A 144,179-nucleotide genomic window follows, 5' to 3' on the forward strand; every position below is an offset into this window, starting at 1 on the left:
CCTCTGAAACATAAGAAACAACTGGCAAGTGAATCCTGGGAAGAGCCTAGCAAGCCAGAGGCATGAAGCCAGAAAAAAGTGGCAGTTTATATGTTTAATCCTGTTCCTTTTACATTTCTTACAAGCCCAGGGTGGTGGTGGTGCTATGGACTTAGCTGCAGCGGAGGTGAGGACCCTGAACAGTGGGTCCTTAGCTAAAGACAGCAGCAAAAGTAAAAACAGTCAGGTCCAAGTGCCTGACCAAACATGCCTAGATCTGCTCTGCATGAAAACTACCCATAACAACCATCCTTAAGAAGGGGAGGAAGGAAGATCTGGGGAGTTACAGACCAGTCAGCCTGATCTCTATACCTGGAAAAATCATGGAGCAGGTCCTCAAGGAATCCATTGTGAAGCACCTAGAGGAGAAGAAGGTCATCAGGAACAGTCAGCGTGGATTCACCAAGAACAAGCCCTGCCTGACCAATCTGACTCTGTGGATGAACGGACGGCAACGTCATAGTATGTCTTGACTTCAGAAAGGCTTTTGACATTCTCTCAAGACATTCTCATTATCAAGCTAAGGATATACAGACTAGACAAAAGTAATGTAAGATGAATACATAACTGGTTGGATCATCATAGTAAGCAAGTAGTCCTTTATGGCTTAATATCTAGTTGGGAGGAGTTATAAAGTGGGGTTCCCTACAGCTCTGTCCTTGGTCTGGTACTGTTCAACATCTTTATTAGTGAATTGGAGGATGAGATCAAGTGCTTGCTTAGCAAATTTGTAGATGGCACAAAGTTGGGTAAAATTGCAGACACTCCAGAGGATAGGGCTGGGATCCAGCATGACCTGGATAGACTGGAGAAATGGTCTGATGAGATTCAACAAGGACAAGTTCGAAGTTCTGACTTAGGATGGAATAACTACATGCACAAATACAGACTAGGGGATGACTGGCTAGGCAGAGAAGGACCTGGGGGTTTTGGTGGACCATAAGCTGAATCCAAGACAACAGTGTGCTATTGTTGCAAAAAAAAAAAGCTAACAGCATCCTGGTTTATAGTAACAGGAGTGTAACTTGCAAATCAAAGGAAGTGATTCTTTTACTCTATTTTAAACTGGTGAGGCCTCATCTGCAGCGCTGTGTCCAGTTTTGGGTCTCACGCTTCAAGAAAGATGTGGACAGTTTGGAAAAGAGTCCAGTGCAGGGCAACAAAAATGATCAGGGGCCTGTGCCGTATTACTTGCAAGGAAAAGCTGAAAGGACTAGGGTTATTTAACCTAGAGAAGAGTAGACTGAGAGGAGATTTGATAACGGTCTTCTAATACCCTAAGGGTGTTTATAGAGAAGATGGAGATGGGCTTTTCTCTGTGGCTGTAGGGGACGGGCCTAGGAGCAATGGACTCAAACTACAGCAGGATTAATTTAGGCTAGAGATTAGGAGGAACTTCCTGACTATGGGGATGGTTAAGAATTGAAACAGACTGCCTAGAGAAGTTGTGGAATCTCCATCCTTGGAAGTTTTCAAGAGCAGGTTAGACAGACACTTGGCTGAAATATTTTGATCAAGGACAATCCTGCCTTGAGCAGGGGGCTGGACTAGATAACCTTATGTGATCCCTTCCAGCCCTACTTTCCTATGATCTCTAGTGACTGTGGTATTGGCTTCCATTCCACTGGGAGACTTATTTTCCATTGTAAACTATGGAAAACAGGGGTTATTTTGTATAAGGCACAATTATGACAATAACAGGAAATAGAGAAAAAAAAAAACTCATTAAGGGATGCCTATACATGAGTGATGCACAGAGCAGACCTGATTAATTGAGTCTGCTGGAGTGTGGCAATTATACCTGGAAAGATCATGGAGTGGGGAACCAGATTGCCAAAGCAGGGGGTGTCCCCCTGCAGCCGATTGCTGACCGGGGGGGAGGTCCCCCAGTGGCCAATCATCAAGCCAGTGGTGAAACCGCAAGCATACTTCTGGTTTTGCAGCTGGCACTTCCAGAGGGTGCATATGCCAGGGGGTGCATCTACGCATCGCCAAGCTGATTTGATGTGCCTGCTGCCTTGCAGGCTGGCTTTTCTCCCTTGGGAGCTCCTCAGCCAGTCCTCTATGCACAATCACAGTCTTTGCACTACATAAACCAGTAAGCAAGCAAACAAAACTCTCAGGCCTTCTCTAGATGATAGGAGTGGTCCTTCAAGTTCTGGCCTAGTACTATCACATGGCCCTTCCTGGAAGCGAGTTTATCTAAGTTCTCATCTGCTTCTGCTCTCTCCTCTGGGGTTTTAACTGCTAGATGAATACTTCCTCATTACCAGCTGGGCTTCTATAGCAGGACTGTCTACTCTCTCTTAAAAGGCCAGACTACCCTGTTATAACAACTTAATACCTTCAGATGTATATTTGGAGAATGCTGGCAATTAGTTTTAACTGTATGAAAAATGTGAGTGACAACAGCCAGCCACTTATCAGAAAGACCCTGAAAAAAGATCAATGATAGAATTAAATGATATTTCATAAAGGACTCTCCTTTACAAAGAACAAAGAAAGAAGGACTCTTCTTTACACATTAATTTTAATTTAAAATCAAAATTAAAAGTTAAATATCCCATTAAAACCCACATTTTGCCCAACAGATTTTGTAAGTTCCATATTCATAACTAAAGTAATAACTATTCTATAAATCTAGGCTAGAGGCAAAATCCTCTTCATGTATAATAAAAGGACTGAATCTCTATCTTAAATGAAAAACTGAACCTAGCCTGCACTAAAATAAATGATAATGACTATGTAAAAAAAAAAAATCACAAAAAGAAACAAGGAAATTATTTTATTACGATAAACAAGATCCCTGTGTACCTTCCTATGCTGATGGAAGAAAGTCTCTGTTCCATCAAGTCTCAGCCTAACCATGTTTGTAGTATCATACTCATAAGCTTTATAACATATTTTCTTGCATATGTACTATGCATTTTGTTTTTGAAAGGCATTAAGAAAAAAAGTCGTCTTTACAGAGAAACTGAGCAGCAGCCTGCTTTCGAGCCTGCTGCCAGCCCCATGTGCTGGAAAGGGGCCAAATGGAGGCCAGCTTGGGTCCATCCCAGGGCCCAGGGCCACGTTAGGTGCATCTCAGGACCATTCTATCATGCCAGGTCTCAGGCTGCATGCTGGGTCCCAGATAACACACCAGCTCCTAGCCAGCTCAATAGCCAGTACAGGGTCATATCATCCAGAAGGGAGGCTCCCCACAGGTCCAGAAATTTAATGACAAAGGGGTGGTGGCAGTGTTAATTTCTACCATTCCCCCACTGCCAAATTTCTGAACTCATAAGGAAAACCATATTTGTTGCATATACTACACACCCCAATTTCCACAAGCTAGTTTTAGGGGGAAGGTATGTATTATATGAGAGAAATTATATTACTGTATATAAGAAAGGAAAATAAATTCAGTATTATGAGTTCTGTATCATTATCCCAGGGGTGTCTCGCTAGAGAGATGAATACATACATCTATTAATTCTGCCTATGTTCAAGATATCATTACTAAAGAGAATTATTGCCTGCATTCATTCCAGAGCCTGTGTGTGGCTGTTGCCACTAATTAAAAAATGTCAGATATTTTAGTAAAAATTAAGTCAATTTTCCTCCTCATACTTTTTCTTCAAAGCTGAGACCACTGGATCTTGGATCCCTTTGGCTATCTTCAGTCCCTTCCTTTACGTTTTTTAGCCCTATTAGCCCGTCTGATAGTAAATGGACATTTTCAGGGCCTGTTCTTCCCAAGCATTTTTCTCCCTGAAGTAACAAGAACTGAAATGCTCTCCACTTTGGATACTTAACTCATATGAAAGGCGTTTCTTTTTCCTTCATCTTTTTCCTCACTCACGCACAGGAGGCTGGTCCCTAAACACTTCTATAACCTGTTTATGCAGCACAACTTGGTATGCATGTGAACAGGCACACACATGCATGCACACACATGCAAAGAAAGCCCTAGAACAAGGGATTCTAGGAACTGGAGTTCTGGCAGCTGATTTGGGGGTTGGGGTCAAAGTATGACCCTGTTGAACCAACCATGCAGCGGTTGTCCCATGCACCTCTGAAACACCCCTGATTGCTCAAGGGAATGGGGGCCCAAGGGCAGGTGTACACATAGCAACTTCATCGGGGCACTTCTGTGTTTGGCACATGTGAGCCCAAGTGAGGGGCACCATGGGAGTCTTTGAAGCCCTAAGCACAGTAGGACCTCTCTAGATATGAGAGACACCACTCCCCTTACATCCTAGTACCACTGAAGTACTTGAGGTGAAGACCTGTGGTTACAAATGAACAGAAGCTATTGGCTGGGCATTCCCCATAAGGATCCTTCCACTGTAGAATTCACTCTTCCTACTGGTACCTACTAGCCCGTTTGATAGTCTCTACGAGATATTACAAACTTTGGTTTAACCAGGCATTTTCAAATTACATTGGTGCGGGTATTCCTAACATAGAAAACTGCTGCTCTTTTTTCAATGAGAAAAAAAATACCTGAAACTTTTGGCTGGGGGAAAAATAAATCATGCTCCTTTTGGCTAAAACCCAATTTACTATAGAAAAGTACCCTTGGTGGGAAACTTTTGGACCACCTCCCATTCCCCCCACGCCAGGGAGATGAGCAGCTGGCCTTGACCAGACCTCCATATCATAACATCCCCTGCAAACTGTATCTTTCATTATAAAACAGGCCTCTGAGAAGTACCAGGGTACATGCAACAAAGAGTAATAATGATAATTGGCATCTGCTTCTATGTGTAGCCAGCTGGGGAATTATCCATTATCTTTTAGTGTCACCATGAAACTTGTCTGAGTAAAAGAGAGATGGAGTATATTTTTGGGAATTGGCAAATAGAAACTCCCTTTATTTATGAGAAAAAAAAGGACACATTGAGTCCTGCCCTGTCGTCCTACAGAATTACCTGAAACAGACAGTAAATCATTCGGAAAAAACATGTGGAAGAAGAACCACCACAAAACACAGAGAGATTCTCCTCCATACTACCAACCCTCCCCCCTGAGTTACCTAGGGTAGACCCCCATTCACACAAACACCCTGCAAGGCAGCTGCACCAATTCCAGCACAGGCTCTGGAGCAAAGATGGGATGAGATGGATCCAGGATGGTAGGGGAAGATATGAAGAGACATACCATGGGTGGGAGTGAGCTGGCCCCAAGCACTTGCAGCTGCAGCTGCCAGTATGTGATGGTAACAGTCAAACTAGATAATATGCAATGGAAGTGTATTACAACTGTTTGGTTGTGTGTCACATTGTGGTCTCTGTAGCCCGTAATCTGTCCAGGCTAGCAGCAGTGAGAAACACTCTGCTGTACACACACCAGGAAGACACTTCCACCAAAACCACAGCAGAGGCTGAAAACCCACCTGAGCTGCCGCTAACTTGGCTTTCCTTCCCCGTCCCCCAGCTCACTTCAGACCCTGATACTCTCAGACCTGACACAGTTGTGCCATGTTATGACTTCTTAGGGGCATCTTGCTGGCAGAGAGAACTGGCCTAGTGTAACAGGACTCAAGTGGAGGGAGTCCCTCTGCCTCACTAAGGCTGGTCCTGTTGTCCTTGATATTCTTAACCTTTCTGATCCTGATTTTCCTGCCATGCATTGCTTTAAAAAAAATCTGAGAGATGTCCTGCCTCTACACTAGGTGGAGAGGGGGAGTAATCTGATGGCCCCATCCCACTGGATCGGAGCAGTCTCTGGTGCTCAGTGGCCCCAAGCTATTCTTTCCTGTTCAAGTCTGGCCTGCTTTGGGCCCCTCAGTCACTTGAGGCCTGCGGTCTTCCTGCCCTCAGCCCCTTCTTCCAGTCTATAAACTCCCTCCTTGCATCTGTTTCTCCAGGGTCTAGAGCCCAGAGCCCCAGGCTTGGCAAACCCACAGCCTATCCTCCAGATCACAGCAGCAGGTCCTTAGGTCCGAGATGTCCACTTTGGGTTCCAGCCTTGCAGCTGCCATGCCTGCACAGTCCTCCAATGAGAGTCTCTCTCACAGGATGCTAAGCACCCTGTTATGCAGCTTCCTCACCTCCCCTTACAGCCACTCCCACGCCACCAGGTATCTGTTGCACTGAAATTCCAACATAGCTCATCCCTACCTTGGGTTAAACAGAAACAGTCAGTAACCTAAGGTTTTGCCCCTTGGGCTTGCAATGTGAACCAAAAATACCAGTTGAGGCTTATTTCCCCACTTCGGGTCTACTCAGTATGTCCACAGCAGACTTCTCTGTCTGGTGAGGGCAACCCTCTTCCACTGTCGGGGCTTGACTGCTCCCCTCTCTCCTGATGTAGGCTTTTATGCTCTCTAGCCCTGCTCCTTTTTTCTCCACCTAAGAGAGGAGTCACTCACTGACTCTGAAGTCTCTATGCCTGTGGTGAGCTTACTACTTGGCTCCTTCAGCCTCCCCTTCAGCTCCCTCTGGTTCCTACTGGTCCAAAGGATGCAAGTCTTAAGGGAGCCATGCTGGCTTTCCGGGCTTTTCCCAGTAACAAGGCCATTCCTGGGCCATTCCCAGTAACAAGGATTTGACCCCCTGATACTCACTAACCACTTTCTTGTTGAAAACACCACTCATGTATTGATTGACTGTGTGGCCTCTGGATCCTCCTGAACCATTTCCACACTGAGCCAGGTCAGTGCATTGACAGCAGATGCCAGTGAGTTTCTCAGGACAAGATTGCCAGTGCAACCACCTCACATTACAGTGGCCTGTAACCAAATTGGAGGGGGACCCTGCACACACCAGTTTCCATCACCAAGAACACCACAGTGTGGCTTAGCTAGATGGGAACAGACCTGTATATATAAGTATGAGTATAGCAGCTATAAGGATGAGGTCATGTAATGATTGATTATAGTTATTTTTAAATTATAAAAATGGCAATCATGTTCTCACTGTGCCAATTAAATAAGCTTTCAAATGGGCTGGGGGGGGGGGGGGGGGACACTGGGGCATAGGAGGGGCATCTTATCTGGGTATGAGGCCAGGGAGTGTGTGAGTATGGGGTTGGGGGAGAGGAGTGGGAAAAGCTTTGTTATACCCAAGTGTGAATAGGTGGGGTTTGGGAAGCATGGTTGGGATTGTCTGGATAGTATGCTCTTAAGGTTGACAGACAGGTAACCAGGAGTGTGGGTGGAGGGTGGAGTGAAGTTTTCAATTTTGGCCCATCATTTGGGGAGATCACTGTTATTTCTCATCTGTGGACTATTTCTCATTTATTATACACTGCTCTGAGCCTTTCTAGCTAGGGAGAGATATACTTCTGAAGAGGAAGAAAAAGAAAAACAAAACATTTCTTCCACAGACTCTCCCAAACAGGAATCTCCTGCATATGTAGAACCTGGACTGCCCACATCCCCTTGCCCCCTCACCATCATACACACACTCATCTCTTAACGTATGGATATGCAAATAGCTTCCCCCGGAAGGACAGGTAGTGGGGCTTGACTGCACATCCCATGCTCAGTAGGAGTCTGCAGTCTGAGGTAACTGCACAAATGGCATCAACAGAAGCTTTAGGTGCAAGACACAGGCACCCCCATAGAATTTTTGCCTCAGGAGTTGCAGCTCCTTGCCCCATTGTGTATCTGGGGGAGAGAGGGAGAGCAAACACAGGGCCAGGACCTGTCCCCAGGGACCCTGGACTACAAGATTGCTGCAGCACACCACCCTTGTTCATCCCCCACCAGTGGGAAAGGAGCTTTACTTTGCATGGCAAAAATCCTGGGAGGGTGCTATTTGGCTTGACCCTTCCCCCTCATACATTACTAGGCACTGGGCTTTTATGGCTGGGCTGCACCTGCTGTAGCAAATTGGACTTCTTGTGAGGCAGGGGGGCAGTCTAGTGCCCCCAGCTGCAGTGGAGTGCAGCCAGCTTGCCCTCAGCTGCAGCAGCAACTGCTGCCAGAGTATGGGGAGAGCTGGGGCAGGTAGGACAAGCCCCTGTCACCATGCAGCAGTCAGCACTTTGCCTAGGGTGCTGCAGGAGCTTACTACACCTGTGCCTAAAGCTCAGTTTCTTTTCTGGTAACAATCTCAGCTCCCTGGAGGAGTGCTGTCGAAGACTGAATATATATCCCTCTATAGAGACAAAAGAGATGGATGCAGGGACCTTCAAACAGTATGCTAGAGAGCCCACTCCTGACCTCAGTTACATCAGTATAAATCAAAGGGAACTCCAGTGAAATCAGTAACCAATGGAAAACTGATGCTTCAGGAACTATTTATAGTCAGCTGCTTTAGCCAGACAAGGTTCTGTTGCACAGCTTTGCACAGTAGAAGGGTACAGATTGTTTTCTCAGCCTCTCATCTTATGCATGAAGTGACCTTCAAAATCTAAAAGAAAAAAAAAAACCTTAAAAAAAAATAAAAATCAGAAAAATGAAAAAATAAAACCCCTAAACCACATCAATTAGAGGCCCTGCAGAAAGCTGATTGTTACAACAGCTCTTCCTTGACTATAAGGGAACAATAAGAAATGCATTCACTTTCACATGGTGTATTATTTTTAATACACAGTTACACCACACAATAGAATAACTCCAGTAGAGAAAATTGCAGTGCACACTGTGAATTCTCAGCAACAATAAAATACATTTAGGTCCCAGGGATTCATTGTGCCACGTGACCTTTGGCTATTTAAGATAATTAAAACACCTGAGACTTCCAAGTATGAAAAGCAGCTCCTGTGTGTGCAGTGACTCCTTTTCATAAGGAGTTTTGTTCCAAATTAATGGAATGCATACCCTGCATATTAAAGAGCAAAAGTTACAAATAGGTAGTAAACATCATTCCCCAGGAGGAAAAAGTAGGTCAGACATTCAGTGGTTTCCTCCCCAAACTTCAGGCCACATTCTGCTTTAGTGAAAGCTCTTCGACCAGCTTGAGGGCTGACACTCATTGATCAGATTCACTTTTAAGGGAAAAGTCATTGTGCCATATGTAAAGGGAAAGGAAAAAGGATGGCCTGGAGCTGAGGCAGGGCTTTGTCATCAGTCCCATGTATTGCTGGCCTCTCTCAGGAGCCAGCCAGGCAGGGTTCATAGCCCTGGGACATTGTGTGCCAGTGGAGTGCACTGGGCAATGCTTATTATTGGCACCCCTGTGTCAGGGGATATGGGTCATTTCAAAGCCTTGGCAGTATGGTAGCACTCCAGTAGGCTGACCAAAATACAACCTAGGCAATGGAAAGCTGTAACTTTCACCCCTTGATACTGGCAGGAGTCACATTAAGGAGTCTGCAGGGGGAAAGGGTACCTGAGTGAGTGAGCTCTCTTTCCCTCCCCTGCACCACCAGACTTGTGCCCTTCCTGTTCCACCAACCAAGGATATGGCCATGTCCAGGTCTGCTGGGTCATCCGTCACCATGAAAGCCCAGCCAGTCAATCAGCTCAGTTCTACTTTGAATAGTGAACATAATTAAGGGGGGAAACAAGTAGAGCAAGCCTGTTGGTAAACAATCTGCTCGCAGACTGTCACTCCGAGATTGCATAGAAACCAGAAATCTCCCAGTCTGCTTCATTTGAAATCCAAACTCTAACAGATGAGCACTACTCAACATGAACCTCTGGACAATATAACCACAAAGCAGCTATTAAAATACAGTTCCCCACCTCTTTCTCCCCCACTCAAATGGAGCCAGAGCTCCAATTAAGAACCATCACACATCATTAACATAATACAAAATTCTGAACATTTACAACCAGCCTGCTAACTGAAAAAATTTTGTTCAGTTAGTCTCTGAAGTGCCCGGTGCTGCTACCTGGACCTGGCTGGTCTTCCGGAAATATGAGAATTTCTGATGTGAGAATGAGGTAAATCTGTTAACCCCAGTTGTGCCAATACTCTCCAGGGAAGCATTTATTGGCAACTCAGTTTTGTAGTAAGACAGGACTGGGGCCTCTTCAACTAACTGCCTCAATCTCTCAAACTCTTTACCAGTGTGCATGGTTGCATAGTAGACATGTCAGGTTGCTTGCAGCTACATTGGGCATACATTTCCCTAAATGGCTCCCCTTTTAAAGGGATCTTTGCATCCTTTCTTGTCAGCTGGGGGTGCAGGTTGATGGCTTCCTTATTACAGTGCTCTATATCTGCACATTGTGCCGTGTCACCTCATCTCCAGGTACATTATTACTAGGATATAGAACTCAATGCTGTAGTTTGATAGTTTACTGTTCTTTGTTTAGCTTCAGCCCAGTGGCTCCAGCTTTTTCCAAAGCTGCCTGGGGCTTCTGGTCATATTCTTCTGATGTTTTTTCCCCAGATTATGACATCACCTCTGTAGACCTTTGATCCCTCTCTACCTTCAAAAATTGGTTCCTGTGAAACATTGCTGGGGCTGAACACAGCTGAAATGGCAGTGTCCCCCAGCAGGGGTGTTGACTGGTCACAAGCACATACCGTTTTCAAAGGGCACTTGCCAAACATCTGTCAATGTATCAACTATAGAAAAATACTTGGCACAGACTTTTTTGTGAATTGTGGGCCAGTTGGGTTCTTTCCTGTTCTCTGCTGAGAGATTTCCTATTTCCTGGAAGAAATTCTTGAACTTTTCCTGAACTGTTTTGATGCCTTAAATTCAAATTCTTGGTGAGATCGAAGGTATGACAAGGCTTCAACCCAATGAGGAATTTCCCCTGTGGTACTATTACACACTGTCTCTCTTCCAATTGGTTATTCACCCATACATTTCATTCATGCATTTTCTTTAAACAAAGACTTGCTCACTGCTGCGACCAAGTTTCACTTGTTCACCTGCTACTACCTAAAGGTGGTTAGCCATGTTAGCTTGAAGTTAGACAGAAGGCAGGGCAGGGTGGCAGACTAACTGATTCAGAGAGGCATGAGCTTTTTATAGGTAACAACCTACCTCATCAAATGCTAACAAAATAGTTTATTGCCTATGCAAGCTTATGCCTCTGAACCAGTTAGTCTCTAAGTGCTACCTTGCCCTCTGCCTAGTTCTGCCTATGTCTCTTTTTTCAGTGCTTCTTGCAGCACATTAGCTTGTGCATATGTATCCAAGATCACTAGTGTCCATCTCTCCTAGGAACAGTTCCTCTGAGCTAATGGTGCTGTTGTCATTCACTTGATGCATGCTCTGCCAGCAACTGCCAGCTCTTACAAACAGTTGCAAATCCTTTACAGATCTTGTATTTTTTCCAGAAAATCTTGGTTCGTGCCATTTGCCACAGCAGGTGCATCTCCTCATGCTGTTTTTCTTTGCATGTCTTTCTGACTCAGGTCTCCTTCCCTGAAGTATTACGTATTCTCTATCATGTCCCCAGTGTCAGAGCAAAACCCGCACTTCAGAAGCATTAGGTTGGACTTAGCATATTACCTTTTTACCCGATTTCCCAGTGATCAGCTTCAACTGAAAGAGGTATAAGCTCAAAACTCAGAAACTTCAGGAATAATCTTTGATTCTCTTTAATGCTTCAAGTAATCAGAGGCTGCTGAAGTTGATGGCTGAAATAAAATGAAACCAGAATTTCTAATCAATCTCAGCAAGCAATTTATTGGGCATGCCCAGTGGAATCAGTTATACAGCAAAGGAAGAAAATTGACTTCCTTGGCTCCTGGTGCTGTGTCTCTTTACCTGTATAATATAGAAGGTGCAGTAACTAGGGCTGAATAGGGACAGCTTTTGTTTTTTTTTTAATTTGTCACTAATAGCCTTCTTGAAACAGCTTGGATATGATGGTCTAATTCTCCTGATCCTGCTGTTCCACAGACTTTAGTGGGGTTATTTTGACCACTCCAGTGTAACAGAAAATAATTAGACTCTAAACAGGAATCAAGCAAACCAGCTCTCAATACCTTGGAGGAGTTTTAGTTTGCTGCACCCCAAATCATTTAAGGCACATTACACTGCTGAATTTGCTACAGCAGCTGGAATTACTGCGCAATATGCTGCTGATGCTTGCAAACACCAACGCTATTAAAGTGATGCAAAATAATTTAACCTGCTTTAAAGTGTCGTGCACACTTGCCCCTCATTTCGTCTACACATGCCCAATGTGCCCTTCCCTGATGCTCCCTGCTGGACACTATGCTCCTTTTGCAATTGTTTCTTCATTGTGAAAAATCCTGTTTGCACATCTGTTGTCTGGTGACAGATCTGTCTTGCAGGGGCAGGCATTTGGATCCTATGTGTTGGACTAATTTTGCACTTATTATAGATGTCATTTGACTTTGGTAAGCCAGAGTTAGACCAAATACTGAACAAATGTCACTGATGCAGTGATAACTCATGCTTTTACCCAGATATTGTCTCTAGCCCCACTCCTGTCCACAGGCAAAACCAGCTCACTTAAACTAGATTGAACGCACCAAGAAAACTTAGCTGCCTCAGGTGGGGTACATACCTTATCTGGAGCTAATAACGTGCATATTTTGTGGTGAGGACATAAACTACATTACTCATGTATAACAGTCTATTAACAACAAACAATTTTTCCCACAATTAATTTGGAAATAATCATAAAGTACTGACATACAAGCAACAGGGAATGAATTGATTTCTGTAGTTAACACAGAAGTGCATTTGAAAAATCCAACCTTGTCTCTTATAGGTTGCTATTCAGCTGAATCTTGAAAAGCATCATTAATGTTATCCAACCCAACCATATTGCAACAGTGGGATCATACTAAAACTTCAAGAGTGCTTAAACTACTTCTAATTTTTGGATGAGATTACACATTTGGGTTAGCTAATTGTAAAGAATGATAGCCAGTGTTAAGGTTAACACATGCTAGTGAGCAGTGACATGTTAAGGATTCATATTCTTTCTAATGTGCACTGATCAGATCTGCCACTAGAGGACTGGTGAGCAGGGGCATGGCAAGGGCTTGCAAGTCTGCTCCATGCTGGCCTGACTCACTAGACTCTAACCTTAAATGGTATAATACAGGAAGGAGAGGGGTGGAAGGGGTCCTTCTCACTGCTTGTATTGTCATCCCTCCTCATCAGCCTCTTCTTCCTCCCCCCCCACCGCCCATTAGCCTCTCCACCCCTGGATCATGGCCTTACCACCCTGATCAGCCTGTGAGTGGCAGGGGTGGCATTGGAGGGGTTCCCCCTCTTTGCCTGCTTCTGGGCTCCCTACAGTCCATGCCATCCCTGCACACCCAGATCCAGCCACTACAGTTACTATGTAACTCCCTAGTAGCTCCTCTTCCCACCCATCCCCTCCCCTCTTTCCCCTTTCAGTTATGGCACCTGGTGGGGGCTGGAAGTGGGTATCCAGAAGCAGGCTGTGGAGAGCCTGGTAACAGGCAGGGAGTGGGAACTTCCTTTTCTGGTTCACTGTTGCCACCATGTCTCTTAGGGTGATCAGGGTACGGCTGGTGAAGGGGCAGATGGGGCAACTTGGGGAGCAGGGGGAATCATGGTAGGAAGCAAGCAATATGGGGGCAAAGGGGTTGATTCAGGGGGCAAATGGGACAGCAGCTCCATGCCCAAGCGCTGCCTCTCCCTTCCCCTCTTCTCCCCTCCACTCCTGGCCCCACTCCCCCATGGCTTTTCCCCCAGCCTTTCTATCCCTCTTCCCCCCAAGTCACCTGATATCCATTATCCCCAAGCTGTGGAGTCCTGGTCTACCTGGGAGCAGTGCCTCCTGGAATACTAGAGGAGTGCAAAGTGGTGGTTTTATCTCAGGTGAACAGCCAGAAGTTAACTCAAGGCAGGTAGCACAACTCAAAGATAATCCTCACCCAATGTGGCATACACTTAAGATAAAGGGCACTTAGCACTTGTTAACAAGCCTTAATGTATGATCATCAGGGATCCAGGCTTTCTGTTTCCCATTGAAAAATGGAGTAAACCATGGATGTTATCTTTTACTAGAGGCAAACATGGATTTCTCTTTTTACCAGAGAAACCCACAGATTTTGCAGTTTTGCAATGAGCTCCCTGCAGACCGTCAGAGTTCCAGCATGCAGCGAGCTGGGAGGGAGCAGGAGGAAGGCAGTGAGACAGGGGTCACATGGCCCCAGGCAGCCTGGAGAGCAGCTCCAGTAGGTAAGGTCGGGGGGAGGAATTGAGGCCCCTTTAGGGACGGAGGAAGGGAGAGAGCTGGGCAGGGCTGTGGCTGCTGTCCAGCTAGGCGGTGCTTGGGGCTTGGGGCCCAGGGCAGCAATGTACAGTTTCACAGCCCCAGCAGGGAGCAGGACAGGACCATGGGTAGCTTGTCCAGGGGAGGGGGAAGGCTAGCTCCCCATCGCCACATGCACTCCCAGTGGACAGTGGGGACCCACGCCCCCCAGATCTGTATGCGGAGCAGGCACGGGCTGCGAGCTTGGGCTCCTGCCCTGCTTCCCTCCCCCGGGCCCTCCACAACATGACCCAGCATGGCAGGGAACAGCTGGGCCACACAGGGATCTCCTCATCAATGTGAGTTCCACACTGCCCTGACAACGCACCTCCTGCACATGCCGCTGCTTTGAGGGGTGCAACCCTACGCTGCTGCTCTCACTGTAGCCCCACATGCAGGGAATGCATCACCAGTGCAGCTCAGAGCTCACAGTGGCAAGCAGCTTCTTCATGTGGCTCCCCTGCTCCCTGCCGCACCAGGTCATGCTCAGTGGGCTCCAGAGGTCCCAGGGGAGGGAAGCAGGGTGGGAGCCTGAGCCAGCAGCCTGCCCTGCGTACAGATCTGGGGGGTGCAGGTCCGCCCTGTCCCCTGGGAGTGAGCATGGCAGCAAAGAGCCACCCTGTCTGAGCAGGCAGCAGGGGGGAGTGAGAGCAGGGGGCTGCAGACCTGGGTCCGTAGCACTGGCAGCTGGGGGCCCCTGCGGCAAAGCTGGGGGAGCAGGGGCTGTGGGTGTGGGGCAGCAGCAAGGCTGTGGGGGCCGTGGAGGGGGAGTGAGAGGCATGAGCAGGGCTGGGGGCTGTGGGGGGCCTTTAATTTTAATCATGCATTTGCTGGTGTTTATTAGAGAATTTGTGATTCTTTTAACAGAGAATGTATTATTTTTTTTATCGGAGAAAATGAGGATCCCTGGTGATCATTCAAGTTTTAAGTGCTCTTACATGGTTTACCTGCAATGTGTAATCTTACCATTAGAAAGAGAGAGACAGTTGTTTTCCAATGCTAGATAAGCACAGATAGATTCAATCACTGCATTCTGGTGCTGGGATTGACAACAATCTATATCCATTTTATAAGATGCCTAATTCAGCATACAGGGCTATGAAACAACTAATGCTTCTGTTCTCCCAGTTTCTGTATATTTCTTAAAATGCTTCTGTCTTATGTTTTCAATAAGATCTCAGTATGATTGCTTTAAAAACTGTTGTCAAAGGTAATATAGCAAAATGCATTTGACTGGAAATGTATAAGCAGGCAGTGAGTAGGAAGAACAAATACTGAACAATAGGTATAAAATGCCTGGGCTCCCTCTGGATTTCAGTAAAAACAGGATTAGGGAGGTTTTTATTTTACTGCATATCTACAATTAGCTCCAAGAGGCTACCACAACTCTGAAAGCAGTGAACAGGAGGATAAGATTTCCATAAGCCTCTAAAGGCCTGATTAGATCAGTACATACTTGGGGGGCCAAACAGGACATCAACCCTAGGCACCATCTTAGAGGTGGGGTGCCTGAATCACCCAACTACAGGAATCTTTGCAACAGCAAAAATAGCTCCATGCTGCCCAATCATAGGAGCCAGGTAGGTGCAGTTCCTCACCCAGTATCGTATCTGGGGGGCAGCAGGACAAGAGAAACAGTACACCCCTCCACACACACACACCCTCGGGAGTCTTTGCTGTAGCAGGCACAGCCCTAGACCAAGTGACACATCTGGGTATGAGGGGGAATTGGGAACTAGAGTTAGAGACAGTGCCATGGGACTGCTGCAGCTGATATGTAATGAGCCTGTCCATCATTGCTACAGCAGCAGCAGCCACAGAAGTAGCTTGAGTGCAGAGAGCAGAGACAAATAAGACTCTGCCCCCCCTTCCTACCCCACTCCATTGTTCAACATAATCCCTCCTTCTCACCTACCCCTGGCACTTAAGGAGCTTACTAGATCACCCCTGACCATGCTAGGGAGCTTGCTGACTAACTCTGCATTTACCATTCTTTGGTCCAAGCTCAGCACCACTCTCAGTCTCAGATATGTTTATTGGTACATGCCCAGGACTGTTTTTCATGGCAGTTGCATCACACTTCACCATCTAATCCATGTGGAGCAGAAGCATGGGGTCAGTAGTGATCACCAGGTTCAATAAATACACAGGCATGCATGAATGAGAAGGACAACACTCTTTAATTTGTAGAGCAGTAGGCAACATCAGCAGACCCTTTGTCTCTAAGCAACTCTAAACTAGCTGCACCCTAAGGAACAATCTCCCAATTTCCAATTTCTCCAGAATACGGAGTGTCTCAAACTATAACCTCTATCACTACATCTTCCCTCTTAACAATTACAAAAGTCATTTACATAAAAATCAATTTATACCCACCTACAGAGAAGAGGTTAGGTTACTAGTTCTTCAACCTGGAGTACATCTTTCCCATTCACCCTTTTCTGTAACTCTTTTAACAAATAACTGTCCTTCAGGAGGCTTAATTTTTCTTCCCTGACTCAGGAAGTTTCTGATTTGTTTTTCATGTGAAGTTTTTCCTCCAAATCTTGATAGATTTGATTCCTTATGCTGGGATCCAACTGAATTGCATTTTGGGAGCTGTGCTTCTGCACATAGCACAAAGTTCATTAGCTGCAGACCAGTGAGACTGATTTCCTCTTTCTGCATGACGGTATTTGTGTTTGTAGGTACATTTCTTCCCAGAGAGACAAGGTTGCTTCTTGTGTTCTCAAACGATTGGTTTCTTCCTAAAAAGAATGTCCGGATTTGGATTACAGTGACCAAGAACATTATCAGGATATTGTAACTTTTTCTTCTGCAAGCACACACTTAACTAGATTCAGTTTCTCACAAGCTGCCAGACCCAAAATTGATGTCACTTCCCAAGGTACCACAATGGGTGGCAGTTCGTATACCCTGTTTTTTATATGATGCAAGCAGTGTATCTCCCATTCACTGGTATATTTGTTTCTGAATAGAGAGTTATTTGTATGCTTGTTGAACTCACGTTTGGCCTCAGTTTTAACTTTCTATATATGTGCTCTGGTAAAATGTTAACCTGAGCTCTGGTTCCAATTTAAATGAAACCATTGTTCCTTGCACTTCCACTGGTAGAATCCAGTCCCTCTCATTGATTTTGCTTGATTCTACCATATTCGTTGGTGACATGTTGGGAGGGCGGGGTATGTGGCCCCTCAGATTACTGTGTAAATGGTGGGCATGGGGCACAGGGCTGCAACCCAGCTGGAGCCAAGGCCCAGCATCAGTAGGGCAGCAATGCAATTTCTGTACTAACCGAGTGGTGAGTGGCTGCAGCCCTGTCAGAGCCAGTGCCCCACAGCAGCAGGAGGGCAGCAGCAATGCAGAGTTGTGCCTCCTACTGTCAGCACTTACACATCATTAGTGAACTTTTTTTTTTTTAATCCTCTTCCAGCATATGCTCAGCTGTCTGCACTCCAGGTTTATGTATTTGGGATCTGCAGGACTTGGCAAAATCATTCCTCTTGTGACACAAAACAGAGCTTTCCAAATGCAATGCAACTTTCAGGGCCATGTTGCTTACCACACCTTCTCCATGGCTTATAACAGGGGTTGCCAACCCCTGGGCCATGGCCCAGTACTGGGACACAAAGGGTTGGCTGCCAGTCTGCAGGAGGGTTGGCTGACGGAGTGGAAGTCCAGAAGTGACCAGCATACTGCAGACTGGCAGCCAACCCCTTTTTATACTATGTATAAAAAACCCACTGCTTGTCTGCAGTTTGCCTGCCCACAGTCACTTCCGGTCCGCGGTTTGCTGGTCCACAGCATAAAAAGGTTGGGAACCCCCTGGCTTATAAACTTTCTCCCCCTTTGCATGCTCCTTACCACAAGAAAATCCCACAGTGTAAGGAGGTTTCCTACAAGTGGAAAATTCCACCCTGTGAGTTGGCTTTTTTCTGGCCACATGCTTTCATCCCTACCGCATGCATGATTCTTTTTGGTGTCTTTATTTCTGCAGCCAGGATCTTCCCAGTTTTTGATGCCCTGCACATTTGGATAGTCTTTACAGGGACAAGTCTCCTTCATGCAGTATTTTTTCTTATAATACAGTATTGCAATGCCACAAATAATCCTATCTGTAATTAGAGATTCTGTTGAGTTCCCAAAAGCACAGTTCTTACTCAGTTGCTTTAGTAAAGTAACATACTGATCCATACTTTGTCCTGTTGTTCATTTGCACATTAAAAAATCAGTGTTTTCAACAGTAACATTCTTTTTTGGCATGCAGTACTCAAATTTGAATGGTATTTTACTTAACTGCATTATTTTGGCCTTCTTCAAAAGTAAAGGTGTTATAAACAGCCAGAACTTCCCCTGCCCCCACAATATGCAAAACGACTGAGGAGTTGACTTTGCCATTTTTCTCTTCTGTCCCTGTGGCTAGGTACCACACATTCCCTGACATCAGAAAGGCAGGCGGAGATTGCAAAATGTCTATGACTAACTGTCCATTTACTTGACTGAGCAGGCAGATCACTTACAGAGGTCCTTGTCCTTCTACATGGCTGTGTTTCTCCATTTGCTCTTGGTTTTGAATGTCTTTTTCAGTTTGGATCTCAACTTCTTTTAAGTTCTTTCTCATTTGCCGCTCTTGACACCATGTAATGATCACTGGGTTCAATAAACATAGGCATACATGAATGATAACAAAACCCCATGTTCTAATTTGTGAAGCATCGTGCAACATCTGCATACCCTTTGTCTGTCTCTCTGACTGACTCCTAACTAGCTGCTCCCTGAAGCACCAACTCCCAATTCCCATCTTCTCCAAATTAGGGAAAGTCTCCAAACTATCATTTTTATCCCTACAGGAACAGGATGTGTTTTCACAGCAGTGCTCCCCAACACAGCTGGAAGCAGTGTAAAAAAGCCCAGAGGGAGTTAAGAGTGAGCCTTCCCCCTACAGTAACTCTAAGTGACTGGTTCCTAGCTTTTTATAACCCTGATGTGAGTATCCCTTACAGCAAATCCAAACTGTGTTCCTGTGTCTTCATTGCCTCTGCTCTTGACCAGGCATGGGACACAGCAAAGTAGGAACATAGGAGTGGAAGGGGCTTTCCGGGACTTTGAATCCAGTCTCGTGCATTGTAGGCAACCATTTAACCAGAGTGTCATAAAACTCATCCTCTCCAACGCATCACAACTGCAAAACACAAAACCAGAAACACCAACACCCTATAATATGCCGTGGTACAGAGGAAAGCAAAATCCCACAGTGTCATGTTTCCTAGATTGCTAATCATTTTTGGTTGCTCTCTGCTGGACTCTTTACAATTTGTCCATCTCTGTTTTGAAGAGCAGTGCCCAAAGTTGGGCACAGTGCCTTCACTATCATTCATTCATGAAGAGAGGACAGTTCAGGAGGATCATGTGCTTTGAGGGCTGATCCCATGGCTCTTTGTGTTGAGACACATTAGGATTCTTTTCCTATCCTTTACAGGAGAACATGCCCCTCGGGGGGACTGGTGGGACGGCTGGTGAGAACTACCCACCCGTGAGTGCCAGGTCAGATGGTCTTTTTCATGAATGGTATGAGACTTGATGAGAACCCCGGTTGGCTGCAGTGAAGACCTACGCATAAGGGTCAAAGTCCCGTTTTCAAAAGGAGCTTGGGCACTGGTGGCCTTTTATTCTCAGAGATATGTAGGATGACAAGGTGGTGTTTTCACTGCACACAGAAACGCCCTCCAATTAAAAACCAATGACAGTTAAGTGCTCAGGCATTTTTTAAAATCATGTTTAGGACTCATCTACACCTATACATAACAGGGAATCTTTAAACATCTGTCCTTCACAAGCCCATCTCCCACTGCTCTTCAGTGAGGTGTAGGAATGGAAGTGCATAGAACGCTTCAGAGTGACACAACACTGGAACAGACGGCCTGGAGCGTCTGTGCAGTCTCCAATACAGGGAGTTTTTACGAGCAGCTTAGAGAACCACTTAAGATAGTTCAGACAGGGATGATCCTGCCTGGAGCAGGGGGTTGGACTAGATCAGGGGTGGGCAATTATTTCTGCTGGAGAGCTGCTTAATTAGTTTGGGTGAGCTGTTGAGGGCCTCAATGGTAGCCCCATCCCTTGACAGGTGCCCTGCCTCCCAGTTGCCTTCTTGTGACTGGACATCCCACGCCCTGACCTTTGCCACCAGAAGTCCCTCCCCTCGCCCCCCAGAAATACTCCTTTTAGGGGGGTTGCCATCTTAGAACCAGAAAAAAAAACCAAATCATATACTAGAAGTCAAACATCTCCTATAACGTATTTTAATTTTATTTCAAAAAATATTTTTGTCCTGATTTATGTGCATTTGCATAGTGTATATAGAGGCAATTGCATAATAGCTCAAAAATAAAGCCTTAGTCTTGTAAATTCTGTGGGTGGGAGGGAGTGTATGGGGTGTAGTTGGGAGGGTGGAGGGGTGTGTGGTGTGGGGTGTGTGGGGGATTTCTGAGGAGGTGTGGCTGTGTGCGTGGGGAGGTTGTGGGCTGTGAGGGAGGTCAGGGGGTATGGAGATCCCCCCACACCACCACCCCCATGGCGCACAGTCTCTACTGCTGGCAGCAACAGACAGCGGGCCCTCAGGGCGCTTGTGGCCTGCGCCGGTGCACACTGCCCAGTGGCATGCAGCTCCAGCCAGCTTCAGGAGCTGCATTTAGTGGCAAGGAGTGGAACCAGGCCTGCCCAACTCTATCGCATAGGGCTGTGTTATGCAGCTCCCAGGACTTGCACACCATCGGGGGGAAGTCCCACACAATGGAGCCAGATGCCTTCTCTGCTCCCTGCCGCCATTTTAGAAGGCAGTATTGCAGCAGCTTTGGGGTTCAAGGGAGATGCATCTTTCATACATCACTTATTGCCTACCCTTGTTCCTTGGGCTGGGTAGGGCAGAGGATTGGCTCCATAGGTGCCAACTCTGTGGGTTCCCTGGGGCTCAAGCACACAAAAAAAAGCACCCACCTTCAAAAACCAAAGCCAGCACCTATGATTGTCTCCTAAGTACACAGTGGAGAGTGCCAGCTTTCCTTATCTTTGGCTGCCTTTGCAAATAGTGAGGCTTAGCCTGCTGTTAGGACATACACTTGCTGCCTGGAGGTATGTGAAAAAGCTGTATGTGGTCTTTACAGCACATCAGTGTTTAACTGAAAGAGAACCTATCTCTGTCTCCTAGTACAGCTCTTTGTGGGAAAAATCAAAGATAAATAATGGGATCATTTGTCCTTTCCTCACTTTTAATTCTGTTCTGCAGCTGTTTTCATTTTTTCTGGGACACAATGTTCTCCTCAGAGCAGGGGCTTTGTGTGAGAGTGCACTGAGCACGCCCAATTACTCAGATATGAAGAAAACTAATGAAAAATCAGATTAGGAGATTTGGTTTTAGGACTGCAAAAATAAGAAATCTCCCTCTTCCAGCCTTGAAACAAAATGAAAAGATGCTGTTGACTGGGATGCTTTAACAAGTTCTGTCTGACAGGTGGTCTGCTCTGCAGGCTTGGCTTGTGCGATCAAGTCACTGTGTTCAAGTGCTGTTACATTTCAGACTACTGAAGTTTTGAAAGGCAATCAGCAGTCTAGCGTCCAAAGGACTCCACGTTTGGACAAAAAACCTCAAAGACAACATCAGTCCCAAACTACAGTACTCTACTGTGTTACATTCCATTCTACCTAGAATACCTCTCGTATCCATACTGACTGCCAAGAAAGCTGGATTTTTCAGTTTACTATTTACATTCATAAAATATAGCCTATTTTAAATTTAAGAAAACAATATTGCCAGGTGCTTATGAAATGAAAATTTTCCCCACACACAACAAACTGTCAGCTCTAATGCAGACCCTCATTCCACAAAGCTTTATGAATGCTCTTGTTTTATTTTCAGCACCTGGACTAGTTCCACTGAATTGGGCAGGTGGTTGATATAAAGTTAAGTCCATGCAGACATCTTCATAGGAGCAGGAGTCTAGTAAGAACCCTAGGAGAAGGGATGCCAGTGGCCTTAAGAAATAAAACAATTACCCAGCAGAGCCCTGCTCTTAGAAAAATCTTATTCAGGAGAAAGCAAGACATCAGAACCCTTCCTCCCTGCTCCTCATGGTTTCTACACGCCCCCCTCCTCCCAAGCATCCATAGGACAGATTCTCTACTACTTTATTTCACTTCCACTCTAGCCCACCCTGGAGGTACCCTGCTGATCATACCGCACCCCACTGCCCACCAAGCAAGCTCACCCCTGCCACTGTTCTCCAAAGTCTTCCACTGGGCCTTCTGGTGCAAAAATGAGCAATAGGCACTGGCCTCTCCACAAGGACAGGAAGCGGACATTCTTTTTGTTGTTGCTAACACACAATTATATTGCCATCCAGCATGAAAGCCAGCCACATCATGGGCCCATTGCACTAAGTACTGTATGCTATTACAGAAATACAAGGATAAGAGACCACAGTCCCAGCCTCCGGAGACCTACTCTCCTGTACTGCCTGCACTCTCCTAAGATCAGCACCTGCTGTCTTTAGGACTGTCACCACAAACAGAACCAGAGAAGCTAGAGTGGGAAGGGAAGAGGCTGTTGCTGCCCCTGAGCTGCCTGCCAGCTAAGGAAGGATATGCACCCTGGGGAGGTACACAGCACTGGGTGTGTTCTCAGCAAATGCTAGGGATTCCAAGAGGCAGAAAAGGTTCTTTGGGTAGCTGTGATATCTTATATTAAAACAACTGAGTAGTTGGGAAAAAGTTATTTGCAAGGTTTCAGGTGAAGTTGCCTTTCTTCAGGCATAGGGAATCTCTGCTGTTCTGAGACTCCAAGGAATGAGAGAAGCCAAAAGTGTGGCAGGATGTCAGTGAGAATGTAAATAGGTAGAAATTAGGAAAACAAAAGGTAAAGCAGGGAAGGGGAGGAAGGATTAGAACTGAGAGATCCGATCCTCAAAAGGAATTTACAACACACCTTTCACAGATGAGCCTACAAACTTCACTTCATAAATCTACTGGATACAAAAAATCATGGACTCAATATAGACATTGGATTTATGACACATTACAACCTGCCTGACATCTGATTCACCAGGTACCTGTCAGACCTGACCTTTTACACTCCCCTCCCCTCCTTTTCTGCCTAATTTCCAGCCATTTCCATTTTCACAGACAGCCTGTCACACTTTCAGCTTCTCTCATTCCTTGCAGTCTCAGAATAGCAGAGACTTCCTATGCCTGAAGCTTGCCAAGAACTTTTTTTCCAACTACTCAGTTGATCTAATAAAATATATCACATCTACTCAAAGAACCTTGCCTGCCCATGTCTTTAGACCAACACGGCTACAACCAAAAACCCAGCAGGGATTCCAAGAGATACTGAAGTGTCTGAGAAACATATCATTGCAGAGAACTCTACTGTAATTAAATATCTCCCACAGAAATTAGAGACACAAGGAGGTCTCAGAAGTACTCAATGACCAGGTGGAGATAAAGGTATATTCACGAGCATGTAATTGTCCATGAATTCCCATACCATATGTTTGATGTTTTCAATCATTTCTTTTAAACAGCATGAATTTATCCATGTAGGCTGCCTTTGATTTCTTATGAAAGTAGCCTACAAAAGCAGGGAGGTTTCAAAAATGCCATTGCTTGCTAAGGGCTCCTTCCAGAGAGGTGCAGATGGGTTTCATGAGAAAGAAAATGGCTCCACTGACTTTAGTGGCACCCTTATACTTTTTTCCCCCAGGAGGGTAAAAATGAACACTCAATCTGGATGGTTGATTAGCAGATTTATTTCCCCTAAACTAGTGTTCTTTCATTTGGTGAGCCATAATCCCTGGAAAAAGGCTGGGAAAGACAGTCAAAAGGGTTTTGAGACACTGAAATATTCATTACAATAATGAAGCAAAGAAAAGATTTCAGAGTGGTGCTGGTGGGGGTGGAGGGCAGAAGGCAGATTTTGAGGCAAGGCATGGGGATTATTATTGCAGAAGCTTAGTTGTTGTTGTTTTTTTAACTCCCTAATAATAAGGAAGTCAGTAACAATTTTTACTTCAAAGAATGGGCTACCGACCTAAGTAGGTTGAGAAACACTGCTCTCAGCCTGACAAACAAGTCTGGTGAAGGTGGTATGGTTGCATCCAAAATGGTGAGGTCTCTGCATAGTTTGGTTGGATGAAATAATAATTTATGGTTCCTCTACATCAGGGGCATCAAACTCATCAGAGGACCCAGGCTGGATCCAGACCGTGTGGCTCCTTGTGGACTGGATTTAGCTTGGGGCATGAGGGCTGCCACAATGGTCACTGCAACAAGGGGTCTGGTGGCAGTGGCAGCGGCAGTGGTGGCAGTGAGGGGTCCAGAGGCAGCAGAGAGAGAAGCTCATTGCTGATGGCTATGCCCACTGGGGCCCAAAGGGCATCAAATTCTGTAGCAGGCCACGCTTTTCAATTTCCAGTGCCTGCTGGTAGCCCATCCACCCAGACTGAGAGGCCCTGTGGGCTGGGTCTCAACTGCAGGCCCTATTTTTGACATAAAGTCAGACAAATAGGTAAAGCTGTCATTTATGATGTTATGCTAATTTAGCCTTGCCAGGCCTCTCTGAGGCACAATAGTATTGATTTAGGATCTCATTTCGATGACATCTAAAGGGATGGAAGTATAAAGCATCGCCTACAATTTGCTAACTGCTTCCCGATTACCCTCTAAAATAGTAACACTGAGTTCTCATTCTTATTTCACCTTGAGTCTCAGGACAGCATATTAAAGAGAACTGTGTTTCCTGTTAAATGACTCATAATGCCACATTTTCAAGGCAGTGATGTTCTATAGGGTAATGTCTTACTGTGAAACATTGTAGGTGCACAAATAAGCTATCACACAGCAGGTATCAGTCCTTTACTTTTACTGTTTTGTATTTGCGCAGTTGTAACACTTGGGGAACATGGCAGCAACTTTGCAGATCTACGGTTGGAGGCTGGGGTACAGAGAAAGAAGAAAAGGTAGCAGTCTCCACAAAGGGAAATATTCTAACTTTCCTATCCATATATTTGGTTGTCCTGACTTGAAGGCAGTGTGGGTTTCCCTGTTTATTCAGCAAATAGGAGGAATGGCTCTTTAGTCAACATTTATCCCTTTCCAGTTGAGGATGTTTATGACTGAATCCATATGTCATTTGTAAATTTTAGTTGAGAATTTACAAATGTGTTCAAAAGCATTAAACATGTCTAAGGGACAAACCTACCCTCCCTGCCCTGGTTATTCCAGAGGAAGCTGCCAGTTCCACAGTTCAGTCTCCTGGGATTTGAGTAAATCATTACTTACGGTGCATCTACACAAGGTGCTTTACTGTGCAGTAGCATAGTTTACTGCACAGTAAGCATGTGCATCTACATATGCAGATGCTTACTGAACAGTAAACTTTGCTAATCATGGGTAAATTTGCTACTTGCAAATGAAAATAGCAAATTTACTTGTGATTAGTTACTGTGCAGTAGCGCTCGTGTAGATGCCTAACTGAGAGCAAACCTGCTGCTGGTCAGCTGGCCACCAGGGAACAGGAGATTGCTCCCTGCCCCCGGGAGCTGCCTGCTGCTAGGGTGAGCTCTGCCAGCAGAGCCTGGGCAGGGATTATGTCCCAGCAGCAGGAAGTTTTCATAAACTCTTAATCTCCCAGTGCTGACCCCGTGACTGCAGAGCTGGTGCTGGGAGCTACCTGCTGGCAGGGGCTGGGGAGCCTGTTCCCCACCCAACTCCATGATCACAGAGCTGGGTGGGGAACAGACTGGAGAGCTCATTCCCCACCCATCTCCATGATCATGGAGCTAGGTAGGAAACAAGTTCTCCAGCCTCTTCCCCACCCAGATCCCCCATCACTGAGCTGGGTAGAGAACAAGATCTCCAGCTCCCGCCCTGTGATCATGCAGTGGGAGCTGTTAAGTCCCAGTAAGGGGCAGGTCCCAGCCCCATGCCCCAATCAGGTGATCAAGATGCAGGGCTTGGAAATTGCTGCAGGAGCGGGGCAGGCCCCAGCTCGCTGTCCCATCCACTGGTGTGGATTAGGGCTGCGGGTTAGGACCTGCCCCTCCCCTGCAGCTCTTTCCAAGTCCCCTGTCCCATTTGGGGAGCCAGGGCCAGGATGCTTGAAGGGTGCTTAAAACTCATTTACTCATCATAACGTGTGGACAATCCAGGAGTTAATAGCTCCCTGACCTGCCTGAAATTAATGTGTAACAAAGCTCAAAGGGCTGTGCGTTCTGGCCTTGAGGCTTTTTGGAGAAGGCACAGCAGTATCATCACTTTAGAAAAGAGCATAAGTAGTGCCATACTGAGGTAGATCAGTGGTCCATGTAGTCCATGTCCAACAGCTTGCTCCCATATGGACTCCAGCGCATCTGCTGGAGCATGGGCTCACTACTCTACCTGGGGGTCTACCTGTCCCCCAGTCATCCCTCCTTGGCACCGGCTGGAGATCAGGGTGTCTGAGCCGCTGCAGACTTGGGCAAGGCTGCTCCAGTGCCTCTCTCTCTGCAGAAGGGCACTAGTCATCAACCAGCTCATCCAGTCCATGCTGTGGCCCAACTTTAACACCTTGTCCATACCCCCAGAGCTCCTGGCCAGTCTCCAGAGATGAATGCCGGGGTTCTTCAGGCCAAGATGACTGTGGGGCTTTGCAGGTGTCCTGAGCCTCTCCTTCCATGAGACGGGGCAGGGCCTGGTCTGCTTCCACAGTCAGGCCCAAACCTTTCACCTTCAGGTCTACGAGTTGTCCTTTATGGTTTTGATAACCAGGCGGTGTGGTGCCCCATCAGACACACCTTTCTTTGCCACCTCTGAGACTTCTGATATGACTAGCAGCATTTTTTCCTCTGAGGCCTCCCAAAAAGCCAGTAAGGGGCCTGCCAATTAGGGGCCCCTGGGCCTGGGCCCCGCGGGCCTGTGCATTAATCTGCCTGTGTTGAGCTCCTGCTGAAAAACCTGCAGTTCCTGGTACCAGCAATGGATGTGCCCTAGGTGTGCTGGAAGGTGGTCCTGGCCAATATTACCCATATCAGGGACCTCCTGGATTATGCCAGGCATGGGCGGGCAGATCCCTCTGCACTGGCCTGGTGCATGAGGCTGCCCATACTGCATGTACCCTGGTGCATACTCCAGAAGGTCAAAACTGTCCTGCTGGACACTTTTGTCCAGCAGGTCCTGTGTAAGGGCAGACCCTACCTCCCAGTGTCCCTCAGTCCCCCAGAGCTCATTGTGGGACCCCTGCCCAGGTAGGCCCCATGGCAGTCCCTACTGCACCATCTCAGTAAGCTGGGAGATACCAGTCTGGTCTGCTTCTAAACATTCCATTGCCACCAGCTCAACATGCTTGTGCTCCACATATTCCACCAGCCTTTCCTCACATCCCACCAAGACCAAATGGCTGGACACCCTTGGCAAGTACAAGGGTCCTCAGAGATCTCAGCTGGTAGCTTCTACATGGAGCTCTCACCACAGATGTGTATTTGGTGCATTCGAAAGACACCTCCAACACCTGCTCCTTCTGCTAGCAGAGGGAAACCCTGGCACATGTCTACCTTGATGTGCCAGGTTGCAGCCCCTTTTCTGCTTCCTTAAGAACCTCTTGCTGAGGTTTTGGCTGCACTACTCCCCATACCTTCTTGCCTGTGCACCCCCATCCATGGCCCCACCAAGTCCTGAGACCTTCTGGTCAACCTCTTTCCAGTCCTCACTAAGCTAGCCATCTACCAGACCAAGAAGGAAACTCTGGCCAGGGGTACCTCCTGATGGCTATGGGGCTGTCTTCCTCATCCATTCACATCTCTGGGCAGAGTTTCAGTGGACAATGTCCACTGACTCCTTGGACTCATTTAAGGGCCAGTGGGCGCTGACCAGTGTGCTCTGCTTGGTGTCCCCCCTTAGAGCACTCGTTGTTAACCTTTGACCCACACTCCCATTCTTGTTTTCACTTTAGTTGTCCCAAGTATCCAGTTGTTACACACTTAATAGCCCCTTCTAATAACAGAGGAGGTTAACAGATTCTTTGTGGGCTTGGCCCCATTCTCCCTTGTGTTACAAATAGACATGTCTCTAAGAATAGCAGGAGTAGATACTTTAGAGGGAGAACACTGAAGCAGGTATATCTAGTGTGATCTATCACCTGCCCATTACCCTTACTGCCATCCACAATCATTAATATAGAGATGCTAGAAGAAACATCCATGACTGTTCTGTTTCATAGTTATTAGCAGATCTATCATCCATAAATTTGTCTAGGCTCTTTCTGAACGTAGCTATATGATTTGCCTCTACAGCCTCCAAGGTCCCAAACCACACCACTGATTTAGGGCCGGAGATGGGTATTCCTCGCAAGTTACATTTTTTTTAATTAAATACCACGCTACCTTATCTCTATGTGATGTGTCATACCAGAGACTGGGGCAGGCACTCATGTAACATTTGTGCTTCAGCACCAGGAGCCCAATTCCAAAAAAAAAGTGACTGCGTCAGATCCCTAATTTTAACTGTCATTTCTAAACATGGTACTGGCATTTTGGAAGTCACTGGGTAGGAAAACCACAGAGAGAGTCTGACCTAGCATAACCTTCACTGCAGATGAAAGAGATATGAAGGAAATAATAAACAAAAAGAGGAGATAGCACTGCTAGAATTCCTGGAAGTCTGTCAAAACAAGGAGGAATGCCAGGATGGGCAATGGGTGTTATGCTTGAAAGGGATGGCTGAAATCAAAATAGGACCTAAAAAGCCTGTTACAGAGAACTGATCCAAATAGACTAAGGCAATAACACAGAGAAAAGAGAACAAAAAGCAGCAAAATTGCAGAACTTCAGGTGTTGTAACAGTTCCAGCATCCAGGGCCAAGTTGATTGCAGCTCTAAATGCCATAATAATAAAAAAAGATAGAATTAAACCTGGAAATCATAATGCTCAACTGAAGAGGAAACATGACATCCACGGGACACCTGGGTTCTATTTGCAACCCCAGCAGTGACCTGCAGGGTGACCATAGGCAAGTCACTTCCCCGCTCTGTGCCTCTGTTTCCTCATACATAAAATCAATAAGACACTGATATACATTATAAAGAGTTTTGAGATTCATGAGTTGAAAATGCTAGTTATTTTTATTGTCCCTCTGCTGAGCAGCAGAACATGCCCAGGGCCTTGCAAATTTGGATGGAAAATTGGGGATTTCAACAAGAAATTTTTCATAAAACCGTTTGCTTCCCTTGGTTTTTTTATTTTTCATAATTTTTTCTTGGGTTTTTTTGTCAGTTTTCTGCTGAAGACTTTGTCTTCACCCCACCTTTGAGCTCTTTTGAGCAAAAGCTGAGCATTACTGCTAAAATCTTCCTCCTTTTCCCATCCATTCAATCATCTGCAAAAGAACCTCTGAGAAAAAAATGTATAAGCTAAGCTGTGTAGCAGGCAGAGCTATGCTATTGCTCTGCTCTCTGTACTGCTTTTGCCCACAGCACTAACTCAATTAAAGGTCTCTGTCTTCATTTACAAAGAATGTAAGTAGTGCCATACTGAGTCAGACCAATGGTCCATCTAGCCCAGTATCCTATCTCTGGCAGTGGCAAAGGTGAGTGCTTGAGAGGGGAAGCATTGAACCAGATATCTCTAGAATGATCTTCTTTCCTTTATTCTTTACCCTCCCTGGCACCTACCATTATTGGTTTAGAGATGCCAGTGGAAAGACCTCCAACCATTCCATTCAACAGCTGAGGCAATGTTCTTTCATCCAAGCCTGGCATTGTGATGGAATTACTGCACAGGCTTTGGAAACCTGGTTCAGGTGCACCTTTGCCTCACTCTGCCTACCTAACCTACCTGTCTATATGGTCACAATATATCACTGCTTCCCACCTATTCAAAAATAGATATATCAATGTCTGACTTCCTTCCCAGGTTGTAGGAGAAATAGCTTTTATGTGGGTGAGCTGTGCATCCAGGTGTGTAATGGAGGGAATGAGCAGGTATGTTGTGTGTGTTTGAGCAGCGTGCTGAGTTTGGCATTTTCCTTAGTATAGCTTCTGGCCTGTCTCATTGGAATGAATTCCTGCCTAGGTCTAGCTCTTGAAAGAGTTTTGTCTTCTATACTCAGGACCCTCTCCCTTGCTGGTTTGCAACCTCATTGCCTCACAGGAATGTGATGCCATAGAAAGTCATATTCACGGAAGTAGGGTCAATATCTCTAATACCTGGGCATGTCAGCTTTTCTCAGGTGGAACACCCAAAACTGAGGCACCCAAAAGAGAATATGTAGGCCACTTGAGAATATTTACTCCTAAAAACCCTAAGCATAACCTGATAATCTATTGGAATGCCTAACTATCCTGGAAGCCTATTAAAAACAAGTAGATCTGCAGGTGGTGGTATGTTTAGTGATAGGAAATCAATGACCATAGGTTTACCAAAAGCAAGAAGCCTATCGCTATTCTCAGACCAAATCATGATACCAGAGGCATATGAAGGAAGCTGAGTTCCTGGGGAAGCAGTAATACACACAGAGGCATCGCAGCCTCTGCTCTCTGCCCAGGGCAGTGACACAAAGCCTTGGGCAGTGCCAGCTTCTGCTGTGCCAACTGCAGCAGCATGATCAGCGACCACTGTGGCAACAACTGCTTCTGTAGCCCCCACAAAGGTGGCACCTGCAGGTGTTGCCCCAGTCACCTCTCTGCTGCCCCTCCAACTACACTACTGGACACATGGGGCATGTCCCCATGAGTGGGAATGTGCATTTGCCCAGGGACAAACAGCAGCAGCATATGTGCCACTGCTGCTTGTCGCCAGGAAACACTAATGCACATGCACTCTGGGGTGTGGCATGCTGCCCCAGGTGGGGTAGGGGTGTCCTGAGGGTTTCTGGGGGCTGCAGCTGCACCAATGCAGCAGCATGGAGCCTGGCCAGGATGTGTGCCATGTGTGGCACCCCGCTTTTTAAGGTGCAGGTGTGGAGATCCTGGTGTCAAAAAAAACCAACCTGTGCTGCAAATTAGCAGTGCAGGGAAGGCTTGCATGTGCAGCAAGTGAGGTGCCATGGAAGGGAATGCGGCACCGCATACCGCACACCTGTGCTCATCTGGACACACCCATGGAAGCAATGACAAATTCTGGCTACCAATATGCCACCAGCACACTCACACAGCTGCAATGGAAGCTGTTATTTTTTTGCCCCTTCTTCAAAAAATCAGCACCCAGGGTGGCTGCCCCAGTCACCCCACCTTAGTTACACTACTGTGTCACACTAAGTTTGGCTGCTATAGCATCCATTGTGCCTAGGTGTTTCTCCCTTTATTCTTTCATGTGGTATCTAACTGAGATCACCGGGGGACAGACCATCAACCACTAGCAGAAGGGCAGGCAATTATATTGGGTGGAGGGCCACTTAATGAGGTTTGGTCAGCTGTGGAGGGCCACATGGGTAGACCTGTCCCTTGACAGGTGCCCTGCCCCCTGGCCGCCATCTTGAGACTGCAAGTCCCACCCCTTGCCCCGCCCCCTGACGTTTGCCACCATAAGTCCTTTCCCTTGCCTGCCAAAAATATTCCTTTTGGGGGAGGGGGGTTGCCATTTTAGAACCAGAAAAAACAAATCATACAAAACTCAAACACCTACTATAACATATTTTAATTTTACTACAAAAAAATATTTTGGTCATGATTTGCGTTTGTGTACTGTATATAGAGGTGATTGCTTAACTCAAAAATAAATTTTTAGTATTTTATATTGTGTGGGGAATGTGGTTGGGGGGGGTGTAATGGGGGGTGTGTATGGTGGGAGGTCTGGGGGGTGGGGATGTTTATGGTGGGGTGTGGGGGGAGTTTGTGAGGAGGTGTGGCTGTTTGTGGGGGGGCATAAGGTATGTTGGGGATTGTGTGATGTTTGTGGGGTGTGGGTATGGGTGCGTGGCTCTGGAATACACTGTCCTCTCCTGCAGTCAATGCAGGCAACACTGGAGAGAGGGGGTGTTTGTGTGTGTGTGTGTGGTTTGTGGGGTGTGAAGGAGAGTGGCAGGGGTCTGGGGCTCCCCCCACACTCCCCCTATGGCACAGCAGCAGGTGGGGGTGCTGGTGTCTGGCTCTGGCCAGCGCTGTATGTTGCAGTGAGGAGTGCAGCCACCGCCAGGCTGTTTGTTTCCCCGGTGCTCCCCACACTTAAGGGGCACAGGAGGGAAGCCCCAGGCACTGAAATGGCTGCTTTTCCCACCCACTCCAGTGCCTGAGGCTTCCCTCCTGTACCCCGCAAGTGCGGAGAGTGCCAGGACAACTAACAGCCCAGTAGGGGCTGCACTCCTCACAGTGCTGGCTGGAGTCAGGCACCAGCGCCAAGCAGAGCACCACCCCTGCTCCTGCTTCTGCCCCCCGCTGCCTCCCAAGGCTGTGCCCCATGAGGGTGTGTGTGGGGCGGGGTCCCCATACCCATCCCCCCTCATGCCCACACCTTGCCCACCTGAGCTCCGCACTGCTGCCACCCCTCTGGGAGAGGGCTCCACGCAGCAGCCCACCCCAATCCCAGCCCCACTCTCCACACTCCAGCCCAGCTGCAGCCCCACCCCCAGATTCCCTACCTGCTGTGTGGAGGGAGCCAGAGGCCAGGGAAGCCTGCAGCCGCAGACCCACCTGGTGCTAGCAGGTCTTCTCTGGCCAGGGTGAATGCTGCAAGAATACAAAGATGCTTTCCCCAGCAACCAACAATTTCTTCTGGTCTTCCAATCAGGAGATCCACTGGCCACCCCAACAGCACCCAAAGTGATGGGAGGGAAACAATCTACATGGTATCCACTTTTTCCCCTCCCATCACTTCTGGTATGCTAGACTTAGGGTGACCCCAGGGATCACCCACACATTTCCTGCACTGGCATTACAGCTCCCCCTTGACACCAATCAACTCAGCAGATGATGGTGCTGTCTCCTGATCTCTCCCAGGCACCCCCACCCCACACCTGCCCCCCACAGAACTGCACAGGTTTTTGGTGGGAAGCTGCCTTCCCAGGTCTTTTCCACTTCCAGCACCCTCCTTTCCCTCCCCCCTCAGTGTTATACATTCCTTCACAATCTGTAAATTTAGGGGTGCCTGGGATCCCGTTGTAGCTGGAGGTGAAGGCTGGCCAAGGTACCCTTTCACATTTCCCTGCAAGCATCGCTGCAAGCATCATAAGTTGCTTTGCCCAGCAGCCAGCAATTTCTTTCATTTGTTGAATTAAGGGCTCCCCTGGTCACCCTGACACCCCAACACTTCCCCAAGTCTTGGATGGCACGGGTAGGCACCCCAGAGGGTGCACCCTGCCTGCCATGGCTGGCCAGCAAACCACTGCCATGCCTCAGGTCTTTCTTGCCTTCCCCCACCCCCTTTTTCTGATTCCCCCTATTGTAAACCCACGAAACAGTTCCATCCAAGCTAGGCACTCTTCCACCCTCACAGACTTCGGAGGTTGATGGGGTCGACAACATTGTTGGGTGACAGGGAAGCTGCCCATGCCAGCACTAACCCTGAACCCTTTGCCACTCCTCTGCACAATGCAGCCCATCGGGCTTCCCAACGGGGGGTACACACCAGGGACTTTGCCCATTGTCTGCCTGTGAGCATTATTGGGGTTTCATTTTTAAGGTGACCCCAATGGTCACCCAGGCAGTTCCTCCATTCCCAAGACAGCTTCCTCTGACACCAAGCACAGTAGCAGACCATGGTACATGTCTCTTCATCTCTCTGTGCACAAACGGGTTGATCCAGGACTGACCCTGCTCCCCAGACTATTCGGCGCCACAGATCAAGATACTTTCTTCCACCATGCGTGGCTCCTGCAGGTCTGCACAGGTTTTTGGCAGGATGCTGCATTCCCTGCGCTATTGCCCTGGCAGCGCCCCAATTTTCTGCACCCAGGATGCCTGAGAACGGGCAGTGCCCAACGATGCACAATCTGTAATGGTCTGTGAATTCAGGGGTCCCTGAGGTCCTCTGCAAGCTGCAGGGGAGGGCTGGCGAAGCCAGCTTTTCACGTTTCACTAAAGCAACTCCCCACCTTTGTCCCCATGGTCCCCCAGGTCCCCCTAGCATGCACCTTGGCTTTCTCTGGCCAGGGCAATAGCTCCAAGCCTCTAAAGTCACTTGGCCCAGCGGCCGACAATTTGTTTCAGTCTTTGAACTACAGGCTCCCCAGGCCACCCCAACAGTTCTCCAAGGCATGGATGGCACAGGTAGGCACCCCAAGGAGTACACCCTGCCATGGCCAGTCACTAAACCACAAGGCAGGTCCTCGTGTCTTTCTTGTTTCCACCCCCTTCCCCCCCATTTTGACAGTGCCTATTGTAAACCCACAAAAAAGGGGTTCTCTCAGCGTGAGGCACTGTAGGTCCCTCACTGATTTTGACAGTGCCTATTGTAAACCCACAAAAAAGGGGTTCTCTCTTTGGGTGTCACATGGGCTCCCAAAAGTGCTAGCTGTCTTGGAATGGAAGGGAAGCTGCCCATCCCAGTGCTTCCCCTGCACCCTTTGACAGCCCACGGCACCATGCAGCTCATCGGGCTTTCCAGTGGGGGTGCACACCAGGGGCTTTGCCCGTTGTTTGCCTCTGAACCTTACTGGGCTTTCATTTTTAGGGTGATCGCACTGGTCACCCAAGCTGCTCTTCCACTGCCAGGACAGCTCCCCCTGACACCAAGCACAGTAGCAGACCATGGCACTGTCTCCTTATCTCTGTGCACAAATGGGTTGACCCAGAAATAACCCTGCTCCCCAGAGTATTCAGCGCTTCAGATCAAGATACTTTCTTCCCCCATGCACGGCTCCTGCAGGTCTGCACAGGGTTTTGGCAGGAAGCTGCATTCCCTGGGCTATTGCCCTGGCAGCACCCCAATTTTCTGCACTCAGGATGCCTGAAAGTGGGCAGCACCCAGCAATGCACAATCTGTAACAGTTTGTGAACTCAGGGGTTCCTGGGGTTCCCTGCAAGCTGCAGGGGAGGGCTGACAAAGCCAGTTTTTCAAGTTTCACCAAAGCAACTCCCCACCTTTGTCCCCATGGTCCCCAAGGTCCCCCTAGCATGCACCTTGGCTTTGTCTGGCCAGGGCAATAGCTCCAAGCCTCCAAAGTTGCTTCACCCAGCAGCCAAAAATGTCTTTCTGTCTTTGAACTAGGGGCCACCCCAACAGTTCCCCAAGGCATGAATGGCACAGGTAGGCACCCCAAGGGGTGTACCCTGCCATGGCCAGTCACCAAACCATTGCCACCAAACCATTGCCAAGCCAGGTCTTGGAAGGAACGGGAAGGTGCCCATGGCAGCACTAGCCCTGATCCCTTTGCCATCCATTGTCACCAGACACCCAGCACAAAGTGCTTGACAAAGATGGTCCACCCCAGGGGCTTCACTCATCATAGTTCAGCATTGAAGTAGCATTGCTGGGTGCTGCCCACTCTCAGGCAAGCCTATATGCTCAATAATTGCACAAGGCAAGCAAAGTTCCCCAAAATTAACCTTGATCAGCATCTGGGTTTAGTGCCAAATTTTGCTACTTTGCCATGTAAAATGTACTGCTGTGCTGGGGGTGACCTTTCCAATGATAGGTCACTCAGAACTCAAAAAATGATGCCCCAGCACACTTGGGGGTACACCCACAGAGCAGAGATGGCTGAGGAATGTCAGAGGACCAAGCGGACAGTGGCAAAGAAGACTACAGTTGCATGGAGCATCCAAGAAGTTAAGAGCCTCATGCATATACTGGCACAACCAGAGGGGCTTCGCCAATTCACCAATTCGTGATCAGTCTGAAAGTGATCAGTGATCAGTCTGAAAGTGAACTAGCACATATACTGCGATGTCTCCAGAGGAATGGTAGATTGATTGTGGCCACAAGAAAACACCTGAGCAGTGCCATGTCAAGGCAAAATCGCTTTGTGCCAAGTTCTGAAGGGATGTTGTTAGGCCACAGCTCTAGGGCACACGGGTCAAGAACACAGTCAACTATCAATGCATGCATCGACTTATGGATATGTTGAAATGACAGACAGGCAGTGCTATGTTGGCTAGCACTGTGGTAGAAAGAGACTTGGGGGTCATCATTGACCACAAGATGAACATGAGCCTGCAGTGCGATGCTGCAGCTAGTAAAGCGACCAAAATGCTGGCTTGCATCCATAGATGCTTCTCAAGCAAATCCCGGGACGTCATTCTCCCCTTGTACTCGGCCTTGGTGAGGTCGCAGATGGAGTACTGCGTCCAGTTTTGGGCTCCACAATTCAAAAAGGATGTGGAGAAGCTTGAGAGAGTCCAGAGAAGAGCCACGTGCATGATCAGAGGTCAGGGAAGCAGACCCTATGATGACAGGCTGAGAGCCCTGGGGCTCTTTAGCCTGGAAAAGCGCAGGCTCAGGGGTGATCTGATGGCCACCTACAAGTTTATCAGGGGTGACCACCAGTATCTGGGGGAACGTTTGTTCACCAGAGCGCCCCAAGGGATGACGACTAGGTCAAATGGTCATAAACTACTACAAGACCGTTTCAGGCTGGACATAAGGAAGAATTTCTTTACTGTCCGAGCCCCCAAGGTCTGGAACAGCCTGCCACCGGAGGTGGTTCAAGCGCCTACATTGAACACCTTCAAGAGCAAACTGGATGCTTATCTTGCTGGGATCCTATGACCCCAGCTGACTTCCTGCCCTTTGGGCAGGGGGCTGGACTCGATGATCTTCCGAGGTCCCTTCCAGCCCTAATGTCTATGAAATCTATGAAATCCACAACCACTAGCACCAAGGCATCCTTTCCACTGGGCAGTTCCACTAATGTCAGCAGCTCTCCCACCACACTGGCCACAGGCGCTGCTGTCAGCAACTTGAGTTCAGAGCACAGTGGTGCATTGTGGTGACACATCCTGTGTGAGCTCTGAGCACCAGGAGGAGAGACCTGGGACCTCCACTTCCACACAAGGTATGTTGCCTAGCTGTCATCTTTATGCTTGTGACTTTGGAGGGTCTTTTGTAGAGTGCCTTGGGCGGGGATGCCAGGGTGATTTGAGCAGGGTGTTAAAGTGCCACAAGTCAGGTCATATCTCAAAAATACAGAACATGCTAACAAGTGCTATTAGTCTTCTCTGTTTGAGCTTGCACTTTGTCCTGTTTTTGAGGTGGCACTCTCATATACCCTCAAGGGATGCAGACACTCACATGCCACTTTGGCAACGTTGCAAAAGCTGTGTTGCAGAACAAGACAAAAGTTCTACCTTATAAACAATGATTATTGTTCACACACATCTTTTCCATGTTTTAGTTCTGATTGCTATCCCTCCCCCGAGAACAATTAGGAGGACTAACCAGGCTGCTGATGTCAGAACCAATTGGAGCATGAAGAGCCTGAATGAACGCACAGAATGAATCAAGGAAATCATCCAACAAGTTCACCGGTCTCTGGGAAGGGTCACTGGGATGCTTCATGAGATTAAGCAAGAAGCACAAAGGAGGCATATACAAAACCAACAGGATCTACAGGTCCTGGCTGGTATGCTGATCACTATTCTGGTCCTGATGGTCCTAGGAAAAGGTCCAATTTCCCACCCCTCAGCCTCTCCTGCAAGCCCACCAACAAGGCTTTGTAAAATATGATTGCATTGTGCTCTAAAATTAATTAATAGCAATACACTTGTTTAAAACATTAATAATATGAATATGTCTCATAATTAAGTCTGAGGTTAATCGCAATACACTTTTTGATAGCATTAAGAAGAATATATACGATAAGGCTGGCTGTTCCTACAGGGAAACTTTCTGATATGCGGTCCTCATGGGGTGGAGGTGTGAGTGGGGGGAATGCATAAGTGTGGGGGCAGGTGGCGGTTGTATATGTTTGGGGCTCTGTGCCAAGCTGCCTGAGGCTTTTCCTAGTACCTGTTGTCCCCCAATACACCCTGGCCTGCAATCACCTCTCCACTGCACAGTCTGCATTGTTTTGTCATGTGAGGGCAACAGATTCTGGGTGGACTTGTGGGTTTCCTCCCCTATCTATCTCTAATTACACTCCAATTGAATTTGAATCATAAATCCAATGAATGATTTTAGACTCATCTTTCAGGTTGGCAAAAGTGGGGACTGACTTTGTAACTTTCCAGTGATGGTACATCTCTTTTAACAGAGAAGTAGGTGCAACTGTACTCACCTTTACATTAGCCTTTCCAAGCTGCTCCCTCTTCTCTTGTGTATGAAGCAAATAGTACAGTCACCCCCTCCCTGGAACTGCAATCACCTCTCCACTGCATGCTTTGCAACAGAGAGTGATGTGAAGGCAATGTGGATGTAGTACCCTATGATTTGTAGGGAGTTCTCATGTTTGGGGTTTGGGGCCAAGCCTGCTGAGGCTTTTCCCAGTCCCTGTTTCCCCCTCCCGGCATCTGCCCTGCAAGCACCTCTGTGCTGTGCGCGTTTTGGAACTTGGTGCCCTCATACACCACACTGTCTTACTTCAGCAGTCTTTCCTGGCATGTGGTGCACAATCTGGACTGGGTGCAATAAACTGAACTTGGTACAATGAGATGAACTGCCTTGAATAAGCAGACTTCAATAAGCTGCCTTCAATAAGCTGAAGTAACTGTGTTGAAAATTGTTTACATGGCAAATCCTGTAATGTTTGCTCTTTATTTAACTTATGGTGAATAAATAATTAAAGGTTACTTATGTAAATGATGAATCTCTCTCCTTTTCTTTGGTGTATATTATCAATTGCAATTTTTTTTGAAACAGCAGGAACAGTAGGTCCTTTAACCAGTAGTGGGAAACCCAAGAAATCCTGAAGTGGCAACAACATTGGGGGAGGGGGGGGCCTAGAATAAGACTCCTTGGGGCTCAGTGTCAGGGGTAGCTCTCATGCCAATGCAGGAAATGACTGGGGGAACACACTGGGGACACCCTGAAACTATCACCTAAGCAGGGATGACAGATGAGATGTGAAGCCCCTGGGGTGTAACACCTCTTGGCTAGCCCTGGGCAGTGCTGAGGGATGGCAAAGCATGCATGGCCGTGCAGGGCCAGTACTGTCAAAAAGGTTGTCAGGGAGGCAAGAAAGACCCAAGGGACAGGCTTGTCAATGGTTTGGTGGCCAGTCCTGGGGTGGATGCTGTCCAGAGAAAGCAAGGCTGGATGCTAGGGGGACCTCAGGGACCAGGGGGCTATAGGTGGAGTCTTTCTTTGAGGAAACATGAAAGGCTGGCTTGCAAATGGTTTATTAGCTAGCCCTGGCAGGGTGCACCCCTCAGAGTGTCTACCTGTGCCTTGCATCAATAGGGAAACTGTTAGGGTGGGCACTGGAGCCCCTAATTTGAAGACCAAAAGAAATTGTTGGCTGCTGGGTGAAGTGTCTTTGTATGCTTGCAGCGATCAGCCTGGCCAGAGAAAGCCGGGCTGCATCCTAGAGGGACCTCAGGGACCAGGGGGACAGAGTTGGGGTGTTTCTTTGGGGAAACGTGAAAGGCTGGCCCTCAAATGGTTCGGTAGCCAGCCCTGGCAGGATGCACCCCTCAGGGTGCATGCATTTGCTGTGCATCACTAGGGGAACTGTTGGGGTAGGCAGTGGATTCCCAAATTCGAAGACTGAAAGAAATTGTTGGCTACTGGGAAAACATCTTTGTATGCTTGCAGCAATCAGCCTGGCCAGAGAAAGCAGGGTTGAATGCTAGGGGGGACCTCGGGAATCAGGGGAAAAAGGTGGGGTGTTTCTTTTGTGGAAACATGAAAGGCTGGCTTGGCCAGCCCTCACCTGCAGCTTGGAGGGGAACCCAGGAGTCCCTGAATTGGCAGGCTGTTAAAGAGTGTGCAGCATTGAGCACAGCCCACTGTCAGGCATCCGGGGTCCAGAAAAGGGTTGCTGAGGGGGCAACTGGCCGAGCAGCTGACATTGTAGGGACCCCATGCTGTGCCTTCCATGTCTTGGGGACTGTGTGGGTGGCCTGGGGAGCAACAAGGTCCAAGGAGGAAAGAGCCAGGTATGGGGTGCTGGAAAAGGGAAGCCCAAGACAGCCACATGGGGAGAAGGGAAGACCCGGGGTTGCAATCCCCTTGCTACAGAGGGTACATGTTTGTATGAGAGTGGAAAATTTGGCCAAACTGCCCCCAAAACCTCATTCACCCAAGCCATCTTGGAAACAGAACGCATTCGCCACTACCTCAGTCATGGCCACCCACTCCTCCACCCGTACCCATTCAAACAGTGCTAGTGCTAATGTCACCCACAGTGGTTCTAATGTATACTCCCACTGTGTACAGGGTCATGCACCCTCTCCTTGCCAGCACTGCACCAGTTGGAATCCTCCAACCACCAGCTGCTGTTTTGGGACCAATATGAAGAGGCATTGGTAAGTTGCCCAATTGTGAGGTATTTTTCAAGTCTTAAAACCTACTGATTTTTAGTTGAGATTTGGGAATGAGCTAACTGCTGAATGTCATTTCCCCTCCCAGCTGTTCCTCAATGTGTGATGCCGTGACCCAGACCAAAGAACAATACTATCAATCAGGACAATGATTGATTAGGTACATATTTAATATTAAAGAGTTGTGGAAATCTAAAATATGCAATTATGTAGGGCGAGAAGAAAGCAAAATGCCTTTCATTCTTCCTTTTTTTCACAGAAAGCAGCCACACAGCACTACTCTGGAGGCACTGTAACGATTTCCAATTTGTATTTTTGACAGAAGTGAAAACGATGATCTCCAGTTATACCATGAGGGGCCATTGTTTTGTGCTTGATTATTTAATGACTGTTGTTTGTTTCTTGGTTGGTTGGTTGGTTGGTACTTTCAATTCTGTAAATAAAAGTTTTGGTACTGTACACTACAGTTGTGTGTGCACTGCAAAAAATCCATTGGTGCTGGTGTGATGGTACATTTCAATAGAGAATTTGCAGGATGTGCAGGTAGGGGAAGGCAACATGGATGGGGAGGGCGACTTGGGTGGACCACCGTTTTGTGTGTTTACAAAGGACTGAGGCTGGACAAAAAGTGCAGACAAGTGCTTCTGGCTGGGGCTGGGACTGAGAAGCAGTTGGGGTGGGGGGCGGGGGGTGAGGGTCTTTTCTCCTGGTGGGTCCTTGGTGGTCTCCTGGGTGAGCAAACCCCAAAGTCCACTGACTGCCTCAGTGGTGTGTACTTGCCCCACCAATGCCCTGAACCAGCAAGGTAGGGTGCCTACCTTTGCTTTCCATCACTTGGGGAAATGTTGGGGTGCCCAGGGGAGTTCCTAATTCAAACAGCAAAAAAAATTGCTGGCTGCTACGCAAAGCTACTTTGGATGCTTGCAGAGAAAGGCAACATTGTAGGGAGCCCACGGGATGCCCTACATCAGTGAGGGAGAAAGATTGTCTAGCATTGAGAGAAGGGTTTTTTTTGTGCTTTCAAAGGCCCCGTTGGCCAAATGCTGGTGGTCCCCTGGGTGGGCACCCCTCAAAGTCCAGCCAGTGCCCCAGTGGTGCGTGCTTGCACCAACAGTACCCTAAAGTGGCGAGCTGGCAGCAAAAAGCGGGGGGGGGAGGGGAGGTCCTGTCTCCTGCTTGGATCTTGGTGGTCCCATGGGTGGGCACCCCCCAAAATTCTCCCAGTGCCCTAGTGTTGTGTGCTAATAGGAAATGTACTAACTGGAAAAGATTTCAGTCAACAAAAATATTTTTAACCTGAATCTGGACTGGCCTGACCTGTAAAAAATTGCATCCATTCCACCTGGTGTGTAGTGGCTGCACTGCAACAAAAATTGCATGGATTTCTGAGTGAACCCAAGCAGCACCTGGTGGAAAAATCGTGTCACAACAGGGAAAATGGCGGTTTTGCCTGTGTGTGAGAATACATGTTGTGACACTACCACGATAAAAAGAATCCTGCTAGAACAATTGGCAACACTAAAAATAAAACATGTTGGAGGTGGTTTAATATACCACGATAAATAGAAATCTACCATGATAAAAAGATGTCAATGTATATTTTCACATGTGACTAAGCTAGCAAAACAACAATTTTTGCCACCATTTTGTGGTGTGTATCTAGGCAATGCATAATGTGTACAAGGGCCCTTAGAGGATTGGTTGGCAAGGCCCTGTGGGACCATGGTCTGATGAGGAAGGGAGTACAAGGTGAATGGTCATTCCTCAAGGAAATGAACCTAAAAGCTCAATGGAAATTCATTTCCTTCCATAAAAAAGGCAGCAAAAGGGCTGGCAGACCTCCTTGACTTGACGGGAAAGTCATGGACCTCCTGAAATTAAAACAAGAAGCCTACAAAGGATGGAAGTCAGGAATAACTACCAAAGAGGAGTACTCAGCAACACCCCACTCCTGTAAGGAGTATATCAGGACAGCAAAAGCACAAACCAAATACAGACTGGCAACCAGAATCAAGGACAACAAAAAGTCCTTCCTTAGATATGTAGGAAGTCAGATAAAAAATAAGGGAAGCATAGGGTCCCTGATGAATGAAATGGGATGACTGATAACCAACTATCAGGACAAAACTGAACTCCTGAATAAATACTTCACATCGATATTCCACCAGACCCAGGGTGTTAGCCTGCTTGACAGGATTCAGGATGAGCATGGTGGGGGTGACTATCCCCCCATCGTTGGCATAGATCATGTGGGGGAGCACCCACAAAGTCTAAATATCTACAAGTCAGCAAGACCAGATGAACTACACCCAAGGGTGCTAAAAGAACTGGCCGACGTCATTGTGCGACCTTTGGCAAAGTTATTTGAAGACTCATGGCACTTGAGAGAGGTCTCAGAAGATTGGAAGAAGGCCAATGTGGTGCCTATCTTTAAGAAAGGGCGAAAGGATTACCTGGGAAATTACAGGCCAGTCAGTTTGACCTCAAACCCTGGTAAAATCCTGAAGAAAATTATCAAAGAATCCATTACAGATGGTCTAGCAGAAGGCAGTATGTTGAAGGATAGCCAACGTGGCTTTGTTAGGGGCAGGTCATGCCAGACCAACCTCATTTCCTTCTACAATCAGGTAACTCACCACCTGGATGGGGGAAATGAGGTTAGTGTCAAATACCTGGACTTCAAAAAGGCCTTTGACCTGGTTTCCAACAAAGTCCTCATGAAAAAATTGGGAAAATGCAGCCTCGACTACTTTACAGTCTGGTGGCTAGGTAACTGGCTCTGTGGTAGGACCCAGAGAGTACTGATTGACAGAACTGAGTCATCATGGTGGACAGTGACCAGTGGCATCCCTCAGGGTTCAGTACTCAAACCAGTGCTTTTCAACATGTTTGTCAACAATTTTGATTTGGGTATTAAAAGTGAACTAGGAAAGTTCACTGATGACACCAAACTATGGGGGAGCGTGGTCATGCTCAAAAACAGGGTAGCAATATAAGGCCAACCTGGACAGGTTCGTGAGATGGGCAGACCTCAACCTGATGTTGTTTAATGTGGAGAAATGTAAAGTGCTCCATCTGGGGAAAAATAATCCACAACACACTTACAGGCTCGGCAGTGCTGCACAAGCTAGCACCACATTTGAATGAGACCTGGGTGTTGTGATAGACAACAAAATGAACATAAGCCACCAGTGTGATGCTGTAGCTGTCAGAGCTAATCATATACTGGCATTCATCTACCGAGGCATCTCAAGCAAGGCTAAGGATGTCATCCTCCTGCTTTACTCAGCCTCGGTGAGACAGCAGCGGGAGTTCTGCATCCAGTTCTGAGCTCTACACTTCAGGAAGGATGTGGAAAAGCTCAAAAGAGTCCAAAGGAGGGCCACACACATGATTAGAGGCCTAGAGACCAGGTCATACGAGGAGAGACTGAAAGACTTTGGACTGTTCAGCCTGGAGAAGAGAAGACTCAGAGGGGACTTGGTGACAGCCTATAAGTACATCAAGGGTGTACATCAGGGCCTGGGGAGCATCTGTTCACCAAGGCCCCCCAGGGGAGGACAAGAAATAATGGGCACAAGCTGATTGAGGATCGCTTCAGGCTAGACATAAGGAAAAACTTCTTTACAAGTCAAGTCCTGAGGGTTTGGAACTGGCTCCCCCCAGAGGTGGTACAGTCACCCATCCTGGTAATCTTTGAGAAGCATCTTGACGCCCATCTTGCTGGGGTCATCTGATCCCAGCAGTCTTTCCAGCCCAAGTGCAGGAAGGCTGGACCCAATGATCTGTAACGTCCCTTCCAGCCCCTAACAACTATGGAACGATGAGGAGGCAGTGAAGGCAATCCATCTTTTCTGTTTGGCATAGTGGGGAGTGGATCTACTGTGAGACAAAGAATAAAATGATAGTTGAGCTTCAACCTTCAACTTAAGATTTCCTAGGCCTTTGAATGCTGAATGGTGGAAGAGAAGAGGGGCAGCGGATGGATCAGTGTGGATGGGCTCTACAAAAATACTCTTCCACCGAGCATCTACTATCTTCCCGGCATGCTGGGCTAGATGGACCTTTGTGCTGAATCAGTTTGGCATCTCTTATATCGTAAGGGAGCTTGAAATAAAGAATTGTCCTGAGGCAGCACCATGAGGTACTAAAGTCCTGATTCTCAGCTATCTTGTGCTTCAGGTAGCAATTTAGAAATGTGAAAAGTGGTTGTAAGAATGAAGGAAGTTTCTCTCACAGCAGGAACAGCCCTGCGCCCAGTAACATATCTGGGATTAGGAGCAGGAGCAAACAGAGCCCCAGAGGTGGCTCTTGGGGACCTCATGCCACATGGCTGCTGTGCCAGACTCTACTGCTGCTGCCCAGGCTCTCTGAACAGGAAGGCAGCATCGACTGCAGCAGCAGCAGCAATAGCATCTGCTTTCCTGGGCAAACAGCCCAGCAGGTAAAACTTCTCTTTCCCTTTGCCTCACTTCACCTGCCCCCAGCATGATCTGCATATCCCCCACCCCTTCTTCCCCCACCCCCTGCTGCAGACACTGAATGAGCTTGCTATGCTTCTGCCGTGGGGTACAACTTTGCCAATAGCTGGAACTGCAGAAGGCAGGGCATAAACCCCAGGAGCAATCAAGAAAAACAAAATAAGGAAGACTGACTGACCAGAGAGAACCTGCTCCTCTTTTATACTGTAGGAATGTTAGAAACTTCTTCCAGAAGCTTTTAGGATGAAACAAAATTCAGATATGAAGTGATAACTCAAATAACTGACCTCTTTTTTAATTGTACAGGAAACAGCTCTTTAATGTCCAACATGTAAGGTGCTGTCCATCACTTTAAAGACCCATTTTGGAAAGGAGTAAAAAAATACCCACCCCAAAATGGTTGCACAACCCTGCTCATTCTATCAAACTGCAGTGAATTTGAAGCGTTCATCATCTGCAGGCTGTCAGTCTGACTCCTCTGAGTCCAAGGGGCTGCAATCAAGGCTCAGCCTTTTATTCTGGCAATGCCAAACTGATGACCAAGTGCACTTGACATTTAAAATTTTCTTTACAAATAAACAGGCAGCAGCACACAGGATGTATTTATATATTGTCAGCCGTGAGCCAGCCTGTCAGAATGATGGGTCCTTCTGCTGCTCTAAAACATCCTTTTGTTTGGGGATGCAAGAATCCAGAACCAAGATTTATTTTTTCATTTCCAGGTTGCTAAAGCACCTCTTTATTTAATACCTGACAGAGTCTGACCTTGGTTCCATTGAAGCCAATGCACAGACTGCCAGTCATGTCTTTGTAGCTCCCCTCCCATCCCTGAGCCCTCAACCAACAAAGTAAGTCCCAACTCCTCACTCCTGCTTAGGTGCACCAGAGACCAGCAGTTAGGCTAAGAATAGACCTGATTCCCAGCATTTCCCATCCTCCCACCCCATCTGCTCCCAGGATCTCCTGAGGGGCAGCCCAGGGGCATTCATTCAGGAGCATGCCAAGCTATCTACACTGCCCAGTTGCTGGCCACTGGCATACGCACAAATAACCCAGGCATAGAAGGTGGGCTGGTGTAGGCCAAGCCTTAGTGCCCAAAGTGGGAGATGTTTCAAGCCCTTTATCACTGGCTCTGATATCAAGGGGAGTTTTCCATCAACTTCACTGGGAGTTGGCATATAGAGTAGAAGAAGAAAGTATGGTGAAAATCCCTCTCAGGATACTCCTCTGTTTCCACTCACCGATGCCTCCTTTCCCTCTCAAATTTCTGGACAAAAGAAAGCTGAAAACAAACTGAAAGGATGAAGTATATATCATCCCAGACCAGATGCCATCACCCATCACATTGCATACAGCTCTCCCAGGCAGGCGCCCTCTAAATGATTTCCCAATAGAAAAGGTACTTTCCACAAAGTTAAACCTGTTGTTAGGAAGAAATCTAACTTTGCCAAAAAATGTTCAATTGGGAAGTCAAAGTGAAGGTTTTAATTTGGGATCCATTAGAGCTTGTGACAGAGAGCCAGAGGCTCCCTTTACTTTAAGGGGAAAATGCAATGGGCCACCCATGCTGTGTAGACAGGCAGCTGAGCCACTGCATTAAGCTTGATGTGTGAGGCAGACTACCAGGAAGCCAGAGAATAAAAACAGCAAGCAGCTGGATTAAGTGTCAGCAGGGAGGGGCAGGCTGTTCATTAGGCACAAGGGGCAACCCCTGTGCTTCACCTGACTAGAAGGGCATATAACCCTGTGTTTCAGGGCATATAATCTCAGTGCCTGATGCAAGGCAGGTAGTATGGCTCTGTGCATTTCAAGAGCTTAAGCTCCTAGGAGAGAGGGGCTGCAGGATATAGCCTGACAGGCACCCAAACCACCCATGAGAGCTGGGAGGTGAGAGCTCAAAGGGAAGGAGGGCTTGCAAGATGTCATTGACTGAGAGTGGGGGAGACATTTTGTTCAGAAGCAGTTGTTTGTATTTGCATTGCAGTTAAGTTTAACAGCAGAGGACCAATTGTGGCTGTAGAGTAGGACTGGAGGTCATGTACCAGGGTCTCTGGGAAACTTGGGGTTTCAAGCCCTGTAGAGGGGTGAGTGAGGGGGAGCAACAGGGACAGGCTAAAGCAGAGAGAGCCAGGGCCTTTGCCCCAAGAGAGAGGGAGACTGGGACTGAGGAGCTAGGCCACTGCAAGTGGGCTTAGGCTTAGGAGTCTACAGCTAAAGTAACCAGCAGGCCGAAAACGAGAGGGCTGAAGCTTGTACAAGCTGGTCCATGGATCAAGTGGAACACCTGCAATGCATGGGCATGACAGCAGGGTTGGATGAATACCACAAATATGGCCCATAACATAGCTGGTGTGCCAAGGCACTGATGGGCACCCTACCATCAAAGGATCAAGCTCCAGTTAGCTAGAGGTCTTTTTCTTTTTTGGCTTCACTATTTCTATTGGGAAGCTGATCTAACTGATCTGATAGTTAAAAACTGTCCTCTAATTTGTCTTAAATTTATTTGTCTGGTTTACCCATATTTATTCTTGTATATACATGGTCTTTGAGCTTAGTTTTCCTTCTCTGGTGTCTACCCCACTGACATGTTTATAGTCAGAAATCATGTCCAGTCAAATTCCCTTTCAGCTTTTGTTATTTTGGACTCAGAAAGCCAAGCGATCCATCTCTCCTCTCATAAACTAGGTTTTCCATTACCCTGATGACTCTGATAGCCTGTACTGCGTACTTGTTCCAATTCGGGTTCATCTTGAGTATAAGTGACCTGAATAGTACACAGCATCCCAGGTGAGGTCTCACGAGAGCCATTTAGACTTTGCTGAGATAAGCCTATTCATACTGCCCTGTCACTGCTGGAAATACCTTGACTTGTGTCTTGTCTACTTTGACTGCAACATCCTTGAATCATATTTGCCTTCATTCACTACTGCATTCAATTTGTGGCTCACAGTTATCCTTTGATCAGTTGTACACCCTAGTCTTGCTCTTTTTTGGTTGTTTCCACATAGGGTAGCCCCACCCCTTGAGAGGTAACCTGCCCCTTGGCTGCCATTTTAGGACCTGAAGTCCTGCCCCTAACCCCTGCCCTTTGCCACCTGAAGTCCCTTCCCTTACCCCATAAGTACTCATTTTGGGGAGGGTGTGTTATCTTGGAACCAGAAAAAAAACAAATTGTATACAAAAAAATGAAATATCTACTATAGCATGTTACTTAAAAAAATATGTTTGTCCTTATTTATGTGTGTTTGCATAGTGTATATAGAGGTGATTGGACAACATTTTAAAATACAGTCTTTTGTATATTATGTGTGGGAGGTTAAAGGGGTGTGTGGTTGGGGAGTGGGTAGGGTGTGTGGGGTGTGAGTATGGTGCAGGGGTGAGCAAAATGGCAGAACTGACTGACAGCTAGACTCGATTTCCCAGCAACCCCACCTACATTGCTGCAGCCAGTTTCCATGGAGATCCCAGAAGCTGCCACACCATGACAGTGTGGGGCCAGGGTTTCCAAGGAGACCAGTCCCAGCAGCACTGGCAGGGAACACAGCTGGGCAAGGAGCTGCTCCAGGGCTAGGTCTGGGATCTTGCAGTGGTGACAGCATAGACCTGTCAGAGCCACGGCAGAGCTATCTGCAGCCTTCATGCCCCAGCCAGGCCATATGGGTGGCAAATTGCAGCTCTGCCCCAGCTCCAGACCGTGCAAGATCCCAGCCTTCAAGAAGTTTCCTACCCAGGTGTGTACCCTACCAGCGCTGCCAGGGCCAGTCTCCATAGAAACCCCTGGCCCTGTGCTGTCATGGTGCACCTGCTTCTCAGGTCTCCATGAAAATGAGTCACAGCAACATGGACTGGGGCTGCTGGGAAATGGAGTCTGCCATGGGCCCAATCCGGCTCATGGGCCAGACTGCCTACCACTGGTATGGTGAGTGGGATGTGTGAGGGGGTGGATGTATGTGTGGGTGTGTGGGGTTTGTGGTTGGGGTGGGGGAGTGTGAGGGTGGGAGGGGGTGTGGATATGGTGGGAAGTGTGTGAGAGTATATGGGGAGCTGTGGGTGTGTGGTGGATGTGTGGGGGCTGTGGGAGGGTGTGGGTGCATTTGTGGTTATAGTGAGGGGTGGGGTGTGTGGGAGTGTATGGGTGTGTGTAGGGGGGAGGGGTCCTTGGAGTGCCCGGAGTGTGTGTCCCTGGAACCGCATGTGGTGGCAGTGAGCAGGCCCAGCCCTGTGTGGCCCCATAGTGCACAGCTCCCACACTCCTGCCTGAGTCTCTGGCTGCACATGGCAGCAGCAAGTGGGACCAGCCCACCCAGCCCCATAGCACCAATTTCTACGCTCCTGCCTGAGTCTCTGGCTGCATGTGGCAGCAGCACGTGGAGCCAGTCCCACCCAGCTCCATAGTGCTCCTTCCCAAGTCCCCAGCCATGTGTGGCAGCAGTTAGCAGGACCACCTTGGACCAGTCCCATAGCATGCATCTCCTGCCCAAGTCCCTGGCTGCACATGGAGGCAGGATGCAGGGCCAGCCCCACCTGGCCCTATAGCATGCAGCTCCTGAGCTCCCACCCGAGTCTGGGGACTTGGGTGGGAGCCCAGGCAGCTCCTCATGCTCCCGGACCCCTTTCTTCCAAGGAAGTCCCTGGCCCCCAGCCCAGTGGGACCCATACTGAATTTCCACTCTGGCAGGGAGCGAAGCTGGGGAACAGGCACGACATCACCAGGCAGAAGCTCCTTGTCTCCAGTGCCCCTGGCTTGGGGCTGGGGACAGTCAGGCCAGGCTGGCGTGGGGGATGATTTCTTAGCAACTAGAGCCACACCTCCTGCATGGAGGCACCAGCTTGCAAAGGGGCATACCCCCCCCCCCCCGCCCCCAGGAAGAGCCTAGCACAGTCTCCCAGCCTGCAGCCCTCCTGGGGAGCACATAGCAGCAAAAGCCATGCCCCCCCATTCTGCCCCCTGACAGTTTCCCCTGCTTTGCTCCCTGCTGCTTCCCCAGGAACAGCCAACAGGCTGTGCCCCACCCCTTCCCTAGTCCCAGCCTTACTCCCTCCCTCCCTTACCACCACAGGAACGTATTATTCTTTCCCTTTGATTTAAACCGATTTTTTTTCTTTTCTTCCTTTTATCCTGATTTCAACCCTGTTTTTATATTTGGAAGATAAACCCTGAAAAATTCTAGGATTTTTTTTTAAATAAAAACTGAAAATGCAGAACACTACTAATAGCATACTGAGATGCATTAGCTAATGCATCCCAAGCAGGGCTAAGGAAGTAATACTTCCTCTCTACTCAGCATTGGTGAGACCCCAGCTGGAGTAGGATGTCCAGTTCTGGGTGCTCTACTTCAAAAAAGACGTGGAGAATCTTGAAAGGGCCCAGAGAAGGGCCACAAGGATGATTAAGGGCCAGGAGGACAAACCTTATGAGGAAAGACGTGGGGAAGAAAAGACTGAGGGAGGACTTCCTGGCCATCTATAAGTATGTAAGGAGGGAATATTGAGAGCTGAGAGAAAAACTGTTCACTAGGGTGCCCCAGGTGAGGACAAGGAGCAATGGCCATAAATTGTAAGACGATGGTTTCAAGTTGGATGTAAGGAAGAACTTCTTTAGGTACGGATGACCAGAATCTGGAATGGACTTCCCAGGGAGGTGGTGCAGTCCCCAACCTTCGAAATCTTCAAGAAGAGACTGGACAGACACTTTGCTGGGATCATTTGATGATTTGACTTGATGATCTTTTGAGGTCCCTTCCAGCCCTTAATTTCTATCATTTCTATGATCATTCTTTCAGCTTACAGAGGGGCCCTGCAGGCCAGATGAAATTACCTGATGGACCGGATCTGGCCTGCGGGCTGTATTTTGCCCATCCCTGAGCTACAGATTGCCTTAGTGACCAGTCAATGAGATTAATTAGCAGGCAGCTCAGATAGTCTAACCAGAAGGGGGCAGGGCTCTGGGAGGTATATACGCCCAGAGCCTGAGCTAGCAAGGCATTCTAGTCCTGCAAGCTGCAGGGGTAGAAGTTCCTGGCCAGAAGAGCTACTAAAGAATACTAAATGGACTGCTGTGCTGCTGTGCAGCACCAATTTCTGGGAGCTCACAGGGATATAACCCAGAGCTGGGAGGTTATCCTGGCACAAGAGATGAGGGAAAATTTTAAGTGTCTAGCTTCAAAGTGTTCCTTCTTGGTAGTCGGTTAATCAAAGTCCAAACAAAGCAGACAAAGACAGAATTAACATATTACAATTATATCCTGTTTCTGTGTTTGTGAAATTTACAAGCTTTTGATCAGTCTGAAATCAAATAGGATGGGTATTGATTAAATGAGATACCTTTAGGAAGTTGATCACAGAATACTATTTTCCATTTACTATTTTAACAATGGAGCCTAATAAATAGCTGCATCAATTGGCTTATGGAGATAGTGAAGATCAGAGACCATTGGATGCAATACGTATGAGTTTCAGGAAAATGTACTGGTTTAGCATAATAAACATTTAGAAATTGACTGCCTATTTTGAGAAATATGCCTTGATTAATAAATGCAAATGTGAGGCATTGAGGATCAGACAATAGATGTGAGGTAGATTAGATGCAGTCACGTAGGCTGATTTAGCATCAAACTTTAAACAGATATTGGATGTTTGCTTTGGGAAATAGGTCTTAATCAAAGGGGGAATGTGTTAACCAGGATATATTTACAGTTTTAATGCACCTTGGCTTTTCTTGTCTCTTACAGGCTTTGCATTGAAGTGGATATTTTAGTTCTTTTTTCTTTAGTGACACTTAGCTTAATTGAGAGTTTGTAGGTTTATCCCCAAGCCACTTGGCTTTCTGGCTTGCTCTCTGTGTCTTGTTACATACGTGTCATGAGTGCATCAGGTCTCTGACAGCACTTTTAAACATCACTTATTTTTTAGGCTCAGGTGTGGTGTAAGGTTGAGGACTGTTATCATGACTGTTACTATATTAACGCCTGGGTATGGTACTGCAACCATTCCACTCTCTCATATGCTTAATGGGTTGCAAGCCATTAGCGGAGTTTGATTTTCTTTGTGGCAGGCTTGTTACCATAACCCCAGCCACTGTCTTGCACTTTTGTGCAAGAGGCACTGTCCAAGCTTTCACGGCTTTCATAGTCAGCAGGGCCCACTGAGCTGAAAGGCGTAGCCGAGACCAGCAGGGTAAAAGATCCAAGGCCAGGAGGGCAGACGACCAGACAAAATTTCTAGGCCTGAGGGCCAAAAGCTGTATTGGGGGCAAGAGGCCCCCTTCAAATGGACATGTAGCAATATCTGTGAGGCATAGGTATAGCTACAGGGGACTAGAGGCCATGAATAGCCCATAAGGCAACAGGTGCCCTCAGGCACTGATAGGACCAGGAGGGCCACAACTTAGTGTCCAAGGGGCAAAATGGGGGTCAGCTGGGAACACAAGGGACTAGATAATTAAAGTGGAAGACAGCTTACATTTGGACCCTGGGGCAGCCTCCCTTAAAATTATAATAGTTCCATCAAGGTGTGGCAAACAAGGAAAAAGAGAGGATACCTAAATAGGTGGAACAGGGGCTGGAGTCATGTAGCCACCGGCAGGGATGTGCAAGATTAAATGATTAATTGGTTAATAGATAAGTGCAGTGATAACTGGTTAGTTTACCAGTAACCCTTTAGCTTCAGCAGGGAAGGGGGAAAAGGAAGCCATGTGGTGCTCTAGCAGGAATCAGAAGGCAGCAGGGCAGGCAGGCAGGAGAGCTGGAGGGAGTGCCAGGGGGGACTACTACCCATGGCCTAAGAAGAAAACAGGGAGCAGCCTAATGACCCATCAATTAAGCAATTAGCTGCTTGTTCACAGGTGCTCCCTCCCTCCCAGCACAGGGCTTCACCTGGGCTGTGTTGTCTAGCTCAGCTTGCCTCCTCCCCACAGTCAAAGGCCCCCAAGAACCCAGAGAGACTCCCAGCAGTAGTTGTGTTCAAACTGCTGTGTTATCAGTTAACATTTAACCAATATAATTAGAGGAGGTTAAACAAATATTAACAACATTTACATCCCAAGCCACCAGGGGTGTTCATGGCTGCCCCTGGGGCATGGTCCTGTTACAACATAGTTCTCCCTGGGATGATCTGATTTATGGGAAATAACTTACTTAGCTATTACTGCTCTGGTATCTGTACATACAAATGCAGATTCCTTCCCCGAAGCTGCATGTTTCAGGCTGAGGAATATAGTCTATAAAAATATTTGCAGAAAGGCCCGTTTATTGTGGAGAGAACATTTAGAAAAATCTTGCACTTTGCAGGGTTATAGGGTTTCAGGCCTAGGTCCTTAAAAGCATGTTCAGGCTCCTAATTCCTATTGATTCCTAATACCTTTGAGGATCTGGGCCACGCTGTTTAGCTGCCCTTATCAGTTTAGACAGGATTGTAAAATTGTGCCTTTTCAGTAGCACAGAAGAACATAGCAAAGGCATTGATTGGAGTCATTCAGGGAGTTAGTTTCCCATGAATAAATTTCCATATTTTTACCAATTTTTCAAAGAAAGAGCTGAGAATGTGGTGTGCAGTGTAAGGGGCTAGGCAGTACAGTCCAAGGACTGCAATTCAGAATTCATCTATTTGACCTATTAAGTCATCTTCAGATTCTTGTCATCTTCCTATATTTTCCCCCTTGTAACGTCAATGGCACAATGTTTGTCTGGGACATGGTGGCCTGGCCACTGATGGGGAATAAGTGCTCCCTGCATGCAACCCCCTGCACCAGTTACCAAGATGTGCAGGAGTGGGAGAGGAGAAGCTCTAAGTGCTTGTCTAAGGACTTCGGGACACATTAATTTTAGGCAGTGCAGGGAGTACTAAGGACTCTGAATCCCTGGACTGTCCACACTTTAAGACATATAAACTAGATGTAAGCACCCTTCAGGCATCTTTTCTATGCTACTCCAGGGCAGGTTTATCTCTGATCTGTGTTACCCAGCTCATGTTCTACAAATATGTGGCCACTTCCCAGAGATAAGCCACCTAAGTTTCAGTCCTCCAGCACCCCAGGAGGCAGCGTCCCTTTCTATCACCCGTTTGTTCTTTGTAGACAACTCACAACTGTAGCTCCTCCTCAGCCCCCTGCTCACTATACCTCTAGTGGCAAATCACAGCTGTGCAGGTTGGAGATAGAGAAAGTTTTTAGCCTGAATGGGCACGTCTACACATGCTTTTATGCATGCCTTAACTTAATATGCATTAGGCTAATTCGTATTAAGGCAATTTAGGCACATGTCCACATGTGCACGTGCTAATGCACATTAACGTGGGTGTGCAGACACTGAAAACATACCGTGTTAATGTGCATTTGCATGTCTACACATTCACTAATGCAATGTAACTATTCAGGCATAAAATTTGATACATTTTATGCAGGTATCAAATTTAGGCTCAAGTAGCCTTTAATTGCCATTTTAAGGTGCATTATAGGCGCACACATGTAGACACATGCCCTTAATACACCTTAAATTGGGCCAATGCACATTAAATACGCGTGTGTAGACATGTCCAATGTGTAACTATTCTAAACTCAAACTAGCACTAACACCAATCAATATTTGAGAAGCTTGAAGTACAATGTGTAACAAAGCCCTAACTCTTTTTAAAACAGTTTCACCACTGTCATGTCCATATCCACTCTTGGACCAGATTTTGGCTCATGTTAAAGAGTGTGCTGCTCCACCTGGCTATGGAGTCACTCTACAGTAATGTGCTCTGTTTCCTAAAGATATCCGACCTCACCATTTCATAGTAAGACACTATACATGGAATTCTTTTGAGTGAGCTTCTAAAAGGGGAAAGTGGCATAATCCTACAGTTGAGACGGTGGTAGCGTGAGACTTGGAAGATCCCACAAATTCAGTTCCCTAACATGCCATGGATATGACCTCAGACAATTTAGCTAAAGCAAGATCTGCTAGTGGACTTAGGTGCCTCTCTAACGCAGACCACCCTCCTGAGTTCTGTACTTCAGCTTCCTAGCCACTTCCTAGGAAAGTTAGATAGTTAGGAATGGGCTCCCAGTGAACAGCACACCAAGCGCAGACACCTGTGGTAGTCAAGAGGATCTGCCATGGAGATGGATGTACCCTAAAGTACACAGGGAGCAGTATGTACCTACTTTGATACTGTACACTTGCTAGCAACTGTAGCAAGAAAATATGCACTCATGTTTAATGCCAAGCATGGAAATTTACTCTATTTGAAGCAGCAATTCCTTCATAATTTGTCTGTGGTAGGGCCAGAACTGTAAGCTCCATGGCAGGGGAACAATCCAAGTGATCCTGTGCTCTACCCAGCCCATGTTCTGCACGGGGACTTCACACTATTCCCATTTCCCTGCAGTGCTCCTGCAACTTCAGGGACATGGCCAAATCTAAATATCTTCCTAAAAGGGTTTCAACAATGTTTGTGAGGCTACCAACCCCCAGGGGCACTCCCTGTGCTACCCACCATACCTACTATATCCAGTACATCCTTCAAGGACACCCCCTGTAACTTCTCTACGTGAGGACCTGCCTCTGCCATAAGTTCCACTTGGGCCCTCATCTATTCAGACCATGTGACCCAGGTGGCCTCAATCTCTCTTGGGCCCAAAAAGCCCCAGATCTGCCTGCACCCTCACCTGCTCCCTCAAAGAAGTCATTCCTGACTCCTCTTTTCTCCCTGATATGGTTCCTCCCATGGGGGTCAAGGAGTCATCTGGCTGGACCTCACTGCAATGGGTCTGAGGGCTGCAGATGCTGAGAAACCCTATTAAAGGAGAGCCTCTCTTCTCTAGGCTCCTCAGCAGTGCAGGGAGAGGGGATGTGTAGCCCTGCCCCATCAATTTCCTTCTGTAGGGGTAAGGTTGATGTAGAGATTGTGGCCTGTGGACATGTGTCATTCTGGGTGTACCTTACATTCGAGGTGCCTCCCGGAGTGCCTCCTGGGCATGCCACTGCCTTGGCACACTGCTCCTCCCCTCTGGTGCCATCTCATGATGTTCCCCCACCTCCTTGCTCTTGCTCCCCCATGCTGCTGTCAGCTGCTCTCCCAGCTGCCTTTTCAGCAACGTGCTCCTCTCTCCGGCCCCACTCTGTCTATCTACTGGTCTGAAAATGGCGTGCCTGAGTCTGCCATCTCAGCATCCACCTGCAGCTGCTGCTCATCATTTCTCCTGCAGTGAGTGACAGGGAGAGTCGGGATGGGCTGTCTCTTCCTCTTTCACACCCTTCTCCCCAGTTCTGCCTAAGTATCTAGTGACTTGCCCAAGGTTGCAAGGACAAAATGTAGTAAAGCATGGACATCTTCCAAGTCTTTGGCTAACTCCTTACTCCCATGTATTTGGACTACTAGTGCAAAAGGACCCCAGAGCTGATGTCACCACGGCCAACAGGATCTTCTCAGAGTAGAAATATCCTCAAATGGGAGGAAGCCAGCATGCTCGCTGTTCCACCACTCACCTTTCCCTGAAGCAGAGGAGGGCCCCCATAAACTCCACCTGTGGGAATTATTGTTAATTAATCATTTGAATGACAAGCAGCTGAGATTGAGGCCCTGTTGTGCTGAGTAAAGAAATAGCTCTGGCCCTAACAAATTTTAGACTTAGGGAGAGAAAAGAGACAGGGTGTATCATCATTTGCTTTTCCAGAAGGGAAACCAAGGTGTAGAGATCCAACAACTTGCCCACGGTCACAAAGGGAGTCTAAAGTAGAGCTGGATATGGAGCCCAGATCTCCTGACACCCATTCCAATATCAAAAGCACCAGACTAGATGCTTCTGTAGGAGCCACTGGCAACCAGGGGAATTCAGAGTACTCTGAAACCTACTCTGAACTATACTGTGGCACTGACCCATACTTAAGCCATACCACAGTGAAGGAGAATAAAAACGTCCACATGGTGTGCTGTGCAATCCTTGGCTGTAGTCTCAGGGTCCAGAGCCTGCTTCTAATCATACAGTCCACACTGCCAACAACTTCAGAAAGGAAGCCCTGGCAGTCTGTGGAGGTCCATTACAAACTGAAGTAGGCCTGCAGTGTGGCACAAAGAGCAAGTAAGATCATTTGAAACTTTTCTCCTCATTTTTGAAAACCATGTCGAGGTTTCAAGCTGCAGCTGAAAGGCACTCGAGGGGGTGGTAATTACATGACAAGCATCAGTAGTCCTTGTCCAGGGTATTATTCCCTTAATGTAAAACAGCAGGGGGGTTGAATAGCTTTCTGAAAGCACCGCCAAATGCAGCTAAGGCCTTGGAACACTTTTTATGGTGTTCTGGGCTGCTACACTTTTATTCCATTTCCTCTTCTGGCAGTGAACACAGTTCATTATGCATGAGAGCTCATTCAAAAGTATGACATAAATGAAATACATTTGATTTTATGAGGATATAAAGGAGTCCAGATGTGCCAGGAACCTTCAGTTCTTCAGCAGAGTATTGAGCAGAGGGATTAGATGCCAGTCAGAAACAGTGGTTTTCATGCTTTTTTTTCTCCTTCAGAAGCTGTTGGGAAAGGAGGGAAGTGAAACACTGAAATTCCCTTTTGGAGAGTCAATCAGCAACAAGTATGAAGGAGATGCTCGTCTGTGACAGCTTTTCCCTCGGTGACTGCTTCTCTCCCCTCTCCTGTCTTACAGAGCTACACTGTAATTGTCCTCTGCTCCTCTGAAGGAAGCTGTTAGCTCCCAGAGCATCTGACTCCAACTGCAAGCAGATCACCAAAACTCTTCTCTCTTTCATGTCTGCCTACTCAACAGAATAGGCCTAAGCAATGATTTATAAATGTCAATTTATGCACATCTTCTCCTCCGCTTATCTGCTTATTCACAGGTGTAATTTCACTCCTTTGGTTTGTTAAATGCTAACAGACTTCTGGACATAAGCTAGCTGTCAATCAGGCCTATTTCTATCTGAACAAGAGAGGGAAAGGATAAAAACTCACTGGGATTTGAGTGGGAAATCCTTCACCTAATACTTTCCTAAAAACTACTGTTGTTGTTGTTGTTGTATCATCCTAAGGTTCCCACTGAGATCAGGGCCCTGTTGCGGGACAGACAGTACATAAATCTGGCAAGATCTCTGGCAATTTTTGCCTTGATGATATTAAAGTCCAGAAAGACAAAACAGATAAAGCTTAATGAGTAGGAATAGAAAGAGAAATGAAGTGACTTGCCCAAAAGTCAAAGCCAGATCAGGAGCTATAACTCAGGTCTCCCAGTCCAAACCTCTATCCATTAAAGCTGCTGTTTCTGCAGTACATGAGAGCAATATATTAAAGTATATGCAGTGAAGAGCTTTTTTTAAGTGTCACTACCTGTTTGACATCTCCTACATGATACATAATAACATCTTGCATCAGTCATGTAGCTTTACATAATCTAATTAGCAAAAGAGGGTTTACAAGCCAGATCAGATATATTTATCAAGCAAACGCAATGACGCTGCAAATGTTTGAAATGATACACAGTCCGGGATTCTTATTGCTTCTTGCATGGAATAATCACACCAATTGCCTAATGAAAATCCAAGTTGAAATGTGCTTCTCCTGATATGTAAGAATATGGTGTCAGGTCACCCTGGTGTCATTCTCTCTGGGGACAGCACGGCCACTGTCTTTCCCTGAAATAAAATGAAATTGCCACAGAAAGCAGGCAGCTGGTAGGCTTCATGACTAACAAATGCTGCCAGACTTATCTTTGGAAGATTCAGCAGGCTGGGAGCTTGGCCTCCACAACTGTGACCCTGCCAACCAGTCAGGCCCCAGTGGGCAATGAAGAAGAGCCCAGCATTTTGATCCTTCAGCCTGCAGCATTATCAGCACTGGGATCCTACCTGTGGCAGGACTATGGATGTATGTATCTAACTCTACATACAAGATGTCCTTCTACAAGAGCCCTTCTTCCATGTATGCTTCAGTACTATTGTAACCACCAACACTCAGAGAGCCCTGGAGACTCATTTTCACCCTTGTAAGAAAACACCAGTTTGGCATGTGTAGAAGGAGGAGGCAGAGAAAGGGAGGAAGGGAAGGGAAAGGAAAGAGCTTCCTTTTAAAGTTCTGGCCACTAATTTTAATACATACATGGGGAGTGGGTTATTTTTAATGTGGCCCACTGAGTCATTGCATGTCCCCAGGCATATTGAATATTTTTCTCAGTCAGCGCAGCTCCCCATGACACATAGGCTACTATCAACGTCACTATGATCTAAAGGGCTAATGCAAACTAGGGGGTCCTATAAATGTGTGCAGAGCCTACTTCAATGTGCTGGAACTCCAGTGCATTGGAACAGACTCAATTAATTGAGTCTGCTGGAGCATGGAAATTGATGCTCTCTGGAGCCTTTTGCATCATGTGTATCAGCATCCCAGTGCATCTCCATGCTCAAAAAATGGTGGTAGGGCACTGTGAAATACAACACATTCGATGAGCTGTAGTTCAAAGTGCCCTGCCCCCATTTTTTCAGTGCAAGAACGCTGATACATGTGATGCAGGGGCGCTTTTAATTAGCGCAGCTCATTAATTAAAGCGTCCAGCACTGCGTTCCACACCACATGTAAAAATGCCCTAGAAGGCTATAAAATATAGGCTACCTAGGCAAAAAGCATCTGAGCAGTATCACAGTCCACACATGGAAGACAGCAGCCAGGCAAGATAGAAGTCTTTAGGGGGAAGCCAGGGAGCTTCAGGCATTAATCTCCCAGGCAATACTTACATTCTGCCAAGATGTCAGATTGGACAGGAGAAGTCAAAGGCCACCATGAAATGCTCAAGGGAACGTTCCCTGCAGTTTCTTAAAGATTTCAAACCGTATTGGGAAGCCAGTCTATATACATGTAGTCATGTGGAAGGCAGGCAAGTTTAAAAGTGCTTATTAAAACCCCATTTCTGCAAAGCACTAAAACAGGTGGTTACAGAGGCATAGCAAGAAGGTTCTATGCCCTGAGTGACAGCGGTGTCAAGGGCAGTAGCAGCTGTTGGGCCAATGGCAGTGGCTGTGGTGGCTGAGCTGGCATAAGCAGCAGCTGTGTTTGTGCTTGTGACCCAGTTGCCCACCCATAGTTATGCTACTGGGTGGTTATTTCCCTGCTTATTTCAATGGCACTGACAAAACTTAATGCCAAGCACGTGCTTAAATTCTTTTCTAAACTGAAGTTAAAAGTAAAAAAGGCAAGACAGAGGGTGACTTTCTGGTCCCATTTAAGTCAACAGCAAAATTCCAGTTGACTCCAGGTCTTTCACCATGTGCTTTTTTAAAGCTGGTTTAGAAACCTATATATCTGGTTCAAATTTATTTTAACAGAAACTGAGAACTTGGGGGAGTTTCTATCTAACGAATAAAACTAGATAACAACATGAAAGAGCATACATGGTTTATGTGCTAGTAACCTCTGGCTTGATCACCCTCTTTATCCTCCAAGTCTGTCACACAGTGACACATACATGCATGCGCACATGTGCACGCGCGTGCACACACACAAACACACACCTCCCTTACTATGGGGCATCTTTTCTAGAATACTGAACTGGCTTACAGCTGAATGTTCCCTTAAAGAACACGCCCATTGTTTGGCAGTTGTTCTCTGCAATATGGATTCATTTTCAGTGTTATCTGGCATGGCTTATTTATTTTTCTTCATAAAGAAAGCAAAACTTCAATTTTTGTCCCTCACCCCACTGTTTTGGAGCTGGAACTATTAAAGAAATCATAGAAAGCTTTCTTTTCCATAACAGGAAAAAAATTGCCTTGATGTTAAAAAAAAGGACTAAAAAGAAGCTAAATTCTCATAATAGCCATATGGAGGCATCTTAGAAAAGGACTAAACTATAATACTAATAATCCACTCTTAAGTATGAAATCCACTATTATGTATTACTGGCTCTTGTGGAACAAATTGAAGCATATTTTACTAAGTGTATTTCAGGTCTAAAGTTTGTCATTTTGTTACGGGGTGCTTTGCAGGAGCACCTGCTATTATAATGAGATGCTATCTTACGCAACAGAGCTGGCTCCAGGTGTTAAAGAATCAGAAATCCTTATCTCAAGTATTCATAAAATTTGCTTAAAAATTCATGATGTTTCAACAAAATAATGTTAATCCCCATAGGTCAAGCAAGCTGCAGGGTCTAGCAGGGTGTTTCTATGAGGAAGGGAACATGATATAAGAATCCTTTCAATCTGTGATACAATCCTGCATACCAAGTCCTGTTTCACTGAATACAGCAGGATTCAAACAGCAGCTTGATTCCTGCTGCATTTCATGAAAGGGCCTTGCTCACAATTCTAAGCCTCTTTCCTGCCTACGTTTATCCTGGAAATGTGCTCTCTAGGCTTTTCTCAGGGTCACGTTCTCTGTATTTGTTCTGGCTGTCTTTGGCTTTCTGCTGTATCTACCTCAATGGCTCTCCCGTTTTCTCCTACTTTTCTCCCAGAGAGAAATACATCACTCCACCAAAACAATACTCAGCAAAATCCAACATGTGCCATGCACATGCTCTTGTTTCAGCTCTAAGGTTCCATCCAGGAGCTTCGCAACATTTAGAGGTCCCATGTTCAAGCTTATATCTGCCACCACAAGTTATACTGGGGTGGGCAAAATATGGGCCACAAGCCAGATCTGGCCTGCAGAGAGGCTTTTTCCAGCCCAGGGCGGGTCCTACCACCCCCTCAGCACGCAACGGGACTGGGGCAGCTCTGCAGCTGGACTGCCTTTCTAGGCTGCCCAGACAGTGGCAGCTCCTTCTGGCTGCTGCTGCCACTAGCCCCAGCCCCATTGTATTAGTGGGGACTTACACGCACAGCCCTAACCCCAGCCCTCCCCAGAACCTGCACACAGTCTCAGCTCCAGCCTGCCCTGTAGCTGCTCCCGACTGCCTGACCACACTGAGCAGCAGCAGCAGCGGTGGTAGCCGGGCAGACGCTGTGGCTCAGTGCATGGGAAAGGAAGTCCTTGCCAGCCCCTTCACCGCTGCCAGGCCCTTCTTGCTGCAGCTGCGCAGAGCCTGCACCCAGGCTGCCCTGCAGCTCCTCTATACTGACAGTGCTGCCCTTCTGGGCGGCCCAGAGTGGCAGTGACAGCGGCAGAGAGGAGCCACAAGGCAACCCAGGCACAGGCTCCAGGCGGCTGCAGAAAGAAGGGCCCAGCAGCAGTGAGGGGGAGGGGCCAGTCTTCCCCTGCGCCAAGCAACAACTTCAGCCCAGCCACTGCGACTGCTCAGCATGGGTGGGTGGTCCGGAGCAGGTGTGGGGCAGGCCAGGGGCACACGAGTTTTGGCTGGTTTGCTCTGGCCAGGGTGTCTGGAGAGGGCACAGGGTGGGACAGGTTGGGGCTGGGGCTGTGAGCTGTGGCGGTGGCAGGGAGGAGCTGCAGGTTGCATGAGTTGCAGGCTGTTGCGGCGCCAGGGCAGCGGGGAGGAGGGGATGCTAACCGGCCTGCAGCAGCTCCCCAGAACTGCCTATGTGGCCCATGGACCCAAATAATTGCCTACCCCTGAGTTATAGACTAAAGAAAAGAAGAAGAAAAGAAGATGAAGAAACCTTTCCCTTTCCCATGATACTAGGACACAGGGCCTTAAGAAAAACATAAAATATAATTAGATAAAGTAACATGGGTGGCAATGCTGGCTATCCCCTAAAAACAATTGCTTAATATTAACCATGAAGTTAGTTTGCTCATTCTGTCACCTGTATTGCCATGAGCTCCCCAGGCACAGCAGGTATGGTTGGGGCAAGCTCCCCAGGTCATCCTCCTTTACTTCTCATTATTACCAACAAATTTGTTTGCAACCTCTGATGCTCTCTCTGCCCCACCCACCAAACTGACTAAAAAGCTAAGAGGCAAAAACATTGAGAAAAGGAGAAAAGTCTTTTTGCTATAGTTTTACTGTAGGGAGGTGCCTAGATACAATAGTGGTGGGCTCTGGGAAAGAAAGAGAGAGAGAGATTTTCTTCCTTTTCCCTGCTACTCAATCTGAACTCTCATGGGCAGATCTAGGATGGAAGCAGTGGTGCTGCAGCCACACCCCCTTCATCTGTGTGGTGCATGCTCAGTGAAAAAAGCTCATGGTGAGTGTGCAACACAGCCAAAAGGAGTGTGGCCGGATGACTTCGCTGTGATTCGTGATGCCAGTGAGCACTCAGAGCTCACTGCCATGTCAGCCAAGCTCCTGAGCTCTGCAGGTGTTTTGAGCTCTATGAGCTCATCAGCTGTTTGGCATGGGGTCCACCTGGAGTTCCTGCTTACAAACAGCTCCAGAACCTGAGGCTGTTCTTTCCTCCCCCCTCCCCCTTCCTGAATTCAGCAACTAGGAAAAGGAGAAGAGGGATCAAGCAGTAGCGCCTGGGCTCCAGAGCTAAAGCAATGACAGGAAGCCCCTGTGCTGAGCAGCCAGTGAGCTCATGTAGCTCACATAATATGTGGAGCTCCTAGTAGGAGCTCCCCTGACATGCTGGTGTCACTGTACATGCAGTGCACAGCTAAAGTTGAGTATGACCACACTGTCACACCCTCTCTGGATCCGCTGTGGTGAGCTCTCTATGGTAAATTCTCAAAAAGCTAACAGAGGGCAGACAATCACAAGAGAATATTTCTTCAGAAACCACTGGTGATGCGTAGGGGGTACATGTGGGTGCACATGCACCCCCGAGATTGGCGGTGCACCCCTGCAATTAGCCGCCACCAATGTTGCCGGCAGCACATGTGGTCGGTTGACACTCACCACCCCCACACCCTGCCGCCGCCATTGCCGCGGCCACCTATGGGAGCTCCCTGCTCACCTCCACCACGCCCCTGCCACCACTACCTGCAGGCGGTCGCCATGTGCCCCCAGCCTCTGGGGGGACATGTCATTCATGTCAGAAACTAAGGCTGTAAAGACAAGCCCAGGGGAGCAAGTGAAAAGACTCACTTCCCAAAAGTATGAGGTAGTACAAATGCGGGATTATAACTTTCCAGATATCTACTAGGAGTATAATAGATCAAAACATAAAATAGAAAACAAGTTCCTAACATGTGTGGAAGACAACTTGCTGTTGCAGAGAGTTGAGGACATAACTAGAATATCATTTATGTTGGATCTTGTTCTGACCAATAGGGAAGAAGCTGGTGGAGGATATGAAAGTGATTGGAAACTTGGAAGGAAGTGATCATGATATGATCGCTTTAAATGGCCTCAAATTGCAGCAAAGTTGATTTAGATTAGATATCAGGAAGAACTTCCTTATGTTAGAACGGTGAGGCAATGGACCAGACTGCACAGGGAAGTTTGGAATATCCTTCACTAAAGGTTTTCAAGAAGAGGTTGGATAAGCATAGCATTCCTGCATTTGTGCAGGGGGCTGGAACACATGACCCTTGAAGATCTCCACCCCTATGATTCTGTGATCCCCATAGACTCTAGTGGAGCAGGCCTGAAATCCTCCAGGACTTGCACAGCTTTACTTTTGATATCACGCCTTCTCTTGTAGGTCTACTGGAGAATTTTCAAGCCAGGCATTTGCTATTCTCCTTAGCTGGCAATGCACAAAATTATCTTTGCCCATAAGCCTGAATAAAGTGCTTGATAGGATGGGGAGAAGGGAGGAAACAGCATGGCATACATGTGAACAGGAGACAATAGATAATAGAGCCACCAAAAATAATACCAACTAAATATCTTCTCACTGGAGAATTGGTGACTAAAGTGCTTAATCTCTGTGGAAAATGTAAACTTTTTGTTGAGAACCTGAGCAAATGAAAATCCCCAATGTTTTAGCTTGTACATGTCAGTAGAGTACATGGTAGGGGCTCTAGGTTAGCTCTTGCATGCTTCCAGTCTCCTCTATGGGCAGACTTCCTTCATCTTGCATGATGTATTTCAGTTAGAATCCCATGATAGCCCACCTCTCCTGTTCTCCTGCATCAAGGGACCTGTAGTCCAAGCCTGGTCCATAGAGGGGAGCGAGAGTATGAGCAACTCAATTGTACTTCCATGAAGGACTGCAGCAGTGTTGCCATATCCAAATATTTCTGTTAACTAACTATTTTAGGGTGTGGTCAGCATGTTTCAGTACATGAATTTCCAAAAAATTGATTTTGTTTTTCTGATCAGCTATAAAGACTCTATTAAATGGCACCTTTACCCGTACACAAGTCAGCCCCAAATTACAATATTTTTGTAGGAAATAATCACCATAATCATGTGTCATGGGGCTACTCCACTTCTCCTGGGTCAGAAACCCTTGTCTGCAATGACCATTGGGAAGACTGAGCAGTGGGGTTTCATGAGGTTTATGGTTAGTCTACAGAATCAGGCTGGTGCTTTTTCCCCACACTGAGCTTAGCGGTGTTGTTGGACTATAAAAAAATGGAAAACTTTACCTCCGAAAGCAGCAATTATTGTAACACCTGGCTGGTGATGGAAGAAACAAAGGGAACTGATATTTTGAATTTTTTGCAGTTATTCCAGTAATTATCCAGGGAACAGAGACTAACAGTTAGTTCATTTTTTAAAATGAAAAGCAATCATACAGCACTTAGGTGAAAAACTGAGAACCAGAGTGATTTTTTAAAATGATCTTCTATAAGGAACATTTAACCTGTAAAGCAAGAGAAATTATAAGTAGGTGTTTAATATTTTTTTTTATGGCTCACCCCTAGGAAAGAGGAGAAAAAGAAAGAAAAATGGACTCCAGGTTTTATTTTTTAAATAAACCTTTCTAAAGTGCTGCTAGACTAAAGAAAGAGCAAAAGAGAGTGAGAATTGAAGGTCAGAGTTTTCCATCAATTATCCTTTATAAAATGACTGTGCAAATAGAGTTTGCACCATTAGGGAAAGTGCTGTGAGGCTAATGGGGGCAGGAAGATGATTTGTACGATGCCAGTAGGACTGTAAAAGAAAAAGAATGAAGCAGCCCATCTTTCTTCCTGCCACTAGTGATGAAGTGATAGCAAGGGTCAGGGTCTGCACTGCAGATTTTGACTAGCTCAACTATGTTGGTGGAGGATACAAAGGGGTGCAATCCTTACACTGACAGAGCTGCCCCAGCAGAAGTGAGTGCAGTTACATCTACAGAACTGTGTTGCTCCCAGTGTCACTTGTTTTGTTTGTGGGGGGTCTTTTATTTCCAACAGTACAAAGCAGAGCTTCGCTAGTCTAGGTACATCCCACCTAGGAATGCTTTGCTGGGAGAGTATGCCAGTGTTTCTGTGCCACCAGAGCCTGGCTAGAGCAGCTGTAGCTTAGCTCAAGTCCTATGGTCTAGTTCAGGGGTCAGCAACCTGTACTCCACAGGCTGGCTCTATCCCACCAAGTGATTTGAACTGGCCTGCAAAGCCACGTCACTGGCAGCAATTTGGTGCCACAGGAATCAGTGGTTTGGGCACGGGGAGTGGGAGTAGCAGCAGCATCTGGATTAGAAGTCTCTCTTTCAATGGAGCTCCATTAATTTAGCCTGATGCTCCTGAAAGGTGGCCAACCCCTTGTCTAGTGCGGAAAGCACAGGACTGGAAGACCAGTGTTTCTTAACCTGAGGCAAGTTGATTTGCCTTTCATACCCAACACCCTTTATCTCTGTTCTCTGTTTAGCCTATATGCTCTCTGGGACAGGGGCTCTTTCTGACTTGGCCTTTCTACAGCTCCTGGCACAATGACGCCTGGATTTTATTTGCAGACTCACAATTCTGATGCAATGCAAGTAAGACAACACCCTGGTAATTAGCAAGGTCTCATGAGCAAGGCCTTTGGAGTTTGCCACCTTCAGTGGAAATTCTGAAGGCTTTTATTTTAAATGCAGGTCTTTATGGAATGATATAAGAGCATGACTAACAGACTGTGCAGGAGCCTGTGGGTTCTGTTTTGCAGTATAAAATGCAGTATGTTATATGCTTTCCCACAGAGTCAGAGGTTTGCTTTTTGCTGCAAGGAGCAATCGACACTGCTCCGCTGTTTTCCCAAGCTCTGAATGACATCACTGTGCCAGGTTGTGCTGAGTGATGTTTTCAAGGGTTATTTCCAAAACTACTAATGCTGGGATTCCTGAGCACAGCCCTGCGGCAGGAGCAAATTCTGTGGCTGTGAAACATACAGGGCCCTGGGGAGCAGCAGAAATTATCAGAATTAGAAAAAATTCATGCTTTCAGAAAACTAGCTCACCACTGCCTCAGATCTGCCCTTCCCAAACCCCATGCCTTCAACCTGAAGGAGCTTTCTTGTCTACCTGATCTAGTCCCGTTCTCCTGATTCCCTCATGCCAGGGCTGAATTTCCAGCTCTAGTGAAATCAAATGGCAACATTCTCTTATCTTCATCAGGTCAGGATTTCTCAACAGGCCTTTTCCTTCTGCTGCCAGGCTTCTGTGCTTTTTCTCCATCATCTCCTGAATACAGTTTGCAGGTCTCAAACACCTCCTTTCCTCTCCACTCAGCTCTTCTTGGCTTCCTCTCCTCTGCACCAAATTCTGTTCATTCTTTCTCCTCCCACCAACTCTCCCCATCACCAAAATGCTAATTCTTCTGCCAGACCTGATCAGGACAAACCCCTCATGCCTGACAGTGTGGCACTGAGCTGGGGAAGGACCTGCCACGATTTGCAGCTAGGGTTGTAAGTCTACCCTGGGTAAACAGGCCTAACTTTTATTTATTCAGACGCTACAAGTGGGAGGGAGGGCAGGTTATTGTTGAAGAAGGCAGAAGAGTAATTACGCTGTCAGCAGGTAAGGAGGTAGCATATGTTGCATGTTGCTGACTGGATTAGATAATGACAGTTCAAAACGCCTCATTACTGTAAAACCTCCACAAATAAACAAACAAAAGAAACACCTGATTATAGACTGCAAATTCAGCAAAGAAATAATTGCATCCACTGCAAGTATGCCACCTACTACAGGACTGTGAATGAACCAGAATTAAGTACTGTTCATAAACCACAGCCTATTAGGTGTCTGAATATGAAAATTGCTAGGTTTGCATGGGATATGGAGGAAATGCTTTTGGGGGTTGACCTTCTTTATTCCCTGACTGTTCTACACATAATTTATACGACTTCCAAAAACGATCAGCATATTGGAGGGACAGGTATAACAAATTCCTACAGGGCTGGCACGTACCTGGGACTCAAAGAGCACTCCAGCCAGAGGCATATTAAGGTGTACTGGGACCCTAGGCAAGCACAAAATTGGAGGCCCCCTCCCCCCATGGGAGCTGGGCAGCAGGGAGGGCAGGGAGAGGGCCCCTTCCCCTCCTAGTGCTGGCAAGGGAGGCTGGGTGGACCCTGCCAGGCTGGGGGGCACATGCCCACCTCTTCTCCTTGCTCCCTGCCCCTGCTACGGCCAAGTGTACACGCACACACAGCAGACAAGGTTCTCTGGGTAAATCTAATCTCTTCTATTAGACCAACTAAATAGTTGGGGAAATTTTTCTTAGAAAGCTTTTGGGTTTAAAAACCCTTCATCAGTCGGTTCACCCTACACCCCACAGCAGAACCACCAGCATTCCTGGATCTTACAGCTGCACCTCCAGAAATGTTATATATCTCATCCAGTGCACCAAATGCCCTGATGGAAAACATATAGGAGAAACCAAACAACAACTGCGTACCTCGAATCTATCAAAGACAAGAACACTCAATTAGCTACAGGGCACATTTCTCACAAGAAAGCCACTCTCTCTCTCCAATCTCTCAGTTCTAATCCTCAAAGGGAATTCACAAAATACTTTTCACAGATGAACCTATGAACTTCCTTTCATCAACCTCCTGGATACAAAAAATCATGGACTAAATACAGACACTGGATTTATGACACATTATAAGCTGCCTGACATCTGACTCCCCAGGCACCTCTCCACTATTTACCTGCTACATTCATTCCTCTTCCCCCCCACCCCCCCAAGCCTGTCTCTCACCCACTGACTTCTCAATTTACATCTTCACTGACTGGCTTGCACACATATCAGCCTCCAGCATCTTTACTATTCATTCCATCCAGGAAGAGCACACACCAACTGCAGATGTTTCCTCAGCCTGACAAAGTGTTTTTCAACCCAAAAGTTTGCTAAGAAATATTTTTCCAACTATTTAGTTGGTCTAATAAAAGATATCAGATTTACCCAAAGAACCTTGTCTGCCTATGTCCTTAGACCAAGACAGCTACAACATACACCCCTCCACACACACACATGCACACACACAGATACGCAGACACAGGCACATGCACTCTACTCTCACTTTCTGCACATGGACACAGAAACACCCCCCCCCCACACACACACACACATAGCCCCCCTTCCCTCCTCCCCAGCCACCCACAGCTCAGTCTCACTCCCTGTCCAGCCCCTGTTACACATACACTTACAGAGAGCTGCTGTCCAGCTGTCCCAGGCAGTCCCGCAGATAAAGTGGAACCAGGCTGGGCTGGACCAGGCTAGGCACGCCATGCTGTGTCTCTGTGGCCAGGTGGCAGCACTGGGAGGGAGGGGTAGCTGCAGGGGGCCTAAGATGAATTTTGGGAATTATAGTCCCCAAGGCCCTCCCAGCACCACCACCCGCAAAGGCACAGCATGGCACAGTGCTCCTGGCCCAGCCAGCCTGGCTCAAATTGCCTCCCCACACCAAGTAAGGCACAGCTCTCCCAGGCCAGCTTGGCCCCCTCCCCTCCAGATGCGGCACCACCCAGCCCACCCTCCTCCCCCAGGCATGGCATGGCTGTCCCGGCCCAACCCCAGCCCTGCTGCCCCTCCCCCCAGCCCCATTGGTGGAGGAGGAGCCCCACTTGTAGCTCCCAGGGAAGCAAATGTGAAAGTGGCAATTTTAAACCTGGCGCCAAAAAATGGGCGCCCGTTTAAAACTGCAGCTTCCATTTCCCTGCTGATAAGGATCCCAGGGGCCCTGGGCTAGTGCCCACCTTGCCCATTCAGTAATCCACCTATGACTGCAGCATCACAGCTGTGCCCCAGCTCTGCACCATGCTGTCACTGCTGCAGAATCCCAGCTCCGGGCCCTGAAGCAGCTCCCCACCCAGCCACACACCCTGCCGGTGCTGTTGGGGCCAGTTTCCATGGAAACCCTGGCCCCATGCTGCCATGGCCCCACTGCTAATGGGGGTCTCTGTGGAAACCAGCCACAGTGACACAGGCAGGGGGTGCTTGGAAATGGAGTCCAGCTGCTGACCAGATCCAACATTTTGCCCACCCCTGGCCTAGCACCTTCTTACCTCCCTTCATCTGATCGGGTAAAGACTGCAGGTTAGAATCCATATTTGGTTAAATTATTGTGATGCTAACTTAGATCATTTGGAAGTGAAATCAGAACCTGCTAATGCCTTTTATTTGTAACCCTGTGTAAAATATGATATCAGTCAAGTCACCTGGACTTGCTCTCATAAACTTATAAAAAATGTTGTATATAGAATATTTTTTAAGGAAATGAGGAATTCACCACTGGGCCAATTAAACATGCAATAAATTTAAACTAGACATAAAGAGAAAAAAACACACAGAAGTAAAATATATATAAAATACTTTTTTAAGAAAAGTAGTACAACTCAACACATGCTGAGGGATATATGCCCACAAGGAAACACAAAGGTCATTATAAGCACAGTGCAATCCTGATTAGTTTTGTAATAGTGTGTAAATCTGGAGACACAACTTCAAAAGGAAGATTTTAAAGTCCCCTTTAACCAGCTTGCAAAAGCGCCGTGCTTTTAAGACTTTTATTATTGTTTCTTGCTAATTTGGTCCTGCAATTCTCTGTCTCCAGTACATGATGGTTATGAGGTATTAAAAGTATTATGAATCTGTGAATGTCAAAAGCTGTTGACCTTTATACAGTGCCTTGTTCCATGAAAAGAAAGCTTCATAGATAACTTAAAAAGGACTCAAAACAGAAGAACCTAGAGAAGTATTTGAAAGTGCTTGGGGAAACACAGGATAGCTCCACATCCTACTGTGAACTTGGCTATTTTAGGGAGAAGACAGGAAATGGGTCAGAGGAGTTATCAGCTAAGCATAAATGCTGTGACATACAGGAAATACTGTATGGTCAGGATATCCAATAGCCTAGTTTTTATCTTTAGCAAGATTTCTGAGAGTAAAATCATCTGATCACTTAAGAGTAACATTTAAATCCTAACTGTACATATTCTGGTCAATAATCTAAACCAGGGATGCTCACCCTCCAACCCTCAAGCCAAGCACAGCCCGTGGAGCCATAGGTGTCCAGCCCAGGGGTTCCTCATGGATTGGAAAATTTGGTGGCTGGGGAGCAGTGGCAGTACATATGGCCACCCTCCCCACTGCCAAAGTCCCAAACTCCAAGTCCCACATAGTAAGTCAGGGCCAGGTCAAGCCCCCTCCCCGCATCCCCATGGCTGGATGAGGTCAGGCCATGTCCATCCCCCAGGCTGGGTGAGACTGGGCCACACTTCCTTTCCCCTTTGGGGTCGCGTTGGGACTGGCTCAAGCCCCTTCCCTCCCCACACAAGGAGCCACTTCAAGCCCTGTTCCCCACAATGGGGCTGGGTTGGGGCAGGGCCACACCCTCCCGCAGTGGAGCCAGGTGGGAACTGGAGTGCCCCCTGCCCCCTTCTGTGGGAGCTGTGCCAGATCAGGACTCCCAGCCTGACCTGGCCCCCGGACAGCCTGGGTACTGCCCATCATGCCTGTCATCAGCCAAAAAGGTTGAGAACCACTGATCTAAACTATTAGACAGCACTCTTATCTCTAGTGGCTGTAATGCTATGGAATGGAAACACCTACTGTGTTAAAAACAGATTCTGTTTCCTTTATCCATAATAAGAAGCCTGTTATTCCATGTCTTCATTGGGACAGCTCATGGAGGAAGCTCCTCTTCAATAGGTAGCAGCATCTGGCTTTTACTGAATTCTGTAGGCCAGGCTTTCATAAACTTGCCCATGAAAACTGGTTAACTGGACATACAAATGGATACCTAAAAAGCAAATATCCCTTTATATATTGGGAATGTTACCTTGAGGAAACAGCCCACCTGAAAGATAGAATTATAAAAAGAAAACCATTTTTTACATTTATATGCAGCAAACACTTCCCATAGCACCTGAATCTATGTCCACATTTGCTAACGTTGTTTAGCATTGGCTAAAAGACTCACAGGAAGTAACAAGGAGTCATTATGACCATCGAGGCAGGCTCCTGCATAATGCATAGCAGAGAACTTCACCCCGGTAGTGGAGGGAAATATTTTTGCTCCTACTATCAAACGGTACACTATTAGACCAAATAACTTGTTGTTGAACCAAACTGTCTCTCACAAAAAGACTTTGAATCCTGTTTTTAAGACGTTGAGCTATGGAGAATCTACCACATCCCAAAGGAAAGCTGTTCCAATGCCTAATTACTCTCCCTTGTAAAAAAAACCCCAAAAACATGTTCCTTACCTACAAATATTAAACAAAGCATGAAAAAGTGCAATCTTTTTAGATACTGGTTTTAACTATTCATTCTTGGATATCCCCACATCTTTTGTACTTCAGAATGAAAAACAAAAACACTTTTCACCAGACAACTACCATTAGCAACCATTGGTTTGAACAGAGAGCCATCCAGCCAGCAGGTAACATTTCACTTCAGTTCTTGGCTTATACTTTCTTGTCTGCTGCAATGCACTGAAAAGGATAGGAGAGGAGAGGAGAGGAGTGGAAAGGAGAGCAGATATATGTTTCAAACATGATCTAGGGGATAATATTTGAAAATCCCTAGCACTAAATGAACTTGGAATTAAACAAAGTCACGCTCATCAAGGATGATAGAAGTGGAGAGGATGTAGTTTAATAAGGACTAATTCAATTATTAATGTTCACATAAATCTCTTTTAAATTAAAAGTTTTACAATTTTATAAATAATTCAGGCAGCCTCTTTCTGCCTGTTGTCATGGAAGCACTCTCTCTCTTCCTTTGTTCTCCTCCCGTCCCTTGCCCAAGGCTCTGCCTCGTACCAGGCTATCATGGTTCGCCTGGTTGCCCAAGGCTGGAGATTAAGCACCCCCAACTCTTACGTGACCCTCTCTTTCACCCTGTTCATTGTCTGAGACCAGGTTAAGGTCTGCTTCCCCCCATGCCTTATGGCTTTCTGCCAACAAGAAACACAGATGTGGTAACAAGAAAGAATATACCCTGAATTGCAGCAATTATCAGGGTGCATTGACTATCCACCTGAAGACAAACAGGAGGTGTTAGTTGTAAGCTGGACACAAAAATGCACAAGCCAGCATGGTATTACAAACACTGATGGGAAAGCTATAGGCAACAGTGCATTTACAAGTGAAATTCAAGGCTTGCAGCAGTGAGGTGACCCCAGGAAAGGAATATGGAAACTAAATGGCAGCAAAAGGGCACAGCAGCCCCCTTGGCACTGCAGGAAACTAGCGGACCTCCTGTGGCTAAAAAGAAAGGCCTACAAAGGATGGGGGATGGGATCCACCTCCAAGGAGGAATATTCTGCACTGGTCTGAACCTGCAGACAGCGAACCAGAAAAGCCAAGGCTGCAACTGAACTCCAACTAGCTACAAGTATCAAGGACAATACAAAGTCCTTTTTCAGATATGTGGGGAGTCAGAGGAAAAGCAAAGGCAACATTGGACCCCTGCTAAACCAGACAGGACAGTTGACTACCAATGCCCAGGAAAAAGCCAACTTGCTAAATGGGTATTTTGTGTCAGTCTTTCACCAGTCCCACAGGATGCCCCTGCCCATTACAGGATAGGAAGGCCTGGGTGAGGGAATTCCTTGCCCTCCATCAGTGCTGACCTCATGAAGGAACACCTTGAGAGCCAGGATACCTTCAAGTCAGCTGGCCCTGACAATCTACACCCCAGGGTACTCAAGGAGCTGGCAAGCATCATAGCCCAGCATCTGGCACGGATCTTCAAGAACTCCTGGTGCTCTGGTGTAGTGCCCAGAGACTGGAAGAAGGCCAATGTGGTGCCTATCTTCAAGAAAGGGAGGAAAGTGGATCTGACAAACTACAGGCCCATCAGCCTGACCTCTATCCCGGGGAAGGTCTTAGGAAAGATTACTAAAGAGGCTGTTCTTAACAGACTGGCCAACGGCAACATCCTGAGGGATAGCCAGCACGGGTTTGTTGTGGGTAGGTCTTGCTTGACTAATCTTATTTCCTTTTACGACCAGGTGACCTATCACCTGGACAATTGAGAGGAGATTAATGTCATATATCTTGACTTCAAAAAAGCCTTCAATCTGGTATCCCATGATCACCTCTTGGCAAAACTGGCCAACTGTGGCCTTGGGTCCACCACGATCTGCTGGCTGGGGAATTAGCTCCGTGGTTGACAGAAGTAAATCATCATGGTGTGCCGTGACTGTGGGGGTGGGGTCCCACAAGGCTCCATACTTGGGCCTATACTATTTAATATCTTTATTAATGATGTGGACATTGATATCAGAAGCGGACGGACCAAGTTCACCAACGATACCAAACTCTGGGGTAAAACATCCACACCTAAGGACAAGAGGGCAATCCAGGCTGAACTTGACAGGCTCAGGAAATGGGCGGACGAGAACCTTATTAAGGAGGCCATCCTTAATGGACTGGCCAACGCCAACATCTTAAGGGATAGCCAGCACGGGTTTGTTGCGGGTAGGTCTTGCTTGACCAATCTCATTTCCTTCTACAACCAGGTGACCTATCACCTGGACAATGGAGAAGAGATTGATGTCATATATCTTGACTTCAAAAAAGCCTTCGATCTGGTGTCCCATGATCGTCTCTTGGAGAAACTGGCCAATTGTCGCCTTGGGTCCTCCACGATCCACTGGCTGGAAAATTGGCTCCGGGGTCGGACCCAGAGAGTAGTAATTGATGGAAGTCACTCATCGTGGTGTCCTGTGACCAGTGGGGTCCCCCAGGGCTCTGTCCTTGGAACCATACTGTTCAACATCTTCATTAATGATGTGGACACTGGAGTCAGAAGCGGACTGGCCAAGTTCGCAGATGACACCAAACTTTGGGGCAAAGCATCCACACCAGAAGACAGGCGGATGATCCAGGCTGACCTGGACAGGCTCAGCAAGTGGGCGGACGAGAATCTGATGGTGTTCAACGCCGATAAATGCAAGGTTCTCCACCTTGGGAAGAAAAACCCGCAGCATCCTTATAGGCTCGGCAGTGCTATGTTGGTTAGCACTATGGAAGAAAGAGACTTGGGGGTCATCATTGACCACAAGATGAACATGAGCCTGCAGTGCGATGCTGCGGCTAGTAAAGCGACCAAAACGCTGGCTTGCATCCATAGATGCTTCTCAAGCAAATCCCGGGACGTCATTCTCCCCCTGTACTCGGCCTTAGTGAGGCCGCAACTGGAGTACTGCGTCCAGTTTTGGGCTCCACAATTCAAAAAGGATGTGGAGAAGCTTGAGAGAGTCCAGAGAAGAGCCACGCGCATGATCAGAGGTCAGGGAAGCAGACCCTACGATGACAGGCTGAGAGCCCTGGGGCTCTTTAGCCTGGAAAAGCGCAGGCTCAGGGGTGATCTGATGGCCACCTACAAGTTTATCAGGGGTGACCACCAGGATCTGGGGGAACGTTTGTTCACCAGAGCACCCCAAGGGATGACAAGGTCGAATGGTCACAAACTACTACAAGATCGTTTCAGGCTGGACATAAGGAAGAATTTCTTTACTGTCCGAGCCCCCAAGGTCTGGAACAGCCTGCCACCGGAGGTTGTTCAAGCGCCTTCATTGAACACCTTCAAGATGAAACTGGATGCTTATCTTGCTGGGATCCTATGACCCCAGCTGACTTCTTGCCCTTTGGGCGGGGGGCTGGACTCGATGATCTTCCGAGGTCCCTTCCAGCCCTAATGTCTATGACATCTATGAAACCTGATGGTGTTTAACACCGAAAAATGCAAGGTTCTCTACCTTGGGAGGAAAAACCTGCAGCATCCTTATAGGCTCAGCAGTGCTACACTGGATAGCACTACAGATGAAAGGGATTTGGGGGTCATGATTGACCACAAGATGAACATGAGCCTTCAATGTGATGCTGCGGCTAGTAAAGCAAGCAAAATGCTGGCTTGCAAACAGATGCTTCTCAAGCAAATCCTGGGACGTCATTCTCCCGTTGTACTCAGCCTTGGTGAGGCCGCAGCTGGAGTACTGCATCCAGTTTTGGGCTCCACAATTCAAAAAGGATGTGGAGAAGCTTGAGAGAGTCCAGAGAAGAGCCACGTGCATGATCAGAGGTCAGGAAAACACCTTATGACGACACGCTGAGAGCTATGGGGCTCTTTAGCCTGGAAAAACGCAGGCTCAGGGGTGATCTGATGGCCATCTATAAGTTTATCAGAGGTGTTCATCAGGATCTGGGGGAACGATTGTTCACCAGAGCGCCCCAAGGCATGACAAGGTCAAACGGTTATAAACTACTGCAAGACCGTTTCAGGCTGGACATAAGGAAGAATTTCTTTACTGTCCAAGCCCCCAAGGTCTGGAATAGCCTGCCATTGGAGGTGGTTCAAGCACTTACATGGAACACCTTCAAGAGAAATTTGGATGCTTATCTTGCTGGGATCCTATGACCCCAGCTGACTTCCTGCCCCTGGGGCAGGGGGCTGGACTCGATGATCTTCCGAGGTCCCTTCCAGCCCTAATGTCTATGAAATCTATGAAGTCTATATATGTATGGGTCATAATACATTGAGGAAAAAATACCTGTTCTTTAGTTAAAACCATGGTAAGCCCCTCGGTCTCATCCAGCGAGTGAGGTAATTAGAGGGGTAGGTGACCAAATCAAATGAGGAAAAGTGTGATGATGTCTTCCAGGGGACAGGGAAGTTCTGAGCAATGTACAGAATAGAATAAATAAACCCAGTTATCCCATGCTTCACACCCCTAAAAAGTTGCCCTTATAGTGAGGTAGAGGCTAAGAGAAGCTGCAGAAGACCATTGCTTAGAGCAACCAGAAAATATCAAACAGTGTATGCCCTTGCTGGTCATTGTAGGGGGAAAAAAGACTTATCCATAGACCTACAGGAGCTAAAAAAGGTTTAAAAAAAAAAGAAAGAAAAGGAAATAACTTCCATTAGCTACAAGCAGAAAAATGTTTGGAAAGGTAGCTGATTCCAAATATTTTTCTGTGCTTGATATATCAGCAGGGTTCTGGTAGGTGCTCATGCCTATCTATCAGGCTTACCTTTTTGGAGCTTGTGTTGCATCCCAGGATCGAGGGTCTGCTTTGTGATTGGTGGAGCCCACCCACCAATCCAGAGGCAGCTCAAGGGAAGCAGCGCCCCACCCTTTTCCGAAGGGAGGGGGCAAGGAGCAATTGGACCTGAATCGGAACTGTGCCAGTCAGGTCCGGAGAACTTCGGGGTGGAGCTCCTGAAGAGTATAAAAGGGGAGCGTGCACACTGGGGAGAGACAATGAGGGACAGTGAAGAGAGAGGAGCTCCAGAGATGGCCATCCTCAGGACCCCACTTGAGCTTCAGCGGTGCATGAATTGGCAGACAGGGATCAGGCTCTAGGAGCCGCTTGAGGCGGCTTGAGCCTGCAAACCCAGCAAGTGGTTGGGCAGTCGGTGTGCAGATTGGCACATGGAGAATCCACCCTGGGAGCAGTTTGCAGCTGCTTGGGACTCACCTGGTGCATGGGTCGGCACATGGAGGACCTGCCTGGGAGCAGCTCATGGCTGCTCAAGTTAGCCCTGGCCCTAGGCCAAGTGACTGGAGCCCCGCAGTGGAGCTCCGCCTTTAACTAAAAGAGCCCCGGTGCCCAGAGCAGTGCCTGGGAAAGGGAGGACCCACGGTGTGAGAACAGGGAACTGGAGCCTGTAAGGGTTCAGCTCCCACAAGAGAGAGCGAGCCCTGGGCTGCCCAGTGCAGGGTGCCAGGCCACCGAGGAGAGCTGAAGGCACCACTGGAGAGAGTCTCTCATGGGATCGGCCACCAGGGAACGAGCCTTGGCTGCTTCAGAGAGGAAGTGTGAGTTGCTGGGAAACTGGGCCCCATAGGGGAGGCGGACACAGGACAGGAGGGTCTGCTACCTCCACCCTCCAGTGTGGGAGGGGCATGTCCACATCCCAGAGCCCTAAAGAGGAGGGGCTCCAAGGAAACCCCTTGGGGAGGTGCTGAGTGCACTCCCTCTTTTGGGTGATTGTTGTTGTGTCAAAGTCTATATCACTATGGGTATTCTTTAAGGAAGTTTATATGGTTTATATGTTATTAATGTGTTAATATGTATATTTGTATTGTTACTTGGTAGGTCTAGGAAATATTATTAATTTATTTGATGTATATAAGTTGAGTGCCCTTATGTGTTTATCTTGTTGTAACCTTAACTATCTTGTTCAATTTATTAATTATTATACATGTTGTAAGTTATATGGTTTATGTGAATTGTGGGATATTATATGTAGTGTCATATGCTAAGTTTTATTGTAAATATTTCATGTTTCATCTTAAGTATTTATTATAGTAATAAATTGTATATATTTAAGCACTTGGTCTCAGCCTGGCTCTGTAGAGAGGAGAGGGAACTGCTTTAGTATCTGGCCCCTCCATCAGCACCCTGCCTGACCCCCACCACTGTCATTGGAGGACAGGGCACACCCCCCTGGGAGTACCTGGGCTACACCTATAACCCTTCAACTCCACTGTAACAGGGCTATTTCCTGTTACTGAGTGAGACAGACAACTGATTGGACAATAGCAACAAGAGAAGGAACAATGCAGCCTACAGGGAAGGCTGGCAGACTGCTCACTCCAACCAGGGATTAGGTGTTCAGATGAAGAAGTCAGAGGCTAACAAAAAAGGTTAAGGAGTTTGGGGTACATGATTTATGAAGAGAAGCTTAGGGGACTGGGCTTATCTAGTCTGCAGGGCTAGGGACAGACATTCAAAAAGCCTGAGCCTGCATTGATTCAATCTTTTCAGGTTAGTCTAACCTGGCTAGGATAAACTGGTTCATAACCGAACAGACATCTCAGAAATGCAGGCACATGCCTGCAGTGGCTCAGGCTAAAAGCCAGGGGGTGCTAGAGCAGCCCTCCCTTCCCTTGCACAATACTGAACTGGGGGGGCGTAGCTCTGATTAGCCCAGCAGGAAATTGATAACAGTGTTATTATTACCCCAAACTCAGTGTTTATCACCCCATTAAGAAAACAACACAGGGACATTACCAGCTACCTGTTGATTCTACCTGTTGATTCAGCATGGGCTGTAGCCACCATGTGGTCTGCTAATACACAGACACCTCTCCACAAGGCAGAAGGGAGAGGCAATTTCCTGCTTGGCAGGGAATGGTGACTGGGAGGGGAAGTAGCCCGCAGTCAGTGCTGGAGCTGTAGCCAGGGAGCAGAGAGGAGGGGCCAGCTCTGCTCTGGAGCCCAGGGAACATGCCAGGATGCTGGAGGAGTCTGGTTTATCTTAAACCAGCAAGGGGTCTGGAACAGACATTGCATAAACCAGTTTTACCCAGTTAAGTCCCCCTCAGGAAGCTAAAGCATCACTACAGAGCTTAGCAAGCAAGATGCTGACACTCTACAGCTGGGGTGTCAAACATACATGAACCAGATTTGTCCTGTGGAGCTTCTTCATCTAGCCCACTGGGCTACTGGAGGGCACTGTAAGTTGGGCCCTTTGGTCCTGCTGAACAGAACCACTGACAGTGAGCTCAGCTCACTGCTGCCAGACCTGGCACTGCCCCCACTCTCACCCTCACCCTTGCCTCTGCTAGACCCTTCACTGCTCCTGGCCTCGCTCTCCCGTCATCAGACCCTATACTGTTTCTGGACTCTGCACCACCATCGCCACCACCACAGTGACCATTGCATCAGCCCTTATGCCCCAGGTTGTATCCAGCCTGAAAGGAGCCCCAAGGTCCAGATTTGGCCCTGGTGCCCACATGAGTGTCATACCCCTTCTCTACAGTGTACAGCACTGGTCTGTGAGCAGGAAATATCACACTTGTGTTTCAGTCTTTCCCTAGTGAGATTATCTCTCCATGGCTCAGATGGAGCTCCAGGCCTAGAACACTTATCAGAACCAGGCCTAAATAGAGATGATTGAAACATCCTGCATGCAAAAGAGTCAACAAGAGAGGCAGAGAGGTTTCATTGGCTCTCTAATTCTAGTGGATCCTCAGAGGCCACAGTAGTGGGAGTGGGACAAGAGTATCACAAGAAAAATAGACCAGAACCAAATCTGTAGAGCAGGTCTACAGTCTTTCCCAGCATCCAAACCCCCATGCAGAGGGACACCCAGCGAGTAGTCTGAGGTCACATGCCATATGAGTATCCACTCCCCCTGAAGAGCACCTTTCTGGTTTTTTGCACCAAGGAGTGGAATGATATCAGACTGCTGAGTCCTGGAAATAGTGAAGCTATCCCAACCATACACACACCATCATTCCCAAGAAAGTCTTAAGGGATTAATTCATCTCCTATCTCTGCTAGGAGCAACAGAAGTCTGGAAGCTTGAGAGAGTCCAGAGGAGAGCCACTCATATGATCCAAGGCCTGGAGGGAAGGCTGTACGAGGAAAGGCTGAGGAACTTGGGACCCTTCAGTCTGGAGAAGAGAAGGCTCAGGGGGGACTTGGTGGCAGCCTACAGCTTCGTAAGAGGGGTACATCAGGACCTGGGAGAACATCTGTTCACCAAAGCTCCCCAAGCAATAACAAGTTCCAATGGCCATAAACTCCAGGAAAGCCGATTTAGACTGGACATAAGAAAAAAGGTTTTTACAGTGAGTGTGTCCAGGGTCTGGACCAAACTCCCCCCAGAGGTGGTGCAAGCACCTACTCTGGACTCCTTCAAAAACCAACTGGATTTAGTTCTTGTTGGGGTCACTTGATCCCAGCTGACTTCCCACCTATGGTGGGGGGCTGGACCCAATGATCTCATGAGGTCCCTTCCAGCCCCTAATGTCTATGAAATCTATGAAAGGGACTTCATTCCTTTTACCGCACTAGTCCCAAGAAAATAGGCCTCCACCACAGATCAGAACTCTGCTGTCTGAACAAGTACACAAGCCAGTTTAATAAGGAGGTTTGGCGTCTCTTCCTTCCTCCATGCCCACTTTCATTTTGTGGGGCCTGTATCAGCAACCCCCTGAAATGCAAAGTTATGTGGTGCCACCTGGCAAGTACCTGAAATTTGGTGCAGGCATCAGTCATCATCACAGAGAGACAGAGGTGAGAGAGTTGGGATTTCGGATTCAGACTCTCTTGAAAATCTCCCTTCAAGGTTCTTTGTAAAATGTAAGTGTGGCTGAGTTTGCAGCATATCTAAAAGGACAACAGATTTGTATGTCTCTATACACATGATAGGTTCATCAATTTTAAGGCCAGAAGGGACTGCTGTGCTCATCCAAACTGAGCACCTGAATAGCATGGACCAGAGCATTATACCCGGTGATTCCTGCCGTGACAAGAATTTTTCTTCCTCAGTATGTAAGCAAACCACTACTGAGCCCAATGATTTGTGCTTGAGCTGAAGCATTTCTCTGAAAAAGATAGAGAAAATCCACTGCGACTCAAACAGTTGTGTTTTTTACAGGGACTGAACTCAATCTACGAAGGCAATCATCTCAAAGAACCAGATACAGGTAACATTTCTTTGACACACGCTCAGTTAACCTTAGCAGCAGCATACATCAGCAAGCCATGCCCTGTATGCATGGATCTGAGAACTGACAATACATTCAAGAAAGATTTCTTGGAACTAAAACTTCAAGCCATAAAGAAGTCCCGCACACGCCTCATGTCACTTACAGAAGCCATTGATATTATTCCCTTATTCGTTTAGTGTTATGTGGACAAGAGATATTTTGTTTAAATTCTAACCTGACAAGGTCGCATTGGGAGTTGTTAACCAGAAGGGAGTTTTCAGGGGAAATTTATTTTAGGCAGTGAGAACAAAACACAACTATACTCCCAACCAAATTCATTTGGAAGGGAGGACTGCTATAAACCAATACAATTCCCTCTCTTTTCATGTGCGCAAAAAGTTGTGCCCAGAACAATATATGGTGTCTCACACACACACTTTTTTCTCTCTAAAACAAGGCATTAGACTCATGCCTACGCTTGTTAGTGGGAGACTCGGAATTCCAAAGCCAAGCTCTGCTCTCAGGTGCACCAGCGTAAATCCAGACTGACTCTATTGGTTCAAAAGGATTTAGACCATTACTTCTGAGGTCTGAATTTGGCTTACAGTTTCAGTAAGGGACTAGAGCTGGCATTTTCTTACCATTATTTCTGATGATAAAGGTATTGTATGTAATGAGGTGAGTTCATTATGCAGCTTGCATGCAGAAGGCTATATATCCACTGTGGGGATTTCACTCTCCTGTTATAGGTGATTTGTTGTGTTGTTCTGAAAGAAAAGAGGTGATAAAATAAAGACCCTGGAAAGCACATATTTTAAACTTAAAAAATAACCTCCTCCCCTGACGTTGTAATTGCAGGTGGCATAAGGAAGATTATTATTATTTCTATAATGGCACCTCATTTGAGCTGGAGGAGATACAGTCCTAAGAGCTGATTGTAACTTAATAAAACACAATATCTGCCCTGAAGAGTTTAAATGTCAAGTACTTTATTTATTCCCCACATAGCCTGAGTAAATAAAAACATAATTGCTACAAGTGAGTAACTGAAAAATGCCAAGTCAGGTAGGCTCATAAAAAAAAAATCATGATACAAAGATACTGCAACAGGAGAATTCAGCTAGGCAGGAACAACCACAAGACTGGTCTTGGTTGGCTTCAGACACAGTAGGTGACAAATTGACTAAAAAACTGTGTATGAAAGGGGAAACAGCTTGAACCCAGGGATCAGCATCACACAGAGCTCAGCAGAGGCAGACGGTCTACCCTGGGGCTGACCCTGCTGTCAGCAGTTTGGCAGATCCTAGCAGTAGTTTGTGCAAGGAACATCGGATATTGAAATGCTCCACAAAGTTTTGAAAGGTTGTTTGAAGGGAGCTGGCTTTTGAATCAGTTGCACTTTGAAAAATAAACCAGGTTTAAGTCTCCAGGGTCCTGATTCATTTCTGATATCTTGGGCAAACTGAGATACAAGGTGTCCACTGATCCAGCACCAAGAGGAGTAAAACCCAGATATTTTAAACCTACGTGTAGTGATTTACCTATGAAATCCTTCCTTTCTTGCTGCCAAGGAAGCAGTATCTAACTGAGGTTAAAACGATGCTTCCATTTTCTTGCTTTCCCCTTGCAGACATCAGAGTGTGCAGGATAATGCTGCCTCAGGTCCCTCATGTACATTTTCAGTGGGTGTGCATGAATGTATACATCCCTAGCCTTTTTCATGCTAGGAGCTCTAGTAAAATGTTGCTATCTCTTACCTTCTCTGTGCCTGGGGACGGCTTTTCTGTAAGGGAAGGGCTGTAATGCCGCCACATAATGCCTGCAGTGCCAAGTGCGCTTTGCCTTTTTGTCTGTGTGATTCGGTTCAGTTTGTCGTGGGCATGAATAGCTGGAGGAGGTGGGTGGACATTCTGATGTGCAATCGCTGAGGTTTGCAAGTGTAAATGGAGGGCAAGCTCACCGACTCAGAGTACAGCCAGTGCCATGCCAAGGTCTCAGAGCACTGCTGATTGTACAAACCTAAACTTAGGACAAAACAAAAAGATTCCCCTGTTTAATACAGCTTGCAGCCACGTGATGCTTTTCTTATCCACATACAAAGTTTTCTTAAATACTTGGCTGAGAAATGTAATATTACCCTGTCCTAGTTGGTTAACTCAGTCACAGCTACCTTTCTAATCCCTTTCCGTGGGCTATGGCTGGGAAACCCATTTGTGGCAGAGACAGATTTTGGTCCACAGAGTGGGCTAGCTCCAGTGGACGGCAGCAATTGTGAAAGGCCATAGACAAAGTAGGGAGAAATACCTTGGGCCACTCCTAAGGACAGCAGAGAGTTGAAGCTACAATCTGACTCAGTGGGCACGTCTACATGTGCAAATAATCCAGGCAAAATTTACTTTTGAGTAAACTACTCAAGAGAAAACTCTCCCGGGCATGTGTCTATACGTGCAAGGACATGGGCCAGATTTGCTGCTCCTAGTAGCAGACTGCTCCCACTCCCCACAGCCCTGCTATGGGCCCCTGCAGTAGCCAGGGGGAGCTCTGAGTCATTGCTCCCTGCCCACGGGGAGCTGCCTGCTGCCAGGGCAGAATCTGCCACCAGCGCCTAGAAAGGGACAATGTCCCCCTGCCCTGGCAGTAGGGAGCTCCCAGCCCTGACTCTGCAATCGCAGGGCCCAGGCTGGGAGATCCTTATCTCCCAGCACCAGCTCCGCTGTTGCAGGGCCAGCACTGGGAGATTCTCCTCTCCCAGTCTGAGCCTCATGGTTGCAAGACCCCATTTGGGAGATTCTTGTATCCCAGAGCCAGCTCCATGGTCACAGAGCCGGCACTAGGAGATCCTTCTCTCCCAGCACCTGCTCCACTGTCACAGGGCTGGCGCTGGCACTGGGATTCTTCTCCCAGCAGAGTGGCAGCCGGAAGTTCCCTGCTGCCGTGGCAGGAGGACATTGTCCCCATCTGGGATCCAGTGGCAGAGTCAATTTTCAGGTAGCAAACTTACCTATGATTAGAGCCAATTACTGTGTGATAAGCATCTGCACATGTAGATGTAGATGCTTACTGTGCAGTAATTAGCTCAGTAAAACATCTCATGTACACACATCCAGTGTTCAGTATACCCAGCCAGGCTGCTTTGTTCTGAACCAACTGGGATCTTCTTACATATTTACTGTAGTTATTTACATGTCATTTTGCAGGGACGGCAAAAACTGTGCTAATACACTAATGCACAGTAGAATTGGTCTATTATGCATTAAGCATCACACAAAAAAGTTGCTTTTGCAACTGCACATTAGTGCAGGCTAATGCACCTCTATGTAGTACCTCATATTAAAGGTACTAAACTGAATGTGCAGCAGCAACGGTGCATTAATGAATATGTAGATGCACCCACTGTGTATGTTTTCTCTGCCCTGTACTGAGCTGCTGGGGAGCATGATCTGCCTGGCAAATTTCTTATTGGACAGGCCAAGATGGAGACCCTGAAGGGCCACAAAAACCAGCTTGCAGGGACCAGCTTTGATGACAGTCTCCACCCCTTCCAGCTCGTGATCCAGGTTCGTGTTTACTTTGAATCTGGACACTTCCTCTTACACCACAGCTGTAACAGGGGATGCATGACTTAGGAGCTGAAGTTCAGCTGCTGGTGGTTAGAGAGGAGCCTGCCAGCCAAGAAACCCTGAGTCAGATGACAGGGTTGACTGACTAGCCCTAGGGAGAAGTTAAAAAGCCACAGGGAAGGGAGAGAGGAAGACGAGCACCTAGCCAGGGGTGCCTCTCTCCTGAGGTCTGAAAAAAGCCTGGAGCTTTTGCTTTTGTTTGTTATTTGCCTGCTGCTTATGTTATTGCTTATCTGGTTTCTTGTGGTGACAAGCACACTCCATGTAAAATACATGGACTGGAACTGACAATTGACTGAACATTTTGAGCAAACTGGCTCCTGGGGCAGGTAAAGGAGGGACAACCCACTACATCAGCATGACTCGGTTTGTGTTCTGCTGGGCCATCAAAGGACCACTGCCCAGTGGGAGATGGCCAGCAAGTACTAAAAGTGTGAGTGCCTAATTGGCATTGGGAAGGGGGTTTCAATCTCTGGTTGTAATTATATATTTTTATTAACAAATATTTTCATACCCAGCCCCATGGAGGGCTCTGCAGTGTGACACCTTCTCATATTGTCTTTAATATTTTTATAATAGAAGTTTAAAATATTGAAATCTATCTGTCTACCTATCCCCATGGACACCCACATCTTTCTCTCTGTCTCTTTCTCCCCCTCCTACCATGCACACCAATCTTTCTTTTTCTATCTTCATGCACACCATGTATTGATCTATTGATCTGTCTATCCCTGCATACACCATCTATCTATCTTTGAGTGAAAGGACTGTCCTATCCTTGGGGAAGGACAGATCTCCTCCTTTACTAATGCAGCAAAAGGAATCAGTTGGGGAGAGGGAGCAGGAAATACCAAAAGTCAGGGTGCTACGATATAGGTAATGTGGGGCAAAGGGTTGGATTAAGTGCACAGGGAAAGGGGAGGGGAACAGAGTAGTAGGGGAAGAGCCATCTGCAGACACATCATTATTCAGGTACCTCAGAAACCAGGGGTGGCCAGAGTGGCTATGGCAAGGACTAGGTCCCTCACTGGGAAGTACCCTTTGACTTCCCCAAGCCCAAGCTCTCACTCATCGGGATCAGAAGAGGAGAGAGAGGAACCTAAGTAAATGTTGGGGCTACTGTAACTACAGGGCGCCACCATCATCAGAATCATCTAACAGCCCAGCAGTTCCAACAGAGAATGGGTTTTCTTTGTTATGCCTGAAGAGGAAGTGCAAGGAGAAGGGGCACGTCACTAACAGAAATGAAGGGACTTGGGGCCTGTGGGCCTTCAGCTGGTGCAGGAAAAATGATCAGAGTTGTGACAAGGATCTGGGATCAGGGGACCCTACCAACCAACCAGACAAAAGCAGCTGGAAGAGAAGGAAAGATGAGAGGGAAGGTAAATCAATGTGATTAGAAACATCAGCAAGTTGGTCAGAAAAATAAGGAGTTTGGGCACGCATGCAGACTGGGGTGTGAGACAGAGGCTTGATGGCCCGAAAGCAGCAGTGCCCAAGCACAAGCCAGAGGTAAGTGCTATTGATCTTTGAAGCAATAGCATTTGCATCTAGCCGGGATCCAAGAAACAAGGCTGTGTTCTAGGCCGGGTGTGTTGGGGAGCTCAGCAGGGGGTGGGGGAGAGGTACATCCTTTTGGTCAGGTTATGATGAAGGAGAGGCATTGCATTTTACTAGAATTGAGGCAGCCAGACCAAGGAGGAGGGAGGGGGCACTCTTAGTCAATTCCTGTTCTTTGGGTGTAAAGCACTGGTATGTCCCCATCTCTGCCCTGCAGCATCTGAAACTGAGGTGGGAATGGTGACAGACTACGGGTTTGTAATATTTCTAGATTCAATGGGTTTGTTACAATAATGTTTGATGTCTCCATTTGCCTTAAATAGCTTAGAAAATAATGAGCTTACGGCATTTTGAAGGAGACTTGTGAGGATCTGCCGAAGTGCTCTGCCAAGGGAAACTCTACTAAACAATGAACCACATTTCATATATCAACCTGGGACCAAATGGATTCAAGCTCCAGCACCTTGGGAGATTCCCTGCTCTTTCTGGTGCCAAAGAAAGATTTCAGAAGAACTCAGTGCAAAAAGATGGCTTGAAAAGGAGACCTTCAGACAGGAGACCAAGAAAGAGACAAAGGCAGGACAAGAAGAGATTGAGAATCTTACAAGAGCACAGCCAGGTCTGTTTACCTGACAGGGACTCTGCCTAGGAGCTGGTCTAGGTATTGTTCCCCCAAGGACTCTGCCTGCTGTATTGCTGTAGACTAATAAATGCTGGTTTTGTTTCAGAGCTGCCCGCTTCACTGCATGTGGCTTCAGGTGCAATCTGTCCCCTAGAAAATGTCCTCTGATGCTTCCACCATTTGCCCTGTAGGTCCCGCCCATGAACAGCCCTATGGTCTAGATCTGGCCTGGAAAACAGAGTGAGTTTGACACCTCTTCTTTAGAAGACAGGTTTGATATGCACCTTTGTAGACTAACTAAGATATAGAGAGAGAGCAAAAGTGTTTGTAAACCCAAGTTCACTTCATCAGATGCTGTGATAAGCAGAAAGTAGAGTATAAGAACGAGAAAGAAATTAGCGTACAAAAGACAAGGGAGGGGGGAGAGAAAGAGATAAGAGGAAGGGGGCAGTGCTGTACTGTAGCAAGAACAGTGCCAGCAGTGCACTGGCATAGTGGTGGGGAGGCAACAAAAAGTAGCTGCTATAAGTGCACAATTAGAACTGTGACTGTGGTAGTAACTGGAAGTCATCGCTGCCTCTGTGCACCAGGTATCTGGCCACATCCCTACACTGCTGAGCCATAGGGAACCGTTCAACACAACAAGGGGTTACAAGCTAATGAACTTTTTGTAAGCATGCATGGGATTCCCAAGCTAGAAAATATTTTGGGGTATCATCACTTAGTAAGAGAGGGGCCTTTACCATATTTACAAGAGGACATTTCCCTCATTCAGCTGGGGAAAAACAAGCCTCATCTTGGGTTCAAATACGAGTGCTCTGGCCCTGATGTGGGCCCAGGACTGGAGCTAGAGCTTCTGGTATTGGGCAGGGCGGGCAGCATTGTACCCAGGGATTAGGCAGTAGTGCAGGGGTGGGCAAAATGCGGGCCGAATGCGGCCCACCAGGCCATTCTATCCAGTCCACGGGGCCCCTAAAATTTTTAAAAAAGAATATTTACCTGCCCTGGGCTGCCTGTCATGCGGCCCTTGATGGCTTGCCAATACTCAGTAAATGGCCCTCCACCCAAAATAATTGCCCACCCCTGCAGTAGTGCATGCTTTTGCCTGGGGGGGAGGGGGCTGCAGCACACATCAGGGGATGGGGAAGCAGTGGGTTACAGTGGGTTATGGAGCAACAATGCATGGGAGGGGATAGAATGGGGGATCCCGTGTGAGCTGAGGATTGAGCAGCAGTGGGGTCTTAGGGGTAAGCAACAGCACAGGATGGGGATTGAGCAGCAGCAGAGGTTGGGGACTGGGTAGGGGGTCAGGTGGCAGGGTGCAGGTATGGGGGGATGAGTGTCAGGGGAGCCTTGTGCAGGGGTCAGGCTGCCTGCCTTTTCCATGTTTGGAGACAAATTTAAGACAACCCTCTAGAAATTAGATTCTATAAATGGAAAATTATAACACATTTATAATTTTCCATTTATAGAATCTAATTATTGAGGGTTTTCTTAAATTTCGATAGTTACGGTACATTCTCTGTGAGGCATCAGATGGTCAGTTGGAGTGAGAATACTACTGCCCAGAGCAGAAGATGCGTTGGGCAGCTAGTGGTGTTCACCAACCACTGCCCCAGTCTAAGTAAACTTGAGGAGTATGGGAAGTAACTTTTGGCAAAGTTATTGGAAATTAAATACTTGTTTACTCAATAATGCAGTTGCAGTTGAAAGGTTGAATCCTCAAGGAATGAGAAACGTCCCAGATGGAAAGGTGGAAACTGGCCAAACAGAGCCTGGAGGTCTCTCCATGTTCTCTCTCAAGACATTGACACACAGCTAACATTTAGCATTGCAAAAGTCATTGGAGAGCTCTCCAAAGCTGATTGCAAGCTAGGGAAGTTGTGGACATGAGGGTGAGTATAAATTAAAGAGGAAGAGGTTCAATATCAAAGAAGCAAGCTGAAATGAGCCAAAATTGCAACAGATTTTAGGAAAACAGATGGAACATCCCCTTCAGATGTTTTTTGTAGGATGCAAGGTAAAGAGAATGCAGAGGGATATAGCAGGTTGATGGGATCCTGGTACAGGGTGATTTGCAAGGACCTCTATGACATGTTGAGGATGGTTCATAAGTATTGCAGTAAGCAAGCTATTTCAAGGTCAGACTATTCCTCCCTTCCAGTAGCAGCAAGGTTTGGAATAGCACTGCAGGCTTTTCAACTTAGGCAAATGAGAAAGAACTCATCTGTGAAGCCAGAGACAAAATGGATGTTTATGTAGCTGACCTGTAAACAAAGTAAATTGTACTGGACTTTAGGGTGCTTTCAGTGATGCCTGAACTAAAGATACATCAGGGTCCTCTCACATGACTTATTTTGTGATTTTTTTTTTCAGAAAAAAAAGGAAGATATGGCATACATTAAGAACTAAAGATCTATTATCCTTTGAACTCAGCCAACAAAATGTTGACTTCCATTATAGCCCAGAGACTTAGAATTTAGTAGAGAAATTATTACATCCCCGTCAGTCCATTGTATTTAAACATGGCCCAGAGGCAACTATAGTTTAAGAAATAGCATTTGTATAATTTAGGAAATAATTGAAACTGAGGAAGGGGGAAGTGAATCAAGCACAAACATTTAACAGACTGAACCTACCATACTTAAGGTAGGTCCTGCCTCAGATCTGGATTGCACTTCAGTTCATTGGCTGGCAACAATATTAATTCCCCATGCAGTAGGCAGCCATCAATCCTCTGGATCGCAGTGTACATGTAAGAGGTCTAATCAGATTCCTGTTGATTCCATTTGTGGCTGACAAGCCCAAATTGAGAGTGACACAGCTTGCTACAAGTTTCACAGATCCATATGTTGTCTGAGCAGGAGTCCAAGTTTACAGCATGCTTTCTTCTTTCTCATTTTGCTTCCGTCCTCTAGATCAAAGTCCCTTCATGTTAAGCTGCACACAGTGCCAGATGTTCCCTCCAGATTGGACAGGATTTTGTGCCCTCCTCCTAGCTTTCTATGTTGATGCTGAATGATTTCATATCATTTTTGCACACATCTTGGTACTGCCATAGAGGGTGAACCTGCTATATAGACCTGTCTTGAATCTCACTATATAAAATACTTTTTGGGGATACAGTCTTCTCCCATTCTCCTGATGCAGCCAATCCATTGCAAACTTTTCTTCTTGATAGTGGTTTCTAAATGTGTCAGTCCTACATGCCGCAATACCTCTGTGTTTGGTTTTCTGTATTCCCACAGAGATCTCATGTGGAAGCTATTCAGTCTCTTGATATACCTAGTATATGTAGTCCCTGTTTCTGAACCATAAAGCAGGGAGGACAGCACACAAGTCTCATAGATTCGTATATTCAACGTAGCCGATAGTTTGTGGTTATTCCATGCATGTTTCTATAATAGCCCAAAATTCTTAGTTGCTTTTCTGATTCTGTTAGTTCAGTCTGAAGGTCAAGGTTCCTAGTGATCAAAGAACCCAAGTCGCAAGAAGTGTCAACAACACCAAGAGATTTATCGTCCAGAGCAATGTTAGGTATTGATTTTTTCACCCCTTGGTACATGATCACAGTCTTCTTAAGACTAATTGTCATCCCAAAGCTCTTGCATGATTCATAAAATCTGCCTAAGAAATTTTGCAGGGGAGATTCACTGTGGGTAACCAAGGCCACGTCATCCACAAACAGGAAATCTCTCAGAACTGGTTCATTCACCTTGATTTTTGCTCTAAACTTTGTGATCTTGATCAAGCCTCCATCTAGTCTGGTTCAAAGATAAATGCCATCATTGCTGCCTCATGCATCTCTGTATTAAAGGGGAAAAGAGGAAAGGGAATTTTGGCATATGCTGGGGTAAGACAAGGTTCTACCATATTGTTTTTCTTTGGACCTTTTATTGTGTGCAGGGCATGGTTGCAGATATTTCAGATGTGTGGAGACAGGGAAGTATCCAGCCCAGGGCTGCCTGCTCCCCTGTCTCAAGGCACACTGTGCTCCAGCAAGTGGAGAGCACTGATTAGGGTGCAGGATGCCTCAGCATGGGGGCTTCGCAGCATGCAGAGATGGAAGAGCAGGCAGCCCTAGGCTTTTTTCGGGGGGGCGGGGGGTTGCTACTGGGAAATCCCCTGGTAGCAAATTGTACCCCTGCAATGCAAGTTAGCAGTGCTGCACATGGTTTAATGTGCAATGTGTGCAATTTGTGGTGCCGCAAAGAGGTTTGTGGTGCCACAAACCGCACATACTTGCACATCTAGATCCAGCCACCTGTAGCCAGAGTGGTGAGTAGTTGGGTGGCTCTACACAAGATGGAGGCTGGGCTTAGCATGGAGCGTATCAGCTGTGTACTAGGTGAGAGTACAGTGCCCTTCTGCACAACCACAGAGCAACCTCCCTCCCTCCCCCCAGAATAAGAGAAACATGATGTCATTCATGAGAGCTGAATTAAGCCAGGAGATGCATTTTGCACTCAAGCATTCTCTAGCACATGACTACTGTTCAAATGTTTGTTTTTTTTTTTAATTAAATTGTCCTTGCACTACAAGCTCATGTACCAGCTGTGGTTGTTATTACAGTATTATGGGAGTTAAAGTCACTGATCACTAGGCTGTACTTCCCTGTGCTACTGTCAGGTAGATTATTCCACTGGAAAGTAATAGATAGTGGTTTGTATATAGAAGTTATAATGATATTCTTAAGGCTAAGTGTGATCATTTCAATGTTGTTCTTGCTTGTGCTGGTATGCACTTGCTCAATTTACAGGTCAGGTCTAGCAAAAACTGCACTGCCATACTGCCTATATCTTATTTCAGCAATGAGTGTTTTATCTTTTATGGTTGGATGAGAGTCATTATGTCCTTTGTACATCTCCTGCATGCGCACAGTATCATACTCCTGTGATACTACTGCCAGGATATTAGCTTTAGCCTGTGAGTATCCTTCAATGTTAATTGAAAGGATTGATAGTGCTGGGTCTAATAAGAGCCTGTGTTCATGATGCTGGCCACTTGTCCCTTGGATAGACATGGTTGTTGAAATTCAGTTGGTGTTTGGAGTGGTTGATAGATTTGGCCTTCTAGGAGATAACTTTCCAGGAGTTGCCCAGGACACACCATGGGGAGGTATTTTATCATGCACCCCACTAAGTGTACTTGAGGTGACCTCTACTTTTACCCTAGGGCATGTGTAGATGAAACAGGGGCCCTAAATTGAAGTGGTGGGTTTTAAAAAACTCTGCTTCAATTTAGGGCTGATTAAACCCCTGTGTCATGCACACACCCGCTGACTTACCTGCCTCTCTGGCAGGGAGGGGAGGGGAGAGCAAGCTGCCAGTGGGTAGAGTGGTCCCTGGGCTGCAGGGGGACACTGGTGCTTCTCTCCACAGCAACAGCACCCCCCACCCACCCCTCAGGTGGCACCTGCCTGCAGGCATCCAGCTCAAGTGGTGGCTGCAGAGGGAAGCACTGGGCCCCCACACAGCTCATGCAGGCAGAAAGGCTCAGGGGGGAGGGGGGCAGGGGGGAGATCAGGCTTGCTGCTTTTCTTGGGCAAAGCCTGCCTCCCTGGGCTGCTGCCAGGCTGCCTGCAGGGCTTCCTGCAGAGTCATGGAGCTGCACGGAGCCAGGTGCTTTGCTCCGTGGCTGTAGGGGGCACGAAGGATTTTTAGTTTGCTGTGCCCCATGTCATTTAAGGCACATTACACCACCAAGTTTCCTACAGTGGCTAGAATTAATGTGCAATACGCCACCAAGGCATGCAAACACCAACAGCATTAAAGCGGTGCAAAAGCATTTAGCCCACTTTAAAGTGTCGTGCACACACACCTTGCATTTTGTCTACACACAGCCCTAGTTTGCATTCCGTCCATTTTACTCAAACTGTCCAAAATAGTTTGCATCTCGTGGCCTTCTCTCATCTGAGCATTTCCTTCGCCTCTTCTCCTTTTAGCCAAACTATAGTTCAAGTAGATACAAGTAACTCTATACTAACTTATCATTAAACAGCTTAAGGCCTACTATGGTCTACAGACTTCTACATCAGGTACCACACATAAGGTTGGGCAGTCTCTCTTCCTGGTTGGATCAATCAACGGGAGAAGTCTGCACTAACACAGAAAGGTACAAGGAGGGGAGGGCAGGGGAGTCCATTTAGAACATATCCCAGAAACTACTTCATAGATTAACTGAATGGGCATGCTCCTCATAGCTTGTAGAAAAGATGCAAGTTCAGTGATCCACAGCAAGGCAGCATTTGAACAAGAGTCCTGAGTACATTTAGTTTTCATTTGTTCCCTCTTCAAGTTTACCACAATTGGGCAAATTACATTGACATTAGTCTCAGCCTGAGCAAGGATGAAAGCTAATTGTGTCCCACCTCAGGAATAGTTCTAGGTGGCTTCATGGCCTGAAGACACCCCCATAAGTCATACTGCCTCCCCTGCTTTCTGCTTGCCATGGGGACTGAGCAGTAACTTACCACTTCTACCATCTAGACTCAGCTACTCTGACCACTGATAGGAGTTGGAGTGGAGTTAATCCTTTGCCCATTCCCCGCCTGTCCCCTCCCTGCCCTTTCTTTGAGAGAAGTAAGTAGGTAAGTGTGAACACCCCTATGTGCTTAAATCTAAGGTTTATGTAGATTATGCAAGGGCATACTGAAGAAGATAGGGGCTGCAGATTACAATGGCAAGCCATCTGCATAGTCAGTTCCTCTTGATGGTTCCTTGTTTCTACATGCATGGTGTGAGTATAGAGCTGTTGCGAAGGAATGAAACAACTTGGGTTGAGTTTACTGTACTTTCTTCCTACACTTCATTACTATATCTTCCCTCTTACATTACCACGATGTTGAAGCTAAAGTAATTTCCCCTGAGTCCATAGTATTAAGCAGTTCATAAAACTGGATCATAAATTAGAAGACCATAAATTAGAAATTTGCATCACCTAAGCATGTCTGAACAGGAGAGTTAGCACAGGAATAATTTTGATATTAAATTTCTTTCTTCAAACTGGTAGCAACAATCAAGGTTACCTATATTTTATGTTAACATGTTGGCTTCCAGTGCCAAAGATTGCATGCATATCTGTGTGGAATGTATAAAACCTGTGATCTCGGCTAGAAAAAAACAAAACATAACTCTGCCACAGCTGAGAATGAATTACCATCTTCGGCCCAAGGACGGGTGTGAAAAAAAAAATCAATGCAAGTAGCACTAGGAAATTGATACTGGTCTCCTCAACTTCCTAGGTCTCTAAGACACTGTTAATAACAGACTCCACTTTTATCCTCCCCTTTTAACCACATTTATTTGTAAATGGTTTAATCTAGTGTCATGTCAACAGAAGTCAAGTCACTTCTGTTTACAAGAAAAGCAATATTCTACTTGTAAACTCATACATTTTGTTTTCCTGTTTCATCATAGTAATTTGCTGTTCCTTGATTAGTATGCAGGATACATATCTGCCCCATAACAGTATAAGGAATACAATTAATTTTTAAAAATACCCCATGATTTATGGGCTGTGTAAAATACACCAATGTCTATACAAAATGTCTCCGTTTTCTCATTATGGTGAAAAATGACATTTGGCAGCATGGCTGAGTGCCAGTAAAGTCTATTAATGGAAACAGTATGAAACTGGAAGGAGCTGATGTTTAATAATATCTGCATGAAGCTTTTCTTCTATTAAAATGCGGCTTCAGGCTAGAATGTGCTGCTTGATTAGTTATTTAGAGAACAGATTTTCATTCATAACAAGAACATACATCTCAGAGTCACTGTTATTAATGCGAACATGTTCTAAAATGAAAATCACGTGGAATTCAAAGCCAGGGTATTGTCAGAGCTGCTTAAAGACCCTCAGAAGTTGGTAATGGAATAGGTTGTCCTAGTCTATAATGATGCTCACATGCCTGGCATCACTGAAGTCAATAAGAGTCTCTCTTCCTTTGCCTGCCACCTGAATGATTCAGCATCTCCTTCCCCACTGTTGCCCCTCTTTATTTGGACTTAGTGGGCATGCTATTAATGTGCTGTAAGTTTATAAAATACTGAACAGTAAAATAGTGCACTTTCCCTGGGAGCACGTTTATACGTGTACCTGTCAGGACTAAATTTATTCCCAACAGGAGCAGTTCAGTGCAGGGCTACTCCTGCCCTGCTATGCCCCCCTACAGCAGCCAGCAGGAGCTCTGGGCTTTCCCAGGTTCCAGCCCCAAATTGGCAGAGGGCATAAGGATTAGCTGGGGGGCGAGGGAAGCTGTCCTGCCTCCGGGGCAACTGCCTCCTAGCCCTGCACCCCAAGCTGCAGATCAGGGCACAGGGATGAGAAACAGTCCCCTCCCCCAGCAGCTGTTTCCCAGCTCTGTGCCCAAAGTTGCCCCGCCCCCTGCTGCCTGGGCTGACCAGGAGCAAGTTGCTACTGGTCAGCTGTCTGTATGTGCACAGACCATACAAACAGCTGTATGTAGACTAATTTACTGTGCACTACATGCTGCACATGTGCAGATGGTGACAATTTACTGAGCAGTAGATTAGTCTACTGCACAGGAAAGCGTCTCATGTAGATATGCCCAGTAAGAATGCTGTAGGCCAAAGAAAAGCACAGGATTTACAACTTCTCCATAACAAAGTTCCCTCCAGTTTGTAGGCTTTGAGGATGGTGAAGCTGATGAAGAGCATCAGAGCCAAAGTAGCGCAACATCTGGATGAAGACAAGTACTGTTGGAGTACTTATTAAGAAGGGCTTCGTTCTATGATATCTTTTAATAGGTTAGTCTTTGCTTTTCCGATCACAAGTCTCTCTCTCTTTCAAGCAAAAGATGACCTGTGAAAGGAAAGCAAATCTCTCTTTCAAATGACAGCTCCAGTTATGAAAATCTCACTTGAAAGAAGGACTTATTTTCCCTTCTTCAGATTCTTCTTTATTTAGCAACTTCCCAGAACACAGTGGGTGCTTATACATGTGACAAAAATTGCCCAATTTTGCAGTTTAATTTTGTCACACTTTACACATACAGGGGATTTTTGCGATTTAAATGAGTTTGTTACGTTGCAAACTAAACCACATCCCCATGTAGTTTACTTTGCAATGTAGCTATTTATAACATTGCAGCCTTTAATCTGCCAGCTCCCTCCCCAGCTGCAGGAGAGGTGGGCTGAAGGCAGAAGCAGTGAGGGGCCTGATCTTTTTTTTCTTTTTGCAGAGCCTGCCCAGCTCTCCTATGGCTGGGTGGTGAACTGCCAGCAGGCTGAGCAGCTGGCCGAGCAGCCAGCATACCCAGCCACCTTCCTGCCACTTCCCCACACTGCCTCAGGGGCAAGCCAGACCATTCCCAGGAGGTCCCAGGCAGCAGAAAGATGGTGGGGGCAGTGCACGGCATGCTAGATACCCTGGCAGGCTTGGGAAAGAGTTGGATCCAGCAGGTGCTGCCTCCAAGCTGGGGCAGCCCCTAGCCCACTAGCAGCCCACCTGGGTGGCCCTGGGGGATGCTGCCACCATGGAGGGAAGGACCAGGACTCCCCACAGCACAGGGGCCACTCAGCCTGCTGGCAGCTGACACAGGCAGGCTCCACCATAAAAAAAATGTATACGAAGGGGCTCAACATAGAGGACGAGCTGCTGGTAGGCTCTGATCTGAAGGGGGCCCCAGTCCTTCCCTCTGCGGTGGTGGCACCCCCCAGAGCTACTCAAGTGGTCTGCTAGTGGGCCAGGGGCTGCTCCAGCTCAGAGGCAGCACTCAGCCTGATCCAACTGTTCCCAAAGCCCAAGCTGGGGCACCCCCAGCCCACTAACAGCCTGCCTGGGCAGGCCTAGTGGGCGCTGCCTCCACGGAGGGAAGGACTGGGACCCCCTGCAGCTCAGGGGCCTCTCAGCCTGCTAGCAGCTTGCCCGCCCACCCCCCCAGCTGTGGGAGAGGCAGGCAGCTTCGTGGGGAAAAAAAAAAGTATCGGGCCCCTTGCTGTAACAGTGATAGAAGCCCCTAATTGAAATGGTGGGTTTTTAATCACCACAATTAAAAACCCATCATTTCAATTTAGGGGACTCAATCCACATCATGTGTACAAGTGCCCAGTGAGACAGACCCACATGTTTCCTGAGGTCTAGCAGGGTATTTACTTGAAGCAGTGTTAAGCATGGTAATTTGCATATAGTAACAAACCCGGCATACAAAAGAACAGGATGGTACTTTGAATTGTATGTTACACTGGCTGGTTGACATCCATGTGAGCAGTTGCAGGAACAAAATAGCTTGTATTAACAGGTGATGGGTAGGGCTGTGCAAATTTTGATGGATGTTTCATTTCAAAGGTGTTTGAATGCATTTTAAGCTCGAAACACTGAAACCGAAACAAAATGAAAGGCTTTGAAACAGCTTTGAAACAAAACAAGGGCACCCAAAACGTTTTGAAATTTTCAAAGAGTTTCAAGTTTCAAAGCCAGGCTTGCAGGGAAATACAAACTAAGGAGAGGGAGGGGGAAGATGGGGGAAGGACTGCTCTGGTATTGACTGTGTAGCTGGCCAGTGACTGTGATCCTTCCCTGAGGTCCTTTCCAGTTCCAGTGCTCTGGGGGAGGGACGGAAAAGGAGCATAAAAGCATTGTTTGAAATGAGCTTTGTCAACTGACTGAGCTGTGTCCTCCAGCAGCATTAGGAGCATCAGGAAGGCTCTCACTTCCTACTTGCTAGTCTGTTCCTAGAAAGGGGGATCGAATCCTTTCCAAAATACCCCAATACCCTTTCCTAATCCATTCCTTTCAACTTATTCCTCCCCCAAAATCCTCTTTTTGTTTTTGTTATTCTCTGTAATTCTTTCTCCACATAAAAGAAATCTGTGTTTTCCCTGACAGTCTGCATTGTCTGTGTAGGAAAGCACAACATATATTACAGAACATATATTTATACATTACATAAATACATACATTACATTACAGAAACACACACAGATTTTCCAGCACACCAAACATGAAGCGTGCTGGAAGGGCAGGTGGCCACTCTTCTGGCCAGGGTGGAAAAGGGGACAGAGGGAGAGCTCTAGGTTTCCCACCCCTCCGAACTTAGACGCAGCCTCTTTCCAGCAACTAGTAAACATGCCGCTTCTGCTGCTAATGGTACCAAGGAGATGGAAGCAGTTATCCCCTCCAGTAACACCTGCCATAATAACAACCCTGAGCACCATGACAATAACAAGCATCACCAGCATTACAGTCTCCTCCACTCCAATTTCAGTTCCCAGCCTAAGCCTTCCAGTGCCAGCAGAAGAGCTGGAGCTGGAGCTGGATCTGAATGCCCTAGCAAGGGTAATTCTGGGGAAGGAGAGGAAATCAGCTAAGTTTGTGCTCCACACCCGTCAAGTTTCCCCTAGAGCCAGGTCTCCTTCCCTGGAAAGCACCTCAGAGGAGGATGAAATAGAGGTTGTGGAGGCAACTGGCTCAGCTGAGTCTGCTCCTCCTGTTGCTGTGCCTCTGCCTGCTAAGGAGGGGGAAAAGGCACCATCCGCACATGCACCCACACCCCAAAAGTGAGGGGGTAGCGTGGTCTGGGATCACTATGAGCTGGCAGGTGATCCCACATACGCTACTTGCCTGCACTGCCGAGTCAAAATCACCCAGGGCAAGGAAGCGAAATGCATGAGCACCACAGGGATGCTAATGCATCTCTGCAGGCACCACCCCCTTGCCCTTGCTGATCCTCAGCCTGGCACCAGTGGAGCGCACCCAAAAATGGAGACCGAGACATCATTACAGGGATAATAATGATATACTATCTGTGAGGCATGGGGTGTGGTAAGGGATGGTTGGAGCTATGCATCTAGCCCATAAGGCTTAGGGTGTCCCTTTGAGGCACCTACTTGGAGTGGATCCCAGGAAGGGGTCAAAAAACCTACAGGGTTTACTGGAGTCTATTAGGACCATGACTAAGCTGAAGCTTGAGGGCAGCCTCCCTATCTATTATCTTTTCCAACAAGATGTGCTGGCAGGCAAGAAGAGAAGGTGCCTGCAGGGCGCAGCTGGCACGGTCACAGGGCCCTAGTGGTATCATGGCCATCTCTAGGGACCCTACTCCATGCAAAAGTGCAGTTTCCCAGAAATCCCTGCACCTATCTCCTTGAAAGCTGGCAGGCTTCATGGCCTCAGCAGGGGCTACCATGCCTGCTGTTTTCATCCCCCTGTGCCTTCAAACTCACACGTCATGAGTTTTGCTCAAATAGTTTGAGGTATGGTTTCCTATAAACCCCTGCACCTATCTCCTTGAAAATTGGCAGGCTTTGTGGCCTCAGAAGGAGTTAGCATCCCTTCTGTTTTCATCCCACTCTGCCTTCACACTCACAAGTGACACAAGTGAAACCCCTACACCTATTTCCTTGTAACTTGATAGGATTCATGGCCTCAGAAGTGGCTACCATCCCTGCTGTTTTCACCCAATTCAGGCAAGAAATGACAAAGTTAGGCATTTTCATGATTCCCCATTATAGCCTATGGGTGAAACGCCAAAATGCATCAAAACAGCGAAACAAAATGGAACAGTGCTTCAAAACAGTGAAATGAAACACTGTCCCTTCGAAATGGTGAATCTGAACTTGAAACAAAATGTTGTCGTTTTGCATAGCCCTAGTGGTGGGCTCACCACTTTGCCCAGCACGCCAGGCTCAGAGGAAGGCAATTCTGATTGGTGGAGTATTTCCACCAATCAGATGGTAGCGGGGAGACGTTTGCCCTGCACCTGCCTGGGGGGGTGGGGGCGAAGAGCCCTGGACCTCATTGAGAACTGCACCTTGCAGGTCCAGCAGACTTTGGGGGCAGAGCCTCCAGAGAGAATCAAAGGATAGCATGCTTGGCACAGAGGGCAGCCCCGTCAAGGGACTCAAGAACAGTGGGGTCCAGAAGAGCTGGGGAGAGCTGCCCAGAAGAACCCCTGAAGACACCGCTCAGGGATTCAAGTGGCGGGAGGCTCCAGTGGTGCACGAGCCGGTGCATGAAGCCTTGGCCCTGGGAGCGGTTAGAGACCACTCAGGCCACCTTGTGGTGCACAACCTGGTGCACGGAGCCTCATCCCTGGGAACTGTTTAGGGGGTTCAGGATTGTGCTTCCGGCATGAGGCTGGGTAGCCAAAGCTGGTACCATGGCTCAGCAGTGTTAAAAGAGCCCCCCTTTGTGCCCAGAGTGGAGCATGGGGCTAGCGGGAAAACCCCAGGTGCAAGGCTAGACAGGCAGAGCCAGGAGCGCAGCCCGGCACAGCTGAAAAAGGTCTCAGTGCCCAGAGTGGGGCACAGGGCCATGGAGAAACCCCAGTGCAAGGCTGGGAAGCAGAAGAAGCAGTGCAGCTTGACCTGGGTGCCTGGGCGCAAAGCACCAGGCCACAAGAGGAGCTGGAGGTGCCGCTGGAGGGAGGCTGCGGTGGAGCTGATGACTACTCCAGAGAGGGGAACATGAGTTGCTGGGGTCCCATGAGGGGAGTGATTTCTGGGGGAAGGGGACCCCACTGGGGAGCCAGTGAGTAAAGACCCCAGTCCCAGTGCTGGCCCAGGACAGAGGGCACTGGGCCCCTATTGTTGCTATCAAGAGTTTTGCTAGGGCCTGTGATCTCTAGGGAAGGGGACCCTAGCTTCTAGTTTGTCTATGCTTCCAGAATAGGGTGGGTGTGCTCCTAAATATTTTGGAGGTTGCTTTGTATATTTTGTATGCCATTTCTAACCAAATACTTTATTATGTTTTACTATATATATAATGTATGTGTGTAATATATATATTCTTATTTGCTACTTTTCCTGTGTGTGAACTTACCCTTCCACTGCCATATTCTATTTATTGTCCTATTGGGTTCCTGGTTATTCACCTGCTGTGTTGACTTACCTGTGCTTACCTATTTCAGGATACATCACTCCTCTGTGCCTGGGGTGACTAGGGGAGTCAATTTGCTTGTTGCTCATAGGGTTCCCCTATCATGTGTTGGTGCTGGGTGTGACACCCCAGTGGAGGGTCAGTTCCCAGACCATCAATTATTTTGGAGTATTGTTTATTGTCTATCTTTTGTAAATATTTATTCTCATATTTCAGGCTTATTTTTATATTTATATTATCAATCAATAAACTGCATATAGTTAAATGACATTTGCCTGGCCTGGCTCTAGAGAGGATAGAGGGATCTGAACCCAAGTAGCAACCTCCCTCTCACAGCACTACTGCCTGTCCAGTGTCCACCTATCCTATCCAACTGAGGATGGGGCACACCCTTGGGTGTACCCGGGCTACAAACATATATCAGAAAAAAAGCAATGTTGGAGAAAGGAGGTGTTCCAGGGGACAATGTGTACTTCTTCCATGAAGGGTATAGCAGCCATTGGGACTATGATGGAGGAGCACTGGGAAATCCAGATGATAGAAAGCAAAGACTTTTCACATTGTAGCAGAAAGCCCCCTTTTCCTCTTGCCTGCATTTGCTCTCCCCTCTTTGGATGTTTCTCTTTTTCTACCTTTTCTTCCTTCCTCTCTCTTTCACTTTAAGATAAGGAATTGTGTTTTAAAATTTGTATGTGTGCATTTTGTATCTCCCCTTGTAGTTTGGTATTTTTATCTATTTGTGTGCCATGGCATTTGTAGCTTATATTTTATACTCCTCACCTTTCAACTAAATGTGTTTCGTTTCATAAGTAAGTTATACATTGTAACAATGTTAACAAGGGCAGGAATCAAACTGCCCTTCCCTGTATCAGGCTGGCCCCTGAAAGAGCGAGTGAATCAGTGATTGAATGTGTAACACAGTAGCAGGCAGCAATTAACACCTAAGGAAACTCCAGATCAACCAACGGAAGAACTCAATAGAAGACAATGTAACAACCGGGAAATCTCTAAACCTCACTGATCAAGGGCTAGAAGCCCTGGCCTGAGTTAATCAACGCCGGGGACCAACTTTTGGGCTGAATATCTCCAGATCACTCCCAGAGCCCTATTCAAAATTCATCAATGGACTCCCAAAACTGCACGTACATGCGGACGACCCCTGGGGCTGACAGATGCCGTCCAGTAGCCACCGGGGGGGGGGGGGGGAGTCCCACGAGGGTCAATGACCCCTGGATTGGGCAAACCTGAACCCTGGGGAGTCACCAAAGTCTGCCAAGGACAGATAAAAGGCAGTGAAAAGCAACCCTCAGTGGCACCCTCTTGATCTCCAACTCGACCAGACCTGTCCAGCCAGAAGGACCAGCCGGCGACCCCCTTCTGGAGGATAACACCACGCTGAAAGAAGCCTCGACTGGCCATCGACGGCAGACTCCAGCACTTGTAGGATAGGTATACCTGACTCTGTAGCTTGCTAGTGTGTGTATGTGTGTACATGTGTGTGTGTGTGTGGGGACCAGCCCCAAGGTTTATGATTTAACTCATTACAGTGTTTCAATCCGCCTAATAAACTAGAATTTTAAGGATCCCGAGTTGGACATTTGTAGCCAACAACATCAAAGAAGCATGGAAACACTCTGGAGTCAGTGCTGAAAAGCAAAGTCAGCATCTCTTGCACTTCTTTGAGGTGTGTCCTACTGTACTGGCTTATGTGGAGTGCTACCCCTGATATTCAGACACTGTCTTCTTTGTGAGTCAGAGGACATGGAGGAGGCAGAGGGAGAAGAGATGTGGTTGGGGCATTTTTCTGCTATATCCTCATACCCAGCCAGAAGCATGAGGGTAGAATTAAATGGATGAACTCTGCAAAAATCTATTTCCCTTCCCAGGCCAAGTGGGAGGGTGAGGCAACTCTGGTGGGGTGAGAAATCTTTTGGAGCATTGCTTGTCTAGGCTGGGTCTTAAGGCACAATCGACCCCTGTGCCCTTTGGTTCTGAATACGCATTGTCCCAGGCTGTCAGTGAGACTTTGGTACTTAAGCCATTGTTATTCCCCTAATCCTGAACTTCTATCTCTGTGTAGAGAGAGGCATTAATGGATTCAGTGCGTTGGGCTGACAGTAATGTTGCTGCAGGCTCCTGGCTCTAATGGAAGCAAGGGCATGAATGGAGAACACCTAAGGTATAAAAATGATATTAACAGGGGGAAAGGAGCCAATGGACTGCAGACCTCTGTCAACCGAATGAAGAAGTATTTATGCTATTTGTCTCTGTTGCACCATTATGCAACCTTAAAGGGATGCTGTCGGCTCCTAGTCACACCATTCTTGTTAAAAGTAAAATCTAAGATCACTGTAACAGAAGGAGGGGACAGCTCTGGGCCAGACATTTAGTTGATATAAAGTAATGGAGCTCCACTGAAATCAGAGCTCTAATCCTTTCCACCAGTTGAGGATTGGGCCTCTGTCAGATTCATTATCAGCAGTCTCCCCTGCTGCTTGTGTGAGATTTGCATGGCAGCAGGGGGAAGAAAAAATAGGAAAATAGGTGTAAAACAAATTAAATTTGGGGGATAGCAGGGAATTGAAGACAGCTAAAGTGGCATTAAATATTTTTTAATTGATCAGATTTTGTCCCTTGTTGTGTTTCAATATCTGTTAACGTACACAATCCGAGATCAGATAAATTAAAATAAATATTCGGGGGGAGGGCAAGGAAGGCGGGGTGGGTGTTCCTTTATGTGTCTCCATCTTTAACAACAATACAGAATAACCGGTTCAACTACAAATTTTGGTTCTTTTTCTCCGTCTGGGTCAGTGTGACAACCAAAACTTTCTGTTCACTTGGATAATTTAAACAAGGAAACTTTGCTTCACTAAATTGTGGATGGAGAAATAGTGCTGGCTCAGATCTTTGCATAAACTGGGATTTTTAAACAAGGCTTAGGAGAATTTAGTTCCCTGATCTCAAGTTCCTGGCTTCCCAGTCTGCTTTGAAAATGTCAGCTTTAAGCCTCTAGTACACTCTGGTGCCTGGCTGTTTATCTTGTGACATCTAGTGCATCTGTGCATACAAGAGAAGTAACTAATTTTATGAGAGAGATGGCAAGTGCTTATATACTGTACATAAGGGCAGGATTAATGGCTCAGCATCCAAGTTGCACTTCAATATCCCCCTTAGAGTTCTATATTTAGTCCCTGAAGTTGCCATTCCATATGGCTCATTTGAAGTTTTTTGGCAGCTTGTGATCTTTGAAGCCCTGCATCAGGCAGTTCTGGGCTTCCTCAGTCAAGAGGATAGTTGAGAGGCAAGGTGATGGCAACAGACTCCACACCCTGTAGCATAGCATCAAAGAGAATAGAAAACGATAACAGCGTGAGAAAAAATGGACAGAAGAGAGAATCCATTCTGCTGGACCTGCAAACACTAGAGCAGACTCCATCACTTCCCCCTGGGTCCTTCCTGTCATCAGGGATTGTCAGGACTGGTTCATTTGGTCCTCAGACATTTGCTTGGGATGCAGCCAGGAAACTTGCAACCCTTATTCTCAGGAGTACAAGGACTAAATTGCAGCTTTAAAATTCTGGTTGAGGCAAACCGAAGGCAACACTGACATCTGGGAAGGAATCGCTACCTGCTCCCTGTCACTTCTGCCAGCTGTGTGGGTGCTGTCTTTGCCCAAATCCAGCTCATCCAGGCTCTTCTGGGTGAGATAATACTTTGGACTGCGTGACCATCAGTGCTGGGGAGCAGAGTGCCAAGAAGTGGGCATGTACAATGTCAAACTCCTCCAGTTGCATTTGTAACTGGATTCAAAGGTTGATCATGGAAAAGAGCATTGTGTAAAATTGCACAGGTATCCTAATGGGTTACTTTGGGCTCAGTGCTAGGATCAGTTTTATAATGCTTCTTTATAAATGATCTGCAAGAGGGACAGATAATGTAAACCCTTACAGCAGAATACCTCTGAAAGAATCAGGGTAAAACTACACCAGTGTAAGTTGGTGTAGGGGTCATGTGTCTACAGCTTATCCCAGAGCAGCCATTTGCTCAATGCAGACAAGCTATGACTGGCTCCCCCAGCACATAGCGATGGTGCGCTGTTATATAATGCACTGGACTAAGTTGCTCATCTGTTGGCTCAGGATCTAGGTACAATTTACATTAGTGTACAAAACCAATGTAAATTACACTGTTATGAATGCATCATGTGTTCAGGGTCTAAGCAAGACCTAGTATAAACTGTTTTGATTAACTAACCAAAGCTGTAAATACCCTTGAACCAATAAATATTACAGAGCGGCCCAAGAAGACTGGATGCAGAGTTGAAAAGTTGCAGTTTTTGCCACTTAAAATCTCACTTTGTTTGTCTTTTAGAACAAATATTTCAAACCACAGATGGCAGTGAAGATCCTGGGAAACATTGGTTTTGAGAGTAAGAGGTGACAGTGCACAGCAAATCAGATTTGTATCTGCAGTCAGATACAGCTTCTTCTCATACAACAGGAAATAACAGTGCCACATCAGGGCTTTGATGCTTCTACATCTGGAAGAGCATAATGGATGCTAGTCACCACTCTGCAAGAAGGATGTTGGCAGACTGGATGGAGTTCAAAGAAGACTGACAAGAAGATTGGCTGCAGGTTCTGATGCACAGTGAAAGATTAGAACTCAGCTCAAGTAGCTGAAGTAAGGCAATGGGATAACCTATACATATCTGTAAGATATAATCACAAAGAAGGAAGAAGAGCTTTTTACTGACTACATTAAGTTATAACAAAGACAAATAGGATAACCAAAGACAGTGGTATATGTGGCTATGGAGAAGTCCTTCAAACACAAAGATGTGTACAATTATTATAATCAGACTGGAGGAGATGCTAGAGAACAGTATTGGAAGGAAGTGGATTGGCCTTTGCTGGCTGGGGGTATTCAAAGTTTAACAAGTTTGTGGCACTTTCAGACCAAGTTCACAAAAGTCTAGTGAAGATGGGCTAAGGGGGAGATTACACGTTAGAGTTAGCAGGTGCTAACTGTAAGGAATGTTAGTAAGTGTTAAGGTTAACATGTGCTAGTGATGATTAGTGGCACGTTAAGGGTTGGTACCCTCTCTAACAAACACTGGACAGAGCTGCCCCTAGAGGGCTGGTGAGTAGAGGTGTGACTAGGGGATGCAAGTCTGCTCTGTGTCTGCCTCACTCACCAGCCGTCTAGCTCAGTATAGTCTTGGGGGAAAGAGAGATTCTCTCTCCCTGCCTGCTCGCTACAGCCCATGCCACCCCTGCACACCCAAATCTAGCCCCTGCCAGGTGCTGTGGCAGCTTCTCACCTCCTGCCTCTCCATCCCCTCCCCTCTGCTCCCCTTTCAGCTGTGGGACCCAGTAGGGGCTGGATCTGGGCACAAGTGGGCAACTTGAGCTTCAGGGATCAGGACAGGAGACCCTGCTCTCTTCCCTCCCCCACCACTGCCACTCTCACTTGGATTGGTGTGACAGGGGGTGATGGGCCAGTCAGGAGTGGAGGGGTTGATTAGAGGAGCAATTTGGAGGGTGGGGGGCAGAGAGGATGATTGGGGTGGCAGGGTGACTGTCCAGGTGGTAGGGGCATGGGGATGGCAGGGGGTGATTTGGGGATGGCAGCCGGGCAACTGCTTGCCTACCACCCGCTTTCCCCTTCCCCTTCCACCCTCCATTCCTGCCTCCCTTCCACCCTCTCCCCGTGCCCTCTCCTTTTGGCCCCCCTTCACCCCACTCCTTTCCCTCCCTGGACTGACAGCTGCCTGGCTATCCACAGGTGTCAATGCAGGGCTAAAAAGTATCTTGGATGATAGTGCCTGTCAGGGTTCAGGGCCCCTGGAGCAAAATAACAGTGCAGAGAGACCAAAAAAAATACTACTCCAAGCAGTTGGGCACATTATTTTAAAAGTTCTATATCTGAAGCTAGGCTAAGTGAATGGGGTGCTTAGCATACTTGAAAAATCTTCAGGCCACATACCTAAATACCCAAAGCCTTTAAAGCCTAGCTTTAGGGCTATGTGTTTTTAAAAATGTATACATCTGCATATTTTTTAAACAGAGAGCCTAGCTTCAGATATGAAATGCAAAAATCCAGAACACTTGGTTCAGAAATGATACTTTTTATTAGACCAACTAGGAAATGGCAAAAGTATATATATATCTTTTTCCTAGATTTCATAGACATTAGGACTGGAAGGGACCTCAGAAGATCTTCGAGTCCATCCCCCTGCCCTAGGGGCAGGAAGTCAGCAGGGATCATAGGATCCCAGCAAGATAAGCATCCAAATGTCTCTTGAAGGTGTTCAAAGTAGGATCTTGAACCGCCTCTGGCAACAGTCTATTCCAAACCTTGGGGGCTCGGACAGTAAAGAAATTCTTCCTTATGTCCAGCCTGAAACGGTCATGGAGGAGTTTGTGACCATTTAATCTTGTTATCCTTTGGGGCACTCTGGTGAACAAACGTTCCCCCAGATCCTGGTGAGCACCCCTAATAAACTTATAGGTGACCACCAGATCACCCCTGAGCCTGCGCTTTTCCAGGCTGAAGAGTCCCATAGCCCTCAGCCTCTCGTCATAAGGTCTTTTCCTGACCTCTGATCATGCACATGGCTCTCCTCTGGACTCTCTCAAGCTTCTCCCCATCCTTTTGAATTGTGGAGCCCAAAAACTGGATGCAGTACTCCAGCTGCGGCCTCACCAAGGCCGAATACTATGGATACAAGCCAGCATTTCACTTGCTTTACTAGCTGCAGCATCACATTGCAGGCTTATGTACATCTTGTGGTCAATCGTGACCCCCAAGTCCCTTTTTGTCTGTAGTGATAGCCAGCATAGCACTGCCAAGCCTGCGGGTTTTTCTTCCTAAGATGGAGAACCTTCCATTTTTCAGTGTTCAACACCATCAGGTTCTCATCCGCCCATTTCCTGAGCCTGTCAAGGTCAGCCTGGATCGCCCTCCTGTACTCAGGTGTGGATGCTTTGCCCCAGAGTTTGGTGTCATCAGCAAACTTTGCCAGCCCACTGCTGACGCCAATGTCCACATCATTAACAAAGATATTGAATAATATAGGCCCAGGGACAGAGCCTTGAGGGACCCACTGGTCACAGCACATCACAACAATTGACTTCCGTCAATCACTACCCTCTGGGTCTGACCATAGAGCCAATTTCCCAGCCAGCAGACCATGGTGAAGCCAAGGCCGCAGTTGGCCTGTTTTGCTAAAAAGTGATCATGGGATACCAGATTGAAGGCTTTTTTAAAGTCAAGATATATAACATCAATCTTTTCCCCCTTGTCCAGGTGATAGGTCACTTGGTCATAAAAGAAAATAAGATTGGTCAAGCAAGACCTACCTGTGACAAACTTGTGCTGGCTATCCCTCAGGATTTTGCCATCGGCTAGTCTGTTGGGAATGGTCTCTTTGATAATCTTTTCTAGGATCTTCCCTGAGATAAAGGTCAGGCAGATGGGCCTGTAGTTTGCTGGATCCACTTTCCTCCCTTTCTTGAAGATAGGCACCACATTGGCCTTCTTCCAATCATCGGGCACTTCACCAGAGCACCAGGAGTTCTCGAAGATCCGTGCCAGGGGCTGGGCTATGATGCTCACCAGCTCCTTGAGTACCTTGGAGTATAAGCTGTCAGGACCGGCTGACTTGAAGGTGTCCAGCCTCTCAAGGTGATCCTTCACAAGGTCAGCATTGATGGAGGGTAAGGAAGTCCCTCACCCAGGCCTTCTCATCCTGTAATGGGTAGGGGCATCCTGTGGGACTGGTGAAAGACTGACACAAAATACCCATTTAGCAAGTTGGCTTTTTCCTGGGCATTGGTAGTCAACTGTCCTGTCTGGTTTAGCAGGGGTCCAATGTTGCCCTTGCTTTTCCTTTGGCTCCCCACATATCTGAAAAAGGACTTTTTATTGTTCTTGATACTTGTACCCAGTTGGAGTTCAGTTTCAGCCTTGGCTTTTCTGGTTCACTCTCTGCAGGTTTGGACCAGTGCAGAATATTCCTCCTTGGAGGTGGATCCAGTCCTCCATCCTTTGTAGGCCTTTCTTTTCAGATGCAGGAGGTCTGCTAGTTCCCTGCAGAGCCAAGGGGGTCACTGTGCCCTTTTGCTGCCTTTCCTCTGAGATGGGATAGACTTTGCTTGTGCATCCAGAATCGCTCCTTTGAGGAGCGACCACTCTTCCTGAACTCCCCTCTCCTTTGGGTCAGGAAAGAGTCAGCTTTCCTGAAGTCGAGGACTTCTGTATTGCTGACTGACTTGCCAGCTTTATGGCGAATGGTGAAGGTGATCAGCTCATGGTTGCTGTCACTCAGCTTCCCTTCGATCATTAGGTCGCTGATAAGGTTGTCCCCCATTGCCAGTACCAGGTTGAGTATTGTTTTACCTCTCATCAGCCCGTAGACTTCTTGCATCAGATAGAGCTCATCCACGCAAGTGAAAAAGCTTTGTGACTGTTCAGATTTGGCTGACTGCTCTTCCCACAAGATGTCCGAGTAGTTGAAGTCTCCCATGACAACCATGAACCGGGAGCGTGCAGCCTCGGCCAGTTCCCTGGGAAACTCCTGGTCAAGCTCTTGATTCTGGATCGGAGGTCTGTAGTAGACTCCCACTATTGTGTCCCCTGTGCTGTATTCCCCATGGATTTTAATCCAGAGGATCTCTAGTTGTCCACCCTGGGCGCCAATGTCAGCTTGCAGGGATGCGTAGCTTTCCTTGACATAGAGTGGATAAAAGGGGCAGGGGTGTAGTTCTCTATCTCTCCTATACAAGGTATAGCCATCTATATCTGTGGCCCAGTCGTGGGTGGAGTCCCACCAGGTCTCTGTTATCCCTATGACATCTTAATTGTTTGTGTTGAGCAGGAGGACAAGTTCCTCCTGTTTGTTTCCCAAGCTCCTGGCATTTGTGTATAGGCACGCAAGTGTCCCCTTGGGGGCCCTTGCCTTCCCTACAGATTGTTCCAGGGCTGGGGCAGGGGTGGGCTCCCTTAAGTGCCATGGTCTGCTGGCTTTGCAAGGTTGCTCAGTGGGCCAGCAGTGGTGGTAGTCCCCCCATTCCCCGGCAGGCTTAGTTTAAACCCGGTGGAGCAGGTCAGTCAGTCTGGCTGAGAAGAGCCTCCTCCCCAGCAGAGAGAGGTGGAGGCCATCCCTTCCCAGCAGCTCACTGCCTCTCTCTTCAAAGAGCGGACTGTGGTCATGGAAGCCAAAGCCTTCCTGATGACAGCAGCGCCACAGTCTTTGGTTCACTACCTCAATCCTCCTCTCCCTCCTCAGCCTGTAGACCGAGACTGGGGGGAATCAAAGAGAACACCATCTGCACCCCCAACCCCTTAAGCCCCGCTCTCAAATCCCTGTAGCACTTCATGACCTGGCTGGGAGTGCTCCAAGCCTTGCCATTTGTGCCCACATGAATAAGGAGCATAGGGTAGTGGTCAGTGGACCAGAGGAGCTCAGGGATCTTCTCCGCAATATCTCAGATACGGGCTCCCGGGAAGCAGCAGACTTCCTGGGCTAAGGGGTCAGGGTGGCAGATTGCCCCCTCACTCCCCCTCAGGATGGAGTCTCCCATGACAAACACTTTGCATTTTGTCTTAGGGAGAGCAGGCGCAGTAGCTACAGCTGAGCCTGTGTTGCCTGCAGGAGCTGGCAGCTCAGCAGGCTCTGCTGGGCCTGCAAGAGGTTCATACCTGTTGCAAACCTCCAGCAGGGCAGGGACCCTGGTGCAGCGGGCCTTGAGGAACCTTGACCACCTTGGTCCAATCCCTTGGTTGGACAGCATGGGAGGTCCCCAAGTCCTCCCTCATCCTAGAGGGTGACCACAGTCTACCCTTCGCCTCCCAGGGGAGAAGGGCCTGGTAGTAGGAGTTGATCTCTCGCTCGCCATCCCTGATGGCATGCAGTCTCTAGACTGCAGCCTGGAGCTCCTCCAGCTGGAGTGCCAGAGACCCCAAAAGGGAGCAGACCTCACAAGGGGAGGTGGCCATGCTCCCGGGCCCCAGAGCCTGAAAAAGTGACAGGCAGCCTTCGCAGCTGAGAGCCAGGGGCTCCATCTGCATGGAGGTCTCTGAGGCGTCAGAGGGGGGGCCACAGACCACAAGGGGACCCAAGGGGTGTGGCGTGTGCCCATCTGCATGGTGCCGCTGGGAGGCCAGCTGCAGTTGGGACTGCTGTCCCAAGGGCATGTATGCAGGGCCTCGGACCCTCCCGCTCACCCTCCTGTGCAAACTCCGCACTAACTCACGCGCTGGGCAGACAAGCACACCTGTTTTCATGGCTTGTTCGCAAGGCTACGGTCACATGGCTCCCTGGGGGCTGGGCAAAGTAGGAGCCCAGGCGGGGCAAGACCCTCCTCAGCTCCAAGTCAGCTGCCTCCCCACAGCTAAGCAGGGCTAGTCCCCTCCCACCAGGGGCCCTGCTTACCTCCGGCTGTGCTGGGGATCGGAGGGGGTGCTCTGCAGCTGTTGGGGGTCACTGGGAGGCTTCGGGGTGTGGGGGCATGATGGGCTTTCATCCATGCATCTCGCGCCGCTCCCTAAGCCCAACTGCAAACCTTCAGGCTCAAAGGCCCTTCCATCAGGCCCTGGGAAAATGAAAGATGGTAAGAAGTCCCTATAGGTAGGAAATCAACTTCATTTTTGCACAGAGGGAGCTGGAGATAGAAAATCTGGGTCCATGAGAGTGAACCAATCTAGATTTTTGTGTTTCTTTTTGTCTCAGACCAACACAGCTACCGAATATATTTCTGAAACATGGAAGATGCCAAATTTTAGCTGATTTTGGAATTAAAAATTCATTACAGGACAACAACAACAATTTTTAAACTTCCCTGCTTGCTATGGGACACCTCCAGGGAAGGAATCCTACATGATCTATACAACAAAAAGCAACTCAGAACAACTCAGAGACACAAAGGTCCCTCCTTTGAGCCTGAAATGTTGCAGAAGAAGAGAAATTTTTTGCGATTTACTAGTTGGTCTAATAAAAGGTATCATTTCTGAACCAAGAGTTCTGGATTTTTACATCTCTTTTTGTCTCGGAACAACACGGCTACCAAATACATCCCTAGCTTCAAATATGGAGCTTTTAAAAGAATTTGCCCAACTCCTTAGACTAGTATTTTCTTGGGTCTCTCTGCACTGTTGCCTTTGCTCTGGGGGCCCTGCACTCTGCCCAGCAGGGCAAGGAGGGGATGCAGGGCTCTGACAAAGACTCCAAACCCCACACGTACACCCACAGCCTGCCACACCTTCATAAACAGAGAGGATGTGGGTGTCCAAAAGCTTGCAAATAACAAGTTTTTTCAGCTATTTAGTTGGTCTAATAAAAGATATCACATCTACCCAAAGACTCCAGCTACAGATCAACATCCCCAGCCCTCCACTTTCATGGATCATCCAAGAAAAGCACAAAACATCTGCAGATGCCCTATTTGCCTGAACAAGGGTGTTTGTGCCCGGAGGCTGCAAAAAAGAATGTTTCCAACTATTTTAGTTGGTCTAATAAAAGATAGCTTGTAGTGGTGGTTTTACCAGTCTGATTGCATTTGCTGTGTACTGAGCTACAAGGAATGAAGCCTGGCTCCTGGCCAGTTTCATTCTTCTTTCAGGATGGCTTATCCCAGAAGCCAGTATGCAAGAATGCTAGTCAATGAAAATGCCATGAGACAATGGGTGAGAAACAGGTAGGGGTGGAGGGGGGGAATGTTGATCTGTAGCTGGAGTCTTTGGGTAGATGTGATATCTTTTATTAGACCAACTAGGGGGAGCAGGCAAGGGATGAGGCCTGGCAGGGGTCTCCCCATGGCCCCCTCCCCCCTCCTCCAGCCACACTCCCACCTCCGCCCCCTACTTACTAGCTTGGAGTCCAGGTCCAGCTCTATGCTGCAGCGGGCGGGGACTGCCCAAATCACCAAAGCTCTCCAAATCTTTTACAAATCAATTTGAAGAGCTTCAAATCGATTCAGACCTTTTAATCAATCCTCTGACTCAATTTGAATTCAGAGATTCTGCCAGTGAATTGGGCCGAATCTCCTCCGAATTGAATCAGCACCCAAAGCTTCGCACAGCCCTAGTGGGCACATCCATGCATGCAAGCACGTGTTTTTGTAGCAGCTCAATAGAAGCAGTGCACATTTGAGCTGGGGCTTTTTGCCTCAGCGCATGTGCTTGGACATGCACTTTGTTGTGGAGCAAATTGTGCCACTTGGGGCAAAATAACCCTGCCTGGCTTCTTCCAGATCTGCAGCCAGGGGGAGCTAGAGCCCAGGTCCAGCACCTGTGCTGCCCCCGGCAGTATAAAAAGCCACCCTGGCAAGTAGCTCAGGGCTACTAGCTCTCAGGAGCTTCTGGGACCCAGCCAATTGGTACTTGGGGACACTACCCCTTGTGCCAGCTGGACTGCTGAAGCAGCCCTGAGAGTTCCCTTCTCCCTGTACCCACTGCAGCAGTCTGGCCATGGGGGCTGCTGCCTGGCTGTGACCTGCTGCACACCTGCCAGACCTGGATGGGGACTGCACAGCCAGCAGAGGCATCTGCCCCTGTGGGCCAGCTGCCAGTGAGCTATGGCTACAGAGTTAGCCTCTGTGTGGCACTACTGCCATGTGTGCCCCCTGCCCAGCCATCTGGGCAGCTATCGCCCGGAAGATGTTCCAGGTGTGGTAACCTGCTTTGAACTGTCAAAGCATGTCTTCTTGGCCCCATTTGGCCAGGAGGTCAGCCACAGCCAGCTGGGTCCAAGGTGCCAGCTCTGAGCAGGCAGGGTCCTGCCACTGGGCTCCCTAGCAGGAATTCTGGTGTTCCCAATTGGAAAACTGAAAAATCCCTGGTAAAAAAAATCCCAAAGTCACTCTGTAAAATACCCCCAAATCTATGTTCCTCCACAAGTAAAACAAAGAACCACTATAAAGAGTGGGAGAGTGAGACAGAGACAGCAATCAATTGGACAATGTTTTATTGATACATCTACAGTGTTAAAGCATGTCTCATCATAATAATAAAGCGAACTCAAAATACATATTTCATGAATTGATGAATATATATTTTGCTGCCCTCCCACAGGGGCTCTGGCCCCCACACATGGGTTATGGCCCCCCAACAGGAGATTTGGCCCCCACACAAGGGCTACGGCCCCCACACAGGAGCCATGGCCCCGATACAGTGGCCAAATGGCCCCTGCAGGGGCTACCACCCCACCCTGCAAAGCCCACACACCCCAACCCAGCCCCCCGATTGCTGCCCCACCTGGCCTCATCCCCCGCCAGCTGCTGCAGCCCCCCTGATGGCTGCCTCACCCAGCCCCACCCCCACTTGCACCCCCAGGCCCCTATGGCTGCCCCCACAACCCCAGGAAACATTACTATAAAGAAAAAAAAGGAAAAAAAATGGGAAAAAAGCCTCTACTTACCTTAGAAGCAGGGGTGGGGGGGCTCCAGGGCCCCCTGGCAGAGCCCCCTGGGCAGCACAGGGCAGCAGCAGGCAGGAGGTCCTGGGCTGAGGCCGCTGGGGCTGTCCCTCTGCCCCACAGTGTGCAGGCAGGGCCCCAGTGAGCCAGATGTCGGACAGACTGCCAGTAAGTGCCGGGGTTTATTTTTTGGGGGGGGGGGGTTTAAACTATGGGGATGCTGGGGTGGGGGTGCAGGGATCAGGGGGAATTGGAGGACTGGGGGGTGGGGCCGAGCAGGAAAGTGATCGGGGGGGCTGGGGGAGTGGGTGGGGCTGGTGAGGGACGCCTCCCCCATGGTCCCCTCCTCCCTCCTCCAGCCCCCCAACCTCTTATCAGCACTGGAGCCCTGGTGCTGAATACGCAGGCTGGCCGACTGTGCGTTTCAGCACCAGGGTGAAGGGCCAACCATAGAGATGCTTTGGCAGCCAAAGGATCTCCATGGAGGACCCAGCCTCCGGTTGCCTCAGAGCATGGTCCCGGACCATGCCCTGCCCTGCTTTTTTAAATGTCAGGTTTTTTTAGACCCCTGGATATCCAGGTGTCTAATTTTCTCCCCGCACTGCAAACTAGGGATTTGAGACAGGGCAAGAGGCACGTGCGTGCTCTTCTGGACACGCCTAGTGTATCTATTTAAAGAGCTAGAGTAAGGATTTGATTTTCTCATAATAGAAGCTTTGAGTCACTCTAATTCAGGAGCGAGCAATTATTTTGGGCGAAAAGCTGCTTAACGATGTTTGGTGAGCTTTCAAGGGCTGCATTGGTAACCTTGCCCCTTGATAGTTGCCCTGCCCCCTGGTCACCATCTTAGGACCAGAAGTCCCACTCCTAGCCCCTGACCTTTGCCACCAGAATTCCCTCCTCTGGCCCCCTGGAAATACTCCTTTTGTGAGGAGGAGATTGCCAGCTTAGAACCACAAAAAAAACAAATCATATGCTAAAAGTCAAACACCTACTGTAACGTATTTTAATTTTATTACAAAAAATATTTTTGTCATGATTTGTGTTTGCATGGTGTATATAGAGGTGATCGTATAATAACTCAAAAAAATTCTTAGTCTTGTATATTGTGTGGGGGGTGTGGTTGGATGGGGGTGTGAATGTGTGTATGGTGGGGTGTGGGGAAGTGTGAGGGGGTGTGGCTGTGTGTTTGGAGGGTATAGGGTATGTTGGGGGTTGTGGGGGCTGGGTGTGGGTGTGTGGCATTTGTGGGATGTGAAGGAGGGTGGGGGTGTGTGGGGACAGATAGATAGATATTTATCTACCCCCACACCCTCCCACTCCCTTTGTGGTGCAGCAGCAGGTGGGGGTACTTGGGGCACTCATGCCCAGCGCAGGTGCTGATGCCTATCGGCGTGCAGCTCTGGCCTGGGGTTGCACATTGCAGAGAGTGGCACAGCCCCCACCGGGCCATCTCCATCACCGGTGCTCCCCACCGTGCACACATAGCATCTGCACTCACACAATGTAAGAGGGAAGCCCCATACACTGGAGCCAACTGCCTTCCCTGCCCCGCCACACAGGTCCCAAGACTCAGCAGGGAAGCAGGGGCCGGGGCTTCCCTCCCATGCTGTGCGAGTGCAGGGGCTACATGTATGTGGCAGGAATGCCGGTGATAGAAATAGTCCAGTGAGGGCTGTGCCACTCACCACGATGTGCAACACAGACCAGAACTGCATGCCACTGGCACCAGCTCCCACTTTGGGCACAAGTTGCCCAAGTGCCCCTGCCTGCTCCTGTCTTTCATGGCTACACACCATGGAGGGAGTGATCTCCACAGCTTCCCCCCAACCACCGTCCCTCACACCCACACCCTACCCATCTGAGCTCTGCACTGCCACCAGCCCCAGCCCCACGCTCTGTGATCCTGCCCAGCTGCAGCTCCACCCCACCACTTCCCTACCTGCTATCCCAAGCAAGCAGGGCACCAGGGAAGCTGAGCAGGTCCCTGGTGGCTGCAGCAACGGCAGCGGCAGCCCCACCTGGAAGCTGCCCACTGGTCAGCCTGGGCCCTTGCATCCATGAGGGTAGGAGCAAGGCACAACAGGGTATGTTGGGGACATACGTATACGTGGGTGCCTCATTCCCACTGTCATGGGCAGAAGGGCTGGGCAGGGTACAATTCATTGGTGGGCACTGCGGGCTGGATAAAAGTGTCTGGCAGGGCAGATCCAGCCCACAGGCCATATTTTGTCCACCCCTGCTCTAATTGTACACTCTGTTTTGTTTACGTCAATTACATCTGCTTGTCTTGTCTTGAGGAGTCTTTCTGAATGTTATTATGCAAGACACATACATACAATTTTCAAACTGGGCCACTTGTTTCCAAAAGTGCCTGAAGTTGTTGATTTGCTAATTGCTTCTTCCAAGCAGTTACTGAAATAGCTATGCCCTTTATCACTACCTTTCCAGAATCCCATAACCAGCAAGTGGAAATGCTGATGTAACCCTTGCCACGGTGCTACCCGCATCCAGGTCTGGATTCAGGGTCCTGGGGTGTCAAATAGCCTCAGTCCACCTCGCAGCCTCTAAGTCTGGGGCCATCCTCCCAGGGAATGCTTTCTTGCAGTTTCCCCACACACGAGTACATAAAGTCTAACTGTTTACACAACAGTCAATATATGAATGAGGTTAATAGCAGAACAGGATATCAATAATCTAATTGTCAAAGGCAGGTATCAATGACTTAAACCATACTATCCAAATTGAATCAAAGGTACCCTCAGTAAAACTCCTCAGCTTAAACCTTGAGACTCCAGTGAATTTCAGCAGGAGCACACAGGGTTAACACACACATCAGCTCTCCTTCACACTTGGCAACACAATAACCCTGGCTGGTGCTGCTGCTTCAGAAAATCCTGCTCTCTGCTACAGCCTGCATAGGGAAGAGCAGCTCTCCTCTGCTCCAGCTGTCTGCGGTATCTTGCCACCCTCTTTCCTGCACACGGGTCCCCCTGCCTCACAGAGGGAAAAAGTATACCAGGTTGTCTTCTCTCCATCACTAAGGCAGGTTCACTTCACAGGCAGGCTGCAGGGTGGTTCCTCCCCAAGCTCTGTGGTCCCAGGCTCCTTCCCTGCTCTGAGGCGGGCTGAATCCCTGGGGCCAAGTTACCTCCCCTCTCCTGGCTCAGGAGCCAATCAAAAATATACATATTAGGACTGTGCGAAGCTTTGGTCCCTGATTCGATTCAACGGAGATTCGGCTCAATTTGGTGGCCAAATCTCTGAATCCAAATCAAGTTGGAGGACACTTTAATCTCTCAATCAAATTGGAACCCTCCGAATCGATTAGCAAAGATTCAGAGATTCAGACAGCTTTAAATGTTTCTTCTACATACCTCTAAGTAGCAAGGGCTTGTGAGTGCTATGATGCTAGGGTGCATGGAGCGATCCACAGAAGTGTGGAGGCTCCCCAGTATGCTCGGCAGCAGACCTGGAAGTGGACCAGAAGCATTTCCGGTCCACATCTGGGTCTGCCAGGAGGCATGCCAGGGGGGCCCCCCGTGCCCTCCCAGCTCCGTGGTGCCTCCTGGGTCGGGGGCTGATTGCCAAGCTGGGGAGGCACAGCAGGGGGGACCCCCACATGCTCCCTGGCAAACCTGGAAGTGGACTGGAAGTACTTCCGGTTCACTTCTGGGTTCACTGTCAAGCATGTGGAGGGCCCGCCACACTCCTGTGAGCTGCTCCATGCGCCGCAGCATCGCAGTGTTCGCAAGCCACGTCAGTACCTCAAAGTATGTATAAAAAACATTTAAAGCTGTGTCTATGTCTGAGTTGCTGATTCTCCAAATCAGCATTGAATCTTCAGATTCAGCTTCAGCCGAATTGAATCAGGGACAGTGATCTGAATCAACAAATTGAATCACTGTCTCTGATTCGGGCTAAATCCAAATTGAATAGGGCCCGCTTCACACACAACTAGCAGGCAAGGGGCCAAAGAAAGGATCCCAGAGTGTCTCATGATAGGGGCACAAAGAAAAGGGAGACAATTTAGCCAAAAATGCCCCAAAGGACTGTTTTTTAAACTCTCATCATTCCTTCTCTATCAATTCATTCTGCATCACAATACTGTGAAGGATTCAACTAGTGCTCAGAATTTATAGCCTGTGTATTGTTTTTTCCCCATCCCAATTAGATTTACAAAATAAAGACTTAAATGCCCACTAAAACAGACTACTGTAATACACGCTTGGCTATGGTGGATGATAATATTTTATTTTTCAAAACATGAAGAAGAATCATGTGGTAAAAAGATAAATTCAACTCTTTTAAGGTTTTATGTCAATATTTGATATAATTTTGATAGCAACTTGAAAAAAAACAAGGCGGAATTTTGTGCACAAACTCCTTCCGGGAGTTTCCATTTTTGTCACACAGCTGTTAGATGGATAACATGTGTGTGTGTGTTGCTACTCAGAACTGATTGCTTCACTGCCAGTTACACATGGGACTGTTTAGTTATGAAGCATTTTATAGGTTTGTAGCCATAATACAAAACATTTACGCCATGGTGAACCCATTGAATTTTGAATTGCCTTCAACTCCGTGACTGATCTTCGTGTAGAAATGTAAAATTGCTCCTGAAATGCATGGAATGAATGACAGACATGCTGGTCTGTGATATAGTAGATATAAAAACATATGATGTCACAGTTAAGTTTAGCAATAGAAGTAGGTTTGATGAAGCTGAGGCTTTGGGGTGCTTAGAAATGGAAGAGAAGGCCTGATAGTGCAACTGACATGGTGCCATTGACACATTGTCTACAATGCTAAGGGCAGAAAGGACTGCAGAAGTCTTTTTAAGGCTTGGTGTGGCTGCAATGGGTATTCTGCTGCAACCTTGACAGTCACTAAGCAGAGAGCAGTAGGTAGTCTTGTCAGGTAGTCTGAAGTCAGGCAGAAGGCAAGGCAAGACAGGGTTGCATCTTAGGGCATTTTTACATGTGCTTTGGCATGCAGCGTTGGGTGCTTTAATTAGTAAGCTTTGCTAATTAAAAGCGCCCACATGTCATGTGTATCAGCATCCCCATGCTGAAAAATGGCAGTGAGGCACTTTGAACTAAAGCTGATTGAATGTGTTTTAGTTCAAAGCACCACACCGCTATTTTTTCAGTGTGGGGATGCTGATACACATGACATAGGCTGCCAGAGCACATCAATTTCCATGCTCCAGCAGACTCGATTTCCAGCCTGTCAGAGCAGGCTCCGTGCACATCTGTAGGAGCCCTTAAAGACTAACTTGTTACACATTCACTTAACATGTTACTAAACAAAGCTTTTGTTTCCTATCTTAATAGCATGTAGGGATCCTGAATAAGATTAGCCCCTATAGGTGCTGACAGAGTCCTTTCCCCCAGGTGTGTACAGGCATAAGTGAATTACATAAAGGGTAGGTTAGAGAGAGACTCATTTTCTCTACATGCTGATTAGCATTTGCCCCAGGGTATGGGAGGAGATTAAGTGACCTTCTCAGGGTGACACAGTTACTTGGTTGCAGAGCTAGAAATGGAACCTAGGCGAAACAAGAGGTGTGTGCGCACAGCACTTTAAAGCAGGCTAGATGCTTTTGCACCGCTTTAATGGTGTTAGGTGTTTGCACGCCTCGGCAGCATATTGCACATTAATTCCAGCTGCTGTAGGAAATTTGGCGGTGTAATGCACCTTAAATGACTTGGGGCGCAGCAAACTGCCCCTACAGCCGCGGTGAGAAGGACCGGGCTCTGTGCAGCTCCACACCTCTGCAGGAAGCCCTGCAGGCAGCCTGACAGCAGTCCAGGAAAGCAGGCTCTGCCCAAATAAAGCAGCGATCCTGATCTTTCCCCATCTCCAAGAGCTTGCCTGAGCTGTGTGGGTGCCTGGTGCTTCCCTCCACAGCTGCGCTGCCCCCTGAGACCACCCAAGCTGGGTGCCTGTGGGCAGGTGCCACGTGGGGGCAGGCCACAGCTGCCACGGAAGGAAGCACCAGCTCCGCACCCCCCACCCTGCAGCCCAGGGACCGCTCCACCCACCAGCAACTCGCCCTCCCCTCCCTGCCAGACAAGCAGCTAAGTCAGCAGGGTATGTGCACAACATGGGGGTTAATCAGCCCTAAATTGAAGCAGTGTTTTTTAAAACCTACCACTTCAATTTAGGGCTCCCGTTTTGTCTACACATGCCCAACAACAGTAACAGCATCCCTACTTGAACAATGGTCAGAGAGTAATCTGATGCTAGTACATGATGCTACACAACCCAAATCATTTAACAGCAGCCACTGGAGAAGAGGATCCAACCCAGACATCAGCGTTGTACGCAGTGGAATCAGCCAGATGTGGAAGAAAGCAGTGCTGGAGCTCATACCTCACACCCAACATTTCCCTGTGGGCATGTCTACATGTCACCTTACATTGCTGTATCGCATGCTATGGTGATGTAGCAATCACATAAATCTACACGAATGGCAGCTACTTCACTGTAGCAGCACGCTCCCCCATTTTAGTGCGCTGCTTCAGCAAAATAGCGGCAAAAACTAAACGTACAACATGTACACAGTGCAGTATGGGCAGTTACTGCGCCATGCTTTAGTACTTCCAAACGGTAGTAGTAAGGCACAGCCCCATAGCACTGTCACTGTACGGTGCCATGTAGATACACCCATCATCAAACTAGGGTCCCCAATAATGGTGCAAAACACACAGACGTTTCAACCTGAAGAAAGCCAATTGAGCAGCCTTCACAGAGACAATGAAGGAATCAGTCAGGGATATTACACCTTCCCATGAGAATTATAACAATTTTGTGAGGGTTGTGAACAGAAGCACCTGCCACTTCATCCCAAGGAACTACTATGCAAGATATATCCCAGGTATGTCACGCTCAACATCAAATCTGTACGCTCTCTATGAGAAAGAACACTACCTCGACCCCTTCTCAGAATCCAACATTACACTGGGAGAAACCCTAATAAACAACATAGGAGTAGTAGGGTGGCCATCATAGAGGACATTCCAGTTTTCTGCTACTCTGTTCTCTGTTAATACAAAACCTGACGCCTTTATGTCCTCTATTTTTCGGACAGAGGACAACCAGACTGTCCTCTATGATGGCCACCCTACTGGAAAGAGATGATCAAGGACACCAATATGACACATAACAGCAAGAAAGCTTGGGCGATGATAAGAGAACTTAGGAGGCGATGACATCATACCTGCGACTATATCAAATGTTGTGCAACCTGGCTGGTAGAGTCAAATGAAGCATTGAGGGGTTTGGGGTTTGTTTGTTTTTTTGATGAAAAGTACAGATTCTAGAGACATAAAAACATTTAATGAAGTTGTGGAGTTTTTGCCATTTTTTTCATATCTACAAAGAGAAAAATTCTGAAAAGGTCAAAACATTCTTTTGACATTTTAGAAACAAAGCCTTTTAATTTTGAAATGTCCTTCAATGTTATTAAAGGCAACATTTGAAATCTAAACCAAACGTTACATTTAGGCCAAAATTACATCATTTAAACTTTTTATGTGGCAGAAATTCCAAAAACATTACATTTTGGGTTCACCTGAACTATTTTTTCTAGAACTGTCAGGAAAGAAAATAGGAAGATAAAAATGAAAAGTCAATTTCTTACATAAGAAAGTGGCTAAGTCAGGAATTGGAAGCCCCTCTGCTGTGTTTGGTTTATCATGCTCATTGCATGACTTCCCAGTAGCTCTCTTGCCTGCTCCCTGAGGGACACCACCAGAAGGCAATGCTCACATCTCAGGCCTACCCCAACCCGGCTGTCCCTAGAAGGAACCTGCAAGCTGCAGTCTCTACAGTGCCAAACCTGGACCTGGGTGGAAGTCTCCTGCCTGGACAGACACTTCACAGATGCAAGCAGAAGAAGAGCCAGCATGGCACAGGCTCTGGCATTGTGATGTCCTCCTGTCATTTATCTGGGTCTCTTAATCTAGTCCTCCCACTACTTCTCTGCCTCTCTCTTTCCTGCCCCTCTTCTCCAACAAACTCCCCTGTAAGATGACCTGTTTGCTGCTCTTTGGTCCTGAAAGGTTCCCTTTTCCCTGCTTCTTCTCACCAAGCTCACAGTGAAAAATGGTGAGAGAATTTCCAGGCAAACTCTCTAGCAAACTCCTCCTCACTCGGGACTAGTTAAGCAAGGGGCTTAAGTATTGGTCTAACTCCAGAGTTTTAGCTATAGGTCAGTCACATCATACGCGCATTTAACTTGCGTGAATTCAACTATATGCGGGGTGGGAGGGGGGGCGGGGCTTGAGTTTGCACACAGCACTGCCGCTTACCTGGAGGCCCATTCTGGCGGTGATGGCCACTGCCTCCAAAACCTCCCGCTGTCGCCATGGAGCCATGTCCGGAGCCGTGTGGCCAGCTGCCGGGCGGCAGCAGCAGCAAGGTGGTGGTTGGGCGGCATGCAGTCATCCCCACCATCACCCCGCGCTGCACCGCTGCCGCCAGCCGCACAGCTCTAAGCGTGGCGCTGCGTGCAAACTCAAGCCCCGCCCCCCCACCCTGCGTGTAGTCACCGATTTTTGCCTTACGTGATTTTCACCTTACGCGCTGACCTCAGCACCTAACCCCTGTGTAAGATGCGACTGACCTGTACTTACATTAAATATATGTAGGTTAGCTACTCTTAATTAAAGAAAGAGCATACTCCAAAGGCTCCCCTTCAAAGAGAGGGGCAAGCTTCTTGCAAACAGCCCTGTTTGCTTGCTCCCCAGTTGCTCCTGGAGTCTCTTTTAATACCCTGCTGGGCCTGGCTCCATGCCCTTGGCTTTTGTCAGACACAGGCAGCAATCACCCAGCAATCATTTAGCTAGCAGCACTCCCAGCTGCTCAGAGCACATGCCCAAAATGCACACAGCCCACCAAACAAACATGCAGCAAGCCAAACATACAGGCAGCCCTGGCTTACTTACCTTCCCAGAGCGGGATCTGGTGCCTGGCTCTTCTTCCTCTTCCCCTTCCTCTTCTTGTTCGCAGTGAACTGCTTAGAAATTTCCCTGTTTGCTGTCCCTGTCTACTTGCTCAAACCTTTGAAACAAAATTTTTGAGAGGATGGCAACAGGTTCCTGCCTGGCTTGCCAAATCTGTTGATTTTTAGATGGATTCTGAGGACCAAGAAAGATCTGATGAGTTATTCTTATCAAATTTAATACTTGCAACATAAAAATATCTAAATTTTAATAGTAAGTTCAATAAAAAAGGAAGACAAGATATAAATGACTAAATAGTAGAGATAAGGCATATCAAGGAAATGATTAAATCTTATAAAATACAACTTATAACATTTATCTCAAGGCATAACAGTCTTATCAATATTTGAAAGCAAAATAATCTTCACATTTCTAAAACCTAAAGTCTACAAAAGCCTCTAACAATTGGCCATCCTGTTAGGGAAAGGACTTTCTTACCTAGTGTCTTAGAGCACTGAGGTGCCCTGCTCCTAAAGAGGGGAAACTGCTAGGGAGGAAGCCCTAGCAGGGAATAAGGAGCCCAGCTGTTGGTTGCCAGGGCAACCAGAGGAGGTCAACTGACCAGAAGGGGCAGGGCCTGGCTCCCTTTATAAACCCTAGGGGCTGGAGTCAGAGGAAGTTCCCTGCTAGCAGCCAAGGAGGAAGGAGCTCTCTCTTGGAAGAGAGGAGTATCCTGACTGAAGGTGCAGTGTCTGACATGGCTGAGGGATGAAGTATTCCCTGGTAGGCTGGATTGTTATTATGGCCGGGTGGCTTCCATTTTGTGTTATCACCAAGGGGCTTATGTTTGTGTTGCTGTTTGTGACCAGTGGTTTGGGTGAGGCTATTAGGGGTTGGAGGAGGCCTTTTAGGGAACCCACAGCAGCATGGGGATCCCAGCACCAGTGAAGGTGCAGCATTTGGGGTGCATTGACCCCATCCCAGAGAAGGGCAGTTGAGAAGCCCCAGTGCAGGTATGGTGAGCCCTGGAGAGAGGGCTGCATTACTGAGAAGGCCCCAGAGAAGGGGGCAGCATTGTGGAGAGGAACCCTGAGAGGGGGCAGCATTGTGGAGACAGCCTGGAGAAGAAGACACATAGTGAGATGGGGCCAGGAAGAGCCCTAGTGCTGGAGAGGGCACAGTTCAAGAGAGGTAGGGCCTAGAGAGGACAAGGGGTCAGATCATAATACGGCTAGGACATAACAACGTCTATTATATCAGCAATGCGTGGACTGCGGTGTAGGGGAAGAAACGGAGCTGCAAATAGCGCCCCCTGGCATCGGGGCAGTACAAGGACAGCCTCCCAAAAATTAACATCAATTAACAGCAAGGCATGGCAGGTGAGAAGGCAGGCAGCTGCCCCAGGAACAGGTGCATGGGCCACATTTGGATCGGCCCCATGCAGATACCTGTTACACCTAGGCTTCAAAGGTAAGTCTCTACTTAGTACTAATCAGGAACACTGCTAAATTCCCCACTTGCAAAAAACCCACAGTTTGAGACTGAAAAGTAAAAACTCCAAAGTAGACCCAGTTTTTAAACCTTATATTTATTTTAAAATCTGAAAAAACTAAATAAGGTTAAAAAGAAGACAAAAGCATTCTTAATGTGAATCTAATTATATTCATAAACCCATTCTTATTCTATATATAAGTGCTATCTCATCAAAATTAGCCTTGTCTATCATCAGACCACTATGTGTACTTCTTCCTTGTGTCTCCAATTCAACCTTTCTGTATGGTCTATTCCCAATATTCTGCACAGGCCACTGCTTGTGGTGCTACAGGGCAGCTCAGGAGATGATTCGTGGTTTGCTTCTCCTGACAAACACATTGGTCGGTTGCATAGAGGCACCATGATTTCATGAGAAAGTTGCATCTAGCGAGATGCACTCTCAATCTGTTCAGGCTCCACCATGTATGCCATTTGTCGTTGGAGCCGGATGCTAACTCCTCGTTGGGGGTAACTCCTAACTGGCTCCATTCAACAGCTTTGTCGCCTAGTTTGTCCCATTCTTTTTGCCAGAGGGTAGTTCTGGCTGATTCTGGTGATGTGGTCAATTGTGTGGCAGAGGATAAAAAGCTATTTCTTCGTGAAAGACGATGGTGCACTTGTTGATGTCCATATAGCAGGTGGTGGTTATCTGACTTCTGTACCTGGTGGTCAGTGCCACCTGTTACTTTCCTCTTGATGTAAGAACATTATGCCAGATAGTGCGTATAGACAGGAAACAGAGGTGGGTTTCAGGCAGCCTGTTATAATTTTACATGTATTGTTTAGGGTGGCATCAATATGTTTACTGTGACTTGCGCGTCCCAGGTGGTGCAGGTATATTCAGCCACAGAGAAACAAAGTGCTAAGGCAGTAGTGCATAGGGTGAGCGGATGCTCTGCCCACCTGGAATTTGTGAGCTTACGAAGAATGTTGTTTCATGTGTTGACCTCGGCTGTGGTATCTTAATACATGCTGTTTTGTAACTAAGCATATGGTCCAGTGTTACCCCTAAGTAGACCAGATGTTTCTGATGTTTGAGACTCTGGTCACCCCAGGTGACATTCAGGTGTTGTTCCACATCCCAGTTTCTCAGATGGAAAGTGCAAGTTTGGGTTTTGATAGGGTTGGGTTTGCGATTGTTACCTAAATAATTATCTGACATCTTGTTCAGTGCTCTCTCCAAGATCTTTTGTGTCCTCAATTTTTCTACTGTGCAGTAATGCAGAGATTGTCAGCATAGATAAAATGGAGACATTCAGCAGGAAATGATTGATCAAGGTGTTGAATAAAAGTGGAGCAAGCACACTGCCTTGTGGTAAGCCATTCTTTTATGAGCACCATCTACTTTTCAAGCCATTTAGTTCTGGCCTGTTCTCCAAAAGGCTGTGGATGATCTGGCTTGGATCTAAGCTGTCAGTTATAAGGTACAATTTGTGGATCATGATGTAGTGTTGGACAGTATTGTATGAAGCAGATAGGTCAACAAACACTGCTCTGACGATCAATTTCTGTTGGAAACCATCTTTGATATGTTCTGTGAGGTTTAGTAGTTGGCCTACACAGGATCAATCTGGTCTAAAACCTGCTTGGTCTTGTGTAAGTTTGGAATCTACCAAAGGTGAAATTCATTGCAGGATAAAACATTCATAGTTTGTAGGTAGAAATGCACCAGTAACGATGTTTTTTGGCCGATGGCAGATTATTAACCAGCCATATTGGGTGACACTGATCCGATAGCTGATATGCAGCCCCGCAGCTTGGAAAGCAACATCCAGATGGTAAGACTTGGGGGTGGTGAAGTGGCATGGGGGAGGGAAGAAATGTGGGTGGGCAGATCAAGGCCTCCACAGTGAGGAAGGGAATGGGACTGGGGCAGGAGCAGGGCATAGCAGTGTGGGGCACAGGACAGAGCTGTGGGTGTCTCATCCACAGGACATGGGGGATGGGGTGGCTCCCTGCCATGGTGTGTACCCTGGGATAGGCATGGGGGGCCATGTGCCCCCCAGCTTTGTGCACAGGGCATGGGTGGATTGCCTACTGTGGACTTGGGGGGCCAGGGGCTATACTGGCCTCTTCCTGGTGGGGGATCTGGGCCAGGGTTAAGCTTGGGGTGGGGTGGGTGGCAGTGGCATTGGAAGCAGGGGCTACAGTGGGCTACAGCCACCCTGAAATTCCCTGTAGCTCCCCTCCCAGCACTGCTGCTACCAGCCCCACCCGGGGCTGGGGGAAGGCCAACTCCCCTGTCAGAATGAGGCCAGTGCAGCCCCTGGCCCCAAGCCTGCAGCAGGTAGCCTGCCTTTGCCCCATGCACAAATCTGGGGGACACATGCCCCCCATGCCTCCCCTTGGATGCAGGCAGTGGCAGGAACCACCTCCCTGCGCCCCCCTGGACAAGCTTCCTGTGGCTTCCCCGAGTGCCATCTTGCCCCAGCGTGCCTGTCCCTACCCCAGCCCCACTCCCTTCCTTACTGTGGGGGCTTCAATCTGCCCCCCACACCCCTTCCCTGCCACAGACTTGCAAGCCAAACACCACTCTCCAAGCTGCTGGGGTGCATTCCTGGACATGTGCATGCTGTGGCTACATTCATGCATGCAGCACTTATCAGTGATATTATTGGCTACACCAGCCAAAAAAGCTGATTGCTGATAATGTCAATTTTTCTTTTATCAGTGCTGATCCAATATGGACCAATATATTTGTAGGTGATGGTGAGGAGGGAGATTGGCATATAACTTTTTGGTGATGAAAGGTCTTTCCTTGGTTTGGGCAGAACTATGACTCTTGCCTTCCTCCATACTGATGGTATTTGTTTACTCATCATGCATGTATTGAATAGATCAAGGAGCTGTTGCCTTGCAAGGGGTCCTGTGTGCTACATCACCTCAGTGAGTACATCTACTCCTGCTGCCTTCCCATGTTTCAGTAGGCCTATGCTGACTGTCAGTTCCTCCATAGTAAATGGATGAGTTAGGTCTTTAGGTGGTTGCTTACCATCAGGGATCTGGGTTTTCTGTTTCTCGCAGTAAAACAGAGTAAACCATAGATTTTACCTCTTATCAGAGGCCAATGCGGATTTCTCATTTTTACTAGAGAAACCTGCTGACTTTTGCAATGAGCTCCTTAGAGGCTGGAACTCTGCTGCCTACAGGGAGCTGGGAGGAAGGTGGTGAGACGGGGGGGCTGCCACACTCATGTACATGCACGTGTCCCAGGCAGCCTGCAGAGCAGCTCCAGGAAGTAAGTGGGGTGGGGAGATGAGTATTGAGGCCCCTGTAGGGGGGGATGGAGGGAGCAGGTCAGGGCTGAGGCTGCAGCCCAGCTGAGGGTGCTTGGGGCTACAAAGCGTGGCTGCAGGGCCCCAACAGAGAGCAGGATGGGGCTGCGGGTGGCTCATCCAGTATAGGGGAAGAGGGCTGACTCCCCGCTGCCATGCATACTCCCAGGGGGCAGGGGGGGCCTGTTCCCCCCCCAGATCTGTATGCAGGGGAGGCACAAGTGCAGGCCTTGGGCTCAGGCTCCTGCCCTGACCCTCCCCCAAGGTCTCCACAGCCCAGCGGGCATGACCCGGCGTGGCAGGGAATAGCAGGGCCACGCACAGATTTCCTTGTTGCTGTGAGCTCCACCCTACCCTGGTGGTGCACCCCCTGTGCATGCCGCTGCTTTGAGGGGCACAACGCTGCACTGCTGCTCTCACTGCAGCCCCACGTGCAGGAGGCGTGTTGCCAGGGCAGTGCAGAGCTCACAGTGGTGAGCAGCTTCTCCCCGCAACTGCTCTGCTCCCTGCCGCGCCGGGTCGCTCCTGCCAGGCTGCAGAGGCCCCAGGGGAGGGAAGCAGGGCAGAGCTCACAGCACCAAGCAGCTTCTCTGGATGGGCCCACTGTTCCCTGCCATCTTGCTGACTCCCCTGGGGCCTCACACAGATCAAGCCACAATTCCTGAAAGGCCCAGGAAAACACGCACTAAATGAAGCTTCAGGGTACCAGCCCTGACAGGCCATTCACTTCCTCAGAAGTGACTTCACATGTTTTATGCAAATTTTAAATATATGGCCACCAGACAGTCTACTTCCCTGGAGCTTTGTTTATATGAGACAAACCTATCTCCTCTAAGTGCCAGTCTATTTTCAGGTCCCTGCCATAAGTATTTTATGTTTTCAGTCCACTGAGAAGGAGGCTGAGCTTGTACAAGGCCCTTCCAAAGCATAGGACTGGGTATCTGCTCTGTAGAGTCGGCCCTAATCCAAGCGTAGTGAGATTCTGACCGTCCAGCTCCCACTCCACTTCTTACCTGTCTATGTTTGAATCGCATTTAAATTCAAGTGGAGTTTTCAGGAAAATAACCATGTTTGATCTAATTTCAATGGAGCCAAGCCACCCATCACACATTTTGCTTAGCCCACTAATGGCTAAATGCACACTGAGGTACTCAATGCCTTCAATGTGAGTAAACAGAAAGCATTAAGTGCTATCCATTTCTCTGTTTCCTCCATATTGTTGTCTGCAGGTGTGGATTTGGCATGCACAGGTGAGTTGTAGAACTGGCAAGGGACTCCTATCCCACCCAATGAGTGGCTTTGCAACTTATAGGAGCCCCCATGCACTGGCCTGTGCATCACTCCCTGAAAACCTTGCATCTTGCCTGTGGAACCTCTGTCTTGACTGATTTCAACTCTATCAGACGGGGTTCCTGTGAAAGACAGGCGAGGGTTTGATGGAAGAGTAGGGCTGATTCTGTGGTGATACTTCCTGGGTTGAAGTCTCTTGTATTGCTGCCCAGTTAAATATAAGCTCTTTGAGGAAGGAACTGTGACTCCCTCTGTCAGTGCAGCAAAACCGGGTCCCAATCCTGGTGGGGGTCGTTAGCACTATTGGTACATCTTTTTCTCCTTTCCAAGGCTGTGGAAATCGGGTGGCATTGGAGTCCACTGTCACTGACAAACCAGTAATGACCCTGGCTTACCTTAGTTTTTAAGCTGCATTTAGAGCTGTTTTGCACTGTAAAGCAGTCAAAATGTACCAGGGAATTTGGCTTATTAAGCACATATCTCTGGTGAGACAGACTCGGTGGGCACATCTACACATGCACACTTTTAATGCGCAGTAATTTAGGTTATGGAGTAGTAACCAAAAATTACTGCACCGTAGAGGCATGTGCATATTGCATAGTAACTATGGTGACTTATACCAGCTTGGGTGTAAATTTTGATACCTACATCATGTGGGTATCAAACTTACCCCCAATTAGTTAGTGCACAGTAACACAAATGTAGATGCTTTACTGTGCAGTAACACTGTGTGTGTGTGTGTGGACTGACTTGGGACTAACTTTTTGACTAACTTTAGTCCCAAGTCAGTCCACACATGGTGTTACTGCATTTTAATAGCTGCACGTGTAGACGCTGGCCTAAAAAATGCTTACTGCACATGTAGGTGTGCCCAGTATGATACAGATGCAGATCCAAGAAGCTACATCAACCATCTTCCCTATTAGCCACAAACCATCAGGCGCACTTCTGACTGGGATCCACCAAACCACAAGTTGTGCTTGAAAAGCACAGGGTAGATCTAATATAATGACAAGATTCAGCCTTTGAACTGCACTTGGCTGATCCTTTTGATCCACTCAAGGCCACACTCAAGGAGGCATTTCCATTTCCTTCCCCCACCCCATCTCCCCATATCTATGCCAGATGGAGAAGGTCAATGCTAAGAATCAGCCCCATCTTTACATATAGTTTTCTTGAGGCATGAAAGGACAAGATGGTAGGTTCCATTCCTCCCATGCTGGATAGGAGCAGCTCAGTTTTGGAATGGGTGATCTACCCGTAGCAGCAGCTGGATGTTTTTCAGGCCCCACCAGGGATTTCTGTGGAGACCTTTGACAAGCAATCTGACAGTGGAAAGCAAAGCAATTACTGTGGGGCTGAAGCCATCATGGTAGCACATTGGTGCCATGTTGGGCTTGGCAAGGGCAAATCAGATGCTGTTAATGAAGCTGAGTGAATGAGGGGAGAAAAAAAAACCTGAGATCTGAAACCTGAGACTGACTGGCTGCCCAAAGGCACGGATGGCGCCTACTTAATGCCAAGCTCAGGGGAGCAGTGTGGGGGAGGAAAGAAGGTTGGAAAATTGATTTACTCAGATGTGTGCACTTGAGAGAGCTGGAGGATTTTTCCATAAAGTACTCATCTTGGAGACTCCACAGGAGTGGCTGGTGAAAATCCCTTCATCGCATGAAAGTCATGCACAATGTTAATTATCTGTGAGTTCCTGGCGCTTTGTAACATGAAGCTGAAGACTTGTTGGAGGATCCAGTGAATTAATTGTCTGTTGCTAAGGTCTGCAACCCGGGTTCTTGTCTGGCTCATTTAACTGCCTGACTAACCTGGCTCTATTTAGAGGGGCTGAGGGAGGATGTTGCTATGTGTTTCCCTACACAACAATGCACATTTGCCACCCCTCCTACACATGCACACACTGCTTTATATATCCATTGATATCAAATGGACCACATGCCACCCACCATTTTATACATCTGCCAAGGGCACCAAATGGAGTATCCTGCTGTATGTCCTACTGTCATGATGAGCTACATTTACATGTGTGCTGCTTGGCACAGAACATACATCTGGTACCTTTATCCACTCTGAATGGACAGTGTTAGTGACAGCTAAGCTTCTGGCCTGGGAACTTGGGGTCAGTGCTGCATCACTATACTCCATGTATGTGCTAAGTGCATTCACTGAAAGCAAGCACACTGCTCCCTTGCTTTTTTTTCCTTCCTGTCAGCATCAACTACACAAGCAACTGAGCAATTACATGGTTTGGTTTCATCCCTATTATGGTTGAGTCCAGCATCCTGCCTCTTAAGTCCAAGGCCTGCTGTTACAGCAAAATTTCAGCCAATTATAGTTTCACAGAAAAATGCAGTTTTGTGGTAACACAAACCACTTGTCTATTTGGGTCAAATTCAGCAAATAGTTTCAGTCAAAGAGAAAATAAAAGAATTTGATAAGTTGAAACATTTTTGTCAATACTTTCAAAAATAAATGTTTCAACTTCATTTTAAAAATGGCAACTTCATTCCAAACTTTACCTGAATTTTAAAAAGAAGAGGGTGGGTTAAAAAAACTAACCATTTTGGAAGACTCAAAAAATATTTTTTTTCTCTTTAAAAAAAACAAACAAAACCCCAAACGTGAACAAAAATTATTTTGGGTAAAAGCAAACTCAGTCAGTTGTGATCCATCTGGACTGGGTCATGGGCTGGCATATCACTGTAGCCTGGTTAAAGCAAATCAGTTTAAGCAGCCAGGAGCACATGCAGGAGTGATGTGGCTAGTAGCATCTCTGGCTACCTCTGAAACATCCTAAATGACCAGATATTCACTTCAAATTGGGTCAACTTGGAGGGACAGTGGCAGCTTTTGGAACAAGGGTCAAACTAATGAAAAGTGGATCTAGAGTGAGATGTTTTTACTATTTTGTCTCTCAACCCTTGAAATCAACCCAAAACAAAGATTGTGTTTGTCTTGGTTCGGTGGCTGAACTGAAAAACAAGCGAAATCCACTATTTCAGTATTCCATTCCCACATATACACATTTTCACATACCCATTGTCACCATGAACTAGCCAGTCTCCACTGTCAATTTATATGCATGCACAGCCCCTGTTGGGGAAGGCAAGGTTACCCATTTTGACCTAGGTGGTTAGTAAAGGTTGGGATTTGAAGGTTGTTTCCCTTAGACAAAAAAAAAATGGTGACAGTTGGGTATCTCTGGCTAGAAATAGACATCACCAATTGAAGCGGATCAGCTGTGCTGCAATGTGTTGAAGCACACATCCCCTGCTGTCACACCCATTGATACTCTGTCACACACTGTCCCACAGTATCCCAGGGATGGAGGGGCCTATTCCTGAGCACACCAGGAATTCCCAGGCAGGATCAGACCCCTGAAGCCCTGAGAGTACCTGTCTGGCTTTCCCTGAGTGATTACCCAGACAGATCAGGGATTGTATGGGCCCTGTGCTTCCATGTCAGGACCCTCACAGGCTTTCCCTGCTTATGAAGATGCACCCCTGGAGATCCCAGGGCAGGTCTCCATAAGCCTGGAACCCCAGCTTTCCCCACTTATATAGAGGAATACTAAGATTCCCTGTGGTTGTAACTCTGTTCGTGAGGGAAGTTCAACAGGTGCTTGAGGATCCTGGTCCTGTACAACAGCTTGAGGAGCCTGATCCTGTACAGAAATTCTTGAAATGTGCAGAATCAGGCCCCTCAAGCCCCCAGAGCACCTGCTCAGGGCAGTTGGAGTGGAGAACAGCTCAGGCTGCCTGTACTCTTCTTTCACAGAGCAAACAGATAGCCACTGCAGTAAAGCAGCACAATGTATCATGCCACTTTTCGTTGTGCCAATGATTTACCTCTGATGTGGTACAACAAAGAGTAGAGACATGTATTTGCTCACTATAAAAAATGTTATGGTGGCACAAATGCAACATCAAGTGACATCTGTTTCCACCATTTGACATAGGCCTGTTTGCTTACAAAGAACACACAAATTCCTGTTTCCTTGACAAAGCAGGGATCAAGCAGGAAACCGATATTTTCCTCAAGGATCATCACCCAGGATATTTCCTTGGTCTTCTGCTCCTCTCTGTCTTTCTGTAACATTTCTCTCTCACACAAAGCCACAATCAAATCCATGTCTCAGCCTTTCAGGCAACACTCCCCAGGACCATGTCTCAGCTCCTACTCCATGTCACAACCCAAGGGTGTGATTTGTGTGCGCTTCGGCACTGCTGAATTATTTCCCGCCACTTGTAGCTTTCTTTGCAGGGTGCATTTCTGAGCTGCAGAAAGGAGATGCACGTTGCAAGGAGTTCCCGCCATTTGTATTCAAATTTGTGCCCCACTATTGGCTAGTTCTAAATTATTCCTACGTGGCAGCTAGCAATTGGCTTGCTAGCCGTTTAAAAGGCTTGAGTGGTTTCCGCCCAAGTTGGAGGACTCCACAACTATCAGGAGGAGGAGAACTTCACGTCTCGTGAAGATCTCTAAGCGCTGCGGAGCCTATCGGACCCAGCATGTATCTCAAGAAGGCTATAGGGGTCTGATCAACCTCTCGCCTCTCCCCGTCGCCGCCTGATCCCTCGACGTACCCTTCCCTGCGCGCAAGTTCCACGGAGCCTAGCAAACTTCGTGTGAGTGAATCCAGAGCTCTACCTGGGGTTCGAGTCCTGCAGTTTTTTCTTCCCGTTGCCGAAACCCCATTGCAACATACTCCTGAGGTTTTTGTTCATCTCCCGTCGCCAAAACCCCATTGCGACGTACCCTTACGTTCTGCAGGTTCGAGGTTTTGTTTTGTTTTGTAACCGCAACTCAAGCAAGTTTTCCTGCCTGCACCGCGACCATCTTCGGTGTAAGTAAAATAATCTTAAATCAACCACTAAGCGTCCGTGCCTAATTCTAGTGTGCCGCCTGTCTTCCCCGACCCAGCGTGTCCGGGCTGCTGGCCACAGCCCGCTGCACGGAAAAAGGGCCTTGGACTGCTCCCGGCCCGCACACTCCAGCCTTGCACATGACCTGTGTTGTAGGTGATGGCTCCACTAATCTGTTTCATAAAGGAGCTTCTTGCTCTCATTTACTTCTTACCTTTGTTCTGCCTGAAGGACTGTAGCTACAGCCTTCAGTACCAACAGTGTTTTGCCCAGCCCCCAGGGTAGTCAGCTCTCAGAAATTCTCTCTCTTTTAGAGGACTGGACTGTCTCCCAGGATTGGAAAATATTTGCTGCCAGTGTCCTTTGCCATTGTATTCACACACGCTCCACTCCCCTTCCACTGCTGGTCATCAGCCTCACATGCTTGCCACATGATCAAGAAAGAGTGTCACTGGCCTTGAGCAGAAGATATGACAGTCTAACCGTAAGGCCAGAGCATCCTCCTCAACTTCTTTGCTAGAGGTTGGCCACCCACAGCATAAAGGGTTGGGAATGGAAGCTGTCAGGGACACAAGAGGAAAGAATGGTATGTGTATGAGAGAGCGCATTCCTCAGCCATCAGTCATTTTCAAAGGGAGTGAGACAATGGTATGGTGACAGTGTCACAACTTGGTTGCCTCTCCCTCTCTGGACAGACTGCATTCTTCTGTGAGGAATGCAGTGCTCTCCTGTCTGCTTGTGAAGTGACTGGTTATGCATGGCTCCCCCTCCCTGAGTCCTCACCAATCGTAAGAGCCCTTAGAGAAAATGCAGAGATCCTTTTCCCCTAAGCTGCATCTCCTCCTCTGGCAGTGGATTTATGTGTGCACAGAACCTCTCCAGCTTACAATTGCACTCTGTTAGAAGCAACTCTTGTGAGATGCCTTGCTGCAGCCATGCTGGGCTCATGGGCACTACACTTTAGAGCCCTTCTGTGAAACAAAAATAGACAAGAGTCATTATGGAAGTCTGGAATCTCTCAGCAGCAGCAACATCAGTCCCTCAATAGGAGGATGACAGTCTTCCAGTAAATAGAGAAGTCATTGAAGTCTTGAGATGACTGAAGAAGCTGATCTGAGATCTGCATGCTAGAATGAATATGTGGAAAATAGTTCTAGAAGTTAGGAAAGGATCCTGATGATGTCAGGTTACAGCTCTTCCCCTTTGTCTCTCTCATCTATCCACCTCTATAGTGAGGCAAGTTTGCTCAGAATGATTGATGCTTTTACGTTTATCATAGCACCGCTGAGGATGATTCAGTGCTTGATTCTCCCAGGTACTGATGTTAATATCACATTTCTTCAAGCTGGCCTTCAAGAAGTCCTTGAATCTCTTCTGCTGTCCCTGAATTGTTCATAACCAGTATTTAAGACTAGCTCGTAATTCTCTGCCATCACAGCTTGCAACCCTATAAGAGGGCAGTTTGCCCCATAGTATTGATTCAGAAATGGGACAGCATTTAGTAAGTTTACTACTTACCAAATCAGCATTGGGGTCACCAGTGTCATCTGGGGTTATCAGTGTCATCATTTCTGTTTTCTTCATCAGATGTTATTGATGTTCTGTCAGTGTTGCAGTCTCCAGAACTGTGGTGCCAGCAGTGTCGCAGCCAGGAGATCCCAACACTAATCTTGTCTTAAAGAATGACCATAGGTTCAGTTCAGTGGCAAAGATTCAGCCAGGTTAAATGTCTACAAGCACAGCCCTAACACATTTTGGCCTAACAAGTACATCAGATAAGGAACTAATGCATTTGTACATGTGACAAGGTAGTCGGCATAACATCACACAGGCTCCCCCAGGTCACTACAAAGTGCCCCTGATTTCCAGTTTTCCTTTTATATACCAATCAAAACACATTACATATTGCATTTCATCTGTACCTTGAACATTTCAAACCATCCTGTACCAGGGGTTTGTTTCAAATTCTAACCTAGGTGTTCCTGTTCCAGCCTTATTATCCTGGTGCTGGACTATGCTACCTTGTACCATCAGCTCTCCCTCCCATCTTTTGGCAGGAGCGTACATCTGGGCTCACATACCAAGTTTTGTTTACAAGAGGAGTTCATACATCAATCATGTTTGCTAGTGAGGTCAAATCTGGCCAATCCTTTAACAAAGCCTTTATGAGAGCAGCATATGTTGATCAATGCTGCATTGAAGCCTACACCCACCTCAGTCTTCTCTTATCCAGACTAAAGAGCCCTAGTTCTTTAAGCCTTTCATCATTAGGGAGGCCAGAGAGTTTCTTGCTGCGGTAGTGCTGGAGATGAATGCATTTAGCAAGGTCTTTCAAGCACTTGATATTAAACCTCTTCCCTGATTGCTTCTTTTCTTAACATTGTTTTGTGGTGACATGAATGGACATGATAGATTGTATCAAGTGATGATCCATCCAGAAGTCATCTGTGTTGGGATATAAATATCTCTGGTGATATGGACATTGCAACAGTCCTGGGCACATACCATGATGTAATAAACCAGTGCCAGTATTTTGAGTAGGGGTGCATCCATGATGTCTTCCGTTTGTTGCTTTGAAGGAATGATGAGTTCATAATAACGATGAAGAGATCATATTCTGAATACTTGCTTGGGAGAATTCCATTTGAATTGACTTTCCCCACCCCTTCCTTTCTAAATGTTCCTTTTCATAGCTCAAAGTATCTGCCCACTCTATTCACTGAGCACTGAATTTGCTGAGAATTATCTTGCCTTGTTTAGGGACAGATGACAGGACTTGATCAAGTTTAGAGTAAAATTCTTCCTTTATTTCATCTGCATCAAGGGTTGTGGTGCATGCACTGATGTCTGTTGCACATTGTCTGTTGGTCAGTGGAAGACAAAGGGTCAGTAAATGCTTGTTCTAGTATCTGAGTAATGATCTTGGCCTTGATAGACACGTCCATAGCATTGGTTTTGCTGTCTTTTTTTGGCTTTTCCTTTCCAAAATAAAGCTACCACCATGCCCCTCCCCTGCACATCTGGTCCCACTAAGTGCAGCAATCTGAATATCAAATCATGCAACTTCTCTGTCCTTTGTTCTGCTCCATTACTATTAAGGTGCTCCATCAGGGTCCAGACATTCCAGGCTGCAATCTTCATTACTTGGTTTGGACAACAGATAGACTATCTACTTCAGCTTACTGGAAAATCACTTCCAGTGGGATCACTCTATGTTTAGAGCACCTTTTCTAGCCCCCTCCAAAAACAGGGTGAGCAGAGTGGATCCTAAAGAGGCCTGGTCAGTCATGACTGCAGCTGCTGAATTGCACATGTCACATTTCCAAGTTCAAATGACAATCATACAATCATTGCCTCTATGTAGGTCTGTGACTAAAGGCTCCCAGTATTCACTAGCACCTGCCCCTGTTGCCACTTCCCATTGCTGTAGGACTTGTTATTGAAGGAAGATGCCCATGTGCCTTCTTTTAATGTGAAACTCCAGTCCCAAATCAGCAACCACACAGTACTTTGAGGGAAAGAAACTTTAATCTGATGACAAGGAAAACTTAAATGAGTAGAGGTTTCTATTCCACAGCAGCCTTCACCTGCCTTTACAGCTATTGTAAGGTATTCCTTCTTCATTTCATAAAAGCATAGAATCATAGAAAATTAGGGTTAGAAGGGACTCAGGAGGTCATCTGGTCCAACCCCACTGCTCAAAGCAGGACCATCCCCAACTAGATCTCCTTAGCCAAGGCTTTGTCTAGCCAGTTCGTAAAAATCACCAAGGATGAAGATACGACAATCTCTCCAAATAACTTGTTCCAGTGCTTTACTAGCCTGCTTAACTAGTCTCCCCATGAGAGTTTCTCCTAATATCTAACCTAAGCTTCCCTTGCTGAAACTTGAGACCATTGTTCCTTGTTCTGTCATCTGCCACCATTCAGAACATTCTAGTCTCATCCTCTTTGGAACCACCCTTCAGGTAGATAAAGTTTCCTATTAAATCCCCCCTCAGTCTTCTCTTCTTTGGACTAAATAAGCCCAGTTCCCTCGGCCTCTCCTCAAATTATGTTCCCAAGCCCGCTAAACCATTTTCATTGTCTTCTGCTGGACTATATTCTCTGTCATTGATAAAGATATTGAACAAAACTGGCACTCCACTTGATGCCAGCTGTCAACTAGACACTGAGCCATTTATTCCTACACTTCGAGCCTGATGATGCAGCCAGCTTTCTGTCCACCTGACAGTCCATTCATCCAACCCATACTTCCTTAGCTTTGTAACCCAGGTGGCAGCCCAATAGTTGCCACCCCTGCCCAATATCAAGGATGGTGTGGTGAGAGTGGGGCAGGGCTTCCAGCCAGCACCAATTTACTTTCCAGCTGGCCCCCTGCTCCCCACAGAGCAGCCCGTGATCCCAAGAAGGTCTAACACTTAACTGATTTAACTATTTACACTTTATTTACAAAACAAGAATAATAGGAAAAGTTATTTACAAGTGAACTTAAATGGTATAACCAGAATCACAAAACAAACCAGAATTCATTAGTCAACCCTTGACTCAAGAACCACAGGTAAGGTAACTGGTAGCTTTCAGCCACTGCTGAGATGCTTACCACAAGGAAGCAAGGTGGTCACTCCAGGCAGCTCCAACAGGCTTCCCAATAAGCGACAGACTGCAACAGGTTAAGCTCTTCTGGTCTGCTGCCATCAAATTGTATCCAGAACCTCCCCCAATCGCCATGAGTTTTCAAAGATAATGGCCAGCAGTGGCAGTGGTCTTGATACTCCCAACCTTGAGGATGCCTGGCCTGGCCTCCTTTACCAACAGAATGTGCTCTTCTTCCTCCCCTGTTGCTAGGGCTCCATATCTGTTCTCCAGGCAAACTGCTGCAAGTGGGGAATGAAGCCTTCTGCTTGCTGACAGAAGTCACAAGCTTCCACCTTCCTGGGAGTCGATGTCCTCTTCCTTCTCTAGTGCTGCCTTTGGCAGTCCTTCCTCCACAGTCCTAGCAGTCTCCTCCAGCATTAAATTGAAGAAGTCCTCATAGTGGAGGATGCTTTGGAGCCTTGCCACCTCCTCCTATAGCTCCCTTGCCTGTCCCTGAGGGACACTACCAGGTTCACCTCTCAGGCACTCTCCCCCACCTGCCTGTCACTGGAAGGAACATGAAACCTGCAGTCTCTACAGCACCAGACCAGGACCTGGGTGGATGACCTGACATTGAGCAGTCCTGCCTGGACAGACACCTCAGAGACACAAGCAGAAGGCCATCCTGCAAGTATGAGTTTGCCGAGACCAACATCCCCTGGGTCATTGTTGCAGCCTGCATGCTGCATAACATTGGTGAGGCCTGCGGGGAGCTGTTTTGCAAGGCCTGGGCAAAGGAGGCACAGAGGGCAGAAGACTCCTGGCAGTGGAGGTACCAGCTGCAGTGGCAGTGACAGCAATAGGCTCCCCACACCAAGGCCCTGGCTGAACTACACACCCACCAGCATGGGCCAGGGCACTAGGTGTGAGAGGCACTAGCTGACCACCTACTCCCACACTCTAGCCTACCTGGACAGTTGCACACGGACCTGCCACCCACCCCTACCACCACGCTTATTGGACAATTCTCAGAAAAACACTTTATTTCCCTTACAACAAATAGATTCCCATCCCCTTTCTCTCTACCACCCACCTCCCCACCAACAATAAAGCACCCTCCTTCCTGTGCAAACTATTTATGTGTGTGCTCTTCTGGGGTGGGCAGCCATAGGATGGGGGCATCTAGAAAGCAGAGCCTGGGAACAGGTAGCCAGCACTACAGCCTTTGTCTGTTTCCCCCATGGGTGCACATACCGCAGCGAGTCTGGCAGGCAGGGGGCTAGCCTAGGGCTGATGGCAGCCACTGGTCTCCCAGTTTGGGTGGCTCCCCCTCCAACAGCCAGTGCCCAAGGCCAACAGGGCCAGTGTATGGTCCTGGCCCCACTGCCAGCAGCTCTGGCTCCATGTCCACGTGGAGCCAGGGTGAGCAGCAGAGCTGGGCCCTGGCGGGGGAGCTGGGTGGTGGAGGATCCAGGGCAGAGGCAAGGGCAGTGGCTCCCGGCTGGTGGAAATGGTACTAAACCTCCACCCAGGCCCACAAAGGGGCCTGCTGCTGGGAAACAGGTGGCTACCAGGGGGTAGGAGGGGTTTGGGTCATGGGCATGGCAGTGGGTGGCACAAACATGACCGCCAAGACCAGGATGCTATCCAGCACTCAGCAGCCCTCCCCTGTGGCCTGTACTGCCCTGGCCACAACTGTGCCCTGCTCCCATAAGGCCTCCAAGTGCTCATGTTACAGGGCCAGGAGCTGCACCCTGAACTCCCAGTCTGCCTGGTTCCATACCTCTTCACACCAGTCCTCTGTGCTGTGCCCATGCATCCCTGTGGGGCATGTCCTTCACCTGCCACCTGTCCTGCCAGGCAATATCCTCTGCTTGCCATGTCCCCACATCTACCTCCCAGTCTTCCACAGCTGATCCAGGAGGAGGGTCTGATCCTGGGTCCTCCTGCAAAGCTGGTGCAATCCCCAGGGCCCCAACTGTAGGCAGAAGCAACCCTGAGGCAGCATCCTGCCTGCAAACTGCAATCTCTCCCTTGTGTGCAGCTGCAGGACCTGCAGAGCCATGAGAAAGAAGCTGTTTGTGAGAGTTTGCAACATTTTTATATGAGATGCTCTATACAAAAGGCTGTGCACTGCCCAACCTCAGATCAGGGCTTAGGCATGCACGGGTATCCAGGGACCATGGTAAGTCAGCTGAACAGGTCTGGGCCCTGGCAGCTCCCAGCCAAGCCCCACGTCCCCACTCACTCCCCAGGGGCTGGCAGGTCACTGGTTGCTGGCCATAGGCAGACTGCCTCTCCTTCCCCATTCTTAGACAAGGGCAGTCCAGGCTCCTGGCAGCACCTGCTGTCATGGCTTCACACCCCACTGGCTCCCCTTCTTCTGCATCAGTCTCCTGTGCCACTGACAAGCCCACAGCGCCTGGGCTCAGGGGGCACAGGGCTCTCCAATGACTGGGATGAGGAGCTGCCTGTGCCCACACCCTCCACATAGAGGGCCTCTTCAGGGAGGCACCCCAGGACCAGCCCTCCCCCCATGCCAGCACAGCATCCAGAGTGTGCCCCTGCTGTGTATTAGGGCTATGTGAAATTTCAACAAGTATTTCATTTTGGAGCTGTTTCAATGCGTTTTGAGCTCAGAACCGCTAAATTGAAATGAAACAAAAGGCTTCAAAACACCTTCGAAACAAAATGAGGGCACTCGAAAAGTTTTGAAAGTTTTGAAACATTTTCAGTTTTGAAGCAGCCTGGTGCCAGGAGGTGGTGGGGAGCCAGGGCTGTGCTCTGAGTGACTTCATCAGCCGCATGGAGCTCAGCCCTGTGCAGTGGCGGAGCCACTCCAAGCACAGCCCTGGCTCTCCCCCACCTCCCGCCACCAGGCTCAGCTCCATGGGGCTGTGGAGCCTCCCACCTCTGGGCTGTGCTCACCAGGGCTGCACTCCATGCAGCTCTGCCACTGGCTGTCTTGATGCATCCTGCTGTCAGGCTGATCTCCATGGGGCTGGTGAAGCCACTTGAAGTGCAGCTCAGCGGCAGGAGGCAGGGCTTAAGCAGGCATTTTGAGCCCTGGGGCCCAACAGCAGGGAGCCTGGGGGAACTCTTGGCCTCTGCTGCCCCTGCACAGGCCATGGGCTACCTGTGCCAGCCTGCCTGCTGTCCGGTGCCACTGCCTGGCACTGCAGTGCCATGCAGCTGCCAGGCCCATGCCAACCAGCCTTGTAGGGTGTTCTGGGCTCCTGCCAGACCTGCCAGCACCTAGGCCCAGCTGCAGCCAGCTCACCGGGGCCAGTATCAGCTGCCCACAGCCAACCCCCATCAGCCTGCCTGGACCCTGTAGGGAGCAGTTAGCCCCTCCATTGATCCCTTCAGGGGTGCTTCACTGTGGAATCTTTGTATTCCATTGCAGCCATCAAACTTTATTTTGTGTCCCATTATGTTCTACTCCTCAAGGGTGTTTGAAACTCTTCCAAAAAGAATTAACAGAAAGAATGGCTTCAAACCACCCAGACTGAATTATGTCTGGCCATGTATTTTGCTTGTCTTTAGCTGTCCTCTGTGACATTTAATGGCCCAGTTCTTGTGTGCAAAAAGCCTGTCATTAAATGTCTCCGGGGATGTAGGGACTTTATGATATTATCTGACCCTCGGGTTGAACCATATCTCCAAGACTTTTCATTTATATAATCTTTTTCAAACATTGAATAATGATATCATTATGATTCATAACTCTGCTAAAGCACTTCTCTAATCATTACCAGCTCTAAACTAGAAAAAAAGTGTCACCGAAATTGGCAGAAAGTATTTCTTGTGCACTCCAACATAACAAAAGATCGAGCATATTATTCACCCATAACCAAAAGGTAGCTGTAGGTTTAAAGTATTACTGGAAAAAAAATATTTCACAGTCATTCTAAATACTGACTGAAAATGAATGAGAAGTTTGGCAGCTTTATTGCCTGACAACCCTCAGGAGGTAAAATCCTGACAGTAGTGGAGTCCACAGTGAAACTCCCAGTGGTTTCAGTGGGGCCAGGGTTTCTTCCCTTACAGCTTAGCATTCTTGTCACATCCCTCACCACAGTATTTGAACCAACCAAAATGACAAAAATACTGCAGCATAGCTTCTTTTATATCATGTGCACTGGCCTTTGTGCAGTGATCCAGGAGCCCAAACCAAAACTAGTTTGAATGGAAGGAATCAGGTTTTTTTTTTCTTAAATTAATCTTATAGCTAGGGCCTGGCTTAAGTCATGGGCCCAGCTTGCTAATATCATGGTCCAGTCATGGCAGGGACCACCAATTTCACACCCAGATCTTGGCACTCTCTCTCCCCCCCCCCCCCCCACACCCCTACACACACACTCCCTGATTGGGTGAGGGGGCAGGTTTAGGGCCTGGTTTAATTGCAGCATCAGAAGCATCTGATTGCAGATGAAAAGACCACAGGGAAGCAGCTGCAAAAATGGCAGGGGCAGGAGAGAGCTTGGGGATGGGTAGGGGAGAGGCTGTTTGTTTCTCCAGGAAGGAAAACTGGAACATGGGGGATTGGGGACACTTTGGGGCTGCCCTGGCAGACAGCCCTGGCACTGGATAGGGGAGTGGCTGTTTGCTCCTCCAGGTGGGAAAACTGAGGAACAGGGGATTGGGACTGCCTGGGGGCTGCCTTGGCAAATGACCCTGTTGTAGGGGAGGGGTTGTTTGCTCATCTGTGTGTATGGCCTTTCTCCATGCCCCCAACCCCCAGCACCTCAGTTTTCCTGCCCAGAGGAGCAAACAGCCCCTCCCCTACCCTGTGCCAGGACTGTCTGCCAACACAGCCCCCAGGTGCCCCCAAACCCCCTGCATCCCAGGTCTCCGGTCCAGAGGAGCAAACCACCCCTCCCCTCCCCATCCCCAAGCTCTCTCCTCCCCCTGTCCCTTTTGTGACCCCTTCCCCACTTCCCTGGGCTGCTAGACTTTTGCTGCTGTAGCTTATTAGCACAATTTTTGCCTGACATGCTACTACACAGTATTAAGCTACTGTGCACT

General features: G+C 47.7%; 2 long non-coding RNA genes across 2 annotated transcripts in view; one reads left to right on the forward strand and one right to left on the reverse strand.

Annotated features, from left to right (window-relative positions):
* Positions 1 to 689, forward strand: part of LOC132250118 (uncharacterized) — a 4,371-nt gene extending 3,682 nt beyond the window's left edge. Inside the window, exon 2 of the long non-coding RNA XR_009461684.1 lies at positions 126 to 689. This is a non-coding gene — a long non-coding RNA (uncharacterized LOC132250118). The remainder of the gene's footprint in view (positions 1 to 125) is intronic.
* A 15,644-nt stretch (positions 690 to 16,333) lies between these two features.
* LOC109281299 (uncharacterized) lies at positions 16,334 to 91,187 on the reverse strand. The gene is made up of 7 exons (XR_002087899.2): positions 90,029 to 91,187; positions 83,345 to 83,611; positions 82,229 to 82,354; positions 81,127 to 81,264; positions 19,148 to 19,328; positions 18,667 to 18,796; positions 16,334 to 16,893 (listed from the first exon to the last, which is right to left on the reverse strand). It is a non-coding gene; the product is annotated as an uncharacterized LOC109281299 (long non-coding RNA).
* Between the last annotated feature and the right edge of the window lie 52,992 nt (positions 91,188 to 144,179).

Source organism: Alligator mississippiensis, chromosome 1 (genome assembly GCF_030867095.1).
Source record: "Alligator mississippiensis isolate rAllMis1 chromosome 1, rAllMis1, whole genome shotgun sequence".
In the NCBI taxonomy this organism is placed as follows: domain Eukaryota; kingdom Metazoa; phylum Chordata; order Crocodylia; family Alligatoridae; genus Alligator; species Alligator mississippiensis.